Consider the following 144,179-nt stretch of genomic DNA (forward strand, 5'->3'; position numbering starts at 1 on the left):
CCACCTATGTCTCATTGATAATTATTGTCCATCTATTTGTGGGGTCCTGGTCTGGGCAAGTCAAAGGTTGAATAGTGTGAAAGATCTCAGAATATACAAAAGCAAATGGTTTTAGATGCAGCTCATTTTAACTTTAATGTCCACAATCTTTTGTATTATTTTAGCCATTTCTGCCTGAATTTTGTAAGTAAATGAAAAATCTAGCCTTACATTTGTGAACTATATTTAACATCATGGGTAATTATTCAATAGCAAACCTACTTCCAGCTCCAACATTAATATTATCAAATAAACTCCTTATATAAAAAGGATTCCAGTATTGACTATATTTAGTGAAGTTGTTATCCTTTAAGTTTATCCATGACTTTCTCTTATAATTTAATCAACATTTCAAAATCTCTGTGGGACTGGTAAACAATAACCCTGTTTTTTTATTTATTCATTTTACAGGATCTGGTTGTCACTGGCAAGGCCAGCATTTATTGTCCTTGACAACGTGGTAGATGACCACCTTCTTAAACCGCTACTGTCCTTATGCTGTTGAGGATGGTGTTCTTGGATTTAGGTCCAGCTGTGGTGATACATTTACAAGTTTGGGTGGTGTGTTACTTGGAGTGAAACACACAGGTGGTGGTGTTTCTATTCACCTGCATTTTTCATCCTTTTTGGTAGTAGAAGTCACAGGTTAGGAGGTTCAGTCAGAGTGACCTTGGCAAGTATCCACAGTGCATTTTTGTCGATAGTATATAGGTATAAATGTCACTTCTGTGGACCAATGGTGGAAAAAATTAATGTTTAGAGTGGTGGATGGTGTGTCAGTCAAGCAGGCTGCTTTGTCCTGGATGGTATCAAGCTTCTTGAATGTTGTTGAAGCTACATTTATCCAGGCAAGTGGAGAGTATTTGAGTTGTGACTCGTCAGGAGGTAAGTAATTCAGTACAGGTACTCAGACTCCAACTTGATCTTGTAGCCATGATATTTTAGTGGCTTGTCCAGTTGAGTTTATGATCAATGGTGACCCTCCCCAGGATGTCATTGATGAAAATATCATTTAATGTCAAGTATTGGTGGTTAGTCTCTCACTTGTTGGAGACTGTCATTGTCTGGCACTTTTGTAGCACAAATGTTATTTGCCAATTATTAGCCCTTCCCAGAAAGTTGTCTAGGTCTTGGTACCTGCCCTAACTCCACAGGGATGTTGAATCTTGGGAAAAAAATAATATTGTTAGTATGTATGGTTAAGTAAGCCATGGACTCTGATGGAAGGCATTTAAAATTGTGCTAATCTTCTGGTTCCCAAGGAAATAGTTTGAAAATGAATGAACCGGATCTTCCAGGACCCATACATTCACTCAGCCCTTATTCCCCACACACTTCTACTCAGTCAGGCTAGGTGCTGAGGGCCTACCTCAGGAGTTAAGCTGAGAGATCTCAGCAGTGATCAGGACTCAGCAGGCACACTGCAGAGGCCCTGCCTCCATAGTGTTTTGATAGACTTTGACAGAAGGCGATGCTGGCGACTGGAGCTTTGCTTTGATTTTAATTGATTCCATTAGGCTTTAAATACCTATGGCATCCAGAGACATTTAAAACCATTAAAGTTAATGTCAGTAATTTTTAAACATAAAGTTATTAGAAGTTGTAGCACTTTCTGTCACTCATTAAGTCCCAGACATGCGGCAGACCACCAATTTCAGCCAAGGTTTGACCCACTGGCTTAACTTTCTCAGTGAAGTACCTGAGCTTGACTGAAGGTGGAGCAATTTGCCTTGTGAAGGGATGACTATGAGAAAATGAAGAATTTTGTAAGGTGTTTAACTTGAACATTTTTGCCATTGTTTATATAAATCAACATTTTTTTTAAAAAAACAGTGTTTACAGTACTTTTGTAACACCTTGAACTCTCTTGAAAATTCCCTAATACAAACAGATCAGATATAAAAAATATTGATGCAAAAATTCGGATGCACATCAATTCAATTACCATAAGAAAAGCTATAGTTTAGAATTATCTCCATCCTATCAATGAAGTATTAAGTTACTAGTATAATTGCAATTTTTGTTCCTCTAAACAAAAATAGTAAAACTTCTTCATCGTTCTTAACATACTGGCACTGTGGGTGGGGAAAATTAAAAATAAAAGTCTGGTTGACTTGCCTACTTCTGCTAATCCCTTGGGCCTGAGACCATCGCAAAAGCCAAGGACCACTTGTCTTTTGGAAAGGGTTTAGCCAATGGAAGTCAGCAATGGGGTGTTTAGGACACAAGCACTGAGGAGAGGGATTAGTGAAGACATCTTAGATTCATAACAGTTATTGGATCTATGCAGGTCATTTAGGACATCACTTCTACAGCTGGGCTACTGTTCTAAAATCCACCTCCTTGTTCTTCTTACATATTTTTACATTCTTCAGTTTTCATTCCTTATGCAATGTCCTTTATAATGGGGTTACGACTTGTCAAAAAACTGAATGGAAAACCTGTAAATGCAAGACGTATCAAGAAGAGTCATCAGATAATTATTTAAGGTTTTTCAATTTCATATAGAAAATCAGTTTCAAGGTTTGTTTTAAGGTTGAACATTAAGTTACTTAAACTACCTTACATTACTCCATCCAATAAATTTTAAGTATATTCACACTGCAGATATCGTAACTACAATGTATTGCATGATCATCTCATAGGAATTTGGCCAATTTTTTCTGATGTCATCCATCAACATAATGTCTGACATGAGATTTTTATCATCACATTTTTAACAAACCTATGAAAACATAATTAATGCCATCATGAAATTAAGGATTGGGGATTAAATATTGCTCATGCAGATAGAGTACAGAGCTGGGCTGAATGGTCTCCTGTGCTGTAACAATTCCATGATTCAATAGTTCTATGAGTCAGTGGAAATTTCAAATTAAACATTTCACAGTTGATCAACATTAGCATCAGCTATGTTCTGTCTAATGCAGAATATTTATGTTCCATATTCAATGTAGAATCAGCAAGGCTACTTCATGGTTAGTTTTCTTATACAAACTTAACAAGTTAGTGTTAAATAATAAATTAAGGAGCACTAATTCTAATTCAGAATGTATCTGACAAGCAAATAACTTTTAGTAATATTATTCTTGAACAGTGGCAGTAGAGTAGGCAGAAATGTGGCACAATGAAAGGTTTTTTGCTGATATATTGGACAATGAGCTAATTCCTAGCTCACTTTTGTATAAAACTTGGACTGTCACATTTCAATGCTCTTGTAATCAACTGACTAGACTTTAGCAGCTTTCCACTTTTGCTCTTAAAACATTCAAGGGCAAGAGGACATTCCTATTTAAGTTCTTTTAGTTCTCCTTTAACTTTCTTCAAACTTTACTTTTTACCTGGGGCATCATATTTCTCATGATGATGGGTGTGAGCATACTGCAAATTATTCAGTGTTAGTGTTTGAACTACAGTTGGTCTTTAACAGTTTTAGGCTGATCTTGATACGTAGACACCATGATTGGCAACTACTATTTAACATGGAAATGTACAGCACCTTGCGTAGAGCGAAGATGAAAGCTGGGCATGTAAACAGTCTTTAAGGAGAAGTAGGGTGGAATGGTAGTGTAGTGGTTAGTGTAAGGCTATTACAGCGCCAGGGATCAGGGTTCAATTCCTGCCGCTGTCTGTAAGGAGTTTGTACGTTCTCCCCGTGTCTGCATGGGTTTCCTCCAGGTGCTCCAGTTTCCTCCCACATTCCAAAGACATATGGGTTAGTAGGTTAACATGGGTGTAATTGGGTGGCACGGGTTCATTGGGCCAGAAAGGCCTGTCACCGTGCTGTATAAAGTTTAAAGTTTAGGTGAAGAAAGAGAATGATTTGGGCATTATAGTACATAAATTCTGCCATTCAAGAAAGGTGGGGGGGAGGGGTAGTGGAGGTGGAACTGAAAGGAGGAAACTATAGGCCAGTTAGCCTTACGTTTATCTTTGGGAAAATGTGTAATTCATTATTAATAGCAGGACATTCAGAAAATCTTAAGACAATCAAACAGAGTCAATGTGTTTCTAAGAAAGGGAAACCACATTTGACAAATTTTCTAGAGTTCTTTGAGGATGTAAAAAACAAAATGGATAAAAGCAAACCATTAGAAATAATGCCTTTAGATTTCCAGAACAATTTACTGTACAAGAGGGTTATGGGTAATATATTGGCATGGAATTACTCTTTTAAAAGGGACTGAACATTAAGCTTTAGCTTCAAGCCTGAGAGAAATAAGCTTGAAATTTGCATATATGGGAGCTGCTTAGCTCCAGAATCAAGGTGCATCCTGCACCCTGATTGTATATCATGATTTTAGCATCAATGTGAAATGGAAATATACTGTTATATTTGGTGGACAAAAGAACTTTTATTCTTGTTAACATTTTTGTCACAACTCCTCAAGTTTCAATGAAGTTAATATTGAAATTAAGCTTGTTTTGACGATTTAAAATATTCATATTTGTACTCAATTTTATTGGCCTGTGGTCAGAACCTGATATAATGGAGCCCTGGAGATAAATTCCACAGGATTTTCAGGAACTCCTTTTGAAATCTCCTTGTCACATCATGACAGCAACCATGCAAACAAGACCCCTCCCCATCCACTGTACAATAAGCCATTCCAGACTAAGATCCAAACTCAAAAGTCTGAATGTATTGGAGAATTATAATCTAAGACAAGGCTGAGAAATAATAGGTACCTTTTTCTGAAGCATATTGCAATTACAAAACTACTATGGTATATAGCAAAAATATAAAACTTTACTTATAATGCTCCAAGCAAAGCACAAAACATTTTCCACCTTATCCTTCTAGGATCAGCAAAGCATAACAATCTAAATAGGAAATATTCAAAACATCAAACACATTTGTTTTTAAATATATTAATATACTATAAAATATTTACAGGTAAGTATGAACAATAAAGCAATTCAATACGATGTAGTAACAATAAAAAAGTTCAAACTCTTCATTCTTTTTTTCTTCAAAATTACTATTTTAGTCATATCCACAAGCATTTTTAGTAGTCTTTTCCCCTCTATTAAGAGATCCAAGTTGTCAGTTCCCAAAACAGAAGGAAATATTATATTTAATGTCCTACAAAAGCTGAAGTTGTGGAGTGTAAATCATTCTAAGTTGCAAAGTGACTCAAAAGCAGGAAACTCATTGTTTCAGCTCAGGTTGGGCCCTGGTGCTGTTGGAAAGTCCATTTCCACTGATACTTCAAATATGTGAATGCACTGTTTGGCCTCTGCCTGAGCTGTTAAGAAAATGAGTATGGTGAAATTGACCGAGGTGCTGTAGCTTTTTTGAATGGAGTTGCTCTCTAACTCACTCAATTAGAATCCATCATTGACTTAGATATAAAAACTATTTATGATTTTGACTACCTGCAATATTTGAAGTCAGCAAATGCTGGAAATGCTCAGCAGGTCAGGTATCATTTATAGAGGGGGAAAGAGGGTTAACATTTCGGGTCATTGATCTTTTATTATTGATCTGTTTGCCCCTAACCTGTTCCAATTCTGATGAAGATTGTCAACCTGAAATGTTAACTTTCTCTTTCCACTGGCTGTGCCTGACCTATGGGATATTTCCCACACACGAGTTTTATTCTGCCTTTGACTTAAAATGGATTCCCTTACCACCCTATCTTTTATTTTGTATATAACAGGATCAATTAGAACAAAAGTAGAATCAAAAAGCAAAAGACTACAGTTACTGGAAATCTGAAATAAAAACAGAAAATGCTGGTGATACTCAGCAAGTCAGGTGACATCTGTGGAAAGAGAAACGTGGCTAGTATTTCATATTGAAGACCTAACTTTAAAAGCAAAATCATGATGCTTGAAAACATTTTTGATGTGCTTATTGGCTTACACTTCTTTAGGAAGTTTCAAGTTCAGCTAATGACATAAATTTCAAAAACTGAGCTCATTAAAGGTGGTGAGGTTGCTAATTGTCAGCCAGTTGCAAGTAGAGTGGGTTGACGGGCACATCTAAATAATTTGCTAATCCCAAGAGTATTTATATTTCAAAGAGGAGACATAAGAGGCTGCAGATACTGGAATCTGGAGCAAAAACAAACTACAGGAGGAACTCAGTGGGTCAAGCAGCATCTGTGAAAGCAAAAGAAATGTCATTTCAGGTTGAGGTTCTGCATTTCTGTTTCTACTTCTCCCACTCATTTTCTCCAGAAATGTTCCCAAATGCAATGAAGTGTTACATTTTCACATCTCTCAGTATGCCAATGGCCTGGCTGCTTCATTGCACTTTCAGCAAAGAACCTAACAATACACAGATTTATTTATCTCATACATTATTTTCATGCTACAAGAATTCAGTGCTAAAATAAAGATAAATGAACAATAAACTGCTGCTAGTGTTAATAGTACAATAATTACATGCAGTATTAAAATAACATACATAAATGGAACTAGATTTAAAATATCAAGAAAGCTTTAAAGAATGTTGACACATCAAGTTACAATATCTGAGGATGTTACATGAATTGCAATATCTGTGGAGTCTAAATGGTTCACAATTAGAATTCAAAACGTGCATATGCTTCCCTCAATTTATCTGTTATCTGAAAAAGAAAAAAAGATTTTAAATTAGAAACTTATGTTACTGGTGAACCTCCTGCTACATTTGCCAAGAGATAAAAATTTGCTTTTAAAATTATCTTCCTGTGATTTTGCATTAATTCTTCCTGTCTCCTTTTATTTTATTTCTTTCTCTACCACTCCTTGCTAACCAATTGCAGCAATATTGGAAAAAGCTGAAGAATGGGACTCTTTCTGTGTGGCATATCAAAACATCGGGTGCTAGTAAAGTGTCTTACATGAGGAAAGGCTGATCATTTAACACTTGCACAAATGCAGTGAGCACAAAGGAAATCAAGTATGTCCAGAGCTATAGCTGGGTCTGGGGAAAGAGAAGCCCAGGGGAGAGGGGAGATTTGTGATTCAGGCCAGAGCAAAAGTCACCTGACAGCAATTGATAAAGAAATGGCTGAAGCCTGTTTTTGCCACTCAAGGGTGAAAAATTGGAGACCAAGAGGGAAATGTCTGGTCAGGTGATTAATGTGTTTGGTTGCTTGATCAATAGATGGTGGGAGGTGTTGAAGGATTGTTGGGTTTGGGGCAGGGCTCAGATCATGCGATCAGTGAGAGGCGACACATAGTCAGGTGATCAATGTTTTGGGATGGAGGGCAGCAATACTGTTGTGGACCAAGGGCAGAGTAAAGGAAAGACACTGAGTAAATAACACAATGGGGGCTATCAAAGTTGGATTCCGAGAGCCAGCCTAGGACATGCTCCAGTGAATATGGGATGAAAATCACAGACTTTGTGAACCACACTTAAGTCTTTGACTTTTTTTTCCATAATTTATCTTTCATTCCAATAGGATTGATAGGTCAAAAACATGGTGCTATGCAGCCTAATTTCTGTGCAAACATAGCCAATTCACAGTCCATATACTGTATGTATGAATTCAAACAGGTCACTCATACTCCATTATATGTGTGAATTCAAACATGTTAAACTTGAAGGTTTTTCTGTAGTCAATATATATTTCACATAGTTATACTATTTCACATATTGTAACTGAATAGTGCAATAGATTTTTGTTGTTGCAAAAATATTACAATCTACCACATTGCAATTTCCAGCATTGTTTGAGACCAGCTCTAATAACTGGAGTTACATAAAAACGTCAGTGTATCGACTGCTCTTTTTGCTGGGTAGTTACCTTTTTGCTTACGATGGGAGAATATCGTAAACAGAGAAAAAGACTAATAATCAATAATTCATGAGAATTATAATGTAGCCATATGGATGGTAAAACACATACCTTATTATACATCTGAACCTGTTCATAGAGAAAATGTTGAACTGTTACTTTGTAGTCACTGGTAAGTTCATAGTTAAAATGATTGATTTCAGCTGCAATCACAAAAATGAACAAATGCACAGTCATTGGAATGAAAATTCACAAATGTAGCTATTTAGTAAATATTTCTTATTTATAAGTGTGCATCTGTTAGTTGTCAGTGCTTAGAAAATGCAAGTGCTTATAGAGACAATCTCTTCTTTCTAATGGAACAGTATTCCGAAAGAAATGAAGCCACACAGAGTGAGGCTAATGTAAAAGAAATTATTGATCGCTATATTAACTTGTAGAATAAGTTGAATAATTGCTCTTTTCTCTCTCATTTGTGCTTCAACAGTGATGGATATCAACTTCATTAGTGCATTGCTTGGGGAGATTCCTGTCATGGATAGTGTGAATGATCTGAACTATATGAGCAGTGATGTTCATCAATCTGGGGCACGTTCATTTTAAAATTTTATCTGTATATGTTTGGCCCATCCATTACTTCTCCTTGTATTACTCATGGCAATACAAATTCCATCAGACACTTGCTGGGCCAATCATAATTTCATGAGAATGCATATCAGGTTGATCCAGGAACAGAGAGAGCTCTCAGATCTTCCCACAGGAAGGGTACAAAAAATGTATGGAGAACGGAAGGAATGCAAATGGAGACATCAAAGATTACCGGGGCAGATCATCCACTGAAATGCCAGGAGCTCTTCGGATTTGTCAGCTTTGAAGCACCTAATTGGGCAAGAGCTCAGTAATGCCAGGTGCAGGCTGAAATCCAGCCTTCCACTTCACTCAAAATCCTAGAAAGCAGATGCCGAAAATCTAAAATAAAAACAGAAAATTCTGGAAACACTCATCAGAACCTTTTCAGGTCATCGGCCTGAAATAATTACACTGTTTCTCTTTCCACAGAGGCTGCATGACCTACTGAGTGTTTCGAGCAATTTCTGTTTTTATTTCTACTTCAGTTAAGTATTGGCCTGTAGAGACCTGTTCTTTTCCATGGTCTCCTCAGCGCTTAAACTGGGAAATCTGTCTAGGTAATACTACAACAGGTTTATTACATTTAAATTTAACTTAATTAGTTTAATTTAAATTTATTTAATTGTTTTAGTGTGTGTGCATGTTTTTCAGCACTTTAGTTCTTTTAATTTAATTTTAAAATCTTATTTTTATCTTTCTTCAAAGCCCCTAAGTGTTTTTAAATGTCAAAGACATCTGATCCTTGCCTGGCTCTCTGTTGTCACTTGTTTTCATGTATTATACCTGGTTAAAATGGTGTGCCCACCTTGGAATATTCCTGTCTCTGAATCAGAGAATCAGAACACTGGGGTTCAAAGCCCACTTTTGAAACATGAACTCAAAAATCTGGGCAGACAATCCAGAAGAGGTGCTGTCATCTGGAAGAGACGTTAACCCTATCTCCCCTTTCAGGTGAACATAAAAGAAACCCTGCCCCATCCTGGTGGGGAATGGAAATATGGCACAAACTTCCCACCTTATGGTTTTAACCACCTTATGGCCCCCACCTCTACCAGTGTGTATGTTCTTGCCAAGCTAAGAAACTAGAAATGGCTCTTAAGTAGTAAAGATCAGGAAAGCTTAGATCTGAAAGAAAACAGACCTTCAATAGCTGAAGACACAATTCCAGCTCTGAAAACAATAGCTTCTTTTTCTTTCAATGTGACTTTGTTGGTGTGAGCAAGCTTTTCATATTCATGAGCCTTTTCCAGAGCTCCCTGAAAAGATAAACAATCGCATTTTTTTCCAGTTAAAGATCTACAAAATACAGCAAAATTTCTATTGAGCATGTTGGTTTAAAAGTTTCTCTACCTAAAGACAAAAACTTATACAGATATACCAAAACCCTACTGATAACTATGTACCTGAAAGTTAGGTAATAGTAATTCTTAAAGATTATGCAAAAGAATAGTGGATGCTGACGTAACTGCAATGGGCCCCACTTGGAGGCATAGACTGTAATAGTGGGAACCACTATCTTTCCTCATACTTGATTGTAGGTGTTGGTCTAATCTGAGATTTAAGGGCTCTCCTTGTTAAATAATGCTGTCTATGCTCTCACACTGCAATGGACACCTTCCCAGGAGCTCACCAAACATACTAGAGTAATGCTCAATGAGGAAAATTGTATTAGAATCATACCAGAATCAGGGTGGGGGATGCAAGCTCTGGCTATCCTTCCTCTGATAGTAAAATTGCCATGCAGGACAATCCAGCTCACGCAATAAACAGATTTTGCATGGCAAAATATATTAGCCTCATTATTGCCTTTCACTTCAAGGAATAAATAAGATTTTTTAAAATGAAACTACAACCAAATTGGCAATATTTTTTCTTTATTATAATAGTAACTACAATTCAAAAGGCATTGGTTGCAAATTTCCTTTGGACAAATTGAGCTTGTGAATGTTGGCAAATAAATGCAAGAATTTTTCCATCTTTAGAGCTGACAGAGCAACTAAGCTGATAATTCATGGTGAAATTTAAAGCAAATTAAAGACATTCAAGTTTTGGCATAAAACTGGCAACGTGGTGCCCCAGAAACTTGGATGTTTCTTGGCACCTAATGAAATCCTAAAGAGGTATGAAGTGCACATAAGACCTAGAACAGCACCATACTGGTAAAGACCCCACAGAAAAATGTACACCCCCAAAATAAGTGATAGGCCTAAAACCTATGGGCATGATGGACTAGATGCTTGCTCAATGTCCTAAATGTAAGTCACTCAGTGCCAGCATTAGCTAAAGTTAGACAAAGCAGATGTTCATGCAACCTAACCCTGTACAGATGACATGTAAGGTTGTAATTAACATGGGAATTTTTGTTTTAAATAATTACCCGAATCTGGTTCTGAGAGGCTGCCATCCAAAGCTACCATGCAACATGCTTCTCTCTGCGCTGCACCCCCACTGCTGCCTCTTTCCACCTCCCACTGTCTCCCAACTATGTTAAGTTCGCTTCTCAGTTGATTTCCCTTTCAGTCATCCAAGAGTTATTGCAACTCTGGCAGTAGTTTGATTGGCAATTGGCATTTTGATGCAAATGAGTCCCATAACAGAAGCACCTGGAACTTTACTACTCCACTTGCCCCCATTGGCACTGACTTTTGCTCCTGTTCAAACCTGATTGCTACAACCCAAGTATTTTTTGAAACAATGCAGTAATGAGGTATACACAAAACATGGGAAGCTCATCCTTCTTAGTATTTCAGCAAAAACATACAGCCACACTTACTGGAATGAAATTCTACAATATAGGAAAAGAATTCAAAATGTTGTCAAAAACTCTTGAATTTTAAAGCAAATAATATATTTTTTTCAAAATGATAATGCATTTATAACCTATAGTCATGTAGGTTTGGAAGTGGCTTACTTGTTATTTAAGGGTGAATCCAGTTGAGCTGATATGAAAGTGATTGTTAATACAATTACCCCATTTTTCTTACTGTGATATCTGCATGCAGCTTTCTTGAATGAAAGGGCATTATCAAACAAGCCAATAAAAAGCAGCATCATTTGGTGCCTGGTTTGTACTTATTCAGATTATGAAGAGTTTGCACCAGCAGTAGGAGGAAAAATTCCAGTTGTGTGGGGGCAGGAGGATTTCGCTTTGGATTCAGTGAGCATTAGAGAGAAGCACATCTGAATGAGCTTCAAGCTGCCTTGCTTTTATTTTAAAGCCTGCCTCGTTTTTAACCATTCAGCTTCACATATGGATACTGATGGGAAGAAGATCCTCGTTCTGCGCTGCTTGGAACTACTGCTGAGCTTATCCTGTTTTTTTCTCATCACTCTGAAAGTTGCAGCTGACTTTGAATGGACAGTCCTCTGTCTTTTCTGTGGTGTACTCTGCACCACAATGAGCAGCATTATACTCTTCCTGGAGAATGGCGCCAGTAAGGACCAGTGTCATCATCTGTCACATATCACAGAAGTGTGCATTTTCAGTCTTGCTGTCGCATTCACTACAGAGGCTCTTGTCCAAGTTATCAGTGTTATTGAGATGGGAATGTTATTGCAACCTGGCCAGTATCATTTTAAACCTCCTCTAACTTGGCTGACTGACTTTCACTTTAAAGTGGCCTCGACAGTATGCATATGTTTGGCTTCTTTATTGTATTGGATGGATCATCATCACACCAGATATCGAATTTGGCAACAGGGATTCATTATTGTTACACCAAAATCCATATATGGTGTGAAACTAACATTTTCTTTGATTTTGCTGTTCTTGTTGTGGCACTCTGAAGAAAAAGGAATCTTTTTGACAATATGTTTTTACTTAATAGCTCACATTATTTCTGTATTCAAGGCTGCTACATTTATGATTCCTTTGGAAGCGTCCACAATAAAGATCAGATCAGGAATCACCTGTGCAAATATAGTGCTATTTTTTATTTATGGCCAAACCTTATTATTGTGGCCTGAACGTGTTATGATGCAATGTAGTAATGAGGTATATGTAAAACTTTGTGTTAAGAAAGATATTGACATATTGTGCATGTTTTCCTTTTTCAATTTTTGTGCTGAAGGAGTTACCTTTACAATACTTTCAAGTTTTAATGCACTATTACTCATTTATGAATTAATATACTTACTTAACTTTCATGAAAGCAATATGGATAATGTTATCCAAGTTGGACCTGTGTAATGCAGTCATTTTAAAATGTGTTCGGTGAGCTGATGCAAATGACTTATTTGTCCTACTTATTTATTCTACAGAACTCAAAGTATGAGAGTTAAGGAGTAAGATCCCATCAATTCAGCAAGAAATATTTGGAAAATCTCATGGGACTAATAGATTTACACTGTGATATCACTAACAAATTTATTTATAAAGAATATCTCACTATTTAAAGAGTGAAAGTGGATGTAACTGAAAAATTTCTTCTGAAAGTAAGGTTATTAAAAATAAGCTATCAAAAAAGCAGAACTAGCTTTTAATGCAAAGCAAAACTAGTTTTGAAAATAAATTTCAATTTGTTTTTTCAAAACCTATTTTCTTGAGTATTCTGCCTTGAAGCTGTTTCATTCAAATCAGGACATGATTCATAAAGTAATCCTTAACTTTAACACTTTGGCTTTGATTTTGCAGGTAAACCCAACATTCCCATCCTCAACAATGGCAGGGCCCAGTATGTAAGTGCCAAAGACAATACTGATCCATCTTCAGCCATGCTCTGCCAGAAGTGCTGAGTGGATAATCCACCTCAGCTTTCTCCAGAAGTCCCTACAGTCAGAGAAGCAGTTTTCAACCAATTTAATTCACTCCTCTTGATATGAAGAAAGGGCTGAGAGCACTGGCTACAGCCAGGGTTATGGGAGCAGATCACTCCCAGCTACAGTATGGAAGACCTGCATCCCAGATCTTGTTGTGCTTTGAGGCAGGCTATCCAGTACAAATAAAACACTGATATCTACCCAACAATGTGGAAAATTCTCTTGTCCACAAAAAACAGAGCAAATTGAATCTGGCTAATTATCACCCAGTCTACTCACAGCTGCCAATAAGGCGTGGGGCTCTGTAATCAACAGTACTGTCAAGATGCACTTAGTCACCAATAATCTCCTTGCAGATGGCCAGTTTGGGCTCCGCCAGAACCACTCAGCTCCAGACTTCATCACGACCTTGATCCAAACTGGATCAAAGGATTCCAGATGTGAGCTGAGAATGGCTCCCCTGGGCGTCACAGTAGCAACTGACGGAATGTGGTATCAAGGTACCTGGGTAAAACTGTAATAAATGGCAGGAAGGGGAAAACACTCCTATGGTTGGAATCATAGTTCACACAAAGGAAGATTGTTGTGATAGTTGGAGGTTAATCATCCCATCCTGGCACATCACTGTTGGAGCCATAGGTCCAATCATCTCTAGTTGCCTATCGTTGATCTTCCTTCCCTCACAAGGTCAGAAGTGGGTATATTTGCTGATGATTACACAATGTTCAATTCCATTCACAACTCCTCATAAAATGAAGCAGATCATATCTGCACATAACAAAACCTAGGTAACTTTCAGGCATGGGCTGATAAGTGGCAAATAACTTCTGGGCTACAAAGCTAAGTGCTAGGCAATAACCATTTCCAACTTCTTGTTTCCACAGAGCGTGGTTGATATCTGGAATGTGTGGCCAGAGGAGGTGGGGGAGTCAGATAGAATCACCATGTTTAGGAGACAGTTAGGTAGACATTTAAATAGGTAACCCATAGGAAGATACGGACCTAGTGCAGGCATATGGGATTAGTGTAAATGGGCAGAAAGGTCAGTATGGATGTAGTGGGCTGAAGGGCCTGTTTCAGTGTTGTAAATCTCTATGACTCTATAACAGGAGAGAGTCTAACCACCTACCCTTGAAGCTCAAAGGCATTACCATTGCCAAATATTGTGACTGCAAGAGCAGGTCAGAAACTGAGTATCCTGTGACATGTGATTCACCTCCTGATAACCCAAAGCCTTTCCACCAGCAAGTCAGGAGCATGATTGGGTACTGTCCATTTGCCTGAATAACTGCAGCTTCAACAGCACTCAAATCCGTCCAGGATAAAACAACTTGCTTGATTAGCATTTCATCCATTAACTTAAATATTCATTGCCTCCAACACCTTTGCACTGTGGATACAGAATGTGCCATCTATAAAATGCTCTCCCTTTACTAACTTATGCAACTCTTGACAACCCCTCCCCAACCATAACCAATAGCATTAAGAAGCATAATGACAGCAAATGCTGATTCTTCTACCAGTAGCATTCCATCCTTACTTAGGAATATATTGACATACCTTTGTTGTTGGTGGGTCTAACTCCTGGAATTTCCTACGCAATAGGAATGTGGGAGCTCCTTCACAAGAAGGGCCACTATGGGTTAAGGTGTTGGCTTATCACCACTTTCTCAAGGCCACTTAAGGATGGGAAGTAAATTGTGGCCTTGGAAGTGATGCCCAAATCCCAAAAAACTGAATAAACAAAAGAGAACCTGACATAAAGAAGGAAATTGGGGCAAGGTGGCCCTCTATTGAAACCCTGCTCCAAAGACAGTCTGTTATAATCTTCTTCCTATTGCACCAACCACATGTAAGTGAAGGGTGAAGGTTGAGAGATCTGCCTACCTTAGGCTTCTCAAATTAACATTCTTTGGAAAATCAAACATCCAAATTTTCTTTACAAGCTCCCATTCTTCCTGTATGATTATCTTTATTTAGATTAAATGAGGGCTCTTCTTGTTGTGTTGAAAAGTTCATCAACATTCATTTATTTATAGCCCAACCAAAAAGAAGCAACTTGATTAAGTTTTGGGAAATGAAGTGTGACAAGTACCTGTGTACCAGGAGAAGAGCACATCATGAATAACAGATCAAGGCTCAGTGTAAAATTGGTATCCTTGAAGAAATGCACTTTTTATCTTCTTATAATGGTCCTAAAAGATTGTATCTGGACTAAAGGACTCCACACGTTCCTAAGTAGTTCCCATTATACCAGTATGTTCTGCGATTGCACAATGAGTTGTACAAAGCCATGTTTCTACATTTGGATCGTTTCCCACTATATTTCATTGGCTAACTCATTGTTTCTGATGTGAGTAAGTTGCACTAAATCCCCTATGAAAATTCCCTTTCAAAATGCCTAGTGTAGAAAATCTCAATCTGCTCTTTACAATGCTCTCAAGCCAACTATTGATGACAAACTTGAATAAGATGGATGGCAATGCACAAGTTAACTCTCTTAGCTTTCAAGAGAAATAGATTCACCGGGACAACTGTTTACTCACATAGATTTTGCTATACCACAATTGGGCTAGGAAATATCTGGCTGATGGTTGTCTAGTGATCCCTGCTGGAAACTGAGCTGTAATTATATTTTAATAACAGTATAAATTACCAACAATCATAGACATCCTCAGTAAATGTACGAGTTTTGTAATTTAAAACAAGCTTAGTCATTAACTAACCTTGAGGACGTTTATAATATCAGGGAAACAAGTCAGCAGCCCTTTGTACTCTTTACTGATCTCGATCAGGCTGTGAGCATCCTTTTTTGGCTACAAGATAAACAAGAAACAAACCAGGTACTTCTCATGGAGCCATTAAATATTTCTGAAGCCATTAATTTTACAAAAAGCAAAGTTAAATACAAATGTTTTAATCTCATTATTAAAATTAATTACATTTAATTAGTCTAATTTACCTGATCAAAATGAAGATTCCCAATGTCATCGTATGTTTTTCCAACAAATGATAAAGCATTTTCAATTGAGCCTTTCCCTTTTGAAGAATGATAAAAGGTTTAAACTGTGTTATGCTGATCTGAGAATTCACTTTGGCATTTGCACAGCAGCATTTAACAGCACAATACATTAATGCCACATTTATATAATATCCCATTGCTGTAGCATTGATTCTAAGCATGCAAGATCTTATTTATTTGGCTAGAATTTCAATCTCCAGATTACAGGATAGCTATAGAGATACAGTATATTGTACACATGTATGGAAATGTAATTGCTTAATATTCCATAGAACAATACAGCACAATACAGGCCCTTCGGCCCACCATGTTGTGCTGCCCTTCAAACCACTCCTAAGACTATCTAACCCCTTCCTCCCACATATCCCTCTAACTTAAATTCCTCCATATGCTTATCTAACAATCTCTTGAACTTGACCAACATATCAGCCTCCACCACCACCCCTGGCAGCGCATTCCATGCACCAACCACTCTCTGGGTGAAAAACCTCCCTCTGATGTCTCCCTTGAACTTCCCACCCATTACCTTAAAGCCATGGCCTCTTGTATTGAGCACTGGTGCCCTGGCAAAGAGGCGCTGGCTGTCCACTCTATCTATTCCTCTTAATATTTTGTATACCTTTATCATGTCTCCCCTCATCCTCCTTCTCTCCAATGAGAACAGCCCTAGCTCCTTTAGTCTGTCCTCATAATCCATACTCTAATCCAGGCAGCATCCTGGTAAATCTCCTCTGCACCCTTTCCAACACCTCCACATCCTTCCTATAATGAGGTGACCAGAACTGGACACAGTACTCTAAGTGTGGTCTAACCAGAGTTTTGTAAAGCTGCATCATTACTTCGTGGCTCTTAAACTCGATCCCAAGACTTATGAAAGCTAACATCCCATAAGCTTTCTTAACCACCCTATCCACCTGTGTGGCAACTTTCAGTGATCTGTGGATATGAACCCCCAAATCCCTCTGCTTCTCTACACTGCCCAGGATCCTGCCATTTACATTGTACTCCGCCTTGGAGTTTGTCCTTCCAAAGTGTACCACCTCACAATTCTCCGGATTGAACTCCATCAGCCTAGCTCTGCATCCTATCAATATCCCTCTGTAAGCTTTGACAGCCCTGCACACTATCCACAACACCACCAATCTTTGTGTCATCCGCAAACTTGCTAACCCACCCTTCCACCCCCTCATCCAAGTCATTAATAATGATCACAAAAAGTAGAGGTCCCAGAACCGATCCCTGTGGGACACCACTAGTCACAGCCCTCCAATCCAAATGCACTCCCTCCACCACAACCCTCTGCTTTCTACAGGCAAGCCAATTCTGAATCCACATGACCAAGCCTCCCTGGATCCCTTGGCCTCTGACCTTTTGAAGAAGCCTACCATGTGGAACATTGTCAAACACCTTACTAAAATCCATGTAGACCACATCTACTACACTACCCTCATCAATCTTCCTGGTCACCTCCTCAAAGAACCCTATCAGGCTAGTGAGGCAAGATCTTCCCTTCACAAATACATGCTGGCTGTCCCTAATCAGTCCATGATTCTCTAAATGATCATAGATCCTATCTCTTAGAATCCTTTCTAGCAGCTTACCCACCACAGACGTAAGGCTCCCTGGTCTGTAATTCCCTGGACTATCCCTACTATCTTTTTTGAATAACGAACAACATCCACCACCCTCCAATCCTCCGGTACCATCCCCGTGGACAACGAGGACTCAAAGATCCCAGCCAATGGTTCAGCAATCTTCTCCCTCGCCTCGCGGAGCAGCCTGGGGAATATTCCGTCAGGCCCCGGGGACTTATCTGTCCTAATATTTTCTAACAGCTCCAACACATCCTCCCTCTTGATGTCTACATACTCTAGAGCATTACCCTCACCTACGCTGTTCTCAGCATCATCAAGACCCCTCTCCTTGGTGAATACTGAAGAGAAGTATTCATTGAGAACCTCACCCACTTCCACAGCTTCCAGGCACAGCTTCCCACCTTTGTCTTTAATCAGACCTACCTTTACTCTAGCCATCCTTCTGCTCTTCATGTACTAGTAAAAAGCCTTGGGATTCTCCTTAACCCTACTCGCCAAAGCCTTTTCATGTCCCCTTCTTGCTCTCCTCAGCCCCTTCTTAAGTTCCCTCCTTGCTGCTCTATATTCCTCATGAGCCCTGTCTGATCCTTGCTGCTTACACCTTATGTATGCTGCCTTCTTCTTCCTAACTAGTTTTTCCACCTCTCTTGTCACCCATGGTTCCTTCTCTGCCTCACTGGGACAAATTTATCCCTAACATCCTGCAAGAGATCCCCGAACATCGACCACGTCTCTATAGTACATTTCCCTTCAAAAATGTCATTCCAATTTACACTCTCAAGTTCTCGCCTTATAGTATCATAATTCGCCTTTCCCCAATTAAATATCTTCCTGTCCTCTTTGCTCCAATCCCTGTCCATGACAATTCTAAATGTTATGGAGCAGTGGTCACTGTCCCCCAAATGCTCACCCACCAACAGATCCGTCACCTGACCCAGTTCATTACCTAAAACTAGATCTAATATGGCATTCCCTCTAGTCGGCCTGTCAATATACTCAGGGGTTGCTATATTACTTTGTGTTAACCTGTACAACTACTTAAAGGGATGGTTTGAACTTTATATATCCTACTGGATATTTCATAGACTTTATTTGACTGCCTGTCAGAATTGCATTCCTTGTTATGTCAGTCCAAAATAAAACCACATGCTGGTACATCAATTCTCTTTTATCTCTGGATTTGGGTTGCACAGTATCTGTTATTAGGACTTTCATCATCAGCAGATACATGAACTCAGTCCAATGAAGATGATTATATTTGAATTGTTTAAATTGCTCTTCCAGAAATGCACCAGGACCAGCATGTTTGCAAATTGTATTCATATTGGAATCAGCTAACCGAATAGTGGAAAAATTAGATGTAATATCACCCAGCAATAATGGTAATTGATATAGTCATTCTGTTTATGAACATATCAGAACTGTTCATAAACCTGCAGCACAAGATCATACACCACTGTTGCAAAATTATTGAATTTGACTTTGTGACCAACACAGATCACGAACAGTATATCATCTAAGTTTGTTCTAGGACTGAAATAACTCCAGCTTCATTGTTGATTTTCACAACATAATAGCCACTTAACTACAAATATATTTTTCCAAGAACTGCTCCTTCTGTTCAGCAGATGTGACCAGTATGAACTGGTTCCCCATAACTTCTGACTGCCCTATAGATCAACAATCTGTCTACCTTGTTTTTAAATATATTCAATGAATCACCCTCTGCAGCTGCCTGGGGGTAGAGAATTGCAAAAAATATGTAAAAGTTAATTTTCAGGGCCAGAGTTGTTTGACAGTAATTTAGAGTAAACATAATGTTAGAAATTGTTCAGACTGGAATTGTCAGGCCGAATGTGTTTAGCTCGATTAACGAGGCAAGGGCAGCAACTTCATGCTGGACTTTGATTGGATAGCCACATGGTAAGATGGCAGTTCATGAAGCCTCTGGAGAATTTCCACGTTTAATTGTGAATGCAAGGAAATAGCCTGAGGACGCTGTATGACTTCAAGTCCAGAGGACTAAAGGCTGACCAATCCCATCAGTTTGCCTTTGTTCCCTAGTGATAGTGATTGATTTATGTTCCACCTTCTGTTTTGTCCCCATATTTTCTATTATTGTTGGGATAGTTTTAGAGTCTCTACTGTGAAAACAAAGACAAAATATTTGTTCAAAGTCTCTGCCATTTCTTTATTTCCCATTATTAATTTCCATATTCTTCCTCTGGAACTCACATTTACCTTAGTTTATCTCTCTCTCTCTTAGTATTTGTTCTTTATTTTGTTGTGAATATTCCAACTGAAGTGTATCAATCCTAATTAACAACAGATTATACTGTTTGGGCCTATCTATTTCCAGTATACAAACAGTTTGCAATTCACTGGTACCTTGGAGCACCTTAGCTGGAATGGCAAGAGGAGCCAGTGTTTACAGTTTAATGCACAGAAATACTCAAATATAGGTACTAGATCATAGGATGTTTATGGATAATTTAGTTGGCAGAAGTGAATCCACACTGTTCTCTGCACTTAGCAAGGATTTGTACCAACACAGGAAGAGATATCTTTTGGAAATCTAGGCAGGGTGAGATAAGATGATAAAAGTAAACTGTGATGACATTACTGTAACTGAGGGTTAAAGTGAAAACAACTGAATCAACCGTAGAAAGATTGGCTAAATCCGTAGACTAATAGGAAAGAAATGAACCGAGAAATATTGCAGGGGTTTGAGAAAAGGCCTTTCTTTAGAAACTCAAAACATTTCTGATCACATGTGCATAAAGCCTTTCAGGAAATTGCAGTGTTGTCCCCTGTGTTGCTGTAACTTGGGGTGCATTGATGTTATCTGGTCTGCAACACATAATTGACATCACTGTCATGTTTTTCTAACCTGAAATAAATAGTTCTGGGTGCAACTCAGTGGGACCCCAACCATCAATATTTTTAAGAGCTGTTAGAGGGGTGTGTACTAAGTCCATACCTCACCACTCGAGGGCAAAGCTGCTACAAAGCAGCCCCACAAATTGAAGCAGTAGTTCCTGTTAAGAACTACATGCTATGAGGATGATAATATTGTTTCACTTCAATGCATTGAAGAATTTTTAATGCATTGAAGAATTCCCAGCTGAAATTATGTTTGTGTTGCAGAACCATAGAACCATACAACACAAAACAGGCCCTTCGGCCCACCATGTTGTGCCGTCCATCAGACCATCCTCACACTGCCTAACCCCTTCCTCCTGCATATCCCTCTATCTCACATTCCTCCATATGCCTATCCAACAAGCTCTTGAACCTGTTCAATGTATCTGCCTCCACCACCACCCCAGGCAGTGCATTCCATGCACCAACCACTCTCTGGGTGAAAAACCTCCCTCTGACATCTCCCCTGAACCTCCCACCCATAACCTTAAAGCCATGACCTCTCATCTTGAACATTGATGCCCTGGGAAGGAGGCGCTGACTGTCTACTCTATCTATTCCTCTCAATATTTTATATACCTCTATCATGTCTCCTCTCATCCTCCTCCTTTCCAGTGAATAAAGCCCTAGCACCTTAAGCCTCTCCTCATATTCAATACTCTCTAATCCAGGCAGCATCCTGGTAAATCTCCTCTGCACCCTCTCCAATGCCTCCACATCCTTCCTATAATGAGGCGACCAGAACTGAACACAGTACTCTAAGTGTGGCCTAACTAGAGCTTTGTAAAGCTGCATCATCACCTCGCGGCTCTTAAACTCAATCCCGCGATTTATGAAAGCCAACATCCCATTGGCCTTCTTAACTGCTCTTTCCACCTGTGAGGCAACTTTCAATGAACTGTGAATATGAACCCCCAGATCCCTCTGCTCCTCCACACTGCCAAGTACCTTGCCATTCACCCAGTACTCTGACCTGGAGTTTGTCCTTCCAAAGTGTACCACCTCACACTTCTCCGGATTGAACTCCATCTGCCACTTGCCAGTCCAGCTCTGCATCCTATCAATATCCCTCTGTAAGCTCCGACAGCCCTCCACACTATCCACAACACCGCCTATCTTAGTGTCGTCTGCAAACTTACTAACCCAGCCCTCCACCCCCTCATCTAAGTCATCTATAAATATCACAAAAAGTAGAGGTCCCAGAACCGATCCCTGCGGGACACCACTAGTCACTGCCTTCCAATCTGAGGGCACTCCTTCCACCACAACCCTCTGCTTTCTACATGCAAGCCAATTCCTAATCCACACAGCCAAGCTTCCTTGGATCCCTTGGCCTCTGACCTTCTGAAGAAGCCTACCATGAGGAACCTTATCAAACACCTTACTAAAATTCATGTAAACTACATCCACTGCACTGCCCTCATCAATCTTCCTGGTCACCTCCTCAAAGAACTCTGTCAGGCTTGTGAGGCAAGATCTTCCCTTCACAAAGCCATGCTGGCTGTCCCTAATCAGTCCATGATTCTCAAGGTGTTCATAAATCCTATCCCTTAGAATCCTTTCTAACAGCTTACCCACCACAGACGTGAGACTCACCGGTCTATAATTCCCTGGCCTATCCCTATTACCTTTTTTGAACAAGGGGACAACATTCGCAACCCTCCAATCCTCCGGCACCACCCCTGTAGACAACGAGGACTCAAAGATCCTTACCAGCGGTTCAGCAATCTCCTCCCTAGCCTCTCGAAGCAGCCTGGGGAAAATCCCGTCAGGCCCCGGAGATTTATCTGTCTTAATATTATTTAACAACTTCAACACATCCTCTCTCTTGATATCAACAACCTCGAGAACATTACCCCTACCAGCACTCCCCTCCGCATCATCAAGACCCCTCTCCCTGGTGAATACCGAAGAGAAGTACTCATTGAGAACTTCTCCCACTTCCACCGCCTCCAGGCAAATTCTCCCACCTTTGTCCTTAATCGGACCTACCTTTACCCTAGCCATCCTCCTACCCTTCACGTACTTGAAAAAGGCCTTGGGATTTTCCTTAACCCTACTAGCCAAAGCCTTTTCATGTCCCCTTCTAGCTCTCCTCAGCCCTTTCTTAAGTTCCTTCCTCGCTACCCTATATTCCTCATGGGCCCTGTCTGAACCTTGCTGCTTATACCTCACGTATGTTACCTTCTTCTCCCTAACAAGTCGTTCCACCTCTCTCGTCACCCACTGTTCCTTCACCCTGCCATTCCTTCTCTGCCTCACTGGGACTTATTTATCCCTAACATCCTGCATAAGATCCCTGAACATCGACCACATCTCCATGGTACATTTTCCTTCAAAAAGGACATCCCAATTTACACTCCCAAGTTCTCTCCTTATAGCCTCGTAGTTAGCCCTTCCCCAATTGAAAAACCTCTTGTCCTCTCTGCACCTGTCCCTGTCCATGACAATTTTAAAGGTTATGGAGCAATGGTCACTGTCCCCCAAATGTTCACCCACCAATAGATCCTTCACCTGTCCCGGTTCATTTCCTAAAACTAGATCTAACATGGCATTCCCTCCAGTCGGCCTGTCAACATACTGCGTCAGGAATCCCTCCTGGACCCACTTAATAAATTCCATCCCATCTAAACCTTTGGCACTAAGCAGGTTCCAGTCTATATTTGGGAAGTTGAAGTCTCCCATTACAACAACCCTGTTATTTCTGCTTCTCTCCAAACACTGCCTGCCAATCTGCTCCTCTATATCTCTACTGCTACCGGGGGGCCTATAGAATACTCCTGGTAGAGTAACTGCTCCTTTCTTGTTCCTTAATTCCACCCATACGGACTGTAGAGATGATCCTTCTACAACATCCATCTTTTCCACAGCCGTAACAGTGTCCCTGACCAGTATCGCCACCCCTCCCCCTCTTCTCCCCCCTTCCCTATCCCTCTTAAAACACTGAAAACCAGGAATATTCAATATCCACTCCTCTCCTGACGTCAGCCACGTCTCAGTAATAGCCACGATATCATAGTCCCCCATACTTATCCAAGCCCTCAGTTCATCCCCCTTATTCCTGACACTTCTTGCATTTAAGTAAACACACTTCAGTCCATCTACCTTACTACTTTTATAGCCTGTATTCTGCTTCTCCTTCCCCAAAGCCTCTCTACCTGTTTGATCTAACTTTTCCCCATTCCCTTCTTCCTCTGACCTACTCCTCTGGTTCCCTTCCCCCTCACAAACTAGTTTAAACCCTCCTGAACCACCCTAGCAAATCTCGCCGCAAGGATATTGGCCCCCTTCTGGTTCGGGTGTAATCCGTCCTCCCTGTACAGGTCCCACCTTCCCAAGAAGAGATCCCAATGATCCAGAAATCTAAAACCCTCCCTCCTGCAGAACTGGACAAAACTAGCTTTAGTCATTTTCAAACAAAGAAATTAGGATTTGGTTATCTCATATCATTACTGAAGTTGGTATGTTGCAATAGAATAAAGATTATTGTATTTGAGAGTTCAGCAAGCAGCAAAAAAATGAAAGCCAAAGCATCCAAGGTTCACCCAAAAGGTTTGCTACAAGCATATGGATATACATATATTGATTGCTATTTATGATGCTTGATGTATCCTTTAAGATATAGCAAAGGTTTTTATTTTTAAATGAAGTATTAAAATCTTTTGATTGAAATTAAATAAATCAGTGTGCTCTTTACCATGATAGGTGCTTTTACCAAATGATGCTGACAAATCAGAGAAAGCTCTTCCTATTTTGATATATTCAGACTTCAATGCTGAAAGAACAAGATTAAAAAATACATTGTAAAATTAATTTGAACATAACATGAAGCAACCCAAAGAATATTGTAATTGATACAGTTTTCATAAATTATCTAATTTTGTAATGTATTAATGTAATGGGTTAATCCAAATATTCATAGCTGTATCTAGCCCTTAGCACCAGTGGTTACTTGAACTATAATCTAACTATTGAGGCACCAATAGGAAATATTTGGTGAAGTTTTCTAGTGGTTTAGCAGCCTCACACAAAAGGTTATCATTGTTTTGTTGCTTGTTTAACAGAACCAGCAAGAGGAACTAACCTTCTTTATTGATGACTCTCACTTCAGCAATGAGTCATCTGCTTTCAATAAGCATCAATAATTAGTTTGCCAGTTGACTGGAGGCTTAGGTAGGAGTAAAAGAAACTCTTTTCCACAGAGTTTAGCTGGAAGCAAGCCTCTAATTTGGGTAGGTGTGAAGGAGATCGCTAATCAACTGTCAAGGGGCAGGATGATTCTTTTGGGTGTAAGGTATGAGAAAAGTAAGATATGCTTTGAAAGTTTTGAGTTAAATGCTCAGTTGAAATTTTATTAGGGTTCCACCAAGAGATGTTAAGATATTTAAATCAAGGTCTTACAAGTGAGGTTGAGTCATTTCTTTCTTTGCTCATAAATGATTTCAGAAAGGTTTCAGACAACTCATGTTTAAAAAAAACTTGTCTGTCTACCTTTTTCCCCCAATATGAACAAGGTAATAAGCTGGACAAAAACTTGCCCTTGGCTAGCAGTGAATGACATTGATGTAATAATACTCCACAGCAAACATTCTCCAGGCTATGATTGCTACGCTAATATCTATGGTATTAATTTTGGAAATCCTAGAATTAAACATACTTGTTTTAAAGGATATTAACAGTGATTCTGTCCAAGTAGTACCATTTCTGAACTGTTATTGGGAGTAGCGCTACAGGACGAGGTAAAACCCACATATGCTGATGTCATATCAATTACAATCACACCATAATTCTACCCATTTCTCAAGGCCATTAATCAAGGCTGGGGTTTGTGGAAGGAGGGTTGGGATAGGTAATCTGGGTCACGGATAGGAGCCTGTGAAGGGGAGCAGGGGATCACTTTGGGATTTGAGCTTGTTTTCTGTAGATTTTGGCTTGCAGTCAAGAGAATCAGGGCTTGGATTCAGTGGATCCTGAGATGGGCATGATAAGAATGAACTCATGGATCAAAAGCTGGAGGAGGGGTGGGGGGAATCTGAGAGATACAGGTGACTATATTATGATGAACCAGGAATTAGGGAGGATACTGCACCATAGAGGACTAGAGCACAGTAAATATGGGACCAGGAAATAGGGGAATTTGAAGTGGAAAACATTAACATTTGGAGAATATTGACAGGAAATTTGAGGAACTGGGATGTGGTCAATAAAGGAGAAAACTGGTGGAAGGTCAGAGTAAGTTGGGACATTTGATGAAAGGACTACTTCATGTGGCATTTAAGGATTGCACCACATTTTGGGGTGAATTTGCAGAAAGAACTACAAAATGGGGAATTGGGGGATGAAGCCAAGAAGTGGGGAGGGAGTAGGGAATGCCAAGTAGATAGGGCCGATCAGCAATAAATGGGGGTAATTGGAGAAAGCACTACTAATTGGGTCAAATGGGGAAAGGCACCAGTCAGAGGGGAAATTGGGAGGGACACTACTAACTTGGTCCTTCTCAGTAATTGAGGTCTTTAAAATTATGGTGGTTTGTTCATGTTGACTTAGAGGAGGTGTATTCACCGGGGACTTCCAACCTAATAAATGTAGTAAGGAACTCAAGAGGAGCCTGAAAATGGGAAGTCTTGGCCACTTGCAGTTGTTGAGGAAAATAAGTACAGATAAATTTAAGGGGAAGTCCACCGAGTACAAGAAGAGAAAGGAATAAAAGGTTATGATGAAGGGTAGGAACAAGATCATATAGAACAAATACCAGCACAGAGCAATTGGCCTGAATGGCCAGTTTCTGACCTGTAAAATTCCACACTGGATGGAGAAAAAATGTGGAGTAAGGTTTTAAGATATTTATTCATTTCATACCAAATCAAACTCTACTGCAGGTTCATTTAGCCACCAATATCCTTGTAAAAATTGAAAAACAATATTGTAATCATATTTACCCTCTCACGTTGTGAATGTTATTGGGGAAATACTGTGCACAGCGGTCATTAATGCTTTCAGATCCATTAATAGTCCCAGTACCACTACCAGGATATAATTGCACCAGAATTGTTCAGGTGCAGGTAGTAAAGATACTATTTTTACTTCTGCCATGCATTAATATACATACCTCCAGTGCACCGTGCCATGTGTTCTTCTGTCACTGTTATAAGATTTCTGACACTTTCTCCCATACACTTGGCAAAGGTCAAACATTTTTCTGCTTCTTCTCTTCAAATTCAAAGAGAAAAAAATCTGTCAACAAATATAAAGAGCTGGCCAATCACACTTAACATTGTAAAATATGTGAAATTGTAAGCAACACACAAAAAGCTGGAGGAACTCAGTCGGTCAGGCAGCATCTATGGAGGGAAATAGACAGATAATGTTTCGGGTCAAGACCCTCAAGAGGACTGGAAAGAGAGGAGATAACCAGCATAAACAAAAGGAGGGGGGGAAGGGGTGGAGCAAGAGCTGGCGGGTGATAGGTGGATCCAGGTGACGGGGGAGGGGAGGGGGAGAGTAAGAATGAAGTAAGAAGCTGGGAGGTGATAGGTGGAAGTGACAAAGGGTTTAAGAAGATGGAATCTGATTGGAGAGGACAGTGGACCATGGAATAAAGGGAAAGAGGTGAGGAGGGGAACTGGTGGGAGGAATGTGTGGGTGATGGGCAGATCAAAAGGGCGGGGGAGGACAAAGAGATGGGATGATGGGGGCTGGTGGGATAAGGGAAGTGGTTACCAGAAATTAGAGAAATCAATGTTCTCTTTATTCCATGGTCCACTGTCCTCTCCAATCAGATTCCATCTTCTTCAGCCCTTTGTCACTTTCACCTATCACCTTCCTGCTTCTTACATCATTCCCACTCTTCCCCCTCCCCCAATCACCCCCTCACATGAATCCACCTATCACCCGCCAGCGCTTGCTCTACCCCTTCCCCCCACCTTTTTATACCAGCTATCTCCCCTCTTTCTCTCCAGTGCTGATGAAGAGTCTTGACCTGAAATGTTGACTGTCTGTTTCCCTCCATAGATACTGCTTTTTGTGTATTGTTCTTGATTTCCAGCATCTGCAGTCTCTTGTGTCTCTACATAAAATTGTATTCTGGTTTAAATTCAGTGTTCAATCAATTACTAATGCTTTTACTTTCTTCTTCTTCATATTTTGGTGCAGCAATACGAATGACCTGCACTTTACTCCACCCAAGGACAGCATGACATGTTGGCAACTTAAGGTACGTGTAATTTAAGTGTCAAACATTCAAACCTTATAGTTTGCCATGAGACTCCCTTGCATGCATCTCATTGAATCAGACAAAATTTCTCCTACTCTTTCCCCTCTTTTTCCCTCCCCTACGTCCACCTCCTATCAAACTCACTCAGACAAAATTTGGATGTCCCTGTTCTAATTGTGAGAAGGCAGCTAATTTTTTTTTTAAATCTTTAATTCCTACTTGTGTTTTTTTTAGAAAAATGGTTACCTTAGAACTGATTGCTTTTGTAAAATAATTGACCAAATAGTTTCTACCTGTGCACAGAATAAACCTACCCATCCAGCAGCTTAAACTCTGATGACGGCATAATTTCAGAGAATACCATTCCTCCAACTGCTTCGTCTTTCTCTGCAATCCTTTTACCAGTTTTCCATTCCTGGAAGGAGCAATGCTACAATCTCAAACATTCAAAAATCAGAGCAATGTACAGTAATAACCAAGAGCCCGTACAGATGAAGAATCAGTGTTCTCAAGGCTTAGAGGACATGATGGCAGTCTGTGCACTGCAACAACATTTCCAATAATATTGACTTTTTTAAAATTCAATATCTTCTTGATGAATTATTGTGCTTATCAAAGCAGTAGAATACCTCCTCATTGTTGGCACCCAATCCCATAATCAAATATTGCACAATGTGACAGAAAGCACAGGACAGATGCAAAGTGAACTTCTAATATCTCTCTTTTACACAGGCACAGATAAAGTTAGGTATTGGAAGTTTTGCGTTTGGAGTTCTGCATTCACTTTGGATTGAGTATGAAGTAGAGTCGGGTTCTGAACACCATGGGTCCCACTTCCATGATACTAAGTCCTTAGTATTGTTACGAGTCAGGTTGCTATTTGGTGAATGTCCCTTTAAGGCACCTGGACAGTAGAGTAGTAGTGTGTGTGTGGTGTCATCAAGACAGCAAGACTATTACCAATGTGCTGGATGTTTTGCTCAGTGAGTCGGGGAAAGAGGGAGAGAGGGAGGGAGAGAGAGAAAGAGAGAGACTGACTGCTGGTCTCTGTAACAATGGCTGAAGAACAATAGCTATGTCTGTCACTGCAATCCATGTATGGATTTTTGGAGCAAACAAGTGGAGTCCACTTTGTCATTAACCCGTAGTGGGAAACAGGTATTGCTGTGGACAGCCACATATCAAAAGCCTTTGGGGTGGCAGATACTTCGGAACAAAGCAATGGAGATCATCAGTGATTGAGTTGTCATATGGGTTACATCGTGGAACATGTGGATTTCGTAAATTCTCTCTACATTCTCTCTACATATTCTCTTCAGTCAACAATGGTTTTGCCAAAGCCTTTGCTCATGTTTCACCTGATGACTTGCTGATCTGAACTTTGAGAATTATTCCTAGATTTGGAGTTTGGGAATTTGCCACACACACACTTTGAGTTTAGTCTTGGGGATTATGTTTGATATCTAACGTTGTTACTTTTCTTATTGTTACAAGTACTGTAGTTATTAATAAAATAGTTTCTAACACCTATACATGACTCGGTGTGTTTCTATTGTTGCTGGTACGTAACAAAATACTATTGGCCACAACAGTGCTGGTTTTAGGCATTTTCCAATATAACCTTCAAAAAACTAAACATGTTCCACTTATGCTATGTATTTTGTATCTTTTAGTTTGTGTTATCTGTTATCCTGGTTCAGACTATCACATGAGTTTAATAGAAGCAAATGATAAATCCATGAAAGGTGGTTAAATATAAAAGATAAATAATCAAGGCTGGATATGTTTCTTCAGGATAGTTTTCTTCAAAATAGTGACTCAAATACTCACGCACTTTTTCATCTTTTTTTCTGATAAAGTGTTGGAAAATTTCACTCTGGGAAATCACAGGGTGACGAGATATGCGGTTGATCCAGATCTGCAGTCCACACATTCGAGCCTGAATAAAGTCTTCACTAAACCGCCCTGTACGTTGAAAACAATCCAAGACAAACTTTCAAAGGCATGCCATACACTGAGCCAATGGTCAATTGATAACTTATTCACAGATTCAGATGCAACACATCTTATTGACTCTTTAAGACTGTACAAAAGGTTATTGGCAAAATTATGGGTTTACTGGTTTACAGATAACGTATTAGCATTGATACTAGGTTAGTTAAGGGCAGAAAACAGAGAGTAGGAATAAACAGATTGTTTACTGGTGGGCAGTGTGTTACTTATGGGGCACCACAGGGATTAGTCCTTGGCCCTCAGTTTTTGGAGATGAATGTTAATATCTTGGATGAAAAGCAGAGTGCAGCACGGCCACACATGCTAATGATATAAATCTAGGTGTGTAAGTGAGCTGTGATGGTGATGTAAAGAGTCTGCAAAGGGATATAAACAAGAGGGAAAGAAGATGATGGATGTAGTATAATGTGGGAAGATGTGACATCGGAAGAATAGAAAAACAGAATTGTTTTAAACAGTGAGAAACTAGTAAATGTTGGTGTGCAGAGGATATTGGCACAAGTATTCATGAAAGTCAGAACATGCAAGTTTAGTAAACAATCAGAAAATCAGATGATATTTTGGTCTTTACTGCAAAGTGGTTGGATTTTAAAAATAAGAAATTCTTGCTGAGATTGTACAGGGCTTTGGTGAGACCTGAAACAGGCCCTTCAGCCCACGAGTGCTTGCCTACTGTTAACTACCCATTTATAGTAATCCTTCATTAATCCCATTTTCATTCTCCCTACATTCTCGTCAACTCCTCCCAGATTCTACCACTCACCTACATACTAGGGGTAATTTACGGTGCCCATTAAATCTACCAATGGCTCCTTATTTTTTGTTCCATATTTTATATTGCCTCTCCTCAAACTTCTTCAAAATGCATCACTTCATATTTCTCCATGTTAAATTTTATCTGGGTTGTAATAGCTCATATCTCAAATTTGACAATTTTCTCCTGAAGTTTGCATCTAATCTCCTCACTGTTTACTACATTGCTTGCATAAATTATTCATGCATTCTGGGAATTCTTCGAGTGAGTGGGTGTTCTGTATAAATGCAGGAATGATATCATACACAACTGAGCAGACAACCTCAGTGGTATCGATGGTGCACTGTATATTCTAACGCTAGTTTCACACAATGGAAATGCACAATCACAAGATACCATTAATTCAGTTACCTGGTATGGATTTTATTAAAACTTCAATCTGAAAGGAACCAGGTCAAAGGAAACAAGTCCAAACTTAAACACACAAGATAAAAACAGAAAATGCTGGAAACAGGTCAGACAGCTTCTGTGGAAAGAGAAACAGTTAATGTTTGAGGTCCAGGACCCTTTCTCTTTCCATAGCGTTTACAACTTTTTTTGTTTTCATTTAAGATTCCCAGCATCTACACCTTTTTTGATTTTCTTAAATGCATGAACTCTGAGTATGGGAATTACTGAGAGACTGGTGTGCCTTATTTTTAAATGTTTGTACATTTCCAATTAATCTTTTTTTAATGAAATAATTTTACTTAATTAAATATTTAAATGTTAACACTTTTTTAAATGTCTGAGTTTCAAAGATATTCTGTTGGAAGACAACTATTAAAGTCAATTACAGCTTTAACAGAAAAAAGCTTGTAGTTTTGCTTGTTCATAAAGACTGTTGGCTCATTTCTGCCTGAGGGCTAATTACCATTTAAACCTTGTGCCTGATTTAAGGAGGCAAAGGCTCAGCAAGAGCAGCTTTTGGCATCTGCTCCAACAATATTCTGGTAACCCTTCTCTGTGCACTTACACATTTCTATTTTGTGCACCAAAGTGGATAAATTTGCATTTTTCTACTCTACCTTCCACCTCCTACGTTTTTGCTCACTCATTCAGTTTGTCTATATCCCTTTGAAAGCTCTTTACATCCTCCTCCCCATTCACAATCTCATTAATGCCATTATCTATTCCTACAGGCTTATTTTTGACAGTTATCTTTTTCTATGTTGATTTTCCTCAGCATGATTGGAAATCATGCAAGATTAATTATCCACAGTCACTGTCACAGCAACTCTAAGCAGATCTCAGCACATAAGCACAGATTTAGTTGAAAGGAATATAAAAGAAAGAATGAGATATACAGCTAGAAACATCAGGAGAAACTGTTCTTCAGTGTTATTCTGTTATCATTATTAAATTCCTTGCTTTTTGTCATTTAATTACCAGTAACCACGGAGAGTTGAGACCTTTTTGATCATATTGGAGTGAAATTAATCTAGGTCATCAATGCAAACTTGATAGCTAACTTGATTTTCTTTTGCATTGACTTCAAGTGAATAGAAAACTGGACAGATGTAGAGTAGGCTACAGTAAGCTATTGCCTATTTCATGCAGTGTCCTAAGGCCAATTCCATGAGCATTGACCTCATGGTTTGATTGCAGTACTCTAAAGTTGTCCACTGTTCAAACCAACATTGAGCACATTCTTTTGTTTTTGAATCGACATTATTGGATAATCTTCAGTGTTGCTCATGGCAAGATGATATGCTATTTCACAAGTATTATTCCCTGTAATGCGTAACATATAATCCTGTTGCAAATATATAATCTAGTCACTTTAACATGATAGCATGTAAATACATCTCACCTTAATTAGAGTGAAATCAAATAAAATCAATCAAACTGGATTATTATTGTTAATTTCTGTCATGATTATGTAAACATTACAAGTAAATCTTGTAATTTTCAAATTGCCATAATTACAAAGACAATATCAATGGAGGAAGTCAACTATAAAACTATGAAAACTTCTTCATGGTGCATTTTAACTAATGCTTACATGGAACGTCTTTTTCTGGAAGTAGAGGGATTGGGATTGATGAACCAAACTTCTCTAATAGTCGACCGTACAGCCAGTCAAAATGCTTGTACCGATGGTAAACTGATACATTTGTGTCCTGCAAAATGATGGCAAATTGACTTTAAAATAAGTAATGCGAGCGATATCTGTTGTAAGGAAATAAATGTGAAATCCAGGAATTCTGACTGGCAAAATAGTTTCCAACAATTTAATACACTGTTGAAAAGCACAGCAAGATCTCTTCCTGAATAGTGATTTCATCATCTGTGATAAGGCAAAATTTTTGTGCCAGGACCAGCCCGGCATTTGAACTTATAACCTTCATTCATTACTAAGTTGATGCCATAGACTGCTAGTTCCAAGCAGTTTTTAATTGTCCATAAACCTGGAAAAACTTGAAAACATTGATAATTTTATAATTACATGGCAAGAAATTAAAGATAGCTGGATGTAGTCTTTTATTATGTTGTACTGAGAGCTTTTTATTATGTTGCACCGAAACTTGAAAGGCAGTCCTGGCAATGATTCCATAATGACGTCGTTATTTTACATTCGCATCTTCCCTTCTTACATGTCACATAATGTAACTTTGCGGCAACATTGTGGACTTTCTACTGGACTGATCTAATGATTTGGACATGAGTATTGTGTCTGGCTACATTAAACCCAACCCCAATCCTTCCTGATCAAAGAAAAATTGAACTTAACCCGGCCTGACCAAAGGCACAAATACAATAATCTCATATATACTGTTGTCCAGAAATAAGACCCAGGTACGATGTATGTTCCCACTTGGCCCAACATCACAGGATCCCCATGTTGTCCACATTTTAAAATCGTATCACTGTATAAAATCCTTGAGTGTATTTCTTTCTTTTCCCTCTCCTCATTGTCAACCTGACCAACACAGTGCCAGAACCCTCCTGAGTCTGAATAGCATCTTGTCAGATCTCTCTGCTCCTTTCAGGAGAACCTTTTCCTTGCATCTTGCTGGATACATCTACCTAGAGAGTGATCCTCCACCCCAAGAGAAAACACTTCACAGTATCTGTAAGGTGACAAAATACTCAAGGCCAAGCTATAAAGCAATGAGCCAGTCAAGCCAGACTCAAACCAAGACTGACACATGTAGTTATGTCCCAATGGGCTTGGGTTAGGTAGCCAGGCTCTGCTGGAAAAGATCTCAAATCCCACAATGGGTATTTAATTCCAATTAATTAATTAATTAATTTGGAATTTAAAAACTGGAATTACCAGTTGGACATAAGAACCACATCTGGCTTACTAACATCCTTTAAGACCTTTATATAACTTCAGATCCACAGTGATGTGGTTGACTCTTAAATGCTCCCTAATATTTTCTATAAGCTACTCAGTCAAAGGCAAATGAAGACTGGTAATAACTCTGGTTTTGCCAGTAGTCTTGACATCCCTTGAATGAATGGAAAAATTAATGAGATTGTTTGTTCCCAAGCCTTTGTAAAAGTCATTCTGTAAACAGGAACTAAAACCCATCCTTATTCTCCTCGCCATGCCACCCCTGTAAGTGGAGTTCTAGTGAAATAATCTTAGCCACAAATTTGTTTGCTACCAGGCTGTGGTGAAATGTTGATCCCAGGTTTTTGCTCATCGCTTTAAATCTACATCCATTTGTCGCTGAACCACACTATAGTGGGAACAGCTTTTCTCTATTTACCCTGTCTAAACTAGCGCATCTCTGTCAAGCCTCCTTTGCTCCAATGAGAATAATCCCAGCATCTTCAGTCTCATAGCTGAAATGCCTCATCTCTCAAACCATCCTAGTAAATCAAAAAGTACTGTAGACATTGAAAATCTGAAATAAAATAGAAAGTACTCAGCAGTTCAGTTCCGATATAAAGTCATCAACCTGAAACACCAATTCTACTTTTACTCTCTACAGATATTGCCGTACCTGCTTAGGATTTCCGGCAATGATACTACTACTCCAGTAAATCCTTTATCTCCCTCTATAGGACTTTCAAATTCTTCCCAAGGTGGCGTGACCAGAATTGACATAGTACATCAGTTAGGAGCTGACCTGTGTTTTTTTCCGGTTGAACATAACTTCCCTGTTTTTGTAATCTATGTTTCTACTTGTAAAATCCAAGTTTCCACATGCTTTACTACCCCTCTCCCAATATATCCTGCCATTTTCAAAGATATACTCACATATACACCCATGGCCCTCTGTTCCTGTAATCCCTTGAGAACTTAGCCATTTGTTCTATGTTATCTTTCCATCCTTCTTAAACACCTATCTATCGATTGGTAATGTGAAAGTATAATCACAATTTAAAAACATTTTCCACTAAATGGTTACAATTTTAGGCAGAATATTGTTTAGCTTAAATTTAAGATCCCATTGTTGGAATTACAGTGAGCGATAATAACGGAAGGGCACTCATAATAGAGAAGTTGTTCCCAATCTATTCCTTTCTGATGAAGTGGTAATACCTAAAAGAACCATGCTAACCGTTTATCCACTATCATTTCCAACAAAGATTTTCTGCCTCATTTCTCAGTTCATTATGAGCCCTACCAGCCACACAGAAACAAGGATACTTACATTAGGTGTAATTTGATAAGAAATATATTTCTTCATCCCTGAATATTTAGTTTCTATCTGAGGATTGGTTACAATGCATTCCAATGGTACAGTTGGATAAACCCAGGATGCACCATATTCATTGAACTAAGACAAGAGGAAAATCATGTTACTTTAATTCATTTCACATAAAATAATGATTGTCCAGTCAGTCTATATACTGATAATTATAATTATACGTTATTTTCTATGTTATCATAACTGTACAACACCCATATATTGTAGAAGCATGAACATAATTAAAAGTAAGTTGACAGTGTTTACTAGTTGAAGGAATACTGAAGTATAATGTTCCGCTATTGGAGTTACTTTAACATCTGATCTTCCTAATTGTAAAATCAGTAATTGGTTGAATAAGTAGAATTTGCAAATTAAAATAAACCTACAACGTTCTCTTGCTCACCAAAATATTTGTGAGTTCTCTAATTTAGGGAATGGTGGTAGTTCTTGGCATGAAGCTACATTGAAATCCTTCTTATCCCTGCATCAGCCAATGTTGACATTAATCAACATAAAATTGGCCTGGTGTTAAAAATAGCTTCTGGGTCACCACAGTCTGAATTGCACTTTAGACAACAGCTAACTTCAATCCAACCAGACCCAGCTTAATGGTACAGGGAGATTTCAGCTTCAGTCCAAAAAGATTGAAAGTCAACAGTGCTACCAGCAGGAGAACACACCATTTTTGACTGGGCTACTTATTTAAATGTGGGAGCTCTCAGTGTGCATTTTTTTTTCAGCTAACACTTCCACAAACTGAGTGATGGAGATCTCCGTCTGTGACCAGAAGTTTCTGAATTCAATATAGTAACAACTTAAAAAAAAATCTCTTTCCCCCTACTGTTGTGAACTCCTATTGGACTGTAGTTGTTGCCACAATCCACAATATCCTCTTCTTTGTAACTCACAATGGGGATTACATTGAGGAACAAAAAAGATGTCCTTCCTCTTTGAATTCATCTTGGTTCTTGCCACACAAGCAGTTCGATAATCTGGCACCATTTCTCAGATATTATTGCGTTCTAAACAATGTGTGTTATAAATTGTGTTCTTTGAAGCATCTTGTATTAAAATATCAAATTAAAAATTATAGTAATTACATTCTACTTACTGCTAGCTGAATTTTTGTTGTTGTCTTTACGGTTTTTCCAGAAATGAAGGGCTCAGCTTGTGTTTTTGTAAACTGATACAATCTACAAGAAACAGATGACCATATTTAAATAAGACCTAAACTGCAACCAGTACACCTTTGTCTGATTATATCAAGGGGTACTGTTTTCCCATGTGCACAATATGGGGACAATGATACACAAGTTGTTACTAACTGATAACTTTCTTTGATCACTGCATATTCTGATTGTGGAGTGTAATTAAGGTGACAACTAAATTAGCAACATTTTTCACTGCTAGATGCCTTTTGCCTGAGGGTGTTTTGGGAAATGTGGTTTCATCTTTGACAAATAGGGACTTTGGAACCATGATGAAAATGTATAATAATACAAGTTTGTACATTGAAGGCATTTTTAAACATATTAGTTGACTAGAAATGTTACTGCAGAATATCAACAGCATGTAATATTAGCCATCAAGATTGGATCTCATAAATTAAAAGGGACCAATGGAGTGTAGAAAATTGGCTAAGATACAGTAAACAGAATAGAAATGAATGGTTGTTTCTTGGGCCTGAAGGAAATATAGAGTGGAGTTGGTACTGCTTTTTATTAATGTTTATTACTCACTTAGACGATGCCATCATGGTGATGGAAAGGAAGGTGGATAAGAACTGGAGAAGGTTAAAAAAATTAGGGCTATCAGGAAGAGAGCAAGGAATGAGACTAATTGAACTGCACTTGTATAGAACAGCATGGACTTGATGGGTTGAATAGCCTCCTTCCCTCCTATAACCTTGCTATGATTTTGAAAACAATACAAAGCTACTTCATAGGAGTGTTACCTGATAAAATTTGACACAAAGTCACACATCAAGACACTAAGACAGAAGACCAAAATCTTGGCAAAGGAGCCAGTCTTATGAGGCAATTTGTACAATAGGAGAGAAATGGAGAGATTTGGGTGAGAATTCAACAGTTTATGGCCCCAATGGCTGAAAGAATGAAAGCCAATGATTCAGCAATGCATGGAAGGTCAAATTAAAGGAATGTACCGATCAGAGATTTGTAGAACCGGGGAAGTTATAGTAGCAATGAAAGATGAAGTCAAGAAAAGATTTGAACAGAAAGATATATCATACTGGGTAGAAAGTCTATTGAATAGCGCAATATTTTTATGAGCAATTAATTAATTTTTAATGGTATAATTTTATGTATAATTTATATTCTGTGTGTTGTCTATACCTACGTGCCTGTGATGCTGCTGCAAGCAAGTTTTTCATGGTACATGTACCTCACCATACTTGTGCACATGACAGTAAACTCAACTTGAACTGATAAATTATGTTCCCTCTGTGCATATGCTGCACTTGTGCATGGAGTTCACTAGATACATAATAGTTTTATCAATTTGGTGCAATACACGATTGATGTAGCTGCAATATTTTTGCATGAATATGCCCCTAGGAACCCTGTGATCCTCAAAAGTGGGAGCAACCTTTCACCAAATTAATCTGAAGGCCTGCTCCAGATTAAGTTACAGGATCTGTCCCCACCTGACTCACTGTCAGGAAATCTGTAAGTGAAGCAAGACCTAGAACTTTCAAAGATGATCCCACTTCAACTCAATAGGCAAGTTCCTATCTTTGTAGGGGCCTAGACCACAATGATTCCTACCCCAGGTGAGTAGATTCAATATCACAAGGTCCCAATAGGAATCAGAAATGCCCATTTCTTGGTCTCATTGCCCATCTTCTGCTCAAGTGCAAATCTGCCCTAAAGCAGCCTTGAAGTGGCAGTTCTAATGGATTACACATACTATGTGTTAAAAACAAAATTCTCCCTTGTGGCCTTGCCATGTATTAATGTGCATTTCCAAGCATGAAAGAATTTCTGAGTCACTATATTTATTGCCTTCCCCTCACATAATAAGCACTCAGTTTGCTCCTCATTGTATTACCCGACCCTTATTCTCTTGATGAAGACGGGATAAATAGGATATGCGTGGTAAATATGTTGATTTGGTGACATGCTGATGCCAATGGCTTCTGACACATTGTTTTTTGTCCTTATGGGATATGGGCATCATGGATAAGGCCAATACTTATTGCCCCTCTCTATCTGTCCTCAGGAAAGTGGTGACAAATTATCATCTTGAGATGCCACTGTCCTTCCGTTGATGCTGCTCCCACAATGCCATCAGGATTTAGATAAGAACAACAATATACTCCTAAATAAAGATAGTGCATGACTTGGAGGAGAATCTGCAGGTTTTTGGTGCTCCTAAAGCCTGCTGCTCTTGTTGCTTTTAGTGGTAGAAGTCATGGGTTTGGGTGTACAGTAAGAGTAGCCTTGGCAAGTAACTGTCATTGCAGATGTTACACACTGGCTGCACCAGTAGTGGAGGGAATGAATATTTAAAGTGGTGCACTGGATGTCAGTCAAGTCAATTGCTTCTTGAATATTAGTAGATCAGCACTCATCCAGGTAAGTGGAGAGTATTCATCAGACTTTTGACTTCTGCCTTATAGATGGTGGAAAAGCTTTGCGGAATCAGGAGGTGAATGTCTCTCTACAGAATGCTCAGCCTCTGTGATGCTCACCTCCATGGTATGTGTGTGGCTAGTCCTGTTAATTTTCCAGGCAATGATGATCCTAAAGATGTTAATGATGGGGAACTTGGTGATGATAACCATGTGAAGGACAGGTAATTAGACTCTCTCTTGGGCAGGCACGGTAATGTAGCAGTTAGCGTAATGCTATTACAGCGCCAGCGACCCGTGTTCAGTTCCCGCCTCTGTCTGTAAGGAGTTTGTACCTTCTCCGTGTCTGCGTGGGTTTCCTCTGGGTGCTCTGGTTTCCTCCCACATTCCAAAGATGTACGGTTTAGGAAGTTGTGGGCATGCTATGTTGGCGCCAGAAGCGTGGCGACACTTGCAGACTGCCCCCAGAACACTCCACGCAAAAGATGCATTTCACTGTGTGTTTCGATGTACATGTGACTAATAAAGATATCTTATCTTATCCCTCTCTCTTGTGGGAGACTGTAACTACGTGGCATGAATACTGCTTGGCATTTATCAATCTGTGCCTGAATGGTGTGGCTGCCCGATTTTCTGTGCAGTTGTGAATGGAACTGAACATTGTTCACTGATGTCTACAGATACAGCAGTGAACATCCCCACTTCTGAAACTATGAATGAAGCAAGGTCATTAATGAAATGGTTGAAGATGTTTGGACCTGGGACACTGCTCTGATAAACTCCAGGAGAAATGTCCTGGGCTTGACATGATTGACATCCAGTAATCATAATCTTCTTCTGTGTGAGGTCTGACTTCAGTCCATCATGTGCTTTTCCATTGATTCCCATTTACTTCAGTTTTACCACAGCACTTTGATGCCACACTCACTCAAATGGCCAGGGCAGTCACCTCTCTAACTCAGCGTTTTGATCAGTTTTGGACCATGACTATAAAAATCAAAGTGGTCCCAGCATGGTCTTGAACAACTCCTGGCAAGTCTAAAATAAAGCTGAAAGTCAAAAAAAAACTGTTGATGTTTGAAATATGAAATGAAAACAAAATGCTGGAAACACCTCGTATCTGTAGAAGGAGAAACAGAATTGACAGGTGAAGGGTTTTGGTGAAGGGTCTTTGAGTGCCACCATAACTCCATTTCTTCTTCCACAGATGTTTCCTGACCTGCCGAGTGTTTGCGTCAATTTCTGTTCCAAAATAAACTTGCCATTTTTGGCAAATCATGTGTCAAGCAGAAACTGGTAAAAGAGCAGATCTCTGTGGCTTCAGAAAATCTATTATGATGCTGCTGCTAGTTGAGTGAAACCTGTAAGTTACATGGCAAGAAAAAATTCCTGTAAAGAAGAGCCATGTTGGATTCTAGCAACTATCAGTTAGGGCGTCGATGAAATATGCAGAACTAGTGACTGCAAACAGCCACAGATATTCAATCAGGTTTGCCCGAGTTTATCCCCCAGATGATAGAATCTCATAATTCACAAATGAGAAAATCATGAATTGAGTTATGCAGCCCTTGCCACGTGTAACATAAGCAATGTATTTCTAATTTTAGGAGAAAGCAGAGAAGTTGTATTATGAGGATTTGCTCTCGAACAGGTATAGGAAAATACATTGATAGACAACGCGGTAACCTTTATTGTGCTGAACTGGTTGTCCGATGAATATGGACTGAAATTTCTATTTACAGTCAATGAAATCCATTCCTGATGAAATAATACCATTACTGTAGGCTGTTTTCAAAGCAGGTGGTATGTTTTACTGCTAAATTGTGCTTGAAAGTTTCAAGATCCTTGACACAAGTAGCTAGGAATTACTTATCACAGTGTATAATGAGGAGTCTGGACTAGATATTGCCAAAGTGAGACACAGAAAAAAAGTGTAGAATTAGTTGGATTGTGGATGTGAATAATCAAAATATTTGCACTTAACATTCATATAAATGCAGCAAAGTAAGTAAAACAAACTTCAGCTTGCAATTTGTAATAAACACAAAAAACTATTCATTTTCCAACTTATTCCAACTAAATTATGCATATTCTTGGACACTATCATTCAATCCAGTGGTATTTCCAGACGACATTGTTCTTTTCCTTGGTAAGTGATATGGAGTAACCAGAACTACAAAGATCAGTATCTCCCAAAGTAAGTCAAAGGGAAATTCATTAGTGTTACCTCAATGTGTACTTTAAGTTTAACACTAAATTTTAAGCTGTTTCCAGTGTTAAGAACTACCTTAACTATTTGACCTTACACTGCTGTGTGATATTCTTAAAAAGAAGTGACATGCATTTCTTTTGCCTAGATTCGTTTTTTTGGGGGGAGGTCATTTTTAAAATCTCCATTGCAAATGGATCACAAAAATGTAACTAGCATTATTTGGAGTGCTAAACCTGTTCATACAATTGATTTTGACACAATTGTTTTAAGCTACTGAAAGTAAACTTTTACCTGTTTGTTCTTTTAGGAGATTGTTCGTTACCTTCTCCCTTGTCCTCTGGTTCAGGGATAATCATCTCATAATCTTGGTCAATTGATTCTGTGTGACAATGGCAAATGCTTTCACATATACATTGATACATTCAAACTGTATGTAGTCCTGTTCCAAGACCTTTTCATCTGAAGGCTACAATGATTCATGCAATACTATATTGTAGTCAGTATTTAATCCAAGTATGTTGATGAGTCAAAGCTGAGTGGCAATGTGGGCTATGAAGAGAATGCAGAAGGGCTTCAAGGAGATATGGAAAGACCAAGTTAATGGGCAAGAACAAGGCAAATGGAATATAACATGAAAAAATGTAGGGCCATCCATTTTAGTTGAGAAAATAGAAATGTGGAGTATTTTTTTTAATAATGGCAGCTTGAAAAGTATTGATGTTCAGAGGGACCTGGGTGTTGTGTAGACAAATAATTGAAAGTTAACATCCAGTTACAGCTATCAATTTGGTAGGCAACCAAATCTTGGCCTGTATTGCAAGAGGATTTGAGTACAAAAGTAGAGATTCCTTAGTATACTTATAATTGTCCCATGTAAGATTACCCCAGGAATATTGTGTGCAGGTCTGGTCTCCCTAACTAAGGAAGGATAAACTTATGGGAGTACAGTGAAGGGTGACTAGATTGATTCCTGGCATCTGATGGAGATTCAGTAGACTGGGCCTCATGCTCACTTGCATTTGAAAAAGTAAAGGGTGATCTCATTGAAATATATAAAATCATAACAGCGACTGGAGGGGAAATGCAGGAATGATATTACCCTGGCTGGGGGTCTAGAACCAGGGACCACAGTTTTAAAACAAGGAATCAGCCATTCTGGACCAAGGCGAGAAAAAATTTCCTCAGCCAGAGGGTAGTGAATCTTTGGAATTCACTGTCCAAAAGGGTTGTTGATTATATTCAAAGCAGATTGATATATTTTTAAATATTAGCAGAATCAAGGGGTTAGTGCAGGAAAATGGCATTGAGATAATAGAGCAACAGTGAACTTAATGAATAAAAGAGAAGTTGTCAGGTGCCAAATGGCTTCTGTGCCCTAAGTATTTATTGTCCCTGGAACTGTGCCACAGAAAAGGAAATTATCAACTGTGTTTGAATTAGTGACTTCAATTTGGCCCTGTAATAGGTCACCCAGTAACTAAATTGCACCATCCTACTAATTTTCTGGAACATCTTGAGCATGAATATGAAAAATAGCCCACAAGGCATGCTGCCATTTGCATTTCCTTCCTCACTTCTGGAGGCTGGCTGCTGTCTGGATGAAAAAATAGACTGCATCAGCCAAATGTAACCAGATGAATGTCATGCAATTTGCAGTAATATACCTGTAGAAAAACATGATAAGCTGCTTCAATGTATTAAGTACTTCTGGAGATCTATTGCATTTTTTATTAAATAATAAATAATAAAAATAAGCAGCATTTTCAGTTAAAATTTAGCATCAAGTCACTCAGGTAACCAATGAGTAACAGTCACTTGGATAACAGAAAATCCAATGCACTCTGTAAGGAGCATAATTCCTTAAAGTGTCAATGTGATAGCAGGAAGAGTGGAGAGACAAAGTTGACGAACTGGTACAATTCTAATGAGAATGTAGAAATAGAAAGATCTGGATGTAGATGTGCAGAAATCTTTGAAGGCAAAGAGGCAACTTGACCAAGCAGTTAGTAAAGGAAAATGAAACCTGAGTTTCATAAACAGAGGTTATGGAGTACAAAAGCAAGAAACTTTATAGAGCAATGGTGAAGCTACTAAAACATTGCACAATTTTGATCAAAGCAATTTAAGAAAGATGTGAAGCCCCAGAGAAGGTGGAGGAATGATTTACTAGAATAGTCCCAGAGGTGAGGAAACATTTATGAAGTTACACTAGTGAAGCTCTGGCTGTTCCTTTAGGAGGAGAGAAGGCTGAGAAACAAAGATATATAAACTCATGGGTAAATAGAAAGAAACGATCTCCATTAACAAAGATTCAATTACAAGAGGACACAGTAACTAACAAATGATCCAGGGATGATACAAGGAAAAAAGTTTATGCATTGAGTATGATCTAGAAAGTTCCATTGAAAGCACGGTAGATGTAGATTTACAAAAGGGAATTGTATAGACAAAGGAAGGTAAACATTTCATATAAAGAAAGAGCAGGGGAATGGGATTGACTGGATTACTCAACACAGAATCAATGTGACACTCTTCCATCCTATAACTATTCCATGATCCTTTGATTATTCAGAATAGAAGAGGACACGGGAATAAACTGATGAGGAAATTTATTAAATACTTATAGAGATCTATTGAATATTCATTATTAAACTGACAGCGCAAGTTTAGCAAGAGACCCAGCAAATTGTGATATGAATTCTGGAAAGGAATACTCCATTTTATTATTTTTGATCAAGTTTAGGATTATTGTCACACCAGCTGCTCCTTATGTAATTCATTATATATTAGGACTGAGAAGAAATAATTTTCCCAAAGCTAAACATCAGCAAAATCAAAGCCTGGTGGTTTGGGACATCGGTTTCCTGTGGAACTATGACCTACTGTAGCCTGTTTTCCCCACCTTTGGCCTATAACTAAGTCTGCTCTCTTTCAGCTCTGAAATATTGCTCAGCTCTGCTTCAACTTCTCAGTTCCTGCCATAATAACTTGCACCACGTTTTAACATCTGAAATTCTCCAGCTACCTACTCACCTTTTTGCTTCTACTTTCCATTGACTCTAAGGCATCCATTGGATGGAAGTCGCAATTGCATTATGATGATAATCCCATCACCTCAATCCTTACCAAGTTCCATTAGCCCAACATCACCCTCCCCTCTAATCCCATTTTAGGCCTCATCCTTACACCCCTCCATCCTTACATTCCCGTTTACACTCTTCACTCTCTTCATCCTGACCCACTTCATTTCCTGCTTCCCCAGCTCCAATCCTATCTCCAGCTTCACCATTACTAAGAATTCCTATCAATTCTTTCCTCAGTATCTGCAAAAATATAAGTTGTCTTTTCCTTGACTGTGCTTTCCCTACACAGTTAACTGGTTGTCTACAACCCTATTAAGTGCTCCGAGGTGCTTTTCTGAATACTTTGGGTGATACAACAAAGTAAGTTGATGCAAGTTATACAAAATTACTTGTGCTTCTCCTAAAGATTGTGTGTGCATGTTCAGAAACACATCATCCCCAGGCTTTGTATCTATGCAACTAAGCATCTAGCAACAGCAAAAGTGAAAAAGTAATCAAAAGACATTAAAAGAAACTCATTAATATAAGAATTCAGATACATACCAGACGTGTCTGAATAGCTGCTAGATTTCTTTGATCTGATCTATTAAAAGAGGAATGATGAGAAAACTTGTTCACAGGCCATTATCAAGTAGAAAAAAATATTCTATAGTTATCACTGACAGCAGAGGTCAAAGAAATCTTTGGTCATAAGGGACTAAATTAATTTTATTTGCTTTAATAGATAGCTTTCACTTGCAACATTGAATTTTTGAATGCAGAGGAATGAGATCATCCTGGGGTCATGGGACAAAATTTTAAGTTTTTTTGTTTCTGACCTTTAAAGATTCCTGTACCATCGATGGAAATATAGATTTAAATAGATTATTGTTAGAAGGGGAGGTTTGAATAAAAAGTTTCCATAATGTGCATCAAGGGCACTGATCAAGAGCAGTGATCTCTGTGCAGCCTAACGACCATGAATCAATTAAAGAAACAAGTAGTCAAAGGAACATTGTTTGTGAAAATTATGCAGGGGTGGGGGGTGGAGGTCATGTTGGGAAAGAAACAAAGTAGCCCATAAACAAAATGCTCAGGTCCTTATACTGACACTTCAGTCTATTCTCTGATAAGATAGCATCACTGCAGCATTTATCACTGCAAGTTTTAGTTTCAGTTTCAAAGCAAATTTTTCCCTTGTTGCAATTGGTCCAATTCAAAATGAACTCGAGGCTGAAATGGTTCATTTCCTTGACTTAGAATTAACAAATAATAAAGGTGTTCACAGCATTTTGCCACATGGATCATTAAAATGAACCAATGGGAGCGAGGACTGTAGCAGGATTAGTGAAGTTCACAAGTGTGCCTGCTGTACATGAAGTATTCTGCAGCTGATCAAATTAATACTGCAGTTAGTTGCAATATGTTGCCTTTGATCTGGCATAGGTTTACAGTGTGTATTAGCTTGTTGAATACAGTAAAAGATATAGTTGTACCCAAGAATGAAGTTGAGATCCCACTGTCCATTAACCCAACAAGTGTAACAGTAATGATACAGAATCCTCTTAATTGTCATTGTGCATCTTAACATACCTCAACGGCATCAAGTTCTTCATAGTTTGAGTCAATGTCACAGGTTTCTTCAATCTCAGGATGCGACACAGTGTCCATCATCAACTATAGAATGATTTTAAAATAATGTTTAGATGTTGAATAAGTAGCCACAATATTATTTACAAATTAATATATTTCAATTATCATTGTTTCCTAAAAGAAGGACATGTAAAATTAACATCAGTTGTCTTGTAACTTTAAGAAGTTTGTGATATGTTACAAAATGCTATTGCAACCAGGATGGGCCAAATAGTCACTATTTGTCATGTACAGGTCCACCTTTGAAGCTGTAATTAACAGGGCAGATTTTGCTGCGCAGGCCAACTGCATATGATTATATTTCATTAACATTCAAAAATATTTTTAAAAGCTATTAAAAATTCATGAATTATTTTTCTAAATTCAAAAAATATTAACTATAAAGACTGAATCAAGTGTTAAAAAAACATGAAACAAACCACAAGTAATTATGAAAAAGAATTGTGTTTTCTCCTTGAATTTCTTCCTCACAGTACTGCAATCCCCACTGAACTTATTGGTCATGGATATGAAAGCAGAATCCCCAGCGTAAATGTTGGGAATCCACACGGAGTGGAGCTCCACCAGTGGAGTCCATTGGATGGGAAACTGAAGGAATGCATTATGATAAAAACAAAAACACTGGAAATACTCAGTAGACAAGGCAGCAACTGTGGGGAGAGCAAATTTGATGTTTCAGGTCAACAGCCTTGCATCTTGGTGTTGCCTAACCTGCTGCAAGTTTCCAGCATTTTCTGTTTTCATGACCTTTCATTTTGACTGAGATGTTAATAATGGAACAAGTTAGAAGGTGCACAAGAAGGAGTAGGAGCAGAGAGAACAAAAGGGAGCGGCACGGTAGCGTAGCAGTTAGCACGACGCTGTTACAGCGCCAGAGATCGTGGTTCAATTCCCATCGCTGTCTGTAAGGAGTTTATACGTTCTCCCGTGTCTGCGTGGGTTTCCTCCAGGTGCTCCGGTTTCCTCCCACATTCGAAAGACGTACGGGTAGGTTAATTTGGGGGTTTAACATGGGTGGCGCGGACTCATTGGGCCGAAAGGGCCTGTTACCATGCTGTAAATAAAATTAAAAAATTAAGAAGTCTCGAATCTATCAGTGACCTCTCCTCTTGCGCTTCCTGCCATACCCAACCTTAGCTGCAACTTTTAAACTTGCTTCATTTCTAATGTTTCCTAGCTCTGCTGAAAGGTCATTGATCTGCAACGTTACCCTCTCCACAAATGCTGCCTGATCTGCTGGATATTTCCAGCATTTTCTGCTTTTATTTCAGATTTCCAGTATTTGCAGTACCGCATTTTGCTTTTGATGGAATATGCTATTGTGGAAATAATGTAGTATGCCTATGAACATTCAGATCCCAGAACCTCCACCAAGCAAGTCTCAGGGAATTTTGCCCTTTCTTTTTGTTTTAACAAACTAGATTGGAAAGATAACATAAAATGAGAACTATACTGTATCTATATAATTCTTTTTATTTGTCCCTTTTTGTGAATGAAACAATTACATTTTGTGCAAACTGTGTTTACAAAAGCTTTCTCTTCCTTTCTCGCCAAAAATCTTTGCAATATTGAACATTACCTGTTACAAGCCTTATTACTGCTATCCTTGACCCATTGACAAACTGGTTTCGGATCATGGACTAAACCACCACCAACTTTAGACCAAGTACCACTAGCTCTCACACAGAAAGTGGATTTCAAGGCCTCCACCAAGTTTGTCTGGGCACCACTTATGCAGTATATGTGGCAAGTATTTTGGTGTGTACCTAGGCATATAAAACATGGTAGAGCATACCAGATGAATAAACATATAAAGGGATGCTTGCTAGAGAAAAAGAGGTAAAGTTGGCAATACAAAATGAGGAAAATACAGACAGGAAAGAGACATCAAGAACAAGGAAAACAATTGAAATCAAACTGTTATTAGTAACTGGAAGAACGTGTGAACCCAACAGGGAGAAATAAAAGAGTTGAAATTATTAAAAGACAATCAATGAAAGGGAAAATAATTAGAGAAACTGAGTTTACTTGCTAAAATATTGACTGCAACCACATAGCTTTGTGGAAGTGGCAAACAGACTCTCAGTTCCCACTTTTATATCATTGTGATAAAATGTGTCATTCTGCAAATTATTTTTAGTAATGTTTTTAAAACAACAAAGGAAAATCAACTAATTAAATTTATAAATCTCCAATCTATAATTCACCTCATCTTCAACTTGCTTCTGCTGAAAACTTTTTTCTAAAATTTCCTCATTTGTTTTGAAGAACTTACCTAATAATGAAACAAATAGCTGCCATGTCGCATGAAGCATACAAATAATTTTATTTTCACTATTTGCTGGTGTTCTACAGAAGTGGAACAAAGCATGGACAAACTACTAAAACATGTTTCATTTGGATCAGAAAGTTCCGGTAATAAGGCAGATTTGAAGCAACTAAATGTACTGGGGGTTTTACTGTCTTACATTTAATTATAATTTATAATTAATTGAGGCTAACCTGTCTTGCATCTTACCTCCACATTTTTTCCTGGGAATAGTCCATGCTCTCCATTAGAATTGATGCCTTCATACCACCCATTCTCTTTATCCTGAAGAAACAATTGCATCATTTAAAATGTGTTTTGTGTTATTCTTTAACTTTGTTTCCAAGAAGCATCACCTTCAGAATGCAAACTATATTTGAATAATATAGAAAGGGTTTAAAGTATATATTTTTTAAAAACTAGATTCTACTCCCAGTATTAAAGATATAGAAGTGGAAGTTCAGCATGATTTTGATCAGTTTTTGGTTTCTAAGTGGTTTATACTGTGAAATTTCATCCTGGAACAGCATTATTTAAGAGATTCTTAGTATACCTGGCAGCACCTAAAACAATTGCTAGACACACTAACCAGGGGTTCTGTTTTGTTGTAGGCTCCTTTTGGGAAAGTGATGTCTGAAAACATTTGATTTGCAGAATCTTTTGTTTCTGGACATAAATTATGAAGCATTGTCTCCTACGATTCAAGTTCCTGAATGGCCATTTTAGGTTGATAGAGTATTTTGAAACTAATTTTTGTCTCTTTTGGCTCTGTTTAGGAAGTGTGATATTACAGTGCTGCTGAAGACCAATTGGAATACTTGGTTTTACTTTTTTCACCATATTACTGGGAAAAAATGGGAATATTGCAGGAAATGCCAGTGAGCTTATGTGCAAAGAATGCAAGAGGCATCAGAGGACGCAGGTCACCACATACAGAATATTGCATCTGAACACAGCAGATGAACAGTTATTGAGGCTGGACTTCAGTAAGAGGCAGTCAGTAACCTGGGTGACCAGTTGAGGCCAAGAGCCATACAACTGAAGAGGTTACAAGGATGCAATGATTGACATTGGCAAAATTGGTCACTTTGCAGTCTATATTACAATCAGGCCGGCCAGCAATGAAACAGTGACAACATCCTCCAGTCAGATCTTAGTTTCACCTTTACTGTTGGATTTCCACTATTGTAGGTCACAATTGGCCAAACATATGTTGTTGTAACTTGACGGGGTTCTAGTCCTTTAATGTGTGGCTGGTGTGTGATCATAGTCAGCAATAGTCTGGCAACTCCTGGTAATACTCATGTTTGTAAATGGATGTTCTCAACTCTTACCATTTTCCACTTAACAGATATCAGGTTAGCTTGGAGACAGAGGGTATCACCTCTACACCTGGTTCAGACACAGACTGCCAATACAATAAAGAGCACACCGGAGCAAGCAGTCCTCACCGAGCAGACAACAAATATCCTGAAACAGCTCAAGTAATTCTCTAAGTTTGCTGAGTTTTTTTTCCCATAATCCACAGAGCTAAGCCTTGAAGGCACCACAAGAGGAACAAGTGGAAGAAGATGATGTTACAGATCCGAAAGGATAATAAGGAAGAACATGGTCATGACCGGCAGCTGTCTTCCCGAGGTGGAAAGCACAAATTGAAGGGATTCTATTGAGAATTCTAATTACACCAGTTGTCCCACTTAACCATCTTTCCCCATCCTTCCACCCACTTCTTGAAAACCTATCATCAATATTACCTCCTGTTTACCTTACATAACCAAGAACTCAAAGACCAACATTATATATACAAAACCTTTCACTTTACATTCTGTATTAAGAAAATTATTTTTATTACTAAAATGAAATCATATGTTGCTTAGCCAGCCCAACTTGGCTGCTGGCTAATGTTCCTGTCCTGTTGCTTTAGGAAATGGATGTATCCTGATCATGCATTGTGGGAAACCTCAAACAGCATTGACCTTTGAGGGGCCAGCAATTCAGAATAGGCGAGGATAATTATTTTATGCAGTGCCTCGCAATCTGGAATACGTTGCTGAAAGGGTGATAGAAATAGATTCAATGGTAACTTTCAAACAGATGTTCAGATAATCTTGGAAAAAGATAAATTTGTAAGGCAATGGCTAGGGAGCAAAGGAGTAGGCCATTGGATAGCTCCTGCAGAGTCCACATAGGCTCAATGAGTCAAATAGCTTCTTTGTATGATGTACAATGCGTTAATTTCTATAAACTCTGGTTGTGCCAATACACATTTCCAGCATTGCAGTTGGGTCCATGGCATGATGCACAGGGCACTGATATACTCAGGCCTCTCTACTCACTGCAGCTGAGCAGCTTATGTGGAGACCTTTCTTCTGTCTGCCGGGAAAAGGACATCTTGCCTACCGCTGACATCTCCAAATTGAAAGTCTGAGAGTTGCCTTGTGAGCCATTAGGGAAAACCTGCAATGAAAACCAAAGTGCACTTCCCCTTTAAGTGGTGTTGGTTGCTTTTAAATAGTACCAGGAATGCTATTACTCCTGATTCTATTGTGTAAGTGACCAAGCAACAACACCTGTAACACCGACAAACCACCATTTGAAAATAATGATATCCCCTGATCAATTTCATTTCCCAGTGAGTTCCCGGTTATTTGACCAATGCTAGCCTTGCAGCATCAGTTGTGGGCTTGAAAGTGGGACCAACGTTAAGATACAATATATGTTCATGTGAAACGAGAAGAAGCTATTAACTGATTTAACCTACTTCCACCGATCGACATTTTACTATTAATCTATTCTAATTGACCTATTCACAAAAAAGCCAAAACCCTGCAAAATATTTTCCTAATACAGATATATAAATGATAAATCTGCAAGAGCAAGATTTAAAATGAGGCCAGATCTCTTGTGGAAATTGTGGTTAAACTGCAGCTTAAGTATATTTTAGTATATTTTAGTGGTTTTAGTTGGAAGTTCTTATTCAATGGTTAAGATCAATGGAATGCTAGATCAGATAACGGTCACATAACTGATACAATACATTCTATTCTATAACTGCTCAAAGGCCTGATTTTAGCTCTTAAATAATTTTTCAAAACCAAATAAATGTTCCTGCTCTTCACTTAATGAATTGATCTAATTGCTTTTTGAATATGAAGCATGGAATACATAGTGCACTAAGCAATAGTTCAATTTGAAAAGTCTGCAGGCTAGATTTTCCAATTCAACATAAGGTCAAATAGCATTTATAACCTTCACATGTGCAGTAACAACTTACAAGCTTTTTCATAGAAGCATTATCAAACAAAATTTGATATCAGTTAGTGATTGAATGGTATACAGTGGCAATTCCAGACTTAGGATCTCGGCAGTTGAAGATATAGCAGCCTTAAATGGAGCAATTAAAATCGGGGATGTAAATTAAGCTGAAATTGGAGAAGAATGGATATGTGAGGGTTGTGAAGCTCTGGAGGCGAGAGAGATAGGGAGTGGGAAGCAATGAAGTGATTTGAAAGTAGGGAAGATTATTTTTAAATTCAAAACATTTCTTCATCAGACGCAGCACAGGGCTGATGGGTGAACAAGACATAGTATGAATTATGATTATATACAGCTTGGTTTTGGATAACTTTAAGTTTATTGAGGCAAGTAAGGTGTATATTGGTATATTCAAGATTAGAGGTATGACATGAAGATGAGGCATGGCAATGTCAGAGTAATGTTATCATAGTCTGACATGTCATGGTAATGTTATCATAAAATCATAGAACACAATACAGCACAATACAGGCCCTTCGGCCCACAATGTTGTGCCGACCTTTAAACCTCACCTACCTAACCCCTTCCTCCCACATATCCCTCTATTTTAAATTCCTCTACATGCTTATCTAGAAATCTCTTAAATTTGACCAATGTACCTCCCTCCACCACCACCCCAGGCAGCGCATTCCATGCCCCAACCACTCTCTGGGCATCTCCCTTGAATTTCCCACCCATTACTTTAAAGCCATGCCCTCTTGTATTGAGCATTGGTGCCCTGGGAAAGAGGGGCTGGCTGGCCACTCTATCTATTCCTCTGGAGCTGGAATCAAGTGAATTTCTGATGGGATAAATGTCTGTCTGAAGCTCACCTCAGGATCAGATATGACATTTATAGGTTGATTTATTTTTTGCTTTGGTTGTTGCCAGGGAAAGGAATGGATTTTATGTCCGGTTCACGTATGCCTGTCTAACCTGTAGTGCATTAACATTATGTGAGTCCTTGGGATCAAATGACATATAAATTAATATTTCGGAAATATCTTTTGAGCTTGTCTATTAAAGGTTGAGAAATCACATGGTTCAGTAGCATGCGAAGATCTGGAATAGTTTAAAGAAATCTCAAACCAGGAAATATGCAAACTCTTGTAACAATATGTCTCCAGAGAAGTTGAGTGGTCTTGGTTTGCAAAGAAGGATGGTCTTCTGTCAGAAGTAAAATTAAAGTCATGATAAAGGCATTAAACTTAAGGTACAGTTGAGATTTTAATTGGCTAAAATGCCATCTGTACTGCCCTACAAACAGTTGTAATAACGTACTGGGACAGGGAAGGCAACAGTTCAAAATGGAAATGACAAGCCAACTTCCAGATTGAAGAGCTTCTTTAGTAGTTCTCAATAACAAGAATTTGGGAAGAATTAGTCAGATAGAATTACTGTTGTGGAAATACAATTGTATTGCAGCTGCACAGGTTGACTCTGTGGTTAAGAAGGCATACGGTGTATTGTCCTTTATCAATCGTGGAATTGAATTTAGGAGCCAAGAGGTAATGTTGCAGCTATATAGGACCCTGGTCAGACCCCACTTGGAGTACTGTGCTCAGTTCTGGTCACCTCACTACAGGAAGCCATAGAAAGGGTGCAGAAGAGATTTACAAGGATGATTTACAAGGATTGGGGAGCATGCCTTATGAAAACAGGTTGAGTGAACTCAGCCTTTTCTCCTTGGAGTGACGGAGGATGAGAGGACCTGATAGAAGTGTATAAGATGATAAGAGGCATTGATCATGTGGATAGTCAGGGGCTTTTTCCCAGGGCTGAAATGGTTGCCACAAGAAGACACAGGTTCAAGGTGCTGGGGAGTAGGTACAGAGGAGATGTCATGGGTAGGTTTTTTACTCAGAGAGTGGTGAGTGCATGGAATGGGCTGCCGGCAACGGTGGTGGAGGCGGATACGATAGGGTCGTTCAAGAGACTGTTAGATCGGTATATGGAGCTGAGTAAAATAGAGGGCTATGGGTAAGCCTAGTAATTTCTAAGGTAGGGACATGTTCGGCACAGCTTTGTGGGCCGAAGGGCCTGTATTGTGTTGTAAGTTTTCTATGTTTCTATATAAGTATACAGAATGACAGACAATGATTTTTTTCCGCCACGTTACTGAACATGTAGGGAAAAAAAACAAGTGCCTGGCAACCATACCGCTGAAATCTCACTCACTAAGGACTAGAAATGTTGAGGCCGACTTTAGCCTCACCTGACAGGTGTGAAGAGATTTGACAGCCCATTCTTCACTCCACCTAATTGTGTCCATTGTCTTCACTGGAGGATAATAAACCTTGTCAAGGCGTAAAATTGAATTTGTTCCTTTCTTACCTGGTGGCTTTGGTTTAAATGACAGTTGCTAATTTGGAATCAAAATTAACTCCTTGGTCTGATAAATTCAATAAATGACAAAGACAGATGGTGGAAAATGTTTGTCAATGCTGCTTTCCAGGAGGGAGTATTAGTGCCACAATGTTATAGCCTAATATTTGTCCTATGTTCCTTGTGAGCATGAATTCCTAATGCTCAAGTCAGCAGAGGAAGACGGTCTAGTATAGTTCTCTTCCTTTCATGGTGTATATCATAACGCATGGGGGGAGGAAGAACAATGGCAATTGCTACCAGGCAACAAGATCAATAATCCATAATTTTTTTCAATACTATAACCAGAATCACTGAATGAATTTGGTATCAATACAATATTACAAGAAATTAATCTTCAGTTAGGATTCACACTGCTGATGTGACAGCCACTAGTGAGACTACACAACTCAGTGAATGGTTAACAAGAGTTTGGACCCTCTAGATGGATGAATGAAAAGTAGTTTTTCCCTCACTTGAGACACAATGGCATAGACCAGATATAATCACAAGAGAGGAGTGCTACTGCCCTGGTTGTCCATATCCATCTTGATTAAAAAGGAAAGCTGAAGACTTAAAATGTCTTGATAGGTCATGAAATGGGCATTACTTATTGTTCATAACTTAACATTGACATGATAATGTTTTCATGTACATTATTTTGCTGTATGATTGCTGAAGATTTTTTTACCTGGTTGGTAACTGTAATAACCTCTCCTGGTGTTAAAGTCAGTTCGCCCTCTTTGCGACGTTTGAAGAAGCACCGAACTATAGCCTAAGTAAAGAAAGTGAGTTATGTCCAAAGACTCCAATTTCCTGAACTTCCATAGTTTCACTGAGGTTCAGCATGAAAATATGGTTCTTAATTCCACTTTAATTTCTTGTGGAAGACCACTGATTTCATTTGGGCCTACAGTATATTCAAGAACAGGAGAAGGGAGAAATTGGCAGCAAACAATGGCAGGATATTAACAATCTTGAGCCCACAATTAAACATTCACAGAGGGAATCTCTAGGCCATCCATTCATTGCCAATACTCTTCCCCAATATGGTTTTGAGTCAAGTCAGCAGTTCCTCCACATGAAATAGGCAAGATGCTGCTTAAATATGCTTACTGGGTGCCAACAGCATGGAGAACAAATTGAACCCACTGGAGGCCACCTTAGTGCTCATTTTTTGATACAAGTGGCAGAGTTGAGCCACATAAGCTCCACAGGCATGAAGTGACCAACCAATGATCCTGTCTTGCTGGAAACTGCTCTTTAAACAGACCAGGAAACTTTTTTGTGAGTCCAAGAGGAGAGGAGCAAATTGCAGGGTCACCACAAGGTCCTCTGCCAATCTGTTCAATATCGCTAGGATTACCTTCCCACATCCATAGCTCTGACTGGCCAGCTCATCTAAGTTTAAGATGTGGCTGATTTTCCCACTTTCCCACATTTGACTGGATGAAGCAAGTAACTGCAACTCACCGGTAAGGGAAGGAAGCCGTAGCTTCAGAGGTCAACCATAACATCAAATTCAACCCAGGCAGAATTGGAAGATCACTCGCTGAGCATTTTAATTACAAGTCACTACTGAGACAGACACTATGTCTTTCAAAAAGGCATAACAACCTTAACAACTCCATGCAGATTCCACATTCTAACCATTCTCTGGGCAAAACAAAAATGCCAGAATTCCTTCTTGGATTTATCATCACCATATATTTATAAATAGCAGTTGTGGACACTCACTTGTTGTGCTGCACTTAGTGCTAATGAAGGGAGATCACACTCTTCCAAAAGAAGGATTTATTTTTACCTATATTATGTTTTTCACATCATTAGAATGTCTCAAGGCCCTTCACAAAACTTTGAAAGTGGGGCAATCCAGATGCTGGAAATCTGATTAAAAACAGAAAATTCTGGAAATTCTCCAACAGTTAGGCAGCATCTCTGAAAAGGAAACAGTTCTGATGAAAGGACATAGATTTGAAACATTAACTCTCTTTCTCACTCCATAGATGCTGCCTAACCAGCTGAGTAGTTCCAGCTCAAAAAAATTTTAAAAAACCTTGCAAACGCTGGAAATTTGAATCAAAAACAGAAAATGCTGGAAAAATTCAGCAAATCAGGCAGCATCTGTAGAAAGAGAAACATTTCGAGTCATCAACCATTTATCAGAACTAGAACTATTTCCAACATTCTATGTTTTTATATTTGAAACAAGTGTCGCTACTGTTATTTGACAAACATATCAGCTAATTCATTCAAAGTAAAGAAGTGCCAAAAATTATAAAAATTTGTTGCACTGTACCCATTCCAATGTTATCTACATGGCAATATACTATGTGCATAGACGGGCATCTTGCCTTTCAGTTTATGCAAATGATTACCTGACCAGGCTGAAATATTAGAGCAATGCCATTAGCTTCCAGCTTAGAAAAAAAGTCTTTGGTTGACACTTTATATACTTTAATGGTAAGAATTTATAAGGTCTTCAAACATCTTGAAGGAACTCAAGTGTTTGATGTTAGGTCACCTTCTCCTTTTTGAACACCACATTTGAATCTCCCTTACCACTAACCCTGGCAGTCCATTCCCGAACCTAACCACTTGCTGTGTGTTTCTAAAACAAAATCCTTGCGTCAGTTTTCTTTGGAAGAAAAATTAGAAAGACTGAGTATTTTTTTTAAATGGTATGAGAATGACAGACCTGACTATCCTTGTTCAAGAAACATGGAGAGTTAACATGCAGGTCTAGGAAGCAATTTGGAAGGCAATGATACGTTGGCGTTTATTGCAAGAGGATTTGCATACAGGGCTAAAGATGTCTTACTGCAATCATATATTGTCCTGATGAGACCATACCTAAGACATTGTGTACAGTTCTGGTCTTCCTACTTAAGAAAGAATAAACTTCTTATAGAATAATGCAATAAAGGATCAGTAAATGGATTTCTGGGATTGCGGTGGCAGTTAGCTGATGAAGAAAGATTAAGCAGTCTATGCCTACACACCTTTGAGTTTAGAAGAATGAAAGGTGAAATGTACAAAATTTTTATGGAGCTTGATAGGAGGTAGATGCAGGAATAATGTTATCCTTTGGTAGAAGGGGCCTTGGTCTCTAATAAGAAGTTGGTCATTCAGGAGTGAAATGAGAAGACATTTCTTCATTCAAAGGACAATGTATCTTTGCAATTCTCTACCTATGAAGGGTGTGGAAGCTCATTCATTGAGTTTCTTCAAAGCAAAAGCTGAGAGATTTCTGGATATTAAGGGAATTAAGACATATTAATAGTGTAGGAAATTGGGGCTCACGTAAGATATTAGCCTTGATCTTACTGAATGGTAGAACAGGTGCAAGGGCCTGAGTGGCCCTCTCCTGCTTCTACTTAGATTTATGCATTAATTTTCATTCTATGTTCCCTAGTTCTTGAGCCTTCAAGCAATGGGAACAGTTTCTACCACCTCTATCTACTCTGTTTATTATGACTATTCTCTTCATGATTTTAATTATCTCCTCAGATCTCTTGCAACTTTCTTTGTTCCAATGAGGACAACTCCAATGTCTTCAGTCTATCCACACAACAAAGAATAATTTTAGTAAATCTCTTTGGAACCCTCATTAAAACCTTCACATCTTTCCTAAAGCATGACACCCAGAAGTGGACAAAATAACGTAATTGCAGCTAAACCAGTGTTTTACAAGGGCTCATCATGACTTCCTTCTTCTTGTACTCCAGGCCTCTGTTTATAAATCCTACAATCTTAATATGTACTTTTAACTACTTTCTCAGCCTGCTCTTTTAATGAGCTATACACATTTACCACCAGATCCTTCTGTTCTTCTACTCCTTCTAGAATTATGCCTCCAAGTTGTTTTGCCTCCTCTCATTCTTCTACCAAAATGCTGCATTTTGCAATACTCAGCATTAAAGTTTATTTGTCCATTCCACCAGCCTGCCACCATCTCCCTGAAGTCGATCACTTTCTTTGTCACACTTCATGATTCATGAGTGGATTTCTTTTTTGATCATTGATCAGCCCACCTCTCCTCTTACAGTCCTTTAGTTATTCACACCCTTCTCTTTGCATAGTAACAGCTCTCTTCTAGTATCAGAAGATTAAGGATTTTGCTCAGGAAGGGATACATTATATAGCCGAACATTACAGACAAAAATCTAAACCTCCATCGCAAATTTGACCCATCCTTTAAATAGGACAAAATGCAGCACTGTATATTAATAATTTCCTTGCAAGTAATTGGGCCCTTCCTGGAAATTTCTTAAACTATCTCTGGCTGACATTTGTTGCCCATCCCTAATTACCCTGGAGAAAGCGGTGGTAGTTGTTGTCATTGGTCAGTTATTTGATTGGGGAAAAAACAAATTGCAATCTGTTTCATTCTTAGGTTTGAGTCATAGATTCATGCAGCAAGGAACCATGCCCATGGGCACAGCTTGAAGAACTGCTACATCACAGTTCCAGTGACCCTGGTTCAATCCTGATCTCTGCTCTTTACATGGAGTCTGCATATTCTCCCTATCACAGAGTGGGTTTCCTCCCATATCCCAAAGACATGTGGGCTGGTAGATTAATTGGCCGCTGCAAATTGCCCCTATTGTGTAGCCGAGTGGTAGAATCTGGGATACTGAGGGGAATCTGGGGAGAATAAAGTGGGATGAGTGTTCCTGGAAGCTTGATGGTTAGAGGGCCAATTTAACTTTGATTTAAAATTGCACTGAAACTAACAGATACTGCAAATATTTTAGCGCCCAGAGTATCCCGCTGTTATCTTTAAACTGCACCAGTTATTTTATCTCCAGAGTTCGGGGGGAAAATGAATCAGTCTTAAAGGAGCCTGTATATGAACCCTCACCTCAACTCATATCGGAATATAGGTTCTATCATTGCCTAAATTCACACTACTAAAAACATGACTTTTAGTATTACACGCCAATGTTTAACGCATTCAATCAATTCTCGTCTAATTTGTTCAGCCATATATCGCAACGTGTCATTATCTGGAACAGAAACAAAATCCCAATAACATTGTTCAACAACTTCCTCACATCTGATCAGTTCACATCAGTTTTACTTCTGTTGGAAGATGAGAGGCTTGAGACTTCCTGCTCATTAATTAGATTGTGTTTCCATTCAAAGCAAAAACCTCGTCTGTCCAATTTGTTCTTAATGAAACTGAACAAATCTAAACTATTCCCCACAACGTACTCCAGTCCAATTCGGCGGAATGAAATCAAGTTTCCCAAGTGATAACAGGTAACTTTTCCCGACAGATTGGAGCCTACCTTCGAGGACATTCTTTCCAGGTGCCCCGAGAATGTAACTTTGAACAATGATCCTTAAAGGCAGTAGAAGAAAGTGGTTTGATCACCGCGCACATCAGCCCTCACCGGTTCATCCAACAGCGGCGCGTCATTCGCTTTCGGTGAACTTTCTCTTCTCTTTTGTCAAAATGCAGTGTTCTTCCCGATAACGGAAGGACACCATCCCCTGCTGGATATCAATCGGTATCGTTTTATAGGATGCTGTCTGTCTGACTGACTGATCATCGAGGGTGGTAAATATCCTACTTTGAACAAATTCAATAGTCAGCATTAAAATGTAACTTATATTCTGGTAAGAATGCAGGAGTAGAACAATTTAGAAAACAGGGTCAAAAGAAACCTTACAATTGATCGTTCCGGGTACAAATTACTAGGGCAGAGAACGGTCCAAACGCAAAATACTGCAGATGCTGGAAATCTGAAATAAAGACAGCGTTGCATCTGATGGAAGATGAGTGTCCTGAAATGTTAACTTTCTCTCTCCACACATGGACTGAGCTGCTGATTATTTCCAGCATTTCCTGTTTTCAGAACTGCCATTGTATCTGTTCTGTTTAATGCAAAGGTTCCACCTCTTGAAATGCGGGAAGTCAAACAGGAAGACGAAGTGAAAATATCTATACTGCATGTACTTGCTTAATATAAAAATAATTTTAATTTACCAACTGCGTGCACTTGGGGATGGGGAGAATTCAAAATTTGGGGATCTTGAGCGCGGTGGCAGGTCAGATTCTAATAAACGAAATTTACACATTCACCTGACGGGCTCTCTGGGCATTAAAAGAAAATATAACCCAGGGATATTTATACACGTCACAGCGCCTTTCTAAATTTATATTCTTTCATATTTCTTTACTCATTGTGTTCCGCCATCTCATCTCTTCCTCTATGGCTGTTGCTATCTACATTCCTCTGTTGTTCCTTTTTCAAATCTGGAATGAATTTTTTTAGGAATCCATGGAACTGCATTTGGTGACTACATGAGAGAATGATTTATTTTAAATGGCACGGCTGCTAACCTTCTGACATTTTTTCCCATTTATTGTGCCTTTTAAAAATAAAGTAATCCTATGTTACCACTGGGGCTGTGCTATGGAAGCAGCAAAGCAGTTCTTGAAATTAACCGAGGAAAAAACAGGTCAATATTTGTGGGCATATTATCGTAAAATAAAAGACTTTTTAATGTTTTTATGGAGTAATGGAATTAAAGGCATACTTGCCTTGGTGGGGAATGTAACTTTATGTCCTGTGATTCTGTCTCTTGTCCACGTGCCCTGTATCATCTCATGCAGTTGCTTTCCTCCTCACCTGATCTAATCACCCATCTCTCAATTTGAAGTGTTGACTACGTAGCTTTTAGAAGAGATGCTAATATTTTGAAAATAATCTGCTCCCAAGTACTGATCTAATTCTCCATTAAATAATCCATACAATTTAACCCCACTTCCTCCATGAGCAGCTTATTCAACACCCACCTCTTTAAAAATAACTTTAAAATAAACACCTTCTATGCTGATATTCTGGTTCTATTCTGTGACCATTTTGACGTGGTTTAATATATCCTTTTCCTCGAGAAAAGTTTCTGCTCCAGAGCAAACAGAGGTCTCCTCACATGACATGTCAACAGCAAAGGGCTTTTAAATGGAAAATAAATGTTTTTAAGTTTACCATCAACTTGTTGCAAATTACCAGTTTACACATAAATTTATGGTCATCATTTATCTGCTTATTATATCATGCACTACAAAAGAATACAATTTATTTTTTTCCCTCCATTATCCAAGGTCAGAAAGCAAATTTAAAGTATGGAGATTGCTCAACAAACAGGCCAATTGTTTAATATATCATCCTTTTGATAAATATAGATCAAAGTTTACAATGCATTGCATATCATTGAAATTGAGAACATAAAGTAATTGTGATTTTGTAGGTTACTTTTGTTCTACTGTGTGTGGAATTTTAAATATTTAGGGGAGAAAGGCAAGACAGGGCAATTCTCCAGTTTTGTAATCATGGAAAAGGAGTTAGAATAGGATTGGGTGGAAAGATTTTGAAAATGAGAATGCAGTGGGTAGGAAGATGGTGTAGGTGTCATATTTAAAGTAAGGAAGAAAGTTTAGAGCAGAAGTTATATATAGCTTGGTTTAAAAAATTTTTTTTTGTGGATTATAAGTAATATAAGTGAATGTGTTAGACCAGTAAATTCCAAGTTTAAACCTGATTCATAGAAACACAGAAAAATTACAGGTGCAAACCAGTTGGTCCTATGAGCCTGCTCCACCAGTCAATACAATCATGGCTGATCCTTTACCTCCAGACCATACTCTCCCCCCTATACCTCTTGATGACTTTTGTGTCTAGAAATCGATTTATCTTCTTCATTCAGCAACTTGGCCTCTGTGCCACAAGCAGAAAATTCCATGGGTTCACCATCATCTGAGTGAAGAAATCTTTCCTCATCCTGACAAGTGTTCTGAAAACACAAATATTACATTTGGCTCTGTCATCCTAACCATTAGTATCTGTTGTGAATAGCTGGAGCTCAAGCACTGATCCTCAAGACTGATCAGTCACCATATACCATTCTGGAAAAAAAAACATTTATTCTGACTCTGTTAACCAATTTTCAATGTTTGGCAATTACCCTCAATCCATAAACTTTAATTTTTCACACAAATCTCTTGTGTGGGATTTTATCAAAGGTCTTTCTAAAATCTAAATATATCACATGCACTGGTTCTTACTTATCTACTCTACCAGTTAAGTCCTCAAAAAAAGCTTCAATGGGTCTGTTAAACAAGATTTCCCTTTCATAAATCCATGTTCACTTTGCCTAATCTCTGATATTTTCTGGTAGTCCAATTATCATATCCTTTATGATAGATTCCAGAATTTTCCTCATAACTACTGTTAGGCTAACCAGTTCTTAGCGTCCTGTCTTCTTTCTTAATAGTTGGGTTACATTTTCCGTTTGCAACTTGTTCCAAAGTCTGTAGGATTTTGGAAAATGACAACCAATGCAACCGCTATTTCTATGGCTACCTCTTTTAAGACTACCAGGCGCTGGGGGTTTAATGGCCTTCAGTCCCATTAATTTCATTAAGATTTTTGTTTACTAATACTAAATTCCTTTAATTCATCCTTTTTATTAGACTTCTAGTCCCCTTGTATTTCTGGGGAGTTACTTGTGTCCTTCCAAAATATTTGTTTAAGTGCTCTGCCTTTTCTCTGTTCCCCCATTGTAAATTATCCTAGAGAAACAAAGGACTGCAGATGCTGGAATAGCTAGATGAAAAACACTGATGCTGGAGGAACTCAGCAGGCCAGGCAGCATCCATGGAGAAAAGGCAGCAGATCCTGCTTCTGACTGTAAGGGACTTAGATTTATCTTAGCAACTTTTTTTTAAAAACATTGATAGAAACTTTTTAGAATATACTTTTCTCTCTTGCAAGTTTACTCCATACTCTATTTTTGCTTTCTTAATACAAACTCTTGGGCATTTTTGATGAATTCAATTCAAAAATCATCAGGCTTGTTTCTATTTCTAGCAACTTTATATGACTGCGCCTTGGATCGAATACAGTCCTTAGCTTTTGTTAAGCCATGTTTGTGTCACCTTTTCCTTTAGTTTTGCACGCTGCAGTCATGTTTCCGTAATGGCAATAAAATCAAATCCATTTACTTTATCCACCTCATTACAAATGCTTTGCACTTTCAGATATAGCACCTTCGTATTTGTTTTAACATTTTTAAGCGCCCTAGTGTTTTTTGTTCCTTGTGTTTCCATCTTATAATGTTTTCACTTACCAGGACCCTATTTGTTAATGCAGTCTTGATTTATACTCTGTACCTTCCTGACAATTTAGTTATCCATACCCCAATCACCTTTCTGCACAGCTTCCTTATCTTTTCTCTTCAGTATTCTACACTTCTCTCCACCAAGAACCGCCCCCCCCCCACCCCACCAAATTTGGTTTAAAGCCCCATATATCTCTAATTATAAGATTCAGTTGAACTCTGGTACCAGTGTAGTAAAGGGGCAGTCCATCCTAATAGAACTGCTCTTCCTTTTCTCTGTACTAATACCAGTGCCCCATGAATTGAATCTCACACCAATCTTTGATCTATGCATTCAACTCACTGATCCTATTAGCACTGTGTCAACTTGCCTGTGGCTCCACTAATAATCCAGAAATTATCTTTTGTGGTTCTGTCTTTGAATTTTGTCCCTGGCTACTCAAACTCTCTTTCGGAATACTTTTCTTAGTTTTACCTGTCTTGATACCTACATGGACCATGATAAATTGATTCCCCCCTCATGTCTCAAGTGGTACCTCCTGCAGCCCAGAGATGTCCCCTACCCTGGCACTAGGTAGGCAACATAGCCTTTAGGGCTCATGCTCTTGAATACAAAGGACAGTGCCCATCTCCCCAGCTATACTGTCCACTACTACAACCACCTTCCTTTTTACTTACCCCCCCACTTGAACAGCTTTCTGTACCACAAAGCCACTATCAGTATGCTTGTTCTCCCTGCAGTCACTGCAATCTGACAATGAATGCAATTAAATGAATTAAAACATTTCCTACATCGTTTTGTCTTCGTGTCACTTTCTGTTGCTTAATTACAATGGGAATCTGATGCGACAGTAGTTACTTTGATTTATGAATTGTAACTTGCATTTTACCCTTATTTCAGATGTCTGTGGCGTATCTAATGATGTCGGCATTTCTGGGGTTACAGTTACTAGGCATACATGAAAGTGAGCTGTTGTTTCTAGCGTCTATTTGTCTTCTTAACTTGGAAATTATACAGAATATTCCAGATATCCAAGCCATTGGGTTATTAAAGTACAAGACATGACGGATTATATATGACTGTGAAATGAGTTAGGCAAATATCTTCATTCTTTATCTCAAATATGATGCAATAACAATATGATAGCAATGACTCAGTGGAGGGTAGGGGAGGCGGGGGTGAGGAGAGAGAAATCTGCTTTGATTGTAAAGCATTTCTTCAATAAATTTATCAATTCAGCTTTTGCAAAAGCTGAATTAGCAAACAAAATATCACAATTTCAACACAATGAATAGCCTGTTTATTTTATTATATTCTTAAAACAATAAAACATATGTAATTCATCATGTACTAAATTAAACAAATGCAACCCAATGATACTTGAAGATTATCTGCAGGTTGGACTTGTATTTTCACAGTTTGTTTCCAGTACTTGCTTGGAAGTAATCTTCTTGAGTCATAGTCCGCAAATATGTGCATGGCAACAACCAAAATCTTGTTAGTTCAGTTGTTTCTTATAAGAGGAACCAGCAGATCTACAAAAAGGTAGAAATCCAACCAAGATGGATTTTAAAAAATTACATTCTCGATTTGTTGTGCAAGGGTTGCTGGTTGAAGGAGAGTGTTTTTCAGGAGTCTAGCTGTACCTTTAAGCACAAGAGATGGAAAATATTAAATATCAAACAATTGTAATTTGACAATGCCATCAATTTTCTTTTACAAAGCATCTGTACATATATACAAAATCATACAAATGGCAGGAATGTTCATGTTTCTGTCCATAATCTCACTTCCCATCAAGTAATGTCTTGATGTCTTTCACACCATATTCATTTGCCACAGCTGTTGCATGATCCAAAGCATGGATGATGGCCAAAAATTTAATCACTTGCTTTATATTCTCCCTGCAAAGTAAATCAATTTGAAAGAAGAAAATTATATTCACAGAATAAAAACAAAATTAGGCATTATTGCACACCACCTTCAAATGCTCAATTGTGATTATGAGACAAAGTAGGTGAAATATCTCCTGAAGCATCGTGTCTGCTAACATTCATAACTTCATATTTCAAAGCACTCTGCAAAGCTATCAATATTATAAATTTAACATGGGTAAATTAACTTTTCATATTAATTTTCTATTATTTTATAACTTAGCACTTCCATAAACCCAGCTCATACAGTTATCTGCTACAGACCACAAATTCTACAAAGGGATACTGCAGTCGGTCTAAAAACATAACAGCATAAGAAATAGGAGCAGGGGTAGGCCATCTGACCCATCGAGCCTGCTCTGCCATTCAATAAGGTCATGGCTGATCTGGCCATGGACTCAGATCCACCTTCCTGCCTTTTCCCCATAACCCTTAATTCCACTACCATGCAAAAATCTAACTGTGTCTTAAATATATTTAATGAGGTAGCCTCTACTGCTTCCCTGGGCAGAGAATTCCACAGATTCACTACTCTCTGGGAACAGCAGTCCCTCCTCATCTCTGTCCTAAATCTACTCCCCTGAATCTTGAGGCTATGTCCCCTAGTTCTAGTCTCACGTACCAGTGGAAACGACCTTCCTGCCTCTATCTTAACTATCCCTTTCATAATTTTATATGTTTCTAAGGTCCCCTCTCATTTTTCTGAATATGAAAACATATTAGACATATGACATTTATTTAGCAAATGCCTCATTCTTATGCATTTTTAATTTTTTAAACACTTAAGTACTTTATGGTGTAAAGTCATTTTTTCCAAGCAGTTTATCAGAGTCATGTGATTTGAAGGAAAAAAATGCATGGAACATGAAGCTACAGGGTAAGATACCAGTGAGCAACAGAACATGAATTCACACATTGCTGCCACCACAAATTTAACTTGTAAACCCATTTGTGCTCAATGTGGAGGTGTCAAGCAACAATTAAATACTTACTTGCCTACAGGAAGGGAACAGTTAGACGGACATGACCAAGAGCATTTAGGTAGGCCATCCATTTTACAAATCAGGGTTGAAAATGAAAAAAAAAAGTAAAATGGGAGGTGTGGAATGCAGTGCATACATATCCAAAAGGGTATATTTATTCCTAGTCACTTTTCCTTTGGAAGGGCTTTAATGAAATCACATTACACATCATCCATCAGTGTTCTAAAGACAAGGAAGCTGCTTTATGCACCTAGTTATGGAATGAACTGTCTTTCTCAGAAATTGCTTTAGATATAACTGTTAATGCGGATGCTAAATTGAAACTTCCATCTGTGCCACTTATTTACCTGGCTGTACGCTTTTCCACATCCGAGCACCCAAGGCTTAACCTATAAATCGTGTTGGCCAAGTGGACAAGGTAACAGCAGAAATTTTCCATCTGTGGGATACTCTTATCTCCTTTTAGGTTGGCAAACCAACTCTTTGGTAAACAAGTGATCAACTGAAAAACAAAAAAACAGCATCATGAAACTCTCTTTTTCCCCTCAATGTCTGTATAAATTCAATAGTTAGTGATGTCCCAAGTACATACTGACATGCATGTTGTGCTTTAAACTGTATGTTAGACATAATGCATGGATGAATAATCACTAAAATCATGTAAAGTAAAGCAGTGGAGACCACGCAGCACAGTGTGCCTGTGCCAGTCCTATTCAAGACTGGTCTTACTTGGCATTCCATCAGTTATTTGTGTAGCAATTCAAGCTCCTTATATGCATGTTCCTGACTAATTCCATTTTTAAAATTATTTATGGAAACAGCTTCCACAATCTTATTTGGAATGTTTGAAGCCTGATATCCGAGGAAAGAAAGTCGTTCTCAGCACATTCTATATCTTTTGCTGACAATTCTGAACACAAAACCTTCAGTTATTGATCTACCTGTCAGTGGGACTAACTTTTTATTATATACTATCAGAGTCTCTCTTTCTGAAAACCTCCATTGGCTCACCGCTTAGTCTTTATGTTCCCAAAACTTCTGAACAAACTTTTCCAATTTGCCTCAAAGCTCAAGTACCTGTTCCATCGTAACATGCTGATTAATCACCGCTAATCAAAATCTCTTCAAAGCGCTGTGCCTGGAATCATCAACAATACACCTATCAAGGCCTACTCTGGAGTTTATAAGGTACGGGCACAATTGATTTGATTTAGTATTCTATTCTTATATTTATATGCCCAAGTTATCCATATGCTTTTCCACCATTTAGTCAATTTGGTTTAGAATTAAAATTATGATATTTCTGTTGGGATTATAATTCCATAGGAGAGCATGTTTCAGTCTGTTCTGGAAAAGCACTAAATATAAACTGTTGAAGTTGAAGAGATTTTGAGTATTACTACCCCAAAAAACTGATTCCCATAAATGAGTAAACTATTACCACTTTTATGAAGGGGCATCATTCTTGCATCCAAGATAGTTGGTGTGTGTTCGACTCGCACATCATCATAGACTTCAGCAGATAATCTAAACTAAAAAATTTATTTAGTTCTGGGGGAGTACTACATGAACAGGCAGAGCAGTGCAGCTAGTAGAGCTGTTGCCTCACAGCTCCAGCGAAGCAGGTTTAATCCTGACCTCTGGTGCTGTCTGTGTGGGGTTGCATGTTCTTCCTGTGACTGCATAGGTTTCCCTGCGTGCTTTTTTTTACCCTATGTCCTAGACGTGCATGTTGATGAGTTAATTGGCTACCATAAATTACTCCTAGTTTGTTGGCAAGCAGTAGAATCTGGGGGACAGAGGGTGTTAATGCGAATGTGGAGAAAATAAAATGGGATAAGTGTAGTATTAGTGTAAATAGGTGCCTGATCATCAGTATGTTTCTATGCTCTATGACTTTATTGCTGTTAGAAGAGGCATCTTTTGAACAAAGCATTTGTTCTCTCAGGCAGCTGTGAAAGCTCCCATGGCAATGACAAGTAGGAGAATTCTACTTGTTTACTGACCAACAATTATCCCTCAACTGATAAAAATAGAACCCATCGCTTTCTACAGGACTTTGATATACAAAATTTGCTACTATGATTTCAAACACAACAACAAAAGCAATGTTTGAATATTTCACTGGCAGTAAATGCTTTGGGACATTTAAGATACAGAAATACAATGTAAATGCAAGTTCCGTAAATGGAACAGAGAATAGTAAGCACAAGAACAGGCCCTTCCCACGATGTTGCACCAAACTAATTAAACTAATGCCTTCTGCTTGCACATGATCCATATCCTACCATTCTCTGCTTACTCATGTGCCTATCTAAGAGCCTCTTAAACACCTCTATCATATCTGCCTCCTTTACCACCACCACCCCTGGCAGCGCATTTGAGGCACTCATCACTCTCTGTATAAAAAAAAACTTGCCCCGCACATCTCGTTTGAACTTTTCCCCCTCTCAACTTAAACACATGCCCTCGAGACATTTCAACCCTAGGAAAAAGATACTGGCTGTCTACTCTATGCCTCTCTTAATTTTATAAACTTCTATCAGGTTTCCCCACAGTCTCCGCAGTGCCAAATAAATGAGAAAAGGTCTTGTAACATTGTATTTTAAACAAGAAAAATGTGAAACCAAAAACAAATAAAGTTGGAAGAGAACCAACTTTGTAATTCTGTTCTCACACACTTTACAATATTCAACCTTTGGTGCAAAGATTAGAGTAGGTCTAGTAACTTTCACTGAAATAGACACCAGAGAAAGGCATAACTACGTAACATTTCAATGCTTGAGTTTAAAAAATCTGGGAGCTTCGAACTTTTTCAACCTGTTCCTTGGCTTACTTACACTCTGACATTTCTTCAGGCTGTCATCCCCTGGGTCTGAGTTCTGCAGAGCGAGAAGAATGTGGCGATTTAACAGACTATCCACTGTTAGCTCTTGCAACACTCGATTTGAGATTATGCCAGTCCACTGTAAGATGTTGTCCAATAACTGGAAAAGTAATATAGAATTTAAGAAAAAAATGGTTTCAGTTTAATTTATTTTGTTGCAAGGATTCTCTTTTGTTTACCTGCATCTACTGTTAACCAATAATTTCAACTTTAACAAATTTCGCAAGATAGCACTATGTTTTGCAGCCAATGGAACTTGTTTTTATAAATGTCCAAATGCTGTTAAGCAGGATGGAAAACAAACTGATAAAAATCAAAATAAACCCTTCACTAACCCAAAATCTATAAACAGCTCAATACAATTTGATTATCATAATTTATTGAAGTACAACCTAAAATAGTACTTTCATATATAGTAGGAACTGTGCATGGTATTTTGAAAATGAAACATATGACTGAAATTGATTCAATAAAAACTGCATTACAGAAAAAAATAATCATTTGCAAGTTTACCAAAAAGTTGGCAGACAAAGACTTTTTGGAAAAATCAGAAATGGAGGGTTAATCCATGTAACTGCACAAGATGGACTGTTGGCCCCTTCACTTGAATCAGTAATTATCACATTCCTTTCATTAGGCAACATTGGTCCCATTCAATTTTCCACTCACCCAAGAAAGTATAAACTTTAAAAATTCCATCTAGTTAAAAAAAAAATCAACTGTACCCTCTTGGATTAGCAGCAATCTATCAATAGATTCAGATTAATGCATCTCTTCCCAAATGGGAGAAATGGAATAGAAAGATGCAAGAAAACCAATATGCAAAATGCCTTCTTTTAAATTCTCACCTTAAGTGCTGACCAAAACTGTCGCTGAAAAAATAGGTAGGGTCCTGAATTCTTGTTTTCCAGCACACTAAAAAAGATAAATTAATTCACTGATTACATCTAAAAATTAAGGATGAGGCATGAAATATGCAATGTGAAACAGGTTTAAAAAAAGAATAAGATTCATATAGGATTAGTGTAAATAGGTGGTTGATGGTCGGCGCAGACACAAAGTGCCAAAGGACCCATTTCCGTGCTACGTGTCTATGACTATGATTATTTGTGGACCTTATGAATAAAGGTGGAGAGGATAGCCCTCAAAGGAAGTGCACTAGCAAATGATCATTTCTTCCACTTTTTGCAACTAATGACAGCAACTGTAATGAGAGCAGATGTGGCAGACAAAAAGAGAGAACAAACTTTCTTGATGGATCTAATCTCACATCTGCTCAGGTACAAAATTAAAAACCAATTTGCATTCTAAGACGATAATGTATTTCTTTCTACCTAACCTGACCCAGAAGCTTTTGCAGAACAGTATACCCAGGCACTGACACAGAGTTGGGACTTGACACTTGTACCCAAAAAAGGCACTCCTAGTCCAGGCAAAGTCTGTTGACCACCTTACCAATGGGCTGATGTCAGCAACTGACCATGGTACCCTGCAAGCTTGAAGGCATCACTCACTAAGGTACTCCAGGTCTGGTCCTTTGCCGAGTATCACACTTTGCTGCTGAATCAAACTTGAAATTGATACCAGAAAGTAATCCTCCCATTATGAGTCAGATTCTTTATCTGTTCCAGTGTCATGTTATGGAAAACCCAAAGTGAACCCAAAACAGCAAGGTCTTGTTGGGTGTGGGCAGGTTTCCTTTTTATTTATTCATTTTTCAAGATCTGGATGTCCCTGGCAAGGCCAGTATTTATTGCCTATCCCTAATTGCCCAGAATGAGGTGGTGGTGATCTACCTTCTTGAACTGTTGAAATCCTTCTATTGAATGTACACCCACACCGCCATTAGGTGGAGACTTCCAGGACTTACACCCAGTGATGAACAAATGGTTGCACATTTCCTATTCAGGATGGTTTGCGATCTGGAGAAGCTGCAGGTGGCGGCATTCGTAGGTGCCTGAAGGCTGTTATCTTCCTTGATGGTTAATGCAACAGGTTTGGTGAGGTGCTGCTGGACTAAACTAGGCAAGTAACTACAGTGCACTACATTGCGGCCACTGCACCAGTGATGGAGGAAATGAATATTTAGTTGGTGAATGGGGTATCAATTAAGCAGGCTGCTTTGCCCTGGATGGAGTCAAACTTCGTTACTGCTCTTGGAGCTGCAATAATCCCAGGAAGTGAAGAATATTCCATTACCCTCCTGACACCTTGTAAATGGTGTAAAAGGCTTGGAGTGTGAGCCCAGGATATGTAGCCTGATCTGTTCTTGTAGTCACAGTATTTATGTGACTGATCCAATTGAGTTTCTGGTCAATGTTATCCTTAGGATGTTGATGGTGGGGGACTTGGTGCCAGTAATGCCTTTGAACATCAAAGCTAGTTCGTTACCCTTATGGTCATTATCTTGACAGTTAATTAGGCCTAGGACTCTGCCCTGAGAACTCCTGCAATGATGCCTTGAGGCTGATTGACTTTCTACAATCACAACCATCCTCCTTTGTGCAATGTATGACTCCATCCGCTGGAGTATTTTCCCTTTGATGCACACTGACGAGTTTTAAATCAGGATGCCTAAATTCCATACCCGTTCAAATGTTGCCTTGATGTCAGAGAGTCACTTTCACCTCAGCGCGTTGATCCACATTTGGATTAAAGCAGTGTTGCAGTCTGGAGCCATGTAGTCCTGGCAAAACCCCAAACTGGGCACCAGTAAGGTTATTGCTGCCAGCAGTTAAGTGCTGCTTGAGAGTACCACTGACTACACTTTCCATCACTTCACTGATGACTCAGTGTAGACTGATTAGACAGTAATCAGCTGGATTGGATTTGTCTTGTTTTTTTGATAACAGGACATACCTGGGTAATCTTTCATCTTTTTGGTTAGATGTCAGTGTTGTAACTGGAATAGCTTGGATAGAGGCATGACCAGTTTTAGAATGCAGGTCTTCAGTGCTACATCTGGGATATTATCTGCTGCTGCAGCCTTTGTTACATCCAATGCTTCCAGCTGTTTCTTGATATCGCATGGAGAAAATCAAATTGGCTGAAGACAGATTTGTGTGATGGATCACCATTCAGCACCTCTGACCAACAATGGCAGCCAATGCTTCAGTTTTATCTTTAGCATTCAAATGCTTGGAGTAACCATTGTTGAGGATGGGAATGTTTTAGGAGCTTTCTCCTCCTCCCATTAGCTGTTTACTTTCTGTGACTGCCCAAGGTCATTTGGTGAATTAAAAGAGCAATCTTCCATTACTTAAAAGGTTTGTAACATTTTGACAGAGATAGATCTATTTAAACTGCAAAGCGAAAATTGATCAAAACCTTTTGGTTTCAAGAAGTGGTTAAGAGACGATTTTTTAATAATAGGTTTAATGAAGGAGTTCAAACAACATTAAAAAATGAAAAGCTGTATTCAAACTGCATCCTTGCAAAATACTAATATTTTCATATAAACAGATGTCATAGGAAATCCTCAAAAAGACAGTTTCATTGTTAGAGAATGGATTTTTGGTAAGTCTGTGGAGAAAATTAAAAATGTAACCAATTTCAGATATTTCCAGGTCACAAAATGTGTACTCTATGCAGATAACATACGAGATGCTCTGAAGTGTTAAAATTACCATTCTTTCCACTCTAGAAGTAACGACTGAACACCATGAAAGAAACACATCACGTGGCATGGCAGGAAGACATAGGAACTTATAAACTCTCAAGTCGCTCCTTTCCTCTTAACAATGTCCTATGAGAATTACCATGAGCAATAACTTAAGATGGCTGTAGGGTACATCAATGAATGAACTATACCTAGGTTTAGCAAATATCACAAGTGCACTTGCATTTTAAAAATGTAAAACTAGTACATTCAGGCATCATAAGATACAGTTACGTTCATCATAGATGATGTTGATTAATACATAATAAAATGAGGCTTGGAGACAAATTTTAGTTAGGTTATTCATTGGCTAGCAATTTTCACAGGCAGGCCGCCAGATAACTTTGTATCACCTAATTAAGTTATTACACTAGAGTTTCCTCACTGCTATCAATTATAGTAGCTATCTAATTTCAGGAATAAATCTGTGGTAGCAGTGGCATTCTGGAAATTCAGTATTGTGCACTTTTGCATCATATTTGCTGCATCATTCATTGATTTTAAATTTGGTACTGACTTCAGGAAAATTATACAAGAAGAATTAAAAATTCAGAATCAGACCTGTGATCTTTCATCAGAAATTCTATTACATGCCTGTCTGGGTAAATTAGAAGGACAGTGCATATTTCAAGGTATAAGCAATAAGATTGCAGCAATAATCAGTCCAGAACAATGTTGGCACTCATCAAATAAATTAAAATTTGGGTAATATCCCATCCATAAAATCCAATTGGCCTTTCAAGAAAGAAGGTCATGAAATTCTGTGTTGCCATACAACTTAACAGAAATAACACATTAAAAAGAAGTACTATGTCATGTTTGTCATTTATAAATAAAAGTTGTCTAAAATACATACAAAAAGAAAAACATACCTTTTTGGATACAGTGGCACAAATACATCTTCATCCACTGATTTTCTAATTCTCAAGATGATGGTTTTTAATAAATTCTGAGGGAGAATTTGAAGTGTTTTATTCATTTAACAATGGGAAACCACTGTAGACAAACATTTTGCACATATCATTGTTGTACATTTTCAAAAGATAGTTATGAAACAGATGCAAAACTAAATAATTTTAGAAACCAAATGGCCATAAAATCAACATCTGGCCTTTTAGGATTCACTTAGAAGATCCCCTATTCAAAAGGGGAGCTTTCCTAATATTTTTACTGATATTCTTTTTCCTTAATACATGAAAACTGGTGTATGAGCATTTCCAATGTCACTTTTGCCAAATGCAAACAGTTCCTCTTCACACGAAGTAAATCACTTTTCTCCACACAAAAAAAATCTCAAATGTTAACAGCTCACAACATATTGTTCCTTTTAAAAGCTGCTATTAAGAGTAGTAGAGAAATATCAGAAAGGATTCACTGTTCCGGGAACATTGGACACAGAGAGGATAAGCTGGATAACTAGTGTGGTTATTTGAGATCATTTCTAAAAACCCCTTTAAGAAATATTTGCTTTTATTCTAGCTGATAGCTAAAATTTAAAGAGAATCACAGAATGAAACAGCAGAAAACAAAGTCATTCAGCCTATGGTACCCATGTTGGCCTTTTGGTAGAACTATCCAACTAATCCCATTTGCTTACTCTTGCCTCATAGTTTTGTAAATTTTCTCTCTAAATGTACCTATCCCATTCTCTGTGGAAGACTACTTCTTAAACAGCTCCTTCAAGCAAATCATTCTGGATCACAACTGTGTGCAAAAAAAAATTGTTCTGGTTCTTTTGCCAGTCATCTTAAACTTGCATCTTTTAGTTAATGAATCCTGTGTCAATGGAAAGTTTCTCTTTATTTACCCTATCTAAAAAAAAATCATGACCTTGATACTTCAATCACTAAATTATTTTAATTTACACTCAAAAGGACTGTAAAGAATGGAAAGAGGATGAACACAACAAAAATGGAAACAAAATTTAACATAGGCATACCTGTGTATATTTATTTTCTCCATTTACAACAGAAGGATATCCTTCAACTAACTTCAGTAATAATTTGACTAGTCGGGATGTTTGAGACGTTGACAAAGGATCCCAAACTTTTTCTGCTAGTCCTAGGGTAAGAATCGAAAAATATTCATGTTTCAGATTTTGTCATATTCATTTCCTCAGGCTTGAACATTAGATGTCATCACTCGTGCAGACAGAATGAAGTACTCTTATGAACTTGTGTGAACTAGCCAGCATATTCTGTCACACTCTCTAATGAGAATAAGTAACTGAGACATTCTTCTTTTACTGTCACCATTTGACCCGGTTATTTTTGTAGTAGATTTTGCACAAACATAGCAACCATGAATCAACAACCAATCTGCTGGAGGAACTCAGTGGGTCGAGCAGAATCTGTGGGAGGAAAGAAACTGTCGATGTTTCAGATCAAAACCCTGCATCAGGACACATTGGTTTATAAAGCAAAAATTTATGTGAGCAAAGGTGACTCATGACTGAATGTATTAATGTAAAATTGTAAGAATATCTTTAATTCAAGAAGGCAAATTGATGATGCTTTGGACATTACCTTTTAGAAGTATTATACTTCAAGACATTTCAAATACTGCTAATGCAATGACAATTAAAAAAATGATATCTAAAGTACAATAATCCTACGAAACAACTGCATCCATGCTGATAATGCAAAATGTAAATTGGTAACAAGAATACACGCAATACCTAGATAGCAAAGAATTCTACTTCCACATTCCCTTCCCTTATTTTCATTACTGTCATGATCCCAATCCAGAAAGTCAAGTCCCATTTAAGATGAACTTGACAAAATAGCTTGCTAGCCATGTAAATATTTATCCCAATTTATTTGGATGAGGGCAGATAAAATTTTGCCTATTTAAATGATAAAAAGAACATTTGCTGTCAATGAGAAATATTTCATACTTCAACTTACACCCATGGAATCCAGCAAACTTTATTAAAGAGGTTGTATGTTTGAAATATATACCATATAGAATATATGGCATATATTTCAATATACATATGAGGGATATAGATAGGGTGAATGCTTGCAGGCTTTTTGCCCTCAGGTTGGGTGAGACTAGAACTAAAGGTCATGGGTTTAGGGTGAAAGGTGAAATACTTAAGGGGAATTTGAGGGGGAACTACTTCACTCAGAGGGTGGTGAGAGCGTGGAATGAGCTGCCAACAGAAGTGGTGGGTTCAATTGTAACATTTAAGAGAAGTTTGGATAGGTGCATGGATGAGAGAGATATGGAGGGCTATGGTCCAGGTGCAGTTAGATGGGACTAGGCAGAAAACCAGGCCGGCATGGACAAAGAGCCTGTTTCTGTGATGTAGTACTCTATTTACCATGTATTCTATAGTTGGAACATTTCTATGCATATTTTGAATACAGATAATAGCAGAAAACACCATCAAATTGGTAGATCACTAATTCTGAAATAGTTAAAAACTAATTTGAATATAGCAAATTATAATGAAATGGTAAAATGTCTAATCATATGCTGCAATGTTTTGATACATGTGCTAAAACAGAGAAATGTTGGCAAATAGGAGGGAAGTATTCATTAAATACATCTTGTCATGTGTCTAAGGTATTAAAAATTAATTACCAGTCAGTTTTGGTAAGACCACTTTTTCAACAATTGCAGGTAATAAGTAGGTGTCAACATCATCCATTTGTGGATTTTGTCCTCCTTCACATCCATAAAACAGTAATGATTCAAACCAGAGCATACTTTCAAAGTCACGACAATTTGGCTGTTAGAAAGATATATACAGTGTTACAAGTAATGCATTCTTAAAAGCTGTTATAGACAATGAACAAACAATTTACAAAATAGTGCTTTCACGATGTGAGCAGCTCATAGCATTCCTGCAATACCCCAAAAGAGCTTAAAACTTCTGCACACACCCCTTCCAGAACCTCCTAATTCCCAAGGATATTTAAAATTTTCACTGTTGTCATAAGATTATTTTTAAAAAACAAGTGCAAACGTGGCTTCCAAGCTTTGAATGGACAGTTGAATAAAACATTTAGAGACCAATCAAACTGCGTTTGAAAAATCATGAGAAGTGTCTCTGGAGGGATGCTTTCCAATTCAAGAAGGAAAACAGTGACAGAAAAACAGAGGGATGATGAGGAACAGGCTAGCATGAAGGGGAAAAATAAAATTATGTTGGGGCCAGAATGGACGAAGGGGAGGAAGACGGAGGATGGGGTTAAGATTAGACCAGGGATGGGAGAGGATAAGAAAGGCAGGAGAGGGAGATGATGTAGAGGGAAGAAGGAAAAAATTGTAGGGTGAACAGTGGGGCAGTAGGCAGGTGAAGATTGGGGAAGGAGGAGACAGGTAGGGGAGGGGTGGCATTGTGACCTTAAAAAGAGGCTGAAAAAATATTAAGTTTAGTGCAGCTGTTGCAGATTTATTCTATTAATTTACATCATTAGAAGTACTCACCCTTCATCTGCTTTTCTCCTTTAATCAACAGTGCATAGATAAATCAGCAAATATATTTCTTATCCACAGAATTTTATTTATTCCATTCCAGTCAGCCACAGTTCATTTTACAGGACTACATAGACCAGCTGTTGTCTGCCTGTGCCATTCTCTAGGTATCCTCTTGAGAATGCTGAAGTACAAATTTGGTCTTTCACTAAGCAGCTTTTTATCCCTCTGACGGGAATGTCAAGATAGGGGCATTAGCAATTGGGGAAAAATGAATTCACAAAGCCAGTATTCAATGCTCCATAATTCTTTGAAATACCTAGATTACCTTAATCACATTCTTAAACCATCACCAGTTCTCACCTCAAAAGGAACAACAAACAATCTGCTGGAGGAACTCAGCAGGCCGAGCAGCATCTGTTTAGGGGAAAGAACTGTTAACGTTTTGGGTCAAAACAGTGCATCAGGACTCACCTCAAAAGGATTCCATTTGATGAGTTGTAATCGAATAAGTGGATTGAGCAATTTTGGGAGGCAGAGACCAATGTATGCATCTTTGTAATGAGTGTAATACATCTGCCGCCAGACTTCGAATCTGGTCTTGATCGAATCAAGTGTACAGAAATCATCCAAAACATCTTCAAACACTTTCCTGGATTCACTAACAATTCGATCTACAAAAAATTTTAGAATTGTGTGTCTTCATTCAATGTTTTTTTCTGCATTGCATGTATTACATCCTCCTTAAAATTCTGAATTACATCCTCCTTAAAACACAATTTGGTGTTAATACTTTAAAACCACTAATAGTTTTAGACGGTACGCAGACTTTTGGAGACTTGATGAGAACATGGGAACGGAGAAAGAAATAAACGGCCAGCTGGATTCTAATTCCGTCTTTGCAGTTATTATTAACAAGATATAAAAAGGGTTCAACAAATTGTCCTGAAAATACTCCAAGATTACTAACTGAAGAATCAGAAACTGAAAAGTTAAAGAAAAAATGCAGGTGCTAGAAATCTGAAATTCAAACAGTAAATGCTGGGGATGCGTAGCAGGACAGTGTCTATGGAGGGAGAACAAAGAGAATGTCTGGGAAAGGATAAAAATCAAGGTTTCCCAGGTGACACAAAATGTTTTTGGTAGCATCTAAGGGAGGAAAAGGAATGTTTGTTAATCAGAGCTAATCTGTCTGCAAAAATCTTAATAAATTATGATGGATATTGACTTTTGAGGAAAAAAACCATGCTGGAACGGTCTGATGCAGAACACAGCTGTTGCTGGCCATTTCTTTTGTGAAGTCCTCAGCCTGTAACATTAATTCTGGTTAGTTATGATCTAAGATCAACCATCAGTAACATTATCTCTGTTTTTTCTGTGCAATAATATCCTCATAAATCTTTTTTGTACCCTTTCCAGTTTAATGATATCCTTCCTATAGCAGGGCGACCAGAACTGTACACAGTACTCCAGATGTGGCCTTACCAACTTCAACACTATAACATGACTCTCTAATTCCTGTACTCAATATTTTGACTGATGAAGGCAAGCGAGGCAAATGCTTTCCTTATCAAATGAAACAAATACATTAGATTATTTTATAAGCAACATACCATTTTCCATATTAAAACTTGTGATGTCTGTGGATGTCTCTTCATCATCACTTGATAACCCTTCATGGTGTTCAGCCATCTTGCCTGCTTGCTCTCTGGCCAACCTTCGACGTGCTCTAAATAAAAATAAAGTTAATTCTTGATAACTTTACATTGTTGCCTTCTTGCTAGCAAAATATTTTCTTGTCAAGATACATTTGCTTCACTCTTGTGTTTATTAATTGTGCTAAGACCGCCAATCTGTTGTGCTCTAAATTGCAATGAGGACAAATTCCTCGTCATTATGTCCAAGTGTATGCATATTCTGCTACTAAAGAATTGTCTGTGAATATTATTGCATAACTTTTAATTCAACTCACAGTGTGTCTATTAACACTAACTAAACAGAAATTGCAACTGAGATGGAAACACTATAGTAAATGAATGTCACAAAACGCTCAACAGGACCTAGCAATGAATGCTGCAGCTGCTTCCATTTAAAGAGCACTGGCATTTTAAGAGGATTGATTTCAAGCATGCAATCATACCTACGGGCCTCTCTCTCTGCAATCCTTCGCTGTTTGGCATTTTCTTGATATAAAGCACGGTCACGACCAAATGAATCCAGACTTGGTGCCATAACTGTTTTGCCTGAAAATATAAAGTTTACAAAATTACCAAAAGCCTTCTTAAAAATGATATTAAGTAAAACCAACTTTAATTTTCATTGACCACAAAATTTGAACCTACTGGGACCCACACCATTAGGAGTTTGTAAATTAAGAAAGAAATTAATGCAACCAGCAATAAAATTAGTTAGAAATCAGTGAGAAGAAAGACTAAAATTACTTATTTAAAAAAACATTCATTGCTAAAACATGACTGAATTCTTGTCAGCATACAATTTTGCAGGAAATGTAATCTACCAATTAATTTACAAATCTTTAAGTATCAAAAATTAGAAAATGCTATAAAATACGCATGTTGCTTAGAAATATTTTATTGAAAGGTCAGCTGTGAGACACAAAAAACTTGAAACAGACATTCATCTCCCAGATGAACCAAAAACCAGTAGGTCTTAAATTTTAATATTGTATACTTGAGTGTGAGACAGCATTCAAAAAGCTGAGTTAAAATGAACATTTAAATTCCTTGCATTGTAGTGGCACTGTGCTGATGGAGATCAGCTGATCATGCAGACCCTAGAAAACTGTTAAGCTCTTCCACGAATTTCTTCCTGTTCAAATCATAACCTGACAAAATTGGGAATAATTTAAGAGTGAATGAACCCTCATGTTGCAAACAAAAATAAAGCAATAAAAATCTTAAAACCATTCTTCCCTAGCTGAATGATTTTAAGAATACTTAAGAGTTTCAGTTTATCTGTAGTAGCCATATCTGATCCAAAACAAAAATGATCCATCGATCATGTAACAGTACCATAGGTATTTATCAAAATTTGGCCATGTAATCAGAGCACATTACTTCCTCTAAATAAGCTATTTAGTTTTTTTTTGTACTAAATTAAATATATCGTGATTCCTTTGGTAACTTCAAACCAGACTGCTGGATTAATATGCATTCTTATTAATCTAATGTATTACAGTGAACAAGGCTGTTCAATGAAAAATAAAAACCTTCAAGATGGACTGACTTGAATGGCTTGAATATTCCGATGATTCATCTTTAATATCATCTTGCCGTCTCTGGACAAACCGGGTAGCCCGCTGTTTCAGCAACTGGTGCATGGCAGTTTCAAGCTCATTAACCAGGGGTACCTGAAAAATATAACATACAACATAATACCTGGGCCCTTCATAAAAGGCCCTGGTCTGCACGAATCAAACCATGGAAACAGTTTTAAATTCCAGCTAGTCCCTGCATATCTTCAACTAAAGTGCCCAAAGCAATGAAGAAACAAGATTAAGATAGCTTCATGCACTTTCTTACGAAGTTGATTTCCAGTCTGCTGCAGAATATTTCGTCAAATGTAAGTGGAAAATCAACATGATTTTTATTTTCACAGTACAAAATGGAAACCACAATTTTGCAGTTAAATGGGGGAAATATTCAATGCATTCATTTTTAACACAATTGTTTCACAGCAGATGTGCATGTACGAAAAGAATGCAGGTTAAAGCAAGTGAAAATCTTCTCATCTTGAATTTCATACAGTATTCCAGTGGTACCCATATGCAACTTCAGTATTCGTATGCACGGATAAAATTGTCCAAGTCACTAAGGCATTTTCTGCATCTCTGTAAAATTTTAGAATCACAGATTTTTAACCATTAAACACTATTTGTACCAGTTTGCAATGCTCAGGCTCAAAACCACGTGCCATTGTGGAAATTTAAAGCTTCTCCAAAGTTTAGTCATTAACAAAAATAATGAACTGGATCTTTCTGGCTATGGCCACTGGTTCTAAAGGATTCCAGAGAAATCCCACACAAGTCCCCTTGCTGCAACGACCACTATCCTTTACCACTGGACTCCTCAAACAGTCCAGCAGTGGAGCTCAGTCATTCTGAGATTCCTCAGCATTAAAACCACGGAATTGTCTCTCTGATCCAACACCAGGTCAGACCTATTCATTGTAATTGGGAGTCTGAGCCTATGGTAGGGGAAGGCAAGTTATTATTTTATGATTCCAAAGTGTCCTGATTTTTAATGGATCTTATCTGATAAATTAAAAAGAATTTCAGGATTTCTAACGTCTTTGAATTTTAGGGTCATTTACAGAAAGTATTAAAAACTGGTTTGGAAAGTGTCAGATTATGTGGCTGGGGTACGAGCAGACAGGTGGGCACTGTAGGCTGTGGGATGGGTCCGGTAAGATCTGATAATTTTGCAAACGACTACGTGAAATAAGTTCAGGAGCTGATGCATCCTTTAACCAATATAAAGCAGAACATCACAGAAATTTAGACTGAGTTGGTTGCATTTGGACTTTTCAGCTTGTCACTTCACTAGCTACTCATTCCATCTACCTGCCTAGGATCTAAAACAAAATGAACCAGTTTAACACAAGTTGCCATATTTAACCTGCAATTAACTTTGGACCAATCACTTCACTGATAACTATTTCCACTTCTATAACATTGTTCTAATTTGTCTACACTTAGCCCATTTTCTGCTGAAATTCTTCATGTGCATGGCTTTGTTACATTACTGGACTATTGCAAAGTACTCCTTCCAGACTCTCTCAATTTGCCTTTCACATACTACAGTTGATCTAAAACCCTGTATCTAGTCCTATTCAACCAACACTAATTTGCTTACTGGCCTACACTGGCTCCAAATTAAGAAAACCACCTTTTCTCCCCTCACAAGTTCTTCCATGATCTCTTCCTTTCCCAAATCTATAATTGCCTCCAACTCCGTGAATGTGCTCCTCCAATTTTGTTGTCATGATTAACTCTGAACTTCACTGTTCCATAAGTGACTAAAAATCATAAATTCTTGCCTCTCTTTCCTCTATCGCTTTGATCATCTACCTTAACATTATTCACATAGCTCGGGGTCAAATTTTGTTAATAAAGCAACATCTCTTGGGAAGCTATTCTACGTTGAAGAGGTTATATCAATACAAGTTTGTTTTCCTTGATTTAAAGGTTAAGCAGGGATAGGTCTATTTTATTTGAAGTTTTTTGCCATTTTCAGTTTTTAACCTACAAATTAATACTGAAAAGCTGAAAGCAAAATCTCATCAGGTATAAACAGTTGAAATATGTTGAAAGTGCTTGGAATTTTTTTATCTCCCCTTTACCTATCACTATAAAATATTTCACTGCACTATGTAAATGCACTGCACATTGTCTCTTCATAGTCAATTAGGAAACCTGCTTCTCTTGCAATCTGATTTCCAGATGATCGTGTAATACAACCTGGCTACAATTTGATTTTGCAAACTGGTTTTAGTAGGTAATCTGCTGACATAGTATTGAAGGACTGATTATATTGTCTGTGCTTCTATGACAAAATGAATTACTCTACTCAACCAAAAAGTCTTTCAATAATCCAACAAGAGAAAGTTTAATATTTCTTACCCAAAGGTGAAGAGTTTCAAGATGATTTAGATATGAATTTCTGATATTTTTGCATGGGCATTTCAGATCTTCACATATTGAGCCCGCAGGGAACTAGAGCAGTAGGTCAGCAAGTGGAGGGATTGAGAGGAAGATAGAGGTTTGATCAAGTAATGCCTGAAAGGACAGGCAAGGCCAGGTTAATGAACATGGTGGGGCTAAAAGGCTGAAGGGTATTTCTTTCAATGCAAGGACTATTACAGGTAAGGTAGATGAACTGACCCTGGATTAGTGTATGGAACTACGATGTTGTGGCCATTACAGAGACTTGGTTGAGAGAAGGGCAGGGCTGGCAGCTCAGCGTTCCAGGATTTAGATGCTTTAGATGTGGGATGTAAAAAAGGTGTGGGAGTTGCACTACTGATCAAGGAGAATGTCACAGCAACACCTAGAAACGACATCCTGGAGGGCTCATCCAGTGAGGCAATCTGGGTAAAGCTCAGGAATAAGAAAGGTGTACATCATGAGGATGGGGTTATACTATAGGCCTCCCACTTGTCAGTGGGAGTGAGAAAAACAGATATGTAGGCAGATTATGAAAAGATGTAAAAGGAAAAGGGGGTTGCAGGAAGTGACTTAAATGTCCCCAATATTGACTGCGACACTGTTAGTGCCAGAGGCTTAGATGAGGCAGGATTTGTTAGGTGCATCTAGGAGGGTTTCTTGACAGAGCTTGTAGACAACCCAACCAGGACCTTGTACTGGGAAATGAGCCTGGCCAGGTGATCAGAGTTTCAAGTGAAAGAGTATTTTAGGAACAGTGATCATAAACTCCGTAAGTTTTCAGATAGTTATGGATAAGGATAAGACTGGACCTTGGAAGACACAAAAATAGGAGGAGTTATGGATAGTGAGGAAGGCTGTGAAAGGATTCAGCAGGATATAGACCAGTTGGAAATATGGGCGGCAAAATGGCAGATGGAGTTTAATCCGGACAAGTGTGAGGTGTTGCACTTTGGGAGGTCAAATGTAAGAGGAAAGTATACAGTAAACGGCAGGAACCTTAAGAGCACTGATTTACAGAGGGATCTTGGGGTGCAAGTCCATAGCTCCCTGAAAGTGGCAATACAAGTAGATGGGATGGTAAAGAAGTGGACGGTGTACTTGCCTTCATCAGTTGGAGTGTTGAGTATAAAAGTCAGGAAGTCAAGTTGCAGCTGTATAAAACTTTGGTTAAACCACAATTGGAGTATTGTTTGTAGTTCTGGTCACCGGAAGGTTGTGGAAGCTTTGGAGAGGGTGCAAAATATGCTTGTGGCTGGTTTAGATAGTACTAGCTAGGAGAGGTTGGCAAAACTTGGATTGTTTTCTCTGGGAGCATTTGAGACTGAGGGGTGATCTGATAGAAGTATGTAAAATTATGACACACAGAGATTGAGTAGATGGAAGCCTTTTTCCCAGGGTGGAAATTTCAAATACTAGAGGGCATAGCTTTAAGATGAGGGAGGGAAAATTTAAAGGAGATTTACGAGGCAAGTATTTTTCCCCCCACCTCCATAGCAGGTGCCTGGAACGTGCTGCTGGGGGGTGGGGGGCGCGGGGGTAGGGAGGTGATGAAAGCAGATACAATAGTGATGTTTAACAGGCATTTAGGAAAGCACATGAACAGGTAGTGAGTGTGGGGGGATATAGAGCATGTGCAGGCAGATAGGACTAATTTAAATTGACACCATGGTCAGCACAGACATCATGGCATAAAGGGCCTTTTCGTGTGCTGTACTGTTCTACGTTCAAAGAAGTGCTTGAAATGAAGGTTTCACCAAGTGTTACAATATTGAGATAGCTGCCACCCCGACTACAAAAAACTAATTCAGATTCAATGCTGTCAATATAAAATGTCTTGAGTGATACATGCCACAACCAATTCATTCATATCATATGATCTTAAAGGTAAACAGTATTGCACTGATCCCATGTGGTACTGTCCACAATTATAACAAAGCAAGGTTTTCTGCCCTGCAGAAAACACACAGACTAAAAACATAAATAAATCCCATGATTAGAGTAGCATTACATGTGTAGAGACCTTCTATGGAAAAACACAGTTTTTAATATTAGCACCACTGTAATATTGCATGATAGATCAGCTTCATTCTTGACCAAGAAAAATACTTAAAATTGATTACATTCAGCAGCATGATTGAGGACTGCAATATTGTGAAGTACATTGAAAGTGATGATTCCAAGAGGTAAAAAATATTACATTACTTTTGAGATGTATTTGACAAAAAGTTTTTTTTTATTAAGATGCTTGAAAATTTATGCTTCCTCAGAATTGAAGGGGGCAAGTAAATTAGCAAAAAATGTTACTTTAGGGTTAAACACAGACACTGGAAATAAAGATCCAGCTAACATCTCCTCCCAAGAAATTAAACATCAATTAATATTTCTACCTTACTCTCTACCCCCCTCCAAATCAAAGGGGAAGCTGTTTTGATGATAAATGCAAAAGATGAGCAGTAAAGTAAGCATTTCCCTCTTTCATGGGCATATATCTTTTCAAGTCAATAGTTTCATACTTTAAATATATTTCAATCTCCCCAACATGGTTGGTGGCAAAAAGCTCTTATTTTAAGTTACCAGGTATTTCTAGCATCAATCATTATTGATTATTGCCATAGCTTGTAACCTGGAAAGTTCATGGATGCTTTTATCCTCAGTAAGTTCTGAAGCATTTCTTAGCCAGAATTACCTTTGAAATGAAATCATTAATAGTATCAGTTGTGAGATGTGAATGGATGATCAGTTATTTAATTCAATAGCTGGGGCTTATATATACATGGGACATATTTATAAGTGTTATCAACAGCAAAGGTCTCATAGATCATGCTTTCACATAACCCCTTAAGATTTATATTTTAGTCTAGGAATACAACACTACACTGAATTAGTCAGTGGCCATTACAGAGACAGGTTCAAACTTGTACAGCAGAATTTGAATTAACACGAAACCTTAAAATATTTATTTCATACGAATTAAATCTAAACCTACAATTATTTCACTACCTTGTAACAACTTGCCATTTATCTCACCAACTCATTTGTTATGGTTTAATCATCCAATGATTAATGTGAACCTCAAGCAGTAATTTTCCACCTTCCAAAACAGTCTATAATTCTACTTTGCAAGGATTCAACTTAGTTATCATACTTTAGAGATTAAAGCTTCCTCTAAAGCATGCACACCTACATTTTGAACATGTACATAACTTATTGATTTATTTTCTCCAGTAATAATGCCATTTTCTCTGACTCATAAATCAGCATCTATGTTAAACTTGCGACAAATGGTAAATCACACCATGGAGTAATGGTGCGGGACAAGCTGAATTTTACTTCATTTAAATTCTGGGTTCTCAGAATAGATACCTGCATTTCTTAGATTACAAGGAAAAAAATAAAACAATAACTGGACAATGATGTACAGTTTCAAAATGTCATCTCAGTAAGATGAGAGTTAAACACATGGGGATCACTAAAATAATGGGGATAGAATTAGAATATGGTAAGTACTTAGAATAAATGAAGCAAAAGTAGGAAGTAGCAGTGGGGAGAGAAAAAGTAAAACTGATTGGAGTGAATCATGAGGAACAACTCAGGAACTTTATCTCAATATATCTACTTTGAAGAGTTAAAAACAATCTGTTGGAGGAACTCAGCAGGTTGAGCAGCAGACTGTTTGTTACTCCAGATTCCAGCATCTGCAGTCTCTTGTGTCTCTACTTTGAAGAGTTAATTGTAACTCATTGAAGTAAAAATATTTTAACTCCTTTGTACTGCTGTAAGCACTTCAAAGTAAATAATTTTCTTTGTGCAGCAGTCAATGTGCTTAGCCATATCTCCTTGAGCAGCACCGACATAAATGACCAGATAATCTGTTTTAATGATACGAGCGAGAAATAAACATTAATTATGAATCCTTAGTACTTATCCAAGAAAACAAATTGGGAGTTGTGACGTCCAATTTTCTGCCTAGACTGTGTGTTTAATTCTCCAGCCAAAAAACAGATGTGGAACTGATGCTGGGAAGCGTTTACCCTACACTAACCTCTTTTAAAATGGATTGTGCAAAAAAAATCATACAGATTTGAACAATAACATGTTCCATCTAAAGATATGAAGAGGATTCACCAGGATGTTGCCTCGGATGCAGCATTTCAGCTACTTGGAGAAACTGGATAAGCTGTTTTCTCTTTGGGGTGGAGGTGGTTGAGGGGAGGCATAGATGAGGAACATAGTAGGAAGTATTTCCCTGAAGCAAAGGTATCCAAAACTAGGGGACATAGTTATCGGGTAAGGGGAAAGAGGTTTAGAGTGGATCTGAGGAAGAACTTTTTCATCCAGATGGTGGTTAGAATCTGGAACACTGTCTGAACGGTGGTGGATGCAGGGACACTCACAACATTTATATAATATCAGGATGAGCACTTGAATTGCCAACGCAGAGAAGGCTAAGGACTAAGTTCTGGTAAATGGGATTAGTATAGATAGAGCAACACACAAAGATGCTGGAGGAACTTCAGCGGGTCAGGCAGCATCTATAGAGGGAAATGGACAGAATCAAAGATACAGCCTGACCTGCTGAGTCCCTCCAGCGCCTTTGTGTGTTGCTCCAGATTTCCAGTCTCGTGTCTCCATTAGTATAGATAGATACTTGATGGTTGGCATGGGCATGGTGTACTGAAGGGTTGTTTGACTCTATGACTTAATGACTAAAATTCAATAAGGACATTTAGTATCCAATTTGAAATTGGTGGTTTCTACCAAGCTACAATTTTCCAACTATTTTATTACATTAGGCAGTTTTGCTTTGCAGTATTTACAGAGAAGTTCAAAGATAGCAGTGATTTTTTTTCATCATTATTAAAGCTTTGGGAAAAGTTAAAGAAATCTAAGCATCTCCTTTTTCAACAAAAGACTACAATGTGACCCAAAATAAATGTATCCTCATTGTACCTAATGGAAAATTGTATGCTGCTTTTAACTTGTTCGAAAACATGGGAAATAGTTAGGAGGAATAGAAGTATACACCAAGGAAGAAAGTGAATAAGCACATGATATTCCTGGAGCAACACCAGGCAGAGAGATGTGATGAGAAAGCGGGGAGAATTAAAAACAAGAGATTCTGCTAGCTTAAGAGGTCACTGCATACTCCCAAATATATTTTAAGCACAACTATAAATGGCTAATGAAGAGTTGACTACTTCCAAAGAATGCATTAATCTTCAAAATAAAAGATACCAGTTTAAATTTAAAATTTCACTCAATGGAACTAAATCTCCCAGATTTCCAGTTTGACAACTAACACACAAGCTGAGACTGATAAAAGACCAAATGATTCTTGCAGCAGGATCAATACAAATACTTGATCAGTGATACAGAAAGTTAAAGACAAAACTCAGACAGGATGTGTTTTGAGTATAAAGTTAAAACAAAACTTTAACTGTTATTCTGTCCTCTAATTTTTACTGGAATGTATACATCTTAGCAATGTCAGGCACAAGGAAAGCAATTTTAGATTGTCAGAAACGATGGGGTCAGGGTATGTCAAATTCTCATTGTTTTATAGCTATACCATTTGTACATCTTCACAGTTCACTTCTTCCAAAGAATGTATTGAGAGTTCTCACCACACTTACTGACAAATGGCAATTTTTCCACTTAAGTATTTTTGCCATCACATGATCTGGAACTCTATGTGGCTTCAAATTCAAAAGTAGAGTATGATTACTTAAAATAACAAAAAACTTCAGTCAAAGTTCATAAAGATTTCTAGATTAAAGTGAAGAGCCAGTAATTTTACAGAATAATCACAATTCTGCACACAACATGCAACTTTCTTAGAGGAACTGAAATGAACTATAACTCAAGATGCCCTCCTAACTCGTGCGAAAAAAATGAAAAACTGACAATGTGGAAGCAGAGTTTAGTTTAGGTCAACAATTGTTCACTTCACCTCTCCCCAAGGTTTAATGTGGAGATTCTCAACACACCCTGAAAGCAAAGGAACCATTGAATGACAAAACTATGTAACTTATACTTTGTGCATGACCTTGAGAAGGTCTGATGCTGTACAACATGTGCTGCCGTAGGACAATCAAGAAGGGTTAGAAACAAAAGGTACTTGTAATGATATTTAACACGTTACTGTTTCATACTCTTCGAAATTATATTTCTCAAGAAGCTGAAGCTAACCTCTACAAAGTTGGACCTCACTGGCTATGCCTATAAGAGCATACTTATTGCACAACATTGACAAGCAGCTGGCTCACTTCTCAATTGCTTAAGCAGCTTTTTTTTTGAGGAGAGGATTCCTATCCCTTTTATTTCTCCTCTGTCATTTCACCTCTTCTTTATTCTCACCATGGTGGCTCTATGAACGGCAGGCCATTCACCAGTGTTCCCCGAGTTGGCTGCTTGGAGCTACGACTGTGGACCAGCGACAACATAATTTCTTCTTTTGGAAGTAACTGGTTTCCAATTGCATTTTCACCACATTAACAATCCAAGTGGACTACAAATAGATGCACGTTCACTGAGCATTAGCACCCTTATTGTGTTATAGGGAAAGTGCTTAGCTTAGAAACAAATCAAGATAATCATCAACAGCAGGTGACTGACATTAAATATGTCCTGTGGCACTTTATTTTACCATCATATGGAATGCACTATATGTAATGGAAACCCTTCAAATTCAGGGAATAGAAAGTAACTTTGAAAAACAGATAAAGGGATGAGTCTTATATTCTAAATAATTTCTTGGACAACATTTCACTTTTGTAAATGGAAAAATTGTCTACTTTTAAACCATGGTGAAACAGTTATACACCAACAGTGAATGCCCAATTTCACAAAATACAAGATGATAATTGGTGAAATGGTGACTTCAACAGTTTTTGTGCCCCTAAAACAGGGTATCACTCTTAATGCTCCTTTGATCCTCCACTTGCTTTAAAATAATCAATTGAGGCAAACACCTACCTAATTATTTTTCTTCAACATGTTTATATTGAAATGCATAGTATTCACATTATTTGAATGGAATCTATTGGATGGCAGCTGGGAACATCAATTACTCAAATCAAGAAATTGCAAACACAGCCTACCATCAGTTTACTGCATCAGTACAGTAGCACCTGTGGTGAGGACCCTTAATACATAGCACATAAATTTTTTTTTACTTACAAGCAGGAAGTCCATAAACAACTACTTCAACTTACCTTTTCGTTGAAACACTCAAGCAAGTCTCGGACATACCCTCGCATTTCTTGAAAGAATCTATACCGCCCACTATCATCGGTGATGCCTTCAAGTCTTTCTATTGTTTTAGAGGAGTTTTCCAGATCTTCATGAAGTTTATCGAGTCGTTGTTGATTTGTTTTGTGCACTTCTTTCATTGAGTCCAACCTAACAACAACAGCAATCCATGGAAGTTATTTTAAGCATTGATTTTAAAGACCAAATAGGAACTGTATATACCACAATCAAAATTAAAGTATCAATCCTCTATCTAATTTCATTTCGTATCAACAATGAAATACCAATGTTACTTAACTAATATTTATATTATTAAATAGCTACTGTAATATTGATTTGGGAATGACAAGCTGGAAAGATGAATTCATAACCAGCAAACCCTAAGCTATCATGCAAGCATACACAACTGTCGTGATTCTAAAAGTACAGGTCACATAACCCTATGGAGAGTTCTTGTTATTGCTGGTAAATTTTTAATGTTTGAGAGCAAGGCATCAATATCTAACCCACAAAAATAAATCTCTGTTAATTTATAAAAGCTCTGAAGTCCAATAAACAACTTAAGTACTTTTAAAATCTGATTTAATACCACAATGATTTATATTCTATCTGATGTCAAGCCCAAGGATATGAAGAGAGAGAGTGTCAGGGAGGAAAATGGTTTGCGGCAGTGCAGAAACAGCTGTGCAACTCGATCTGTATTCAATCACACTTTTATAAAACATTAACTAATTTTAGATTTAAGTATTCTTTAGGTATGATCCATCTCCCCTTGTTTTCCTATTCTATTTTTTTAAAATTCAAACTGTAGAAACTTATCGAAAAGTGCTCTTGGATAATGCTGATGGAAAAGATGCAAAGAGGGTTAAGGAAATAATCGAACTATAAGACTAAAATGATTCAATGGACATGTGGAACTTACCACTGACTGCAAATTCTGGATTATAATTCTTTTCTCATTCAGCATTAAATAAAGAGTTTTAAAATAAAAGGGCTCAATTGGTTAAAAACAGCAATCCTAAACAAAGCTACACTTTTATTGGTCCTAAATTCCGCTAGTGAGTAGTTTTTAAGTTATCTGCATCCATCTCTTCCTGTGCTCTCTTTTTGAATGCTGATATCACCTTTCTGTTGAGAGTTTCTGATCAGAATCTGACGTTGAGAGTCTGTACCTGTACTTATATTCTTTCTGTTTACAGATTTCAGCCTCTATTGACATTCTTCTCTACTGGTACAAAAATCTCCTATCATCACACTTAGCAACATTTATTTTAAGACTGCAGCTGCAAAGAGGTAAGATGTTTACAAACAAATTACCTCTACATTAAAAAGCTTTGTTTGCCCTTCTAATGGGCCTCATGAATAATTTGTACAACCTTTATAATTATTAGCAATAAAGTTACAGCTGCAGTCTTTGAAATGAACAATCTTTCTACCAAAATGCAACATAATTGGTCAAATAAACTCGCACTTTACAGTATAAAGATGTAATAAATTTTCAGTCAATTAAATCTTGCCTTATGTCACACTTGCACAAGATCTCTAAGATCCAGCTCTTTAAAAGTTAGTGGGTACAGTTTCAGAAGTGCAAATATGATATTGCATTCTTAAAACACAAAGACTGTAGTCATACAGTCATAACCGATGTCGTGTTCCAAGACGACATCGAGTACTGGCTGATGTCTTCTTATGTAGAATGTGTGCTGTTTAGTAAATGTCCCACGACACAATCTGTCACTTCTTCACCAGGCTGCTTTGTGCCTGAAGGATAGAAAGCTACAGCACAGGTCTCAGAAGCCTGTTTGAGAGAGCTGGTCTGCCCTACCTGTCTTTAAGGCGTTTCTTTACCAAATCAATAGTAACAGGAGGCATCTCATTAATGGAAGGTTTGAAAGGAATAGCATTATCTGTCTTGATAGATTTGGACTCTGTTGCTCCATAGGTGTTATACGTATAAGGGAGGTTGTATGAAGAACCATATGGAATAGCCTGGTAGCTGTTCTGGTAGTAAATGTTAGCTGAATCTGTAGGATGGCTGCTTTGCACCTACACAAAAAGATACACGTATGAGCATGTAAAAATTTTCACATCGTGGCCAATCTCCTGAATAGACAAAACACATATTTGCAGCATATATGTACACAAATTGAAAAAATGCAAAAAAGGATCAAACTTCACAATATTTTAAAGTAAATATTCACTGTACATTCACACAAAGTTGAACAAATATCTGTCAGGATCAAACATCATAATAGGAACAATTAGGCAGCAAAAGAATATTAAATGTTGTAATTTACAGCTCTTCAACATCTCACACACATACCATAAAAATCCACGTGCCTTTCTTTCCCAAGGATTTTTTTGATACATACTAAACATGCACAAATATATAGGTTTCAATAAGATGCCTTCTGGGAAAAACTGGTAATTCCCCAAAATATTATGTTTTGGGATTTAAAATATTATTTTGCATTAAGTGTATTGCCCAAAGTAAACAGATAATTTAACAAATTACTAGATCAAGAATGAGACTATGATTGGACCTATAATGTTTACTACAGGATAAGGATTTCAAACTGTCAACATGATTGCAATATTTTGGTGGTGACAAATACATGACTGAAATGTCATTCATTTTTAGAATAAATCTTCAAATATGTTCACAAAATTACTCTAAAAGGAAAGGACTGAAAATTATCTTATTTACTGCTTGCTAGTCAATATAGCAAGAAGTTACCTGAGGGACGCTAATTCCTTTCCTGATTTGCTCCTGTTCCCACATCTTTAATTCTTCATCCTGATCTGTTGTGTCAAGTGCTTCATCATCACTTCCTTCAATCCCTGTTCTCAAAAAGAAACAAGAGCAAACCACTACCTTAGAAAAACACTTAACTCCTTCTGCTTGAATCATTGCCGAATTGAACTGATTTTAAAAGTTGAATGTTATTGCTTCTGCAACATATTGCAATACAGGCAACTCCCATGTTGTGTTCATTCAGGTAATGTAAATTTACCCTTATAATATTCACAAATCGTTACCCAAAAACTTGAGATACGGAATAAAATCCGCTCTCACTGAATTTATACGTACATAAAGGAAATAAACAAATTGTTTTTCAATTTGTGTTTCTTGATGCACATGCAGACGACATGGCTTCACATTATAGAAAATCATGATACAGCCCATTTTCTAGAAACAATCTCCCCGTTACACAGGGGTCGCCTGTACTGGCACACAATAATTGGGAAATGCCAAGTGTTTGACATCATCGATTTGCTGGATATTTTGACTATTAGTGGTTATTTTCTGAAAATAAAGTAAATTTGTGGGTTTATCTAAAACAGTAAAGAAGTGCATCATGGCTCCAGTTAAGCACCTGACAACAGTTTTGAACCATATAGTTGAAATAAATAGATGAACATATGTCTTTTCTCTATTGATGTTGAAAACCATTGGCCTCAATAGAGCATACCTAGAAACGAGGTAGGCCTGAAAGTCTTAAAGCCTGCACCGTTGCTCCATAAGATCATGGCTACTCCTATGACTTCTCTGCTTTCCTGCTCGATTATCCTGATCCCCTATCCTCAAAAATCGACTGAATTCATCTTTGAAAATACTCCATGACTAAGCATCCACAGCACCCGACAGAGAAATGCAACCCTGTGCATAATAAATTTCTCCATATTAGTTCTAATTGGCTAACCCCTTCTCCAGAGTGCCTTCTGTTCTGGTCTCTCCAATGATAGGAAACACCTCAACATTTACTCGTCAATCCCTTTGAGAATGTGGTACACCTGAATGAGATCAAGCCCCATTCCCCTGAATTCCAAGTGCAGACCAAGCTTTTAAAATCACTCTTCATAAAAAGAATCTCTTCCTGCCAGGAAGCAATCTTGCAATGACCCCAAGGGTAGTGTCTCTTCCTCAGGTTTAGAGACGAAAACTGTAGAGGATTAACCAATAAAAATGCAAGAACCTGTCAGCACTCAACTGAAGTTAAAAAGTAAACCATATCAACTTCCAGTGACATTATATACAAATTTAAAGATGAAAGTCAGGACTTTGCTGTCGAAGTCACGCTAAACACCAAGGAATATAGGATTGGGGGAGAAAGAGGCACAGGATCAGTCACGGTCTTTTTGAAAGGTGGCACATGCTCGAGGGACTGTGTGTTGTATTAATGCTTCTAGTACTCCTCCAGATACGACTAGAACAACATCTTGCTATGAGATTTGGTATTCAAATACTTAGAAGTTATTGGTTTTGCATGCTAAGTGTGCACTACAGTTGCAAAGAAATTGGCCATTCCAGTAAACTTTTCATGATGCAATTTAGTATTAGTTACATTAAAATGTCTCTGATACAAATCACATTCTTCCAAATATTTAAGAGTTCAAGATTTAAAAAAAACACTTATAAAACCCTTTTCCCTAGTTTTGTTTTAACCCCTTAATTCTACTTTTCTTCCAATCTCTTTATTTTACTTTCTATATATAATTTACATTGAATTAACTATTCTAATTACATTTCCTGATTCAGACTCTGTGGGTTACGGTAAAGATCCTTCAATGTGACTAGTAATGGAGATTCATAGTTATTGATTCTGTTCACAAGTCTCAAATCCCCTGTTGAGGAAACGAATTACAAGCACCAGTGCTTAAACCATTAGAAAATGTTGGGTAAGTGTAATGAACAGTTGACACTGCTTTGACCACAAAATCCCAGCCACTTAATTATCCTTTTGTGCATTATTATCACCATGTACTGACCTATTTCTTCCGCAATCTTTTGTCTTTGCGTTTTCTCCTTTACTGAGAAAACAATCCTGCGTTTTTCATCATCATCATCACTGGCATCATTCTCATCCTCACGTACAAGTCGGTTTGTGCTTGTCTCAATTTCTACAGCTGGACAATCCCCAAGCTCGCGAGCCAGCTGCCTCCTCTTGCGAGCAGCATGAATAAAAGCAGCATCTGGAATTTCTCCTGAAAGAAACCCCAAAGTCAGCTAATTGCATATATGCTAATGAAAATGCATTTAAGTTCTTTAAAAAAAAGCTTCTGCTTGTATGCTGGCAAGTCATACAAAGCTCAAGTTCAGACAAAAACAATAATTTAAATTCAGTAACATAAGTAGAAGCTTATGATGACCTCCTTGATAAGAATAGAATTTTGGCTACAATTAATTTGATAACTTATAATAATACTCCAATAATATAGTTAACATAAAAATATAATATTCAGTAAATAATACAAAAATTTTAAAAGTCAGTTAAAAGGCGTGAACCTATTATGATAAAAGAAAACAAATTTAATCCCTAATAAAGGCAGATTTTATGTTGCATTATAGTAATGAAATTTTATAAAGGTTAGGAATGAAAAATATTATTCAACCTTTTAGAAAATTATTATTACTGTTTACAGAACATTTTGAGTGAAATTTCAGTTCAATTACAACAAAATATATCACATCATGCATTGAAATTTGGATGCTGGATGTCAAGATGAGATTCTGTGGAAATGTTTCCTGTTTACAGATTTCGCACCTGGTCGTAGTGTATTCAGTGTAGACAGAGTATTAGCAAAGGCTCCCACAGGTTTTGATTTGCCTTCTTCATCCTGTTCATCACTATCGACTTCCATCTCTTCCTCTCCTTTATCACTCTGGCAATCATCTTGTACAGGTTCCTTCACCAAAATAGGTTTCTCTGCAGTGATAACTGCCAAGGGAGTTAAAAGCATTGAATACTTGGCGATGCAACATTAATTGTGCATCTCCACATACAAGAAATTAACCAGACAAAGATGGGAAGGGTGGTGGAGAGAGAGAGCCTCAGTTTCAGCAAGAAACGAAAAAACAATTTCGAAGTATTCAAAAATTATCCGATATGAATATCATCAAATTCTACAACGTTATGAAAATTAGCAGCACAATCAGCACCACTATGCAATAAAGATAATAATGTTGGTATTTTTATGTTATTACTTCTTAATATCAAAAAGTTTTATTAAATATATTCAATTTTAATGCATTCACTTTTTAATGCAAATATTTGAAAAATAAAACTTTAAGAAATAAAATTGTTACTAACTGGATTATTATTCAAAGCATTTTTTCTTATTGGTGTTGTTGAGCAATAGTTTTTCTATATTATCTAAAATATGCAAATATCTGCCTTGTGCAGACATGTGAAAATTAGTTAGAATATAAAGTGCGAAGCATTCAACGTTCAGGAACAGAAGCAGTCGCTAGATTTCAAGCAGCCTGCTCAGGTAGAAAGAATCTGAATCTAATTTTGTCTCACACTATCCATGCAGGCAAATCATTACTATAGCAATATATTCCTTAAAATTTTAGCAGCCCTTTCTTTTTGACAAATTGGACCTAATTTTTTTTTATCATGAAAGATGACACTCAGATCTCTCTCCAGTTTTGCACTTATCTAAGTACCAAACACATCCTGATCAAGTAGAGGGCAACATTCCCTCAAGATCATAATGCCAGCATCTCGGTGGAACTAATAACTTACTGCTAAATTAAAGAGTTTGAAAATGAGAATTCATCAAACAACAACTTACACTATGCCACATCTTTAATACTGTCAAACATCACAAAAGCAGAGCATACATTGGATTTAAAGAATGAGAGTTACAGATATGGAGAGGTTTAGAGAAGAACCTCCAGAGCTTGTGCTCCAGATATCTATGGTGCATCTGTCAATAATGAAGCAATTGAAATTGATGATGTGGAAGAAACCAGAATTAGAGTCCTGAGTTTTCAATAATTATAGAGTTAGGGTTTAGAAGGAGTTGAACACAAGAAAGATAATGTTAATTAGACATCAAATGCTGCAGATACACAGCATCGGTGGAAGGAGAAGTTATAATTTTAAGTTGAGGTGATGCATGACCAGAAATCATTATAATTTTTTGCTTACTAAATAATTACATCACTGATGATGATTGAATGCGATTTGGTATGGTTTAGGAGACAGATGTCACTGTTTTGGATGAGATGAAGTTCATCAAGGAAACTTAAAGGGCATGGGAAACAAGCCAAAAGAACATTGGTACTGTTATGAGAAACCATAGATTGGTTTCTCTCAGAACTCTTACTTTTACTAGTATACATTGGATTTAAATAGATCATAAAGCAAAATTCCATAATTTGCTGTCTGCAGAAGCAATCAAATTAATATATACCAATTTGTGGTGTTCCAATACTAGCTAAAGAATTATAAAGCTCATAACATTTATAAATGTTACTACTTACTTGAAACTTGAGAGCTCCCATCATTTTTTGCTAGGGATTTTTCCAGATCCTCCTTGTACTCTTTCTTGAGTTTATTTACAATCTTTTTACTATAATTTGATTTCTTCACTTTAAAGACCTCCTCTTCTGTTGAAGGAAAAAAAAACAAACATGAACGCCTAAAAGACACTGTGTGCAATTTACAAACATCAGTTCTCCAAACAGAGAACATTTCAGAGTTTGACCTTTTAAAAAAAACTTCGTTTTAGTCATCCAATGAAGGAGGAAAAAAAATCAGCAAAGAACAAGCTGTGACTTTCTATGGATATGAAACCAGCGTCAAGCACAAAGTAAATAGCTATATTCTATGTTTTAAACACAGATTTAAATTTTACAGATACATTAGACACTCTCCCAAAACCCTTAGTAAGACAGATGACATGTTTTGATTTCCCGAGGACTGCATTCGATATAATGCAGAACACGTTTTTCTGCTGCTAATTTGAACCTTTGTACCTTTAAGATACAGAAAACAAACAGAAAATGCTGGAAGTACCAAGAAGTATTTAAAAGCAGAAAGTTTAAAAGATTAGGAAATGCCTTTTGTTTCAAAATACTGCCTTCTGAATAGTTCTAGAACATTCTGTTTATATTTTAGATTTCTAGTCTCTGCAGTATTTTGCCTTTACTATTAGTTAAACATTAGATAGTATTAGCGCTTAAAGTTATTCAATAAGTTAGGTTTTTCATCCTTCTGTTTTTAAAAATGCTAACATTACACACAATCTGTTTCCTGAGTCAAGTGTTTATTTTTAAATACTTTTCTTAAAGTATGCCAATTATTCTACTGTTGAAGATCCAAGGTCTAAAAGATTTAAAATAGAATGTATTGGAAACACTCAACAAGCCTTGGACCATTTGTGGAAAAAGAAATACTCAGTGTTTCAGATTTGTGAAAATGGGAAATATTACTGATAGTGAAGTGATTTAAATAAGCGCAAAAGGTAGACAATGATGCAACGGGTGCATGAGAACGAAGGTTTGAAAGGATGCAAGTTCTACTACAAGGTAAGTGGCAAGAATGATTAAATCAAGAGCAGAGTACCCTTTCTTATGTCATTGGATTAGTAATCTAGATATTTGAACTAATAGCTGAAAAATGCCCACCACAGAAAATAGAACATTTAAATTCAATTTAATTAAAATAAACATCTGTAGTTATGAAATTATGATTGTGGTTAAATTCCCATTGGGTTAACTAAAGTCCTTTAGTGGGGGAAAAAGCTCCCATCCTTGAGGTCTTTATGTTATTTCAAAAATGAATAACTATGAGGTGCAGCACTGCTTCAGGAGAATTGTATTCAGCCATCAACTTTAACATTAAGTCATATCCCTTCTACTCACTGTCAACAAGCTAGGAGATTTAATGAGAACAGAACATACTAGAAGCAGCATTAGGCACAACTAAAAAAATTGGAATAACCTAAAAGCCATAACATAGGACTACATAATGCCAAACAATAAAAGCCATATTGTAAGGATATATTTTAATGGTCAAAGAACCAATGGGTCAGATTAAACCTCTGTACTTTTGCCACAATGCAATGAATTGGAGTGGATAACTAAACAGTTGGCAGTCTTTCTTAATGACTACAGGGCGCAGCATACAAATTCAAAAGGTATCTTCTGCCAAAATGCTGGGTGAATGATCTGTCGTGACTTCCAAAGGAACAAGTCAGTCAATTTTATACTCTCCACGTAATATCAAGCAATGGCTGTGCCCACAAAAACAAACCTATGGCCTTCAAAACTATCCTAAACTTTGCCAAGCAGTTCTTGTTCATCTGCAATACAGGCACTTACTCAAAAGTGTGGAAACGTCGCCTCGATGTGTCTGGTAGATAAAAACAGGGTTAACCTTGCAGAAAGTACAGGGGTTCAGCTAAATCAACCATTCAATTGGTTTACCAGTAAGGTGGATACCTCATTGTAAGCAGCAAACATACTAAATGATAAGTGGTGCAAATAAATTACTTCACCTAACAGGCAAACTGCTCATCAAAGAGTGGGAAAAAAGATAATGAAAAGACAGATGTTGCATCTTCTGCACTTGCATAGGATGTGAAAGGGGCACAGGTATTGATGGATGAGGGGAGTGGTGGCCACAATTCAACAGGAATAGCAAGAGGGGAGGGGGAAAAGAAAAAAGGGGATTATAGATAGGTCATATGAGTGGACACATATCTGGCAAATGCAGTACAATATGGGGAAATGCAAAATTGTCAATTTTGGCAGGAAGCACATCATTTAAATGGTGAGAGATTGCAGCAATCTGATATGCAGAGATATTCTGTGTGTCCTGGTGAATGACAACAATATGCTAGTAAGCATGTATAGAAAATAATTAAGAAAGCTAATAGAATATTACCAATTATTTCTAGGAAAAATGGTGAAGCAGAAATCAAGGACCAAGTGGCATCCTACTCCTATTTTATATGTAAGCCTATTATTTATTTCAAGGCACACAATGGGGAAGAAATGATAAAGGCTCCGTGGCAGTAGCACGTTTCTCTCTGTTCACAATAAATGGATGCAATGTCAAGCTAACCTATATAAACAATCACTTTTGATAAATAGTCTACTCTGTCACTTATAATCTTGAGCAAAGTGGTTTCATCTTGCTTGTCTCTCTTAGAAATCCCTACATCAGAGGTTGCATTATAAGTATTGGAACCAATAACGATAAGGAAGACTCTCAAGGCAGGAGCCAATATCACAATGGAAGTCATATATACTCACTTCAAGAATAACATGGTTGCTACGATATTGCAACTCATTTGTTTCACATACTCCACTACAATGAGGCAATCATTTTTATTTGAAAAGCATCATTCACAACCTCAGAGCAATGAAGGTTTTGTTCTCAAGCTGAACTGCATGGCATCATGAACTTTACTTGGTAATCCTTCAGAGTATGCAGCAATGCTTTCAGTGTTACTCATCTTTGGATTAAATGTTATGTGCCCTGAAAATATATTTGTTTGTGCTTATTAAGCACAATGCAAAATTAAGTAATACAACAACAGAAAATTATGACCTATGTCTATCAGGTTAAACTCTCTCACTGCTGGTGCTGCCTTCATTTGTGGCTGCAGCCTGGGTCTAAGAAGACAGCACCTCGAGAAGCTGAAAAGTGAGAACACAGTACAGTTCAGTATGTGGGCGGCAGGGTAGCATAGCGGTTAAAACGACGCTATTACAGCGCCAGTGATCGGGGTCTGTAAGGAGTCGCTGTCTGTAAGGAGTTTGTACGTTCTCCCATGTCTGCGTGGGTTTCCTCCGGGTGCTCTGGTTTCCTCCCACATTCTAAAGACGTACGGGTAGGTTAACATGGGTTTAAAATGGGCAGCGCGGACTCATTGGGCTGGAAGGGCCTGTTACCACGCTGTAAATAAAAAAATTTAAATATTTAGAAAGTGGTACAGTGCTGGTCCGAGGAAATGGATGACCTTCTGTGACTGCTTTGAGTCGGTAGACTGGTCCATGTTTAAAGACTCCACAGCCAGCCTAGATGAGTATGTCACCACCGTCACAGACTTTTTCAGCAAGTGTATTGAGGACTGTGTACCAAAGAGGACGATCCAGGTGTTTCCAAACCAGAAACCATGGATGAACTGGGAGATCCAATCCCTAATGAAGTCACGGACTGTGACGTTCAAATCAGGTAACCCTGACCTATACAAGAAATCAAGATACGACCTTCATAAAGCTATCAGGGATGTCAAGATGCAATACCAGTCCAAAATTGAGTCGCAGACCAGCTGTCAGTTGTGGCAGGGCTTACATGCTATAATAGGCTATAAAATGAAGTAGGGCAGCATTGCCAACAAAGGCACATCCCTTCCCAATGAGATTAATGCATTCTATGCACGTTTTAAACAGAAGTGGATTAGAAAGTCACCACCCACCCCAATGCACTTGAACCTACAGTCAGTCTTCTGGAGAGTGAACCCGCGGAAAGCATCTGGCCCAGATAGTGTGCCTGCCGTGTCCTTAGATCCTGCGCAGATCAGCTGATGGGGGTATTTGCAGACATTTTTACCCTCTCCCTTCTTCAATCTGAGGTTCCTACCTGCTTTAAGACGACTTCTATCATATATGAAAAACAAGGTAATGTGTCTTAATGACTACCGCCCAGTGACTCTGACATCCACCACCATGAAGTGCCTCAAGACGCTGGTAATGGTACGTATTAACTTCAGCGTCCCAGACAACCTTGCCCACTGCAATTCCCCAACTGCTGAAACAAGACTGCAGCAGACACCATCCCCCTGGCCCTACACTCATCTCTGGAGCATCCGGACAGTAAAGACACCTATGTTAGACTATTGTTTATTGACTGCAGTTCCACCTTCAATACCATAATTCCAAGCAAACTTATCTCCAAAGTCCGAGACCTGGGACTCAACACCTACCCTTGCAACTGGATGCTTGACTGCCTGACCAACACATCGCAATCAGTGAGGATAGGCAGCAACACCTCCGCCATGATTATTCTCAACACTGGTGCCCCACAAGGCTGCATTCTCAGCCCCCTACACTATTCCCTATACATTCACGACTGTGTGGCCAGATTCTGCTCTAACTCCATCTACAAGTTTGCAGATACCACCATATTGGGCTGTATCTGAAATAACGATGAGTTGGAGTACAGGAAGGAGATAGAGAGCCTAGTGACATGGTATCATAACAACGATCTTTCCCTCAACGTCAGCAAAACAAAAGAGCTGATCATTGACTTCAGGAAGGGGGACGGTGCACACGCTCCTGTTTACATCAAAGGTGCTGAGATTGAAAGGGTTGAGATCTTCAAGTTCCTAGGAGTGAACATCACCAATAGCATGTCCTTGTCCAACCATGTAGACGCCATAGCCAAGAAAGCTCACCTGCACCTCTACTTCCTCAGGAGGCTAAACAAATTTGGCACGTCCCCTTTGACCCTCACCAATTTTTAATCGATGCACCATAGAAAGCATCCTATCCAGATGCATCACAGCTTGGTATGGTAACTGCTCTGCCTGAGACTGCAAGAAACCGCAGTGAGTCACAGCTCAGCACATCATAGAAACCAGCCTCCCCTCCATGGACTCTGTCTATACTTTTTGTTGCTTCAGTAAAGCAGACAGCATAATCAAAGACACCCTCCCCCCCAACCCCAGGCATTCTCTCTTCTACCCCCTCCCATCGGGCAGAAGATACAAAAGCCTGAAAGCACGTACCACCATGCTCAAGGACAGCTTCTATCCTGCTGTTAGAAGACTATTGAACGGTTCCCTAGTATGGTAAGATGGACTCTTGACCTCACAATCTACCTTGTTATGACCTTGCACCTTACTGTCTACCTGCACTGCACTTTCTCTGTAACTGTAACACTTTATTTGCATTCTATTATATTTTACCTTGTACTACCTCAATGTACTGTTGTAATGATTGATCTGTATGAACAAGTATGCAAGTTTTTCCACTGTACCTTCAGTACATGTGATGATAATAAACCAATAATAATAAAGCTCAGCCTCAGATTGCTGGCTCTAACCATTACATAGTGGCTGGCTTTACAGCGCCTAACATATTGCCTGAGAAGCCTTGGTGGGATACGAATTGCTGAACTTGTGAAGGGGATATCAATATCCTAAACTGGCACACCTTACAGGGAACTGGCTAGACAATGGTACAAGGATTTCCCGGCAACAACGGGCACCAACATTGTACTCATCTTTGAACCCAATGCTGAAAAATGCCAAATCATATGTATTTCAATGGTGTTGCTGTCATTCCTCTCCCCAATCCGCTCTCCATGCACTCTGAACAGGCTCCGATCACGATGAAGTGAGAGAGTTCAGGGTGGGAAGGTAAGGTTGCATATCTCTGCTGCAGTTGAGGAGAGGAATTTGTGCAGGCCATATCACTGCTCAAGTAGGACAACCTTCTGCTCACACAAAGCATCCCTCTGCTTACACAGAATAATCTGCTCACATACAGCATCTTTCCATTCACAGAGGATGGGTAGTTGGTCATGTACAACCACACACAAAATGCTGGAGGAACTCAGCAGGTCAAAAAGTATCTATGGTAAGAAATAAACAGTTGATGTTTCTGGTCAAGACCCTTCATCAGGACCAGCGTGCAGTCCTGATGAAGGGTGTCGACCCGAAACGTCAACTGTTTATTTCTGTCCATAGATGCTGCCTGACCTGCTGAGTTCCTCCAGCATTTTGTGTGTTGCTCCAGATTCCAGCATCTGCAGAATCTCTTGTGTCTCATATACAACCACAAGTTGCTCATGGGTAACATCTCTATCTCCACCAAGTGTATTTTCTCAATGAGGACAATGAAATATTCATGAGTGGGATCTCTCTGCAGATCTCTTAAATCAAATACCAACAATACTGAATCAAGAGGAAACTTTAAGGAGAAACCCAAGCAATTCTTGTAGAGTGATGCAACAAAATGCAAAGTGAATCCCTACCAGATGAATTTACCTTGTACGTAATGTCACATAGAAAAGTGAAAAACACCTGTGTGAGATATTGTATAAACTGATGCAGTAAGCCAGAAAGAAAATTTAAGCTGTTGTGGAGCCACTGACCTGGAGGTAATGGAAAACTGAAAACATTCAGTAATCTGGTGTGTACTGGGTTGAATAATAGAAATTTAAAATAGCAGCAACAATAAGAGCTTGGGGAACTTTGAACAATCTTATAAATCAAATTAATTTTCAACCTGATACAACTGAGAATGAATAGGAGAACAATATATTTCTTTATGGTATATATGTTATTAAAATGATTAGGAGAGATATAACCGACAGCAAAGCTCTCCAAATGTGCAAGGTGTTCAGAGTATACTAAACTCTAACATTTTACAGGCCAAATTATTTTGCAACATAGTACACTGTGACACTGACACCTGCACAATCTTAAAATCAAAAGGAATACAATTGAAAAGGTAGACTCCAACCAAGTCACTATGAACTTTGCCAGCTTAATATCAGCCAATTTTCTCAGCAGGCAGCCTTTACTGCTGCACTCGTGACAGCTAAGCCCAGCTTCTGCTCACCAGATAAAAAGGCAAGCAATGGATCTACAAATTTTCTGCAAATAATCTAGTTGCTCCTGCTCTATTTTGCTTTTTAAAATTTCCAGAGAATGGGTATCAGCACAAAAATGTGCACAATTGCCCAGAAAATGCAAATCTCTACTCAAAACTCAGAAGTTGAATTTATAAACCCATTATCATTTTTAACTTGGCAGTTAAAAACCTTAGATTTCCTGCAAGTCATAACTCAAACGTAGAGGTTGGCACAGTGTCATTCTAGTCAACTTTCGAATATTAAACAATGTCTCTTTACAATATTTTTATTAAATCCATGAAAAAAATACAGAGTACATACATCAAAAAAGAAAGTAAAAATACTACTGAATACATTGTATTAAGTCGTACTTAGGATTACAATACTCTAAATCAATAATCACATATAGTAGTTAGTTAATAAGGAAAGAAAATATTGAAATATTTTATTACAAAAAAAATCTACCCCCACTACCAAAACCCAAAGCTGTTAGAAGGAACAGCAAGGAAAAACCTTAAGAAACGTAACAGTGTCAGCCAATATCTGCATTTTAGTCCCCAAATCAGAGATTTTGAAAATAATTCAAAAAGGGTCCCCACGGGGTTTGAAAGTCTGGGTTAGATTCCAAAACTGAACAGCGAATCTTCTCTAAATTCAAGTATGACATAACATCCCGTAACCATTGAACATGCGTAGGTGGAGTAGCTTCCTTCCATTTAAGCAATACTGCTCTCCTGGCTATAGGAGAAATAAAAGCCAGAATATGTAAATCAGAAGCCTTCAAAGTTATAGCTTTTTCTCCAACAATCCCAAATAGTGCAGTCAAAGGATTAAGTTTAAAATTTATTTTAAAAAGTACAGAAAAAGTATGAAAGACCTCTGTCCAATATTTTTTAAGACTCTGACAAGTCCAAAACATGTGAATTAGGGAAGCCACTCTGTTATTGTATTTGTCACAGTAAGGAGATATATCAGAATAAAAATGGGATAGTTTATCTTTAGACAAGTGAGCTCTATGGACCGCTTTAAATTGAAGGAGAGAATGACGAGCACATAATGATGAAGTATTAACCAACTTGAAAATTTCATTCCAAGTCTCTTCGGAAATTGACATCTGCAAATCTTGTTCCCAAGCGTTTTTAATTTTATCTAGTGGCAGCTTACTCATTCCTAGTAATCTGTCATAAATATTAGATATTGAGCCATCCTGAAAGGGTTCCAACTTAAAAATTACATCTAATAAATTCTATCGGGACACAAAGGAAAAGAATGTAATTGAGATCGAAGAAAATCTCCAATTTGTAAATATCTTTAAAAAAATGAGTTTTTGGTAAATTATACTTGGTAGACAATTGTTCAAATGAAGGAAGATTTCCTCCAACAAATAGATCTTGAAAACAAGTAATACCTAATTTGTCCCACTCTTTAAAAACTACATCAGTCATAGAAGGTTTAAAAAAGTAATTAGAGAAAATGGGACTGGACAAAGAAAAACTCAATAAACCAAAATATTTTCTAAATTGTAACCAAATTCTCAAGGCATGTTTAACTACTAAATTATCTGTTAGTTTAATTAATGATAAAGGAAGTGGAGAACCAAGCAGAGAAATAATAGAAAATTTTTTAACAGAGTTAATTTCCGAAGAGACCCATACTGGACAAGCTTCTCAATTAATGTAATATAACCAAAATGTAAGATTTCGTATATTGACTGCCCAGTAATAAAATCTAAAATTAGGTAAGGCTAAACCTCCATTCTTTTTAACCTTCTGAAGGTGAACTTTATTTAATCTAGTATGTTTATTATTCCATATGTAAGAAGATATAATTGACTCAAGAGAGTCAAAGAAAGATTTAGGAATAAAAACAGGTAAAGCCTGAAATAAATATATAAATTTAGGTAAAGCATTCATTTTAATAACATTAATTTGGCCAATCAATGATATAGAAAGGGGAGACCAACTCGATAAAACCCTTTTCGCATAGTGTAATAAGGTAAAAAAAAAATTTCTTTAAATAAATGCTTAAAATTTTTAGTAATTGACACTCCCAAATTGGTAAAATGATTTCTTACAATTTTAAAAGGAATATTAATATCAAATGGTACCAAATTATTCAGAGGAAAAAAATCACTCTTGTATAAGTTCAATTTGTAGCCTGAAAAATGACTAAAGCGAGAAAGTAAAGAAAGCATAGGAGGTAAGGAGGCTTCAACATTAGATATAAAGAGTAATAAATCATCAGCATATAGAGAAACTTTATGATTAATACCTCTTCTGGAGATACCAAAGATATCTCTAGATTCTCGGAAAGAAATAGCTAAAGGTTCTAAGGCCAAATCAAAGAGCAAAGGGCTCAAAGGACATCCCTGTCTGGTTCCACGTTGAAGTTTAAAAGGTTTAGAATTTTGAAAGTTAGTAAGAATTCAAGCAGAAGGGGATAAATAAAGTAATTTAATCCATTGGATAAAATCAGGCCCAAAAGTAAATTTCTCTAAAGTTTTAAATAAGTAATTCCATTCAATCCGATCAAAGGCCTTCTCAGCATCTAAAGATATCACACATTCCAATATTTCCTTAGAAGGGGAATAAATAATATTCAATAAATGATGAATATTAAAATGAGAATATCAATTTTTAATAAAACCAGTCTGATCATCGGATATAATTGAAGGTAAAATATTTTCCAATCTACGAGCTAGAACTTTAGATAAAATGTTAACATCCACATTAAGTAGCGAATACCTATTTTGCAATAAACTACAAAGGCTAAGGCAAAGCTCAAGCAATTTACACATGCTATTTAAACTGAGCCTGATGGTAATAAAAATTTCCAGTGACTGTGTTTAACCACTTCTCATTCAAATCCACTATAAAAGAAATTTATTTTAAGTTAGTTTTGATCGACTAAGCAAAACTGTCTCTGAAGTAACACTAAGAAAAAGAACATGCAAATTAAAATAATACATTTTTAAACTTATCTATAGTGAAGTATATAATGGCAGGGAATATAGCAATAGATTATAACTCCATTGAGCAGTTAAACTCTGTTAAAAGCATAGAGCAAATAAGCAGCTGTCATTCAAACATTGAACACATATTTTACCTCGAACATTAAATCAAGCATAACCAGTACTTTGTGTAATCTGATTACATTTCTACTCTATGCCCATACGTCAATGACCAAAATATTGCTTTTCTTTTTTTATAATTCCCTGCTCATTTTCATGGAATTTTACATCTAACCCTTACCACTTTAGTTTTATTTATCCACACTTTTCACTCTCTTAAATATATAATCTCATCTATTCATCCCTCCAAAAAATACCTCACACTTATTCATCCATGCTGTCACTTGTCTGCTCATCCCAATACTTTTTACTGCTCTGCTCAGTTTGCCAAACACCACGCTTTCATGCCATTCACAAATTTTAAGAATTGTATTTACATAAATGGATAAACACATCCAAACAATTTCTGATCCTAGCAACACATTTGCTCCAAACCACCTTCCTCTCAGTAGGCACTTTTCTATCCACATTAGTATATTTCTGCTCGCAACCTATGCCTTCACTTTTCTAACAAGCCCCTTGCAAGACAGCTTATCCAACATCTGAAAATCCAGAAGATACATTCCTTTTATCTTTCTAATTAGTTATTACCTCAAAAAGAGGTGTGTGTCAAATGTGACCCGACTATCACAAACTGATGTCAATTCTCTTTAAACCCAATTGCTTATCAATTTCAAATTAAGACTTAGAAGAATTTGTAACAAGAGATATTAAACTGCACTACTATTAATTCAGCTTCTTTTTGACAAATAAGAACTTGGAGCTTGACAGAGTAGAAATGTAAAAAATGTTTTCTTGTGCAGGAGAATCTAGTGCTAGAAATCTGAAATAAGACCAGAAGATGTTGGAAACACTTACCAGGCCAGGCAGCATCTGTGGAAGGAGAAACAGATCTAAAATAGTGACTCTGTTTCTCCTTCCACAGAGGCTGCCTGACCTGCTGAGTGTTTCCAGCATTCAGGTTCATCCAGTTATGTCAGAAATGAGCCAGAATTTCTTTTTTCAGATGGTTGTGAATCTTTGGAACTCTTCTGCAGATGGCAGTGGAAGTTGGGTCTTTGATTTTTTTTATGGCAAAGATAGATAGCCAAGGAAATTAAAGATTACAGGGGATAGGCAGTTGAGTTTACAATCAGATCAACCATTATGTTACTGAATGGCAGAGCAAATTTAAGGAACCAAGTGGCCTACTCTTGCCCTGATTTCTATGTTTATATGAACATCAATGTTAGTTACTACCCGAGTGCTTTCAGTATATTTTTGTCTATCAAAACCTGAATCTTCCAGGATTTAATGTATACAACCAAACCCTTTCCACGTTTCTCTCCACTTCCAACTGGAATGCGTATCTCTCCCACATTGTTTTCAATTGCTTGTTTAGAGCCACTTCTCACAAGTTACATCTTACAGATGGGTAATTAAGTAATTTATATCTTACTTAAAAAAATGACAATTGCACCTACAAAATTTCAAATCTGTGGAATAAAACAGAACTGGCCTTGGTGATGAATTATGCTACTGGTTTCGCTCAACAGTACACAATTATTTTTAACTGTTGGTAACAGTATATGTACGGATGCCTTGCACTCCCCCTCCCTCCCTCTTTCCCCCCTCCTTTCCTTCCTTCCCTCTCCCCCTCCCCTTCCTTCCCTCCCTTCCTTCCCTCTCTCCCTCCCTTCCCTTCCCTCTCACCCCCTTCCCTCTCCTCCCTCCCCCGGTGCCCTCCACGGTTGCGAACCCAAGTCCAGAGACTGACTGCGGTGTCCGCTCACCTTCCTCTTCATCCTGGAAGCTGAGTAACGCCGCCCGGGGCACCTCCTTTTCTCGGCTTCTCTTCTTGTCTTTGCCGGGGAGTTTGGCGGCGCTGGGGGCGGGCGCAACCCTGGCGAGACCGAGGCCCGGCACGGCTTTGGGAGGATCGAGCAGCGGCGCGGTTTTAACAAGAGCGAGGCCGGCCACGGGTTTGGGGGCCACCAGGCCCGGTAAGGGTTGGGCAGCGTCAAGGCCCGGCGAGGGTTTGCCAGGGCCGAGCCCCGGGGCGCAGAGGGCAGGCCTGGGTGGTAGCGGTAGGCCAAGGCCCGGCTCGCAGATCCCCGGGCTCGGCGGCGGCTCGGCGCTTTTCTCGTGGCTGTTGTTGGTGAGCGCGGCTTCGGCTCCCGCGCCGGCCTGGGCCGGCTCCTGGCTCGGCCCGTCCTCCCGCTCTTCCTCTTCAGAATCGTTCCGCCGCCTGAAGTTTCGGCGCGATTTCTTGAACATGGTCGCGGTGAGATCGGCGCCTGCGACCGGGCAGCGCTGCAGCCTCGAGTACCCGGCAGAGGGGCCGGATCCCGGTCACAGCGCCCCCCGCCGTCCGGGCCGGATCCCGGTCACAGCGCCCCCCGCCGTCCGGGCCGGATCCCGGTCACAGCGCCCCCCGCCGTCCGGGCCGGATCCCGGTCACAGCGCCCCCCGCCGTCCGGGCCGGATCCCGGTCACAGCGCCCCCCGCCGTCCGGGCCGGATCCCGGTCACAGCGCCCCCCCCCCCCGGAGTCCGGGCCGGATCCCGGTCACAGCGCCCCCCCCCCCGGAGTCCGGGCCGGATCCCGGTCACAGCGCCCCCCCCCCCGGAGTCCGGGCCGGATCCCGGTCACAGCGCCCCCCCCCCCGGAGTCCGGGCCGGATCCCGGTCACAGCGCCCCCCCCCCCCCCCGGAGTCCGGGCCGGATCCCGGTCACAGCGCCCCCCCCCCCCCGGAGTCCGGGCCGGATCCCGGTCACAGCGCCCCCCCCCCCGGAGTCCGGGCCGGATCCCGGTCACAGCGCCCCCCCCCCCGGAGTCCGGGCCGGATCCCGGTCACAGCGCCCCCCCCCCCCCCCCCCCCCGCCGGAGTCCGGGCCGGATCCCGGTCACAGCGCCCCCTGGAGGCCTTCTCAGTGACCCCACCATCCCAGAGTCAGTGGAGAAGGTGGCGCCATAGCGCCCTCCGGAGTCAACATCCACTGGGTTCCCCTCTATTCACCTCTCCTCAATCATCAGTGTCCAGGGTGACATGCTTCCACTGCAGCTCTGTGGGTGGTTGATGAGGCCAATGTGGAACCTGTAGACTCTGCCACAGGTAGGGCAGGGATGTGCCTGATGGGGCAGATGAGTGGGTGGTTTGTGTGGTGGTGTCCTCATTCGCTGGTTCGTCGGAGATTTGAAGCTCTCAGCGCTTCTTCTCCAAAACGGATTTCTGAGGACAGCCAAATTTTAGTAGGACACTCCATAGTCCTTTTCAATTTGGAAAAGACAAAGGTATTGATCTGAGAAGGCCAGAAAGGCCACATATATCTGCTGTTGCAGATTCCTGCTTTTCTCTTGGAGTATTCGTGCATTGAAGGTTGTGTTCACTGTGCCTCTAGATGAATGGAATCCCTCCTGTGATTTGGGGAATAAATACATGGGACTATGATGTTGTGGTCATTACAGAGACTTGGTTGAGAGAGCGACAGGACTGGCTGCTTAATGTTCCAGGGTTTCGATGTTGTAGAAGAGATGGGGAGGTAAAAGAGAGCGAGGAGTTGCATTAGTCGTAATCAGGAACAATATCACAACTGCGCTTAGAGGGGACATAATGGAGGGCTCATCCACTGAGTCTATATGAGAAGAACTCAAAAATAAGAAAGGTGCTATCACTATGATGGGTTATTACTATAGGTCTCCCAATAGCCACCGGGATATTGAGGTACAAATACGCAGGCAGAAAAGGGAAAGGTGAAAAACAACAGGGTTGTTGTAGTAGGTGATTTTAATTTCCACAATATCGACTGGGACTTCGTCAGTGCAAGAGGGTTAAATGGGGTAAAGTTTGTTAGGTGCATCCAGGAAAATTTCTTTAAACAGTATATGGATAGTCCAACAAGAGGAGGGCCATACTGGACCTAGTGTTGGGTAATGAGCCTGACCAGGTGACTGACCTTTCAGTAGGGGAACATTTAGGAAACAATAATCACAACTCCTTAAGTTTTAAGATAGCTATGAATAAGGATAAATATGGACCTTGCAGGAAAGTAAATTAAATTGGGGCAGGGTAAATTATGAGAATATTAGGCTGGAGCTAGGGAGAGTCAATTGGGAACAGCTGTTTTTGGGCAAGTCCACATCTGACATATGTTGGTTGTTTAAAGACCAACTGCATAGAATATAGGACAGGTATGTTCCAGTAAGAAGGAAGGACAAGGATGGCAAGGTAAGGGAACCTTGGATGTTGAGAGAGGGGTGGTGAATTTAGTCAAGAAGAAAAGTGAAGCATATGTAAGTTTTAGGAAGCTAAAATCAAACGGAGCCCTTGAGGATTATAAAGAAGCGAGAGAAGAACTCCGGAATGGAATTAGCAGAGCCAGAAGGTGCCATGAAAAGTCTTTGGAAAGTAGGATTAAAGGAAATCCCAAGGCATTGTATACATACATCAAGAGCAAAAGGATAACTAGAGAGAGGGTAGCACCACTCAAGGATAAAGGAGGGAACATGTGCTTGGAGGCGGAGGATGTGAACAAGGTCTTAAATGAATACTTTGCATCAGTATTCACCAAGGAGAAGAATGTGGAGGATAGTAAGATAAGTGTGGGTTATGAATAATGTGCTAGGGTATTTTGAGATAAAGAAAGAGATGGTTTTGGGTCTCTTGAAGAACATTAAGGTGGGTAAGTCCCCAGGGCCTAATGGGACATACCCCAGGTTATTGAGAGAGACAAGAGATGAGATTGCTGGGGTCTTGATGCTCTAGCCACAGGCAAGGTCCCAGAGGACTGGTGAGTAGCTCATGTTGTTCCTTTGTTCAAGAAGGAAAATAAGGATAATCCTGGAAATTATAGACAGGTGAGTCTCATGTCAGTGGTAGGGAAACTAATGTAGAGGATTCTTAGGGACGGGATTTATGAGCATTGGAAAAGCATGGCCTAATTAGGGACAGCATGGTTTTGTGCAGGGCAGTTCAAGTCTTACAAACTTGATTGAGTTTTTCAAGGAGGTGATGAACGTGCTCAATGAAGATAGAGTAGTGGATGTTATCTACATGGATTTTAGTAAGGCATTCCAGATGATTAAGATGCACGGGATCCACAGTGATTTAGCCATTTGGATTCAGAATTGGCTTGCTCATAGAAGACAGATGGTAGTGGTTAATGGGTCTTATTCTGGTTGGAGGTCAGTGACATGGTATTCTGCAGGGTTCGGTACTGGGACCTCTGCTGTTTTGTGATATATGTATAAATGACTTAGATGAAAATGTGGATGGGTGGGTTAGTACGTTTGCAGATAACACAAAATTTGGTGGCATGGTGGATAATGTAAAATATTGCCAAAGGATACAGTGGGTTATAGATCCGTGCAAGAAGACCACTATCATCCCGGTACCAAAGAAAAGCAAGGTACCATGCCTCAATGACTACCGACCAGTGGCTCTGGCATACACCATCATGAAGTGCTTTGAGAGGTTGGTCATGGCATGCATCAACTCCAGCCTCCCAGACAACCTGGACCCACTGCAATTTGCCTATCGCCGAAACAGGTCTACAGTGGATGCCATCTCCCTGGTCCGACGCTCAGCTCTGGAACATCTCGACAGTAAAGACACCTACGTTAGACTATTGTTTATTGACTACAGCTCTGCCTTCAGTACAATAATCCCAAGCAAGCTTGTCACCAAACTCTGAGACCCAGGACTCAACACCTCCCACTGTAACTGGATCCTTGACTTTCTAACAAACAGACCGCAATCAGTGAGGATAGGCAGCAATACCTCCGGCATGATTATTCTCAACACTGGAGCCCCACAAGGCTGCGTCCTCAGCCTTATACACTCCCTATACACTCATGACTGTGTGGCCAGATTCTGCTCTAACTCCATCTACAAGTTTGCAGATGATACCACCGTTGTAGGCCATATCTCAAACAGCAATGAGTCACAGTACAGGAAGGAGATAGAGAGCTCAGTGGAATGGTGTCATGACAACAACCTTTCCCTCAATGTCAACAAAACAGAAGAGCTGGTCATTGACTTCAGGAAAGGGGGCGGTGTACATGTACCTGTCTACATCAATGGTGCTGGGGTCGAGAGGGTTGAGAGCTTCAAGTTCCTGGGAGTGAACATCACCAACAGCCTGTCCTGGTCAAATCACGTAGATGCCATGGCCAAGAAAGCTCACCAGCGCCTCTACTTCCTCAGGAGGCTAAAGAAATTTGGTTTGTCCCCTTTGACTCTCACCAACTTTTACTGATGCACCATAGAAAGCATCTTATCTGCATGTATCACGGCTTGGTACAGCAACTGCTCTGCCCAGGACCGCAAGAAACTGCAGAGAGATGTGGACACAGCCCAGCGCATCACGGACGCCAGCCTCCCCTCCTTGGACACTGTCTTTACCTCTCATTGTCTTGGTGAAGCAGCCAGCATAATCAAAGACCCCACCCACATGGGACATTCTCTCTTCTCTCCTCTTCCATCGGGTAGAAGATACAGGAGCCTGAGGGCAGGTACCACCAGACTTAAGGACAGCTTCTACCCACTGTGATAAGATTATTGAACGGTTCCCTTATACAATGAGATGGACTGACCTCACGAGCTACCTTGTTGTGACCTTGTACCTTATTGCACCGCACCTTCTCTGTAGCTGTGACAGTTTACTCTGTACTGTTATTGTTTTTACCTGTACTACATCAATGCACTCAGTACTAACTCAGTGTAACTGCACTGTGTAATGAACTGACCTGTACGATCGGTTTGCAAGACAAGCTTTTCACTGTACCTCGGTACAAGTGACAATAATATACCAATACCAATGGGCAGAGAAATGGCAGATGGAGTTTAATCCAGGCAAGTATGAGGTGTTGAACTTTGGGGAATCAAATGTAAATGGAAAGTACAGAGTTAAAAGAATTGATGTACAGAAAGATCATGGGGGTCCAAGTCCATAGCAACCTGAAAGTGACCAGACAAGTTGATAGGGTAGTAAAGAAGGCATATGGCATACTTGCCTTTATTAGTCTAAGCATTGAGTTCAAGAGTCCAGAAGTTATGTTGCAGTTTTACAAAACTCTTGTTACGTTGCATCTAATCCCGTCTGCCTGTACATGGTCTATAAGGCTCCAGTCCTTACCTGTTCATGTGCCTGTCTAAATGCCAGACATAATTTTCCTTCTTTGTCCTTGAGTGGTCCTACCCTCTCCCTCTTGGCATTTTATATATACATGAAAAGAACTTGGGATTTTCCTTAATCCTACTCCCCAGGGACATTCTGTGGCCCCTTTTAGCTCTCCTGATTCCCTGTTTGACTTCTTTCCTGCTCTCTTTAATGGCCCTGTCTGATTTCAGCTTCCTAAACCTTACATATGCTTCCTTTGTCATTTTGACTAAAATTACAACATCTCCCATCATTCAAGGTTCCTGAACCTTGCCATCCTTGGCTTTCCTCATCACAGGAATATGCCGGTCCTGAATTCTGATCAGCTGATCTTTAAACGACTCCCTAATGACAGATGTGGACTTACCCAGTAACTGCTGCTCCCAATCTACTCTCCCCTGCTCCTTCTTAATAATGTTGTAATTTGCCTTCCCCGAATTTCGCATTTTCTCCCAAGGTCTAAACTTATCCTTATCCATTACTATCTTAAAACTGTTCCCAAAACGCACTCCCACTGAAACCCCAATCACCTGGCCAGGGTCATTTCCTAATATAAGATCTAGTTGGACTATCTATATATCTATTCAAGGAACCCTCTTGGATGCACCTAACAAATTCTGCCCAATCGAAGCCTCTTTCATTAAGGTCAAATCAAGTCAAGTTTATTGTTATGTGCACGATTACAGTAAGTTCAAGTTATACTTCATTGTCATTCACCCAGATGCTGTAAAACACATGGAGGAACGAAATGTCGTTTCCCCCAGACTCACACAAAGGACATACATAGAACAGAAGACATACAATAAACGCAGACAGAAAAATAGTGCAGGCACAAATAGTGCAAAAAATGGTATATACAGGATACAAAATTAATGCAAGGTTAGTGCAAAACCGAGTTGGACAAAGAAAATACAGAACTCAGTGTATTGCACTAAGTGTATAAACATGTTCAGCAGCAGCCAAAGCTCTTATACGCCGTTGTGCAAACCTGGACTTTTGGTGCGGCATTTGTCTGAGACTGCCTCCAGGGTATTCAGGAGCCTGACAGCCTGGGGGAAGAAACTGTTGTACAGTCTAGTAGTTCTGGGCTGGATGCTCCGGTACCGCTTGCCAGACGGCAGTGGGACAAGTAGGTCATGGGAGGGATGAGAGGGATCATCTGCAGGCCTTGCAGGTGCATCGTGTGTTGTAGATGTCCAGGATGGAGGGAAGAGGTACTCCAATGATCTTCCCAGCTGTGCTCACAATTCTGTGCAGAGTCTTGTGGTCTGAGGTGTTGCAGTTACCGTACCAGGCAGAGATGCAGCTGGTCAGGACACTCTCAATGGTACCCCTGTAGAATGTGGTGAGGGTGGGGGAGGGCAGGTTTGCTCTCTTCAGCTGCCATAGGAAGTAAGCTACAGCTACAATGGAAAAACTTGCAGCAGCATCACAGGCATGTAGGTACAGACAACACACGGAATATAAATTATACATAAGTTATACAAGAGAGGGGAAAAAACACCTGTGCAAAAAACAAGACCTTAGTGCAAAAAAAAGACACAATCAGAGACAACTCCATGGTAGTGCAAGAGATGGTCCATGGTGTTCCATTACTGAGGTAGGGTTAGGGTTATGCAGGTCGGTTCAAAAACCTGATGGTTGTAGGAAAGTAGCTGTTCCTGTATCTGGTGGTGTGGGACTTCAGGCATCTGTAACTCCTGCCTGAAGGCAGCAGCAAGAAGAGAGCATGACCCAGATGGTGGTACAAAGTCCCAGTCAATATTCTGGAAATTAAAATCACCAACTACAACAACCCTGTTGCTTTTGCATCTTTCCATATTCTGCCAACCTATCTCCTGCTGGCCATTGGGAGGCCTATAGTATAACCCATCATGGTGATAGTACCTTTCTTACTTCTGAGCTCTATCCACATCACCTCAGTGGATGAGCCCTCCAGTATGTGCTCTCTGAGTACAGCTGTGATATTCTCCCTGATCAGTAATATAACTCTCTCACCTCTTTTACATCCCTCTATATCATGTCTGAAGCATCTAAACCCTGGAATGTTAAGCTGCCAGTCCTGCCTTTCTCTGTGATGGCCACAACATTATAGATCCATGCAATAATCCAGGTGCTAATTTCATCTGCCTTACCCATAATACTCTTTGCATTGAAATAAATATACTTCAGCCCATCAGTCCCACTGTGTTCATTACCCTGGCCTTGCCTTTCGTTTCTATCAGACAAACCTGACCTAACCCCTACCTTCTCCTCAGCCCCTTCATCTGCTGACCTGCTGCTTCGGTTCCCACCCCTTTGTCTTTGATATATTTCTCTGAGGTCCTTGGGCATGTCCTCCATTTCCCAGGTGTGGGAGATGAAGTTGTGAATTTGTGATTAAAGTTCCACACCACCACTAAGAAACAGGCTTCCTTACGATGAATTTTCTGATGACGCTTGTGTGTGCTCAGAGGGTGAACTCCAAGCCATCATCAATTTCTTCACTGACAGATATGAGAAGGTGGGCATTACAACTCATAATCCACAAGACACAGGTCCCCTACCAATTTGCCCCTGCTGTACAACATCACCCTTTGTCAACAGCAGACCCTGGACTACTCGTATGTTGGGTGCCATCTCCCAGCAGAAGGAGACATTGGTGATGAAGTTCACCATCACCTTCAATGTGCCAGCGTAGCTTTGTCGATTAAGGAAAAGAGTGTTTCCTAAAATGACCATGAGATGGCACTAGAGCTTCATTCTTTGGTAGCTCTATTAACCTCCTGTTTACTGCCTTTTTGTGATACCAGTGCACACTGTTCGTGGGAGGTCATTTGAAAATAACCAGGAATAATTTATGTGCATTCCACCCCCTCTGGCCCATTAATAGCTGGTTGTGAAGCAAATCCACTAGCCTTCTCTGAGATCAGTTAATTCAATGTATTTTGGGTTGGTGTCTGAACTCTGGATTGACAAAATTGCACATACCCCTAAGAAAATACAAAGTATTTGGAACATTGCATACAAAGGGACTATGCACAATTATGATGTTTGGAATATCAGTCTAATTAGAACAGTGAAATCACACTTCAATGAGTAACATGTTTTTGAACAACATATGAAATTCCGAATAGCTTCCGTCGAACTGAACTTAGAAAGTAAAAGTTGAATTTATTGTGCAGTTCTGTAAATAACTGTAGTGCAACAATAAATGTGTGGCACCGATGAATGAGACAGAAAGTCAGCTGGATGGTCTTTTCAAAAAGCCAATCCATCTGAACTTCAGGAGAACTCCAAGACTGAATTGCTGTTTTAATTGCAAAATTAAACTGGACAACTGAGGCCTGGTACGAGACCTGTGATCAGCTGGAGTATGGATTTGCCTGATGAGCAGTGAAAGAGCTATAATTTTGTGTGAGGGTTTAGCATAAGATACCAGTAAATGTTCAACAACCTGTCAAATTCTTTGCAAGTGGTATTCTTCTCTAGGCAGCATCTTTGAAATATCCCATCCTTTTCAAATGCTACCATCATTAAACACAACAGTGAGATAAATACGGAAGTTATTGGTAATGCTCAGGAGGTCAAGTGGCATCTTTAAGAGTTACTGTTTCAGGTTATGTTAGAGTTACCTTTCATCAAAGGTCATCATATCCCTTGATTGCATTAGTGTCCAAATATCCTTTAATCTCCATGTGGAACAGGAGCTCCCTCAATGCGCCAGAGACCCAGGTTCAATCCTGACCGTGGGTACTGTCTGTGTGGAATTTGCAAAGACATGCTGGTAGGTAGTTATTTGGCCACTGTAGATTGTCCCTAGTACATTTGTGAATGGTAGAACCTGGGGAGGGTTGATGAGAATGTAGGAAGAACAAAAAACATGGGATTAATGCCGGAATGGTGTAAGTGGGTGGTTGATGCTCAGTGTGGACTCAGTGGGCAGAAGGACCTGTTTCCATACTGTGTATTTCTATGACTCTATGAATATGCTCAATGAATGAGCCTTCACAACCCTCTGGGAAATAAAATTCCAAAGATTCACCATCCTCTGAATGGAGAAATTTCATTTTTATCACCGTTCTAAATGGTTGACCCAATATTCACCCTTTATTCTGAAACTATGATCCTTATTTTTAGATGGAGGGCTTTAGTTACAAGGAGAGATTGGATAAGCTTAGTTTGTTTTCACTGGAGCGTAGGAGGCTAGGGAGTGACCTAATGGAGGTTTATAAGATTATGAGGGGCATAGATTAGGATAGATATAGTCTTTTCCTAGGGTATGGTGCCTAAAACTAGAGGACATGGGTTTCAGGTGAGGGGAGAAATTTAAAGGAGATTTGAGGGGTAAGTTTTTCACACGGAGGGTGGTGGTTATATGGAACCTGCTGCCAGAGGAGGTGATAGAGGCAGATCCAACAACAATGTTTAAAAGGCATTTGGACAGGTACTTGTTTAGGAAAGGAGTAGAGGGATACAGGACTAATGAAGGCAAATGGGATTAGCATAGATAAGCATCATGGTCAGATGGACAAATTGGATCACAGGGCCTGTTTTTGTGCTGCACAGCTCTATGGCTATCTATGAGCCTATCATACAAGAAATAACCTCTCAGCAGCTCTCCTGTCATGCCCTCTGTATACTACTTTATCATGTACAAAACCGTTGAATTAAGTACAGATAAAACGTGAGTTTACCTAATGGATCACTAAAACATAGAGAACAAAAAAGCCTGAAGTCAACCAGTCCATAATATCTAACCATCAGTGGGAGGGATAGTGGATGCCATGGGTCCCAATGTAGAGCTTGTTTTGCTTATGATAATTGCTTATTTATCCTGATTCAGATAGGGCAGGCATGGTAGTGTAGTGGTTAGTGTAACGCTTTACAGCGCCAGTGACCAGGGTTCAATTCCCGCCGCTGTCTGTAAGGAGTTTGTACGTTCTCCCCGTGTCTGCGTGGGTTTCCTCCGGGTGCTCCAGTTTCCTCCCACTTTTCCAAAGACGTACGGGTTAGGAAGTTGTGGGCATGGTATGTTGGCGCCGGAAGCGTAGTGACACTTGCGGGCTGCCCCCAGAACATTCTACGCAAAAGGTGCATTTCACTGTGTGTTTTGATGTACATGTGACTAATAACGATATATCTTACCTTATTTTACGTTAAACCAAAGTTCACGTCATATGTCAGTGATAATAAATCTGATTCCAAAGTCCTGTCAATAAACCTGTGAGGTGGACATAAAAAGTGCCAGCTTCTATTTTTTTTAAAAAGTTTGCCCTAGTCTCCTAGAAAATATTATTCCTTCAAGTAATACTACTAAAAGATGGATTATCTGTGGGATCTTGCTATGTGAAAATTGCTTGCCGCACTTCTTACTTTGCAACAGTGACTACAGTTCACGAGTTGTTTCTTCAGCTGTGAAATGCACTGTGACTTCCTGAAGTTATGAGGCACCACTTCTTTGTCTTGGATATACAGTGGGATAGTGGGGAGGGGATTGCGGCGAGGGTTGGACAGTGATTTTCAAGGTTTCAAATGGAAATGGGTAGAAGCATGCATCAAATTGCAGCAGAGTCTTTGCTGCCTCATTTCAGCAGCTGCTGTGCCCTCTGCTGAATTTTGACCAGACCTTAAAGTGGACAGTCTGGGATCTGGAATGAGTCAACACCCCATTAGCACCTGCAAATCTGAAACATTTGTCAACAAGGGATGCTGATGCAATTTTGAGTACCAGTGGGTGGAATAGTGTGCTCCACATTTTCTGGTCAGAGAGGTGTGGCAAGGGCTATTTTTTTACCAGCAGTTGTTAATAATCAGAGGTCATTGTTAAAATCATAGTAACTGTTAAAATTATTATGATCGAGTCGTGCTATTCCATCCTTCACCATTCCCTCTGATTAGTTGTCTATCAGCAATTATGTAACACATCCAAATGACGAATAAGTGAAGTGTTAGCAGACTGGATTCTTGATCCAGTGACATATCAACTGTGGGATTTAAATTAAGATAACTAAATAAATTATGGAATAAAAAGCCAGGACGATGAAACTATTGAATTGTTGTAAAAACCCACCTGGTTCACTGATGTCATCTAGTGGTGGAAATTTGCTACATTTACACAAAGTGGCCTATATTTGACACCAGACTCACAGTGATGACTTAGATCTTAGTTGCCCTCAATTCAAGGTAAGCTATGGATGGGAATCACATCATATGAACGTTAGCTTCTCTTTTGGTATTGGTGTTGGTTTATTATTGTCACTTGTACTGAGGTACAGTGAAAAGCTTGTCTTACAAACCGATCGTACAGGTCAATTCATATTTCACTCCCTGGTAGGAAATCAACAAGCAGTGAAACCCTTGATCCTTGAATATCACATCATGCAGCTGCCCACCTGAAAATGATGTTCAGAGGGAGCTTGGCTGCATTGGAGTAGGTCAGATTGAGCAGACTCTGGGATAATCTAGTTGGTGGAAACTGGGCAGAGGAGTTCAGAATAATGCTGGAATTGTGAGATACAAAACACTGCAGATGTTGAAAATCCAAAGTAAAACAGAGGATGCTGGAATACTCAAGAGATCAGGCATCATCTGTGGGGAGAGAAAGGTGGAGTTAACTGTGTATGTTGATGATCCTTTATCGGAATGGATCAGTTTTGATACAAACTAGAAATGCTGGTTATATGAAGTTGATGAATTCAATCTGCCTCAAAGCTCCTGTGACCCAGGTTCTATTTTGACTTCAGTGCTGTATGTGTGGGATTTTGTACACTCTCCCTTTCATTGCGTTGGTTTCCCTTTGTGCTGCTATTTCCTCCCACATCCCAGCCATGCTAGTCAGTAAGTTAATGAATTTCTGTAAATTACCTGTAGTAGGTGGATGGTAAGAGGGTCGGGGAGGGCAGTTGATGGGCATATGAGGGAAGTAAGTGGGTAAATAGAATTGGTCTGAGAGTTGGCATAGACTCGAAGGGTTCAATGGCCTTGTTCAATGTTGTAAGAAAATGTAAATAATAAAAGTTCTAAATGCAATCATGTGCCAAGTTGGAAGAAGAAATCACAAGCAACACACAAAACGTTGGAGGAACTCAGCAGGCAGCATCTATGGAGGGAAACAGACTGTTGATGTTTCAGGTCGAGACACTCCTTCAGGACCCTTCTTCACTGACGAAGTCACATTGTGTTTCATTGAAACAGTGTGAGAGGGAAAGGCAGCAAATTCAGGGTGGAAGCAGGGTGCAGAATTAAAGTGACAGGCAACTGAAAGCTCAAGTTCACAATTGCAATTTGCTTGTCACTTTAATTCTCAGTAAACATTTAAAATGACACCGGGAAGCTACCTAGGTGATAGGAAGATTGGCTATCTAAGAAGATAGTGACGTTAGGATAACTTCACAGCACGGTAGTGTAGCAGTTAGCGCAACGGTATTACAGCGCCAGCGATCGGGGTTCGATTCCCGTCGCTGTCTGTAAGGAGTTTGTGCGTTCTCCCGTGTCTGCGTGGGTTTCCTCCGGCTGCTCTGGTTTCCTCCCACATTCTAAAGACGTACGGGTAGGTTAATTTGGGGGTTTAAAATGGGCGGCGCGGACACGTTGGGCCGGAAGGGCCTGTTACCACGCTGTAAATAAAATTTAAAATTTAAAAATTAACTCCTCCACCATATGGAGGAACATGTAATTTCCCCTTTTAAACACAGAACCAGGTTACATCAAACAGGTAGAAAACCGGCAACCAGAAACAGTCCTTGGGTGTCTGCCATCAGTAATTTACAGAAGATTGAATTGCATCCTACGGGAATCCACCATGGCTGGGTTTAAATTGCCCCCAGGTGACTACAAACCCATTGTGTATTTGGGTGAAGATGGTAGGGGTTGGAAAGGTAGTGTGAGAGAGCGGGGGGGATGGGAAAGATGGTTGGGCAGTGAGAAGTGATGCTGGTTGGTTTAAAGCACTGGAAAGAACATTGAATTAGGAAGGAAATGCAGTAATTAAGTAGTCAAGTAAATTAATTCCCTCTTGTCCTGCTTGAAAGTAACAGGTGCAGTTGTATTATTACAGGCCCCAATCTTTTACTCCTGTAGAGAACTTGGTAATGATCTGATTTAGTTCAACATTTACACATATGCCTTTCAGTAAAAATAATCAATTTTTATCTATGAAATTTGTCAAGCGAAATGTGTGATTTATGACGTATGTGTTTATATGTAAGCAAAACAAATGAACTGTAGTGGAGTGCCTAAGAACAAGACTCATTCCATTTAGAATTATCGGTGAATTATCATAGCACAGGAGGAGGCTATTTGGTCTATTGAGTTGATACTGGCTTTTAGAAGAGCAGTCAAATCAGTCCAGTTCCCTGCTTGTTCCCCAGTGCCATCTAAATTATTCCTAATCAATTGTGGTGGTTTAGCACTTTTTATTTGTAATTACCAATTACTAAAATTACTAAGCTGTTCTGAGGTGTAATTTAAAAATCAATAAATCTGAAAGAGAGGTTACAGTTTTCATTGTTGCAAAAATTCCATTCAACTGCTGATAAAAAGATTAAAGTCCTTCCACCAAGCCTTTGAAGGTATACATCCAGAGAACGCTTGAAAATTTTGTACACATTCGCCTGTATGTTGAATGTGTTTTACGCGCATTAAGGTGAAGGTGCTTTACAGGTATTATAGATGCAGTGTGGAATGCTTTCCTTAACATAAATTAATTGATCCATTTAACTTTCAAATAGTTTACTGTACACTCTAGGACCATACATCATTTCTTTTCAATTAAAAAGCTTCCAATATGACATTTTACCATTTTGGGATGTTGTGAAAAATGATAATGAGGATAAAGTGAAAAATGTACCAAATATAATTGTTTTCCAAAGCTACAAATGTTGAAGGCATTGTCTAGTAACCTCACCGATAAATGAATAGTAAGACCAGAAAGTCCTTAGCTGCATTCGTTAATAGTATAAAGCAAGTTAATCTGAGTCAATGTGATGCTTGCATGATATAATTAGCCTCACTATTCCTGTGTTAGAAGAAAAAAACAGGGTCAGAATTTTATTGTTTTTATTGTTTTCATTGACAGTGACCCATGCTAGTAATCTGAGTGGAAGAATATCACCAAATAAATACTTGAATTATTCAGTTCCCTTAAATTAGTGAATTTATCATAAACTCTTATATCCTGAAATCCAGACATTTTATTTAATTTTACTGTATTTTCCTCTCTATGAAAATGTGTAAGAGGTAATTATGGTTTGAATAAAATATCATATCCCACAGGTTGCTATTGGTAATTGGTGTCACAGGTGAAAGGAAAGAAAGAACTGAAGGTAATTTGAGTTAATCAAGCGCCGGTCTGTAATGGACTGTTGATCACCTTGGCATTCATTAGCTATAGCCCTCTATATTTTCCAATTAAAGGACAGTTTCATTGGGAATAAGACACTTACACAGATTAAAATACTTAATTAGAATGGAGCATGGCTATGTTTCTTACAAAATTAATTTTATGGCATTATTATTTTATAATGATGGATAAACTTATTCAAGCAAATTAATAATGAATACATTTTCAACCAAGTGAAGAGGAAGTGCTTTCTTTGGAAGTGTATATTGGTAGGGTGACTTCAGTGTTCACACAATGAAAAACCTGTATGCACTGTGGCCCATATTGCAGTTTCCTTAATATTACTTTGTTACAAGATATTTCCCTAATAAAAGACCCAGTATGTAGGCAACTTTTTAACATATAATGCAATTTGTGAATTACAGACTCTAGAAAAATATTTGAAACTCAATTAGCTCCATTTAAAATCTAGTAAACGGGGGAAAAGAACCCAGAACATAATATTGTACTGGTTATGTTTATAAATTCACATGAAGCACCTTAAACATTTTTTTTGTAAAAGCCAATTGTTTTAAATTGTTCAATGTCATTTTTAAAATGATCAGATTAATTCCATATTAAAAATAATATTTCAAAATGCAAAAAAATGGGATATAATATGATTAGTTATTGATTATTTCTGGTATTCTACATTAATTTCACTCAATATTCAGCTTGAGCTTAATTAGTTCAAAACTGCTCCAATAAAAGAGAGTCAACAAAAAAATGTTCTGTCTCATACAATCAGCAAGGTGGCACTGAAATTGTGGGCCATTATCTTTGCAAAAGAATCAATAAAATTCTAAAGATTTGTGGAGTTGTGTAAACCTCTGATTAAAGTCATTATACACACATAGATGTATGTGATGAAGGTTCTTTGTTCAAAATTAGGCTTGGATTAAATATGGTGCACTATCAGCCTCAGCAGAATTATATGCCATTACAATGTGTAACCTCAGGACATGACCTCAATCACTCCTCCATCAATATCAAGCTGAGAGACCTATGTTGACTTAATGTATAAGGGGACACTACAAGCACAATATCAATTCTACAAAATTGCAAAGTTCTTAAACTAATCCATTTTCTTCATCTCAATTACTCTACCTGGCAAGCTGTCTGATCATCCCCTTACACCGAAGATATTTGCTTTAAGTTTTTCCTTCCTGTGCTTTTCTATATTTGCCATATTTTTTCCATATTTCCTTATGTCATATAAGGAGGCTACTTGGCCTATTAAGTCCATACTAGCTCATGAAACGATCCCATTCCTCCATTAATTTTCCCTGTAATCTATTCTCTGTATGTCCCCACCAACTCCAGATTCTACCACTTACCTAAACAATAGGGGCAATTTAGAATGGCCAATTTACTTATCAAACTGCATGACTTTGGCGTGTGGGAAGAAACCAAAGTACCCGGAGGAAACCTACTCAGTCACAGGGAAAATGTGCAAACTCCGCACAGAAGGTACCAGAGGTCAGAATTGAGCCTGGGTTTGCTGGTTCTATGAGGCAGCAAAAGTCTACTAGCTGCGCCGCCCACTTGTGCTTCCCATTGTACGCTAAGTAATTTTGTTATTTTCTCAACGTTAAACATTAAAATTCCCCTTTGTTCCATGGAAGAAAGAGCTTGCAGAAGAGAGGGAGTGAGACTTTAGTTTTAATGGAAGAGTTTGCCATTCAGTGAAATAAGTGCCAGAGGGAGGTCCAGTGTACCAGGACAGGAAATTTTCCAGGTCCACCACATGAGAAGCTTTCTGAAAGACAAGCAAAGATTAAAGTATATACATATAATTAAAGTAGAAGCTGGAGTATCATAACTATTTATCTTAAAATGCCTTATGTTTTGAAATGGACATGTTAGGAAATTATGAAAGACATCCATAAAGTTAGTTAATTTTTAAAATAAAACAGTTTGCCAAGAAGTAAATATTTACAACATCGCACCATTTAAATCTCACTTGCACCTCACGTAAATACGCATAAAATGTTCCGATTATTTTATTGTGGGGCTAGTTTGTAAATAAATTCAAGTGGCTTCAGTTTAACTGTTGTGAACAAGGCTGCATATTCCCACACACGGAGCACTGACTGTCATAACTGCAGTACTTTCACAATAAACCATGCATATGCAGGAATCTTAATCCTGCTGTTGGTTTCCATGATTAATGAAGGTGAACTCCAATAGCTTTGACATCATTACTATTGCAAAATCCTGAGCCATAACTACTAGCCAAGTAAAACCAGTTTTCATTTCCTTCCTCATGTTCTTGAGGAAGGGGAACAGACGCAGTAGCCCAATCTTTCAGTAGCAAAGGGGCTGTAAAAAAGAATAACATTTCAAAAATATTTCCATGCCATCTTTCCTTCAAAGGAAGGCAGGCTTTGATTTAGTTAGTCATCTTTCCTACAGGCACCAGGTAGGATTTTTGCTATGCCACGGGCTGTATTATGTTATTTAGATTCTAATTGCATTTTGGGAATTTTGCAACTGGAAAGAATGGGAAACGACCAGGACTAGCGCCACTTTAACTGATTGCTGGTGGCAGATTTGCCAAGATTAAAAAAATATTTGAAGTTCAAAATGGTCTTAATTATTCCTCTGACCCATCAAACTTTAATCTCAGTTTTGGTCAACCCTATCATTCCCTTCAGTTCATTTCTGTTGACCTATGCTTATATGTCTGCTTTTGCTGAACATGTGTCAAAAGAATGAAAATGAGATTAAAAACAGGAGACAGAACAGGGGACAGAAACAGAGCGAACATTTAAGTTCAATAACCTGATGAAAGCTCATCAGCCTGAAATGATGAGCTTCCCTCTTTGCAAATGTTGCCTGATCTGATGTGGAGCTCCAGCATTTTCTGATTTATTTCAGATTCCCAGCATTTGCAGTTTTTTGCTCTATCAGAATGAAAGGGAAGTTCAACCTTTAAATGAGTAAAATTGTCTTTCTGATGCCATTGGGCATGCATCAAAAATTAAAAAATAAAAATGACCCAAATATATATGTTCTCTACCATTTATTAAATCATGCTCAGTTTAAAAATAAGTTTAACAATAACCTTAAAATATTGCATTTCTTAATGTGCGCTTTTCAGCCTGCTTTTGTGCAGTAATAAATGCATTGAAATAATTTTTAAATGCTGGCTCATTCTAAGCTTTCTGAAAATGCCTTTTTGCCACACAACAGTGTAAATTTTGATGGCAGTAGAATAACATCCACTATTGGATGAAACAAAAATTATAAGAGATATAAAATAAGCTGTAAATGTATTGCATCTTTCAAATCCAGCTTTTTGTATGACAAAGAATCTTCAATTTGGACAGTTTATTGAAAGATAAAGCACAGAATATCCATGTAATTTCATTACAATCATGAGTTTGAGTTAAACTTTGCTGTTACATTTTATTTAATATGTATTCATAACTTCACATTCATCATCAGATTCAACTCCAGTGCAGGAGTTAACTATCTGCAAACTAATTTACTGGCACTAAGGGCAAAGTCTTGCTGTTTAAATGCATGGTGTTCCCAAAACAGCACAAGTCAATGCTAATAAGGGGAAGGAAAGCTGCCAAAAAGATAGTCTCATCTGTCTGTTGTGCAATGATAAGCATTAATATCAGTGAAAGAATAACAGAAGCTTCAGCTGCTCAGCCTTCCACAGACACCTACTCAAGCAATACATCTTCTAATCAAAGCACAACAATAATATACAAGACAAAACTGACTGGATTCCAGTGTGGAAATAATTGTTCAGTGATCAAATGAACAAGTGTCACCTCATTCTGAAAAGCAACAACAAACAAGTTTCCTGTTGGCTTGAGTTGATTGAATGTCCTCCCTTTGCCTCCGTTCACTGAAAGACACAGATGCACATAAAGTCCACGCTTGGTTTGAAACACACAAAAAAAAGTAATCCGTACTTGTGGGACATGTAGCTTTTGTCCAAATAGACTGTTCCTTAAGTGTGGTCCCTATGAAATCCATTGGGCTCTGAGTGCCATCTGTAACTTTTGAGGAGGTGGGCAATGACAAGTCAGGCTTACAAATAGAGTCATCGATTTTGGGAAACTAAAGAGATGAACTTCCCTCATTATTCTCCATCGATTGCCTTAGATCCTTAGCCTCTGTTGCATGCATATATATCAGGTTCTGTTATCTTTAACTAAGCATATCATATTTAAGAGAACAATTCTATTACAATAAAAATATTTTCTTCATTAATTCTGTTGTATAAAATACCAGATCTGGTTATTTTATACAAGAGTTAATGAAGAAAAGAAATATATATATATTTGAAGTCTTTATTCTTGTCATTTCAAATAACTAATCTATTCCTTCATATTAACTGTAAATTTCTTCAGTATCTCCAACAGCAAAAGAAATAGACTTTTCATTATTGTAGTTCTTAAAAAAATCAGCAGCTGCTACAAACATTCTGACCATATTAAATAATCTTGCAAATTGAAGTATCTTCCAAACACTATTATCTATGGTTATTCATTCAAATATATTTTGAAAATGTATCTATTGAAATGCATTCTAACTCGCAACCATTTGGCTGCAACGGGCTGTTGATTTCCATTGCAAAGTAATAATAATAAGTTAATATTACATGTGAGCACTTCATAATTCTTTCATTGAATGAATATACAAGCAAAAGATTTTGTATGGTTGTGAACAATATAGTGCAGAAAGGTCTCAGATTCATTTCCTGATCAGAACCAAGTTATAGAGTCATTGTGCAGCACAGAAACAGCCCCTTCAGTGCACAGAGTCCCCACTGACCACAAAGCTCCCATTTACATCATATTTTATTCTCCCAACATTCTCTTCAATTCCTCCTAGATTCTAACACACCCACACATTAAGGGCAACTTACAGTGGTCAACTAACCTATCAACCTGCACTTCTTTGGAATGTTTGGTTAACCAGCCTCTGCTGAGAAAGAGCTGAGAGCTACAATTGACCTCAGGATCTCTAAACAGGAGAAAAGAAAATCAAAGAGACACAGGAGTTGTGATACAAGGTCTTGATCCGAAATGTTGACTATCCTTTTGCCTCCGCAGATGCTGCCTGACTTGCTGAGTCTTTTCAGCAGATTGTTTTTTGCTCGAGGAAAGAAGTCAACGCAAGTAACCATTTCTGATATATCTCTAAAAATACATGCTTTTTAGATACTAAGCAAATTTAGGGAAACAGGATTTAGCTGTAACTTTATCTTTTCCCCACCCCAAACTCTGCCAACTGCTCCCCAATCTTTGTCGTCAAATAATTTGACAACACTTCAGTGTATAGGCTCAGGCGTGAAGAATGAAGGATTTTAATAGCCCATGGAAGTCTACCATACTGTAATCATGAGCAATAGGGTAAAATCAACATGAGGTGATGAAATAGAGATATTCTATATTAGACATTTCTATTACGCAGCAGTGCTGTCTTGATTATTTAGTTAATACTGTTATTCATCAAGATGATGCTTTTTCTACTAGGCAAATGTACTTTTTCTAGGTTTTCTCTGTACTCTTTTTGTTAAAGCCTCACTGATCTGTGCCTGAAAACTCTAGTAGATCTCAGTGCCAAGCAGGCTATAAAAGAAAAAAAGGAAATACACTCAGGGAGGAGTGTTGTGGAGGGACTCAAATCTTTTGAAAAGCTGTTTTTTGATTAGTCTGTCTTGAAAAAAAAACCAGAAAGAATTGCAGGAAAATCGGTCCAGAGAAAAATGGGTCTGAGTTTTGAATCTGACCAAAGTGAGATTTCTTAGTGTTGTTTATCACCATCTCTAAGCACTGCTAATACTTTTAATGTATTCTTTCAATCGTAGAGATAAAGGGAAATGAGAAAGTAATCATTGCTCCCTCTTCTTCCAGGAAATCTCACTTAAGATTACAAAGACAATAAATCATGAACAAAATTGGAAACATTGGAGGAAAATAGATTGCAAGAGACATAAGTCATTAATGAAATAACCACTGTTATCTTTCCCCACTGACTGAGAACATCACAGTTATCAAAAATAAAATGTAAATTCAATTAAAAGTAATGAGTGAAAAATATTGTTAGGATATGACGTTATAAACTCAGAGTTTAGCTATATTTTGGCAAACACTGACTTGAAAATTCCTTCACTGCTGAAGAAATCACAGCTCTTTTGTTTAAAGAATTCCTGCTGGTTGCATCTCGCATAGTTTCCAAAAGTTGCCTTTTGATCAGTTTGTGTTAATAAGTTAATATGAAACTGTGGAGGTTAAAAGATTCTGGGCATCATACTGAGCCATCAGCCCATCATTTTCCTCGTGAAGCCACAGGCTGATCCCAGTTCACTGTTTGGAACATTTCCTTGGGCATGCCAACTCTGAATTGTTGTACTGATGAACCGTGGAACCTAATTTGGTTTGACAGCCACCATTTCTACAGATGCTGGCAGTTCAGCTCAGCCAAGCCAAAGAAATGGACTTGTATGTTGTAAGCAGAAGAGACTGGATGATGACCCCCCACAGCTCTGAGTATCATGATGTGGGATATTTCCTTGTGTGTTTCAGTTATGCACATTATGCAGTTGGTTACAGCAGGGTATTTGCAATATGCTTAAGACTTCAGCCCCCGCGTTGTACAGTTGGTTAATTAAGGCAGTCTGCATTTGCAGCCATCTGCTCACAGTAAAGTGCACCATTTTACTTAGCATGACCTGAAATTAAAACATGTACGGTCACACACAAATATGAAAGTAGCCTCATTCTATGCAGATGGATGAGCAATCCATTGGCATTTATGCCTGCTCACTGAATGGCAAGAACTGTTGCTACAGCTTCCAAACAGATGGAACATTTTGTATTTGATAAATTTATTCCATATTGACATTACAATTTGAACTAGTATGTCAAAAAAAAGTAAATTGGGTGGATGATTTTTACATTGAACTTCTCCAGCTTTTCCAAAGCTCAGGGCTAACTCACAAATTTGAATTTAAACTCTCCATACTGTAAAATTAAACACCAATATCTCTCAAATTCCCTACAAAATCTACGCATTCTAATTAATCAGTATTTTTTGGGGACAATTAAAATCATTGGTGAGAAACCTTTTAAATATGAAAATACATCACTCTGGTACATTCACCCTCCCATTATGCACATGCAAAGTGGCATAGTGTGATGTCGAAGATATTGGTCGAGTTTAAGTCTACCAGACAAGTGGTAAATCTAAATTTAGCAAATCTGGTGACAAAAGGATTGTCAGCAGGAGAAAAAAATTAATGGAAGATTGACATGAAAAAGATATTTATTGCATAAGGCCCTTCAGGAATGGAAGCTTCCTCCTCATACTATGTCTGTTTGGTACAGAGCCTGCACTACATGGTGGACTTTTGAAGTGCTCCAATGAGACATTCAGTCACTAAGGTCCAACAGCACCGCCCTCTCAAGGCAGCAAGGAGTGCACAATGAGTACAACATTGGCCATGTCCTCCAGCAACAGGCTTTAATCTAGAAAGAATGTTCCAAAATGCTTTAAGAAGGGTAAAAGGCAAACATTGAAGCCAAAGGTGGAAGGGGGTTTGTTGGTCAATGAGATGAGTTTTACAGGGAATATGAAAAGTAGAGCAGGACTTGGAGAGAAAGGAGCGGTTAGATAATTGAGAAATGCACAGGTGCCAGTGAGGAGAGTGTGCATGAAGATTGGGATAGAGGAAGGCAGTGCATTCAGAGGGGCGATATAGAGATTGAAAAGGATGAGACAACAGATAGAATTAACCATGATGATGTTTTTGGAGGAATTATGGGAACCAGATCATTGCAGCATCAGTGAGTATGGGGGTGATCAGGATGTAGGCAGTAGAGCTTTGGATGAGCTTATGATCATGAGCTTCCTGATGAGGAGACATACAGGAGTAGTTCAGCTGCTGTTGCAACAACAATCGTGCACTCAATGTTAGCAAGACCAAGGAATTGATTGTGGACTTCAGGAAGGGGAAGTCAGGAGAACACACACCAGTCATCATTGAGGGATCAGCGGTGGAAAGGGTGAGCAGCCTTAAGTTCTTGGGCGTCAACATCTCAGAGGATCTATTGATGCAATCATGAAGGAGGTGTGCCAGTGACTCTACTTCGTTAGGAGTTTAAGGAGATTTGGTATGTCATCTATAGATGTACAGTGGAGAGCATCCTGACTGGTTGCATCACAGCCTGGTATGGAGGCTCCGATGAACGGGATCACAAGAGGCTGCAGAGGGTTGTAGACTTAGCCAGCACCATCATGGGCATAACTCTTCTTGAGGACATCTTCAAGAGGCTGTGCCTCAAGAAGGCAGCATCCATCACTAAAGAGCCTCACCATCTCGTTACTACTGTCAGGGAGGAGGTACAGGAGCCTGAAGACCCACTCAATGATTTAGGAACAGCTTCTTCCTCTCCACCATCAGATTTCTGAATGGTCAATGAACACTACTTTATTATTCCTTCTTATTTGCACTGTTTATTTATTTGTAATTTATAGTGGTTTTATGTCTTTGCACTATACAGCTGCCACAAAACAACACATTCGGCAACATATAAGTCAGTGGTGATAAACCTGGTTCTGATTCTGGTTATGGAAGAGAGAGGATGGAAGGCCATTCACGGGAGCAAAACGCAGATGATAATTTCAGCAGCAAATGGGTTGAATCAGATGCAGAGAGAGTTAAGTTGTCGAGGTAGAAGTAGCAGTTGCAGCCTTTATAAGAGTAACAGTACAGAACAGTACAGTACGTTCACAGTACTGTATTTTCTTTAGGTAATTACAATTATAATGTGAATAGATTCCAAAATCATTTGATTTCTACTAATGCAAATGAAGGAAAACAATATTTGGTCAGCTGCAGCCATTTATAATTTCTAATTGACTCACTTATCCAATGCCATCTGAAAGCAATTTGTGAGACAAGACAGTTGCGCATAAAGTCACTGTAATCCATCAGCAATCTGCCATTTTTAATGGATGGTACAATTGGCCTTATCCTCCCTGGGCTCTAGAGGGGACTGAGGCATTCTCCAAATCTGTTGAAAGTGAATGTATGGAAATGCTGATGTGATTGTACCCAGTTGCAGAGGATCTGGTTATAGTGGCTTCACAGACCATTAACCATCATTGTCTGATTTCATGTACATTTTGATAAGATCCAGAGTACAAGAACGTCAAATGTCAGGAGCAAAGAAATTTGTAGAATGTTAAGAGGTGAAATACAAGTGAAATACAAGTGAAAGGGTGAAATACAAGTGAAAGGATTTCATATTATTATATTTTTAAAGGCACATAACATATGACTGATATTTAGATAAAATATTAAAACTAATATGTGCAATAAATTCCAAAATATACCAAACATTTTTCTTTGAAATCATAAGATAAGTTAATGAAAGTTTTTAGGATCCATGAATTTAATTATTTTGACATAATTAAATGTTTTTGCAGAAGTACAGTAGAGTTGGTTCCCAATTCAAAATAAGGAGCATGATCCCTATGCACGTAAATACACCCAGTGTGGCTGTAAATTGAACCAAGGGGATAGCTAACTAAAATAATTAGTTTAATCTTCCTTTTTTTTAATGAGTATAGGGGGCACTGTGCCATCTGGAGCAGGCTGCATCAGATTTAAAAATTACAACTTTTAAAAGGGAGATGTACTTAAAGTGATTCTGCAGGATTTGTGGTAGAAGCTGGCTGAATAAAGAGAAGATGGGTGGAAGAATTCTACGAATTGGCCGCCCTTGGAGGTACCCCGGATATACAGTTGTAGCAGAATTCACTTATGTTTGTTGCAAACATTGCAGCAAAGAGAAGCGCTATATGAGCACTTGGTACATACAGAGTCCCTAATACCAAGCATCACAGATTTGTGTTCCCTATCTGGGAATTCTCCCATGCAAGAAAACAACAGAAGAAGCGACTTGCCATTTCTCCTCTGCTTTACCCTTGAGACAAAGAATGTTTAGACAGGGAACACTAGTGGATCCTTATATAGAATAAAATACTGCTCATGTACCAAGTGAATAGCCCATGGAAGATGTCACTTTAATGCAAGATTTGCAGATTATATCTAACAGGAATTCTAGACCAGTGACAAATATGAGAAACTTGGTGTCTTCCTATCATTTCACAGTCAAATGATCAACTAATTTTGTTTTCTGGAAATGAGTTTTCACAAAGCCTTGTTAATCCTTTGATATGATTCCCAATTGACACAAACAAAATTGGTGGAAATGTACTGCTTTTCATATGAGGAATTCTCGACCAGTGACTTCTGAGTACTTGAGCCTAAAGACCACTGCACTGAGCCAGTTGCTGATTTTTTGACACCAAAGGTGTATTAATTGGAAAGAAAGCAAAGATGCTAAAGTGCTACCATTCTGAAAGGGGGCAAGATTGCACCATTGTCAACCCTGTGAAGTAGATGAGTCAGTTCTGGAACTCCTCCGTCAATTTAACCCATTAATCTCTCCAAAGTTGTGCACTGAACCTGTAGACCAGTCAGATGAGCTTTCAGTAAAGTTGCTGATGGCAATTTTCCTTGTGGAAAATCTCCCACTCTCCAGGATAGACTACAGACTCCTGATTCGACATGTTATGGACCTGTACACCGCGCTACCCCCCCCCCCCACCCAAACTTCAGTCGTCCCTTGAACACTCTCTGGTAGACTGTCTAATATCTTGCCCTACTTTTGTGTGAAGCAAATTGTTTTATTTTCATGACTGTTCTCTTAAGGTTCTCATGTCTGCGCACATTTCTTTGAAAATCAATGCCAAATCCTAGTGGCACTGATTCTATTAGAAACCTTCTTCCCCCGCTTTAGGACTAAAGGGCTTCTCAGTTTGTAGGGAAGAAAACCTGCCTTCTTGACATTATTTCCTCTGTTCTGTGCATGGCTGCATAATATGACAGAAAACATTTTTTAATCTATTATATATTATTCTAAAGGAAGAAATGAATTATCATTGTCAGATATTACCATTTATTGTTTTGGTTCTCTTTTGCTAGATAGAAAATAATTCAGCCTCTGTAAATTGCATTGTGCCATTACAATATGGATGCATTCACATGAAGCAATGTGTAAACCAGTGTTGGAATATTAGGCTATGGCTTGCTGTAGTCTGGCCAGAAGGCAGCAATGAGCCAAATATAAACAGAAGCATCTGGTCACCCAGCATGGACTGGCAGACCCATGAAGCATGGCAGATGCAGCTTCAGCTGTTATTGGGTACAAATCAGCAGCATACTAGCCAATGTGTCACATGATGGGCCCAAATCAACAGTGACAAAACAGTGTCATCCTGCCAATCATTTGACAATGCAGCCTGACAGATTCAAATGCAGTGCTGACATATACCACTGATCCCATTTAACATGTTATTGTACATACAGAATAATGTTGCTAAACATTGTGATATTTCTAAGATTTTTATCTCAGCTAATAATAGTATTATTATTTGTATCACTCTGGGTAATCAAATATGGTACTGTTTTTTAACATTGCTTACTAATCAGTTTGAATTACATAAAGCAACCTCAATTTCATTTGTTCTCTTTAATGCTGTTTCAAAAGCTACTTTAACATTAAATATTACATGGTTTCTACATTGCAACCTTACTGTAGTTGATATAAATGACTTAGATATGTGCCACAACTTCCTGTTGGTACAAGTATAAGCATTATGTGCAACAATTCAGATCAGTTATTTGCATTTATCATCACTATTCCTAAAGGAAGATGAATTGTTTTAATTAATGAATCCTATTTCACACTGGATTTATTAAAATGGTCTTATTGAGGCCTAGATATTCAATTTTCTTCAATCCTTTGAAATTTCCCTTCTCCCCCAATTTTTTTGTTGACCTTTGTGTCTTAAAATTCTTTTTGCAACGTCCCTTTATCCAAAATTTTACATTGTAAAAGGTGGCAAGTAATGTATTCCAACACCTCTGCCAGCAGGAATTTTGATTTGGGAGAGGTGAACTGATCAATGTGTTTTTAATGTGTTGAGTGGGATGATGGGGTGCAGAGGGGTGGTGCGGAATTCTTTTTAATTGCCATCTTAGCCTTTACCGAGGTTCGAAACTTGCGAGGAAATCTCTTTTCAATATGGTACATCTCCCTGTGTAAATCTACAGAATTGGCAAGTGATAATTCTAATGCTATTCAAGCTGAGTTTTACAGGTGAATACAGTATCTCACTGTGCTGGTGCCTTAAAAGTTAACTGCATATTATCTGAGACTATCTACCACCTGACACAAAAATCTCATCCAGTTGGCTGTTAACTTCAGATAAGTCTGCCAGTCCATCAGTTATAAGTCACTACTGCAAATCCTAGCAGGTTTGCCTTTGGGATGTATTGATAATGGTGTTGCTCTGTGCATAGTGAACTAATAATATCAACTAACGTAGCTTCATATAGGTCTAATGAAATATAAAAACTAGGGTCTCTCACTTGCTGTATTACTGAGGCTTAATGTGGGACTAGAACTTGCTTTTTGTCAAGACTTACAATGCAAATAGTTTACTGCACTGTAAATAGGAAAATGCAAGTGCTGGAAATCAAAACAGAAATTGCTCGAAGTACACAGTTTGTCAGTTAATAAAGGAACATAATATTTTTATTCATTCATGGGATGTGAGCATCTTCAGCAAGGCCCAACTTTTGCCCAGTCCTAATTTCACTGAAACTTAGTGGCTTGATTAGCCATTTTAGAGGAAATTATGTTGTAGGTCAGAATCAGATCTATTATCACTGACTTATATGATGTGAAATTTGTTGTTTTGCAGCAGCAGTACAGTGCAAAGACATAAAATTACTATATATTACGGAAATAAATAAATTGTGCAAAACTAAGGAATAACGAGGTAGTGTTCATGAAATTAAAGGTCTGGAGTCACGTATAACCCAGATTTGGTAAGGACATTAATGAGCCAGAATTTTTTTTTAATGACAATCTGGTAATTTCATAGACACTATTACTGGAGCTGTCTATTTATTCAAGATTATTTAATTCACTGAACTTAAATTCCCTAGCTGCAATAATGGGAATTGAAGTCATGTCTTTGGATCAGGCAGCATCTGTGGAGAGAAATGGACATTTGATGTTTCAGGACGAGCAGATTCCATCATTTTCAGGCCTTTGTTGCCTCCACCTGTAATGTTGCAGCTTCTGTCACTATTTCCATCTGCCCATCACCTACTCACCTGGATCCACCTATTACTTGCTGGCTCTTGCTCCACCTCTGCTCTTCACCTTTTTATACTGTCTCCCCTCTATCTTTCAGTCCAGATGAAAGGTCTCGATTCGAAATATTGACTGTCCATTTCCCTCCATAGATGCTGCCTGACCTGCTGAGTTCCTCCATCAATTTATTTTTACTCAAAGTAATGTGAGCAGACCATGGGAAAGTCTGAAATCCTTGTAAATTCTTGGCTTCATTCTGCCTACTTCTCTCTTGTAAGGGTAGGGGGAAGGGGTGGAGGAATGAAATGAACTTCTCTGTCTGCACTGAGAGCCTTACGTATGTGGTAGGGAAGATTTATTGAACTTAATGTCCCACCAGTCTTTTATGGATTATGTTATTTACATTTTAACTGATGCCTTGACTGGTGATACTATATGCAGTTTAAAAGAGAATACAGTTTTCTATGTACTTCAGATTAAAACAGGGAGCAAATGATTGTGAAAAGGGAGAAATAATGGACTTACTATATTGCTCTCAGCATAACAGATAGTCTGCTGGTATAGAAACATTCTGTGTTTCTGCTGGTGGCATTCTTATTTACTGCTGGTGGCATACTGCTGGTGGCATTCTTATTTACATATCTGAAGGATGTGTGTTCAAATCCCACTCCAGAGAATTGTGCACAAACTCTAGGCTAGCACTGCAGTGCTCCAGTACAGTACCGAGGAAGGATTGCACTGTCAGGGAACCATTTTTTGGGTGAAACATAAATGTGAAACCCTGCCCACTCATCTGGATAGAAATAATTCTGAAAAAGAATGGGAGAGATAAGTTTCTGGGTAGTAATCAATCAGTATCAATAAAACAACAAATGGTCTAGTCTGCTGGTATAGAAACATTTTCTAAGATTTCTGCAGGACAGGATGATCCTTAAAGAGGTGATGGGCGAGAGAGCCAGGCCATTTGTCCAAGCACTTAAGTACTCAAAATTGTGTGAGTCAAGAGCATACACGTTCTGTGCTAGAAGTAGACCATCTGCAATATTATTAAAGGTAGAAAATGAAATATCCAGAGCTTGCATCTGAGACAGGTGTTAAGCTTTTTGAATGCACAAGGGTAAGTCTGTCTAGTATATTTACATCTGCATATGGATTTGGGAGAAATGGTGCTGCGTTGCAGTGCCCAGAATGGTGGTAGTTTGCTGTGCATAAATTGTCTGCCATGTTTCTTGCTGTGACTACCCTTCAAAAGTATATCTGTAATGTGGTTTGGTCATCCAGAGGAAGTGCTCTCTATAAATGGAAGTCTTTCATTTACTTTATAGCTTGGAAAATATATCAATTGCTTCTTTTTAACAAAAGAACTTTATTTCAGTGGAAGTATTTCAATACAAAAATAAGTGCGCACACAGTTCATTTAAACATAAACAGTGATTTACATATTTACAGTCCACACATTACATCACAGATCTTTATAATGAAAACATCACATTATGTCTTCTTGCCCACTACCTGTAATGGAGCTTTGGTAGGGTTGGCATTACATAGTAGCCTTCCCCATAGGGCCTTTGAATGAGTCGCACTTGGATTAACTGCTTCATGCAGGACATTCACCTGGACGTTGGAGTGTTCTATTCAGCAATACTTGGCCATGGATATTGATCGGCAAGGTGTAGATGCTGAAAATACTTAACAGGTCAGGCAGAAACCCAATGAAAGATCATCAATCTGAAAGGTTAACTTCATTTATCTCACCAGAGGTGCTGCCTGATCTGCTCCTTGTTTCTGGCATTTTCTGTTTTTGTTTCAGATTTTCAACATCTGCAGTTTTTTACTACTTTTCCATCAACCAATGTGTTGGCTTATGGATGAATGGGGTGAATGATTGATCTATCAGTCAAGAAAACCAAGTGATATGCTACTGTGTTCCATGAGAAATGTGACATGCCCATCAAGTGGTAACTGATTTCTGAATTGTCAAAAGTCTAAGGAGAAGAAAGCAGTGAATATGTATGCTTCACCCAGTAGAGTATCAGTAAATTGTTTTTTAGGAATTTGAAATAACATCATTGTAGATATTGAAAGCTGATTTAAATTATCTTGCTGTTGGATTCCTGTTCTTATCGTATATAAATTGGATGACTTGATGCCAAGATTTATTATATATTGTTGGTAACACAACATTAACATAATCTTCCACCATCACCTCCCCCCACAAAACTGTATTTAATTGTCATGTTAGTGTGGTCCCTATCCAATTGTTTATCAGTGCATGAAAGAGTAAATCCAAAGTAGACCAAGGTTTGGCATAGCAACAAGAAGAAGATTCATCACCTCATGTTACGAAAGGTTCCTTTCCATGGAAAGCAGCTGGTCCCCTGATAAATAGTTACTGTTACCATTTATCGCCTCCCAGTACCTCAGTGGAACAAACGTTACCCTGTGCTGCACACACTGCTGCTGGTATGTTCTCAAGTTGTTGCAGTGAGCTGTCCGTATGATGACAATTAGGAGCTGTTAGTGTGCAGATGAGGCTCGCGAGTGGCAGGTGGTGAGAATGAGACTCAATTAACTAACAGGCGAAAAATCCTTCCTAATGAGGCTGGGCCACTGCTGATAAGCAAGAAACATTTGTTACAGGGCACAGTGAGATTTTGAACTGAGAAAAAAATGGTAACAGGTAGTCAATGCTAATCAATGTTTAGTATAGATTCAGATGACCATTATATTAAACAATTAACATTCAATTCCATGTGATTTTTGTGGGTCTACTGCATTGGACATGTTAATAAAAATAAACTGAGAAACTCTTCTTCATTTAACTTACTGTAATTACTTCACAGTGACTATCTTGTTTCCAAAACTTTGCTCATCTGATACTTGAAGGTTACTTGTTGAATGAACAAATTACTGTAATGATACTGGCATAACATGAACAAAATGAAAAGAAGGAGCCTCGGTCTCTTAACCAGTGTTAAAGCATTTGAATAGATAAGTCAGCTACGTTTATCACATTGCTGCATCAAAATCTCTTGCCATAGACATTTTCTTTTTAGCTACTTATAAATATAGGATCTTAAAATATTAAATTTTCAAATAGGATCCATATGTACTCATTGTGTACATAATATTTTACAATTTAATTCCTGATTGCATGCTTTTGGAAGATCCCCAAGTTGGGCAATTTCACAAACAAAAAACAGCAGGAAAAAATAAGCAACATATATTAACTAAAAAAATTAATAATTATAGGAAATTATTGAACATATGACAATAATGAAATAGTATCTTTTCAATTAAAATAGGCACATTTCTGATTCAACTTCTGTGGCGAGTATAAGGTGGGTTATTGTTAATTTCCCGCACTTACCCTCCCAACTTTTTGCCAAACTGTACATATATTAAGACATGAAAAAATGTGATTTTTCATTTGAAAAATAATATTGTTATTATTTGAAAAATAATATCCTGCTATTTCAAGGCATGATTTTGAAACCATTTCCAAGTTCTGAAAGCAATAAAACCGCAAAATTGGAAAAAGAAACAGACCATATCCACATCTTGTGTAAAAAACGTACAAAATAGAACAGCAGAATTCCTTATTTTTAATTTAAAACAAAATGAGTAAAATCTAATCTAGATACATTGGTAGTAATTGAATCTGGATGAACTAACAGTGAATGTTTGAGCTTACAGTGAAACCAGGCAATTTTACGGAAGTGGCAATATGTTGTTTTTAGTGATTAATGTACTATAAAATTTGCAGCTTCCTTCAGGATTCATCACATTGCCAAGGATTGGCATGATACACGTTACCCTGAATAAATAATGTGGAGGGGAATAGAGTTGTAGGTAGAGGAATCGAGTTAGATGAAGGAAATTAAAAGGTAATGGCTTCTGTCTTCCCAATTGGAGTTCAGCTGGTAAATTCTGACTCATCGATGACCTGTTGTCAGAACCTGACAGCACTGAGGTCTTTGTAGATTCCAAAGGGAGATAGTGAAGTATTGGAATTAGCGTTATGATGGGCACCCACATATGATTCGTGCAAAGGACAATATATGGATAAGGAAACATAGAGTGGGAGAGGAACCATTTAATCAAGATAGTGAGGGAGTGGGAATGGGGGAGTATTGTACAGGTACCCCAAACAAGTTCTATGAGCAATTGAGGAAATAAAGGGGAGAATAGTACATCATGATGAAAATTAAGAATAACGGTCATAATGTCATTGCTCTATACATTTCTCTGAGATGCAGCTTGCCAAACCTTTTTTCAAAGGCAAGCCCTTGTTCTCTACCATCTGCTTTAGATAATTACTCAAACAGAAAATTCATATTATTGAATTTCAGCTAATGTTTATATCACTAAAAAGCTTTGCATTGTGATGGCCGAGAAACCAAACTGGATGGATTCAAGCAAGAGCTTTCAGAGAGATGCCCACCAGAATATCCCCAGCAGATATATTTTGTCAGGCAGCTAAGTGAGGAAGGATTTCCTAAATGTTTCCCTGGCAGTTCTCTCTGAATTTTAAGATCTATGTAAATTATATTTTCCCCTGTCATTTGCCAACCCTGTTATTCAAATTGTGTTATCTGTCTGAAATAAGCAATGACAATCCAATGAGTGTCTATGGACAGTTAGCAACAAATCACCATGCAAAGGTTAATATCCAGGGACCCTGTGCCTGTTCCAATTTACATTGCAGGTTAGTACAGCAGATGTTATGTTTCCATTTTCTGAGGAAGGTATAGTTAAGTCTAAATGCACTATAAATCTGCTGTGTTTCATTGCTCCTGTTTATTTATCAATTGTTAAATTTATTGGCATTTTTAACTTAGCTGTGAATACTTGGACTGTTTATTCCAAAATATATACAAAGATTGCATTAGGATATTAATATAATATTAAATTCAATATTACAGTTTTTCTGTTTGATGTATTGTCACGAACCAGCAACAAAAGAAACACACCGAGTCACGTATAAGAGTTAAAAACTATTTTATTAATAACTACTTATGATAATAAGGAAAATAAAAGTAAAAATGTTAGAGTGTTAGAAGTAAAAATGTTAGATCTTAAACATTAACCCCAAAGACTAAACTGGTAGTGTGTGTGTGGCAAATTCCCAAACTCCAAGTCCAGGAATGGTTCTGAAAGTTCAGTTCAGCAAGTCATAAGGTGAAACTTGAGCAAAGGCTTCTTCAATAACCACTGTTGACTGAAGACAAAACGTAGAGAGAAAATAGAGAGTAATTACGAAATCCAAATGTTCCACTTTGGAACTCATACGACACCTCAGTGTCTACTCAGCAGTGACTACTCCACCGCTTTGTTCCGAAGTATCTGCCACCCCGAAAGGCACCCGAATCGTGGCCGTCCACACAAATACCTGTCTCCTTCTACAGATCAACAACAAAGTGAACTCCACTGCTTTGTTCCGAAGTATCTGCCACCCCAAAAGGCATCCGAATCATGGCAGTCCACACAAATACCTGTTTCCCTCTGCAGGTAAATGACAAAGTGGACTCCACCGGATTACTCCAAAAATCCATACATGGATTGTAGTGACAGGCACAGTTACTGTTTTTCATTCATTGATAGAGACTAGCTGTCTGGTCTCCCTCTGTCTTCTCTCTCCTCTGACTGATTCCGACTGACTACTTCAAAAACATCATTACGTCCTTTATCTTCTGTTGTTGTAACCACGCCAACACACACACACACACACACACACACACACACACACACACACACACACACACACACACACACACACACACACACACACACACACACACACACACACACACACACACCACTATGCTCTATCTTAAAAGGACATTCACCAATAGTAACCTAGTCTGTAACAGTATTATCTAGATATAAGAGAGATGATAGGGAACAAGGGCCTGTCTTTGAAAATGGTTTGGGAATCTCAGAGAAATGTTTAGAATAAAAACCGAACTACAGATCAAGTGAGACTTAAGGATGCAAGACTGTGTGTCTTTTGGCAATGTTACATGGATAATTTACTTCACTATAAAAATGTACATTAGTGATGCAAAGTAAACTTGGCCAAACTTATTGGACTTTGGAACCCCATGTGAATATATTCGGAAGTAAGTGAGCTGCAAAAAAGGTGTAACTTACAAATGTGCATTTTTGCTGCAGTCCTAGTAAAACACTAAATGCATACTTCCTGTGTCAGGGCTACTTATTGTGAAGTTAGAGGCCTCCACCCTGGCCACATGTATTTTGGAAATGGAATTTGGTTTATTAGTCGCAAAAATTTTGTGTTATTTGAATCTAAAACTGCAGCCACTTCTGCAATATTCTTCTTAAATTCTCCATCAGGGTATAGGTGTCTAGTTTGAGTGATGTTCCATGAAATAACAAAATTAACTTTGAATACTCTGTCAACTTCCTCAATAAATGCTAAATATTGGCTAGTTAGTCATGATTTTAATGCTGTTGCCTTGTTTTTTGTGATTCTGATATTCAAATGAAAACTTATTTGTTTTGTGGTCACATTTCAGGTTACTCTCTTTTGAGTGAGTAGGTGATACTTGGCAGATAAAGCACAGTGTTTTTATCTTTCACAGTGAATGCAAAAATCTTCCCAAAATGTTTTCTTCATCATAGCTGCATTTTTCATTATTTGTCGATGTCATTATCCTCCACAAGATTCATGTAGGATTAAAACTCTTAAGTTGTATGAGAAGTGAACACAGCCTATAATGTGAAGGCACAGTGTTAAAATAGAGATATAGTACAGAAAGATTCTCTCTAGCCCACTAAATCTGCTTTGACCATCTAGCACCTATCAACTCTAATCCTACAGTAATCCCATTTATTCTCCCCACACCCCCATCAACTCCCTCCATATTCTCGAACTCACCTACATACCAGGGGCCTACCAACCAATATGTCTTTGGGATGTGAGAGGAAACCGGAACACCCAAGAAAAATCTATGTGGTCATGGAAATGATGGACAAACACCATACAGGCAGCACCAGAGGTCAGTATTGATTCCAGGTGGCTGTAAGGTGGCAACTCTACATGCTGCACCACTATTCTGCCCTAGTTATTCTGTAGGGTGATACATAAATGCATCACATGTATTCATCACAATGGCTGAAAACAGTTTGATAAGCTCTGATGCCTTAGTCCCTCGATGGAACACCTCATGCATATTTTATG

The 144,179-nt window shown here is 38.6% G+C and overlaps 2 protein-coding genes across 3 annotated transcripts; both read right to left on the reverse strand.

The window, feature by feature from the left end:
• Positions 1-6,505: 6,505 nt before the first annotated feature.
• On the reverse strand, positions 6,506-59,349 carry LOC127569681 (sorting nexin-9-like). The gene is made up of 17 exons (XM_052014482.1): positions 59,153-59,349; positions 48,411-48,485; positions 45,833-45,916; positions 44,804-44,843; positions 41,469-41,556; positions 36,485-36,566; positions 35,335-35,460; positions 32,727-32,844; positions 29,750-29,880; positions 28,230-28,330; positions 26,812-26,912; positions 24,400-24,477; positions 16,126-16,202; positions 15,890-15,979; positions 9,547-9,661; positions 7,887-7,978; positions 6,506-6,617 (listed from the first exon to the last, which is right to left on the reverse strand). Exons 1-17 carry the CDS (start codon positions 59,162-59,164, stop codon positions 6,573-6,575), a joined length of 1,455 nt encoding a protein of 484 aa, XP_051870442.1. The 5' UTR covers positions 59,165-59,349; the 3' UTR covers positions 6,506-6,572.
• A 4,930-nt stretch (positions 59,350-64,279) lies between these two features.
• On the reverse strand, positions 64,280-109,769 carry paxbp1 (PAX3 and PAX7 binding protein 1). 2 transcript variants are annotated; one of them, XM_052014845.1, is made up of 19 exons: positions 109,042-109,769; positions 97,089-97,214; positions 95,362-95,535; positions 94,586-94,801; positions 92,553-92,656; positions 91,641-91,861; positions 89,779-89,965; positions 80,125-80,248; positions 79,019-79,121; positions 78,492-78,607; positions 77,353-77,552; positions 76,042-76,189; positions 74,393-74,514; positions 73,326-73,402; positions 69,644-69,710; positions 68,749-68,895; positions 66,256-66,410; positions 64,743-64,895; positions 64,280-64,637 (listed from the first exon to the last, which is right to left on the reverse strand). In XM_052014845.1, exons 1-18 carry the CDS (start codon positions 109,523-109,525, stop codon positions 64,778-64,780), a joined length of 2,889 nt encoding a protein of 962 aa, XP_051870805.1. In that variant the 5' UTR covers positions 109,526-109,769; the 3' UTR covers positions 64,280-64,637; positions 64,743-64,777. The 2 variants fall into 2 exon arrangements, with proteins under 2 accessions (XP_051870805.1, XP_051870804.1); XM_052014844.1 differs by having other exon boundaries at positions 64,280-64,895.
• Between the last annotated feature and the right edge of the window lie 34,410 nt (positions 109,770-144,179).

The sequence above is a fragment of the Pristis pectinata genome, chromosome 4 (genome assembly GCF_009764475.1).
Source record: "Pristis pectinata isolate sPriPec2 chromosome 4, sPriPec2.1.pri, whole genome shotgun sequence".
In the NCBI taxonomy this organism is placed as follows: Eukaryota; Metazoa; Chordata; class Chondrichthyes; order Rhinopristiformes; family Pristidae; genus Pristis; species Pristis pectinata.

What these genes read in the sequence shown, in the direction of transcription:
- LOC127569681 (XM_052014482.1), bottom strand. An exon ending in CATGGCACGGTGCACTGGAG is followed by an intron (nt 24,478 to 26,811) that starts GTATGTATATTA and finishes TTGTTCTTTCAG; the next exon opens with CATTGAAGTCTGAATATATC. An exon ending in GGAATCTTCATTTTGATCAG is followed by an intron (nt 15,980 to 16,125) that starts GTAAATTAGACT and finishes TTTATCTTGTAG; the next exon opens with CCAAAAAAGGATGCTCACAG.
- paxbp1 (XM_052014845.1), bottom strand. Translation starts at nt 109,525, where the DNA reads ATGTTCAAGAAATCGCGCCGAAACTTCAGGCGGCGGAACGATTCTGAA. An exon ending in TGGGAGCTCTCAAGTTTCAA is followed by an intron (nt 95,536 to 97,088) that starts GTAAGTAGTAAC and finishes CTCCCTTGGCAG; the next exon opens with TTATCACTGCAGAGAAACCT. An exon ending in ACTGAATACACTACGACCAG is followed by an intron (nt 94,802 to 95,361) that starts GTGCGAAATCTG and finishes GGTTTCTTTCAG; the next exon opens with GAGAAATTCCAGATGCTGCT.